This window comes from Dermacentor andersoni, chromosome 4 (assembly GCF_023375885.2).
Source record: "Dermacentor andersoni chromosome 4, qqDerAnde1_hic_scaffold, whole genome shotgun sequence".
NCBI classification, from domain to species: Eukaryota; Metazoa; Arthropoda; class Arachnida; order Ixodida; family Ixodidae; genus Dermacentor; species Dermacentor andersoni.
The window spans coordinates 55,713,685-55,831,109 of NC_092817.1; the positions used below are offsets into that span (position 1 = coordinate 55,713,685).

At 46.3% G+C, this 117,425-nt stretch overlaps 6 protein-coding genes and 1 pseudogene across 9 annotated transcripts in view; 4 read left to right on the forward strand and 3 right to left on the reverse strand.

The window, feature by feature from the left end:
* Positions 1–14,920, reverse strand: part of LOC126537189 (CWF19-like protein 2) — a 25,634-nt gene extending 10,714 nt beyond the window's left edge. Inside the window, exons 1-12 of the mRNA XM_050184376.3 lie at positions 14,692–14,920; positions 14,561–14,626; positions 14,378–14,491; positions 14,100–14,228; positions 13,225–13,440; positions 12,250–12,466; positions 11,974–12,165; positions 10,532–10,968; positions 8,067–8,141; positions 7,927–7,992; positions 7,707–7,821; positions 2,516–2,610 (exon numbers count right to left, since the gene is read on the reverse strand). Of these exons, the coding sequence (XP_050040333.1) occupies positions 2,516–2,610; positions 7,707–7,821; positions 7,927–7,992; positions 8,067–8,141; positions 10,532–10,968; positions 11,974–12,165; positions 12,250–12,466; positions 13,225–13,440; positions 14,100–14,228; positions 14,378–14,491; positions 14,561–14,626; positions 14,692–14,709 (1,740 nt within the window). The 5' untranslated portion in view covers positions 14,710–14,920. The remainder of the gene's footprint in view (positions 1–2,515; positions 2,611–7,706; positions 7,822–7,926; positions 7,993–8,066; positions 8,142–10,531; positions 10,969–11,973; positions 12,166–12,249; positions 12,467–13,224; positions 13,441–14,099; positions 14,229–14,377; positions 14,492–14,560; positions 14,627–14,691) is intronic.
* Positions 14,921–42,867: 27,947 nt separating this feature from the next.
* LOC126537194 (anaphase-promoting complex subunit 15B-like) lies at positions 42,868–45,129 on the forward strand. 3 transcript variants are annotated; one of them, XM_050184381.3, is made up of 5 exons: positions 42,868–43,125; positions 43,201–43,260; positions 43,763–43,792; positions 43,868–43,990; positions 45,067–45,129. In XM_050184381.3, the coding sequence occupies exons 1-5, from the start codon at positions 43,003–43,005 to the stop codon at positions 45,076–45,078; spliced, it is 348 nt and encodes a 115-aa protein (XP_050040338.1). In that variant the 5' UTR covers positions 42,868–43,002; the 3' UTR covers positions 45,079–45,129. The 3 variants fall into 3 exon arrangements, with proteins under 3 accessions (XP_050040338.1, XP_050040340.1, XP_050040341.1); XM_050184383.3 differs by lacking the exon at positions 43,763–43,792 and having other exon boundaries at positions 42,869–43,125; XM_050184384.3 differs by lacking the exon at positions 43,763–43,792 and having other exon boundaries at positions 42,869–43,125; positions 43,874–43,990.
* Positions 45,035–52,747, reverse strand: LOC126537192 (polyprenol dehydrogenase-like). 2 transcript variants are annotated; one of them, XM_050184379.3, is made up of 7 exons: positions 52,085–52,746; positions 51,890–51,994; positions 51,726–51,797; positions 51,545–51,646; positions 51,275–51,482; positions 48,194–48,386; positions 45,035–45,441 (listed from the first exon to the last, which is right to left on the reverse strand). In XM_050184379.3, exons 1-7 carry the CDS (start codon positions 52,218–52,220, stop codon positions 45,223–45,225), a joined length of 1,035 nt encoding a protein of 344 aa, XP_050040336.1. In that variant the 5' UTR covers positions 52,221–52,746; the 3' UTR covers positions 45,035–45,222. The 2 variants fall into 2 exon arrangements, with proteins under 2 accessions (XP_050040336.1, XP_054929770.1); XM_055073795.2 differs by lacking the exon at positions 45,035–45,441 and adding an exon at positions 46,485–46,621 and having other exon boundaries at positions 52,085–52,747.
* An 8,928-nt stretch (positions 52,748–61,675) lies between these two features.
* LOC140217230 (uncharacterized) lies at positions 61,676–68,645 on the forward strand. The gene is made up of 3 exons (XM_072287609.1): positions 61,676–62,575; positions 65,299–65,615; positions 68,630–68,645. Exons 1-3 carry the CDS (start codon positions 62,558–62,560, stop codon positions 68,643–68,645), a joined length of 351 nt encoding a protein of 116 aa, XP_072143710.1. The 5' UTR covers positions 61,676–62,557.
* LOC126536685 (proton channel OtopLc-like) lies at positions 68,639–73,999 on the forward strand. Its single transcript, XM_072287519.1, has 4 exons — positions 68,639–68,876; positions 71,072–71,238; positions 71,327–71,465; positions 71,970–73,999. The coding sequence occupies exons 1-4, from the start codon at positions 68,660–68,662 to the stop codon at positions 72,896–72,898; spliced, it is 1,452 nt and encodes a 483-aa protein (XP_072143620.1). The 5' UTR covers positions 68,639–68,659; the 3' UTR covers positions 72,899–73,999.
* Positions 69,602–69,807, reverse strand: LOC126537236 (U2 spliceosomal RNA; annotated as a pseudogene).
* A 10,151-nt stretch (positions 74,000–84,150) lies between the features above and the next one.
* Positions 84,151–114,922, forward strand: Mtmr6 (Myotubularin related protein 6). Its single transcript, XM_050184386.3, has 14 exons — positions 84,151–84,325; positions 84,688–84,804; positions 84,888–85,050; positions 85,180–85,337; positions 87,631–87,756; positions 89,055–89,189; positions 89,982–90,114; positions 91,710–91,942; positions 92,321–92,571; positions 93,952–94,083; positions 95,014–95,140; positions 105,070–105,274; positions 111,072–111,208; positions 112,816–114,922. Exons 1-14 carry the CDS (start codon positions 84,302–84,304, stop codon positions 112,960–112,962), a joined length of 2,088 nt encoding a protein of 695 aa, XP_050040343.1. The 5' UTR covers positions 84,151–84,301; the 3' UTR covers positions 112,963–114,922.
* The last annotated feature ends 2,503 nt before the right edge of the window (positions 114,923–117,425 follow it).

Here is a 117,425-nt window from a genome sequence, read left to right on the forward strand (position 1 = left end):
CTCTGTAAGTCAACTAAAACATCAGCCACTCCACAGGGAACATGAACATTAAATGTTATCAAGATGTTGTACACATAAATCTTTTGTATAAAGACTTCCTCTGTTTGCGAGTCATACCAATGATTATAGCCCAAGACATACCACTTGGGCTATAAGAGATGCCATAGTTGAGGAATCCTGGTTAATTTTGACCATCTGGGGTTCTTTAATGTGAACCTAAATATAAGTGCCCAAGTGTTTTTTGCATTTCACCCCTATCAAACTTGGATACCACAATTGGAAATCAACCCTGTACCCTTGTGCTCAGTAGCACAAAGCCGCAGCCACTGAGCCAGGGTTCCAAACAACTGCAATCTCATTAATGTGCTGCTGTGCTGGCTAGGGAGGCCATGTTGGCCACTCGTTGCGGTGGTGCCACCTCGCTTGCGAGTTACAACAACCCGTCCTTTTCTATGCTTTCTTTTGGTGCTATGGGCCTCCCAATAGAAAATTCGTAGGACCACAACATTCATATGGGGACAGATTACCAGCGAAGCTGCGTAGGCTACATACATGTGCTGCATACATTATGAAATCATACATCTTTTTCATAGGGCACCACACTACACCGACACAAGTGCCGCCGCGGTTACCGCACCTCCCATGCATCTGCCACAACTGCTGCTGCAGATGTGCCGGCATCTCCAATGTGCGTGACATTATAACGACAGAAGCCCAGGCCATGTGCAAAGGTGCCATCACCACACTCCTTACCCTCCTCCCCTACCAGTCTCCATTGCTGTAGCGCCGTCGCCACACTCTTTCCCCTCTCCCCTACCTGTCTGCATTCCAGAAGCTCCGGCACCTTTGATGCACATGACATTAACCACAGAAGCCTAGGCGACGTGCACAGGCGCCGTCGCCACACTCTTTCCCCTTCTCCCCCTACCCTTTTCTTTTATTGCAGCGCTGTCCCCACATTCATCCCCCTACCTCCTACCCGTCCCCATTGCTGCAGCACTGTCGCCACACTCATTCCCTCTCTCTCACAAATGGTCGGCTGTGTGCGCATTCCTGTCTGCGATACGGACGCAAAGCCGCCCAGAGTACCTCCTCAGGGAACGCATGTGGGGGGTGCATATGGGAGCTAGAGGTACACAGCTGTGCTGTAAAAGCACTGCATGCATGAGAAATTGAAACAAAAGCCCAAAAAACAACCACTCAGCCTACCAGGAAATTCATGTCAACAGAGCTTCCCTAAAAAAAAATTAACTAATAAACTAGCAATGTTATTCTGATATTATACTGCAGTTTTGGCACAACACAGCTTTCCTACAATGCAGGACAGAGAATGAAATGCTACAAGCACATTGTCATGTGCGCGAGTGCATAGTTTTCTTTTTGGCCCCTCAGAAATAGCACCCGAGGTGAATTCCTCGTGCACATATTTTTTTCAATAACTTGAGCCTTTGTATAATAAAAAGAGCAATCATAGCAGCAAGCCACCGTGTCACATGCATTATCCAGCAACAACAGAATTCACATTAACTCCTGCAGACCACAGTAAGTATATGAAATCAATGAAATTAAGGTTGGTGTTAGCAGAAACACAAGTGAAGCAAGAAAAATGCAAAATTGCATGTTGCTGCAGTCTTCCTTAAGGACTTATTTTGTTCAGCATAGCTCTTTCATAAGCTGACTAGATTAGGGACCTTAATTTAATCTCCTACAGACTCAATGTGCTTCCACAATTTCTTTTACTTCTTTCATGTTTAATTTTTTTTCCCTTTTCCTATCCTCCTCCTTCTAAGGTTATTTTGTATATGATTCCTTATCACCCAGAGTTTAGTGTACAGGCAGTTATGTACATGCCAGCAGAAGTGTGGGTCACTGTCAAAGAGCGCTACATTTTGTGGCTTCTGATAAAGCGAACAGATCTGCAATGATAAACTACATCTGTCTGGCTGCATTTAGTGCTGCTAGCACCTACACTTACATAGTCAGGCACCTTTCCAGCCCCAACCACAAAAAAGCAGCAAAGTGGACAGTGACCATGCCAGCTCAACTCAAGACAGGTATGTTCCCCCAAATCTGCCATCAAGTGGTACATACAAGTGAAGTGTTATCACAATGAGCTTCACAACCAGATCACTGTTTGTTTTTTTAAACACTGACACTGTTACTACACAAAGATTTCTCTGAAACAGGATGTTTGGCTTTTTCATTTATTATTAAATGATGAAACAAAAACACTATCCATGGAGGACAGTTTTTCTTATGAATCAGCCTTGCCAGCACAAGAAATAGTCGTCCAAATGCCAGGTGCAATAATTTTACTGCCATATTGTGGTCATTTCAAGAAGTGTTGTAGAGCCAAGGACAAAGGATTTCAACAAAGGGAAATACCTTCACCAGCTAGACTTGTTTTCAGGGAGAGAATGTGACAAAAGCTGATTGGTGAGCTGAACTCTCTACTAACACAGCAATAGCTAAGCAACTGTGAAGCTCCATATGGAACTGAAAATGTGCAACTCACCCGTATGCCTATGGCGATGATCAGGTGTTTCTTCATTTCATGGCTGTCGAGGCAGTATTTACATTTCTCCAATGCTTTAGACATGTGCTTATGCTCTGTCAAGAAAAATGAAACAATGGTATTTTAGATTAGTTTTCAAGCACGCTAACGTAATGCATATACTTCCTCTGATAACAAAGCTGCTATACAGCCAACTTCATTATTTCAATGTCATTAAACTATTGCCTTAAAATCTAAAGCTTCGACTGGGACTAGTTGGTATGACATTGTTCTCCTTACTGCACTATGCTGTTGCACAGTTATACAACGTACACGTGTCAGTTCCTTTTTAGTTTCTTTTTTGTCCTTTGTGTAACAGTATAACGAAGTAAACGGAACAACTTAAAATCTAATTGCATTCAAGTGTTGCAATGGGCACAGAAAGAAAGCCCATCATTTCAACGTTAGAATAGTAGATGTCAATGAAACAAGTCAATCAATTCAAAACTGAAATATTAAGTGTTGTTTAAAGTGAATGAGAGAAAATCAGTTGCAGGCAACACCTTGTCTGTGCCGAATGGGCAGTCAACGTTTGATTCCAAATACAGTAGAACCTCGTTCATACATTTTGGGAAGAAAATGCGAGAAAGAACTTACTAACCGTGAGATGTATGGCCCAAAGTCACAAAAGAATTTGGCAGACCAAGATGTAGTCGCTATCTATGTAATGCAAAGTGTGGTGCAAACATTGCAGCATGAGACGCCAATGTGCACCAAGCTGGTGGAGCATGAGCGGCCCAAAATAAGAGTTGTTTTTGCCGCTTCAGAAAGCTGACATTCCCACTTTTCAAATTAGCAGCTTCTTTGGATGGCGCATTTTGGTGAGAAGTTTTGACATGCCCAGACAAGAGACGCTGACGCGACACACTCGAGCTGGTGGAGTCAAACAGCCAAAGACGCGCATTGTCATTTTCCCATTTAAGCCAGTAACTATAAACAGAAATGAAATCGAGCTGGTGGTGCGCCATCATATGATGCTGCTAGATCGATACATGATGTTCACTTCGTGCCACCTGCAGCAGGGAATGGTGGTGCGTTTTGGTTGTCGCATATTAAATGAATGCAGTATGCTTCCAACGGCACTGCACCACACGCGCTGTGAAAGAAATAGGTGAAGTTGCTTATCGCCATAGGGTTGGCGATGATAGTTGTGAATGCAACGATAAGTGAGGTTATTTGCTGCTGTTGGAAAAGCAAACTGAGTGCATGCCGGCATTTTCAAGTGACACAGGCGGGCAAGCACTGCGGGGAAGCTGCCACAGCGGGCACCTACTGCTCTTGATTGTGCTTGCCTCCTGCCATTTCTTGTTCACGTGGGATCTAACGGCCAGAAAATGCATCATGTGACTGCAGTTTGGCAATGTACTGAATTTTGGTGCAGAATTACCATGTTTTCCGGGAACATGTTAACCGGCAAAAAAAGGAAGCATAACTGTATTGCGCTTGTTTCACTGTTCATGTTTTGTGTCCTCAACAGTGAACACAGGCATCGGGAAATCGTATGAGATGGGATTGTATCAATGAGGTTCTACTGTTTACGATAAGTGTGACATGTGGAATGTCAACTGCACATTCATTCACAATAATTTTTTTGGAGATCAGCACCAGGAATGACAAGTGCGGTGCCCTCGATAGATCACTCACCTGTTTTTCATGATGAGAGAGAGAGAGAGCAATAGCGATTTATACTGCCTTAAAGAAAGAAAATTTATTTCATCCCACCTGCATTAGACTGAACATCACTCATTCTTTCAGAAGCCTCATTAGCACTATCAACAGCCCAAAGCATCTGATATTCAGTGCTATCTATAGCACTTGAGATACAATACTTCCTAAACACGCGCCTTGCGGACAACAGCAGCCTAACAAACTTATGGAATGGACACAAAGCTACCACAGCATCTACAGCTGCAGCAACGTCTGGGTTGGATTGGATAACAGACATTCTTAATGACAATGCAGTTTTTGAGTGTACTCAAATCTAACAAGCAAGTAACTTTTTTATTAAGTTTGTCCTGAAAAAATATGGAAGGCTATTGAAAGTCTAGTTGATGTAGATGAAAGACAATCCTCCACATTGTCCATAAAGGAAGGAAAAACTGAGGAAAGGTGGCCCTGACATCACTCTTCGTGAAGACCAGTGACGCTGGAAGCTGACGCTCAGCCATCTTGACAGGGCAGAGTCTCTTCTCTATTTACATTTCTCGCCTTCAGCGTGCAATCACGCCAGGCTGCACGGACGTGCACGCACTATAATGATCCGACCAACGGATCCAATCACAGTTTATCACCTCATGACACCATTGACTAAGTAATTTCGTCTGCATAGTGTGCTCTAGCGTTGAAAGGAGTCCACAATAAACTCCACAAATTAGACCGAGGCCAATCTCCCATGCTACTTTTGCTGGCTTTTCCGAAAATAATTCTGCGCATTCTCACTGCACTGCAAGAATGCACAGGAGACGACCAGTAGCACAGTTTACGCACATCACGACATATGGCTAGCCTATCTGCAGTTTACGAGAACAAATCTGTATGCTGGTCGTGGCTTTATAGGTATCGTTTTGCTTTATTGAACAAGTTTCAGGCAGCTGTGCACGACGGAGATGTGACGAGCCACAGCATGCCAACAAAGAGGCCAGCAGAGGAGTACCTCGTTACGCATTTACATACACTGACTGCAGCCTGAGGCATATTGTTCTCATGGTAAGCGAAGCTTCACTGAAACAAAGTTCTGTGGTATCCTCCACACAGTGCCGAGGAGTAAGCGCATATGTGTGTGGCTAGCACGTGGATTGTGCCTACATGTGACCATCAGCCGTTTGATGTGTGCGCAGGCATACATTATTCTGCTGAGCCTTGTTCACTCTTGCATCGCATCTGCAAACCGTCACTTCCATGCACCCACCTAGCACACACATAAGATGTCTGCCGTAAGCAGGATTCGTCCCTTTATTACTCACAGCAGCCATTTATTTCCTACCCTTCCACATGGCTGTTTTAGGTGCCGTAACTGCAGCGTCTGCTGTCAAAAGCAGGAACACTGCACCGCTGTCACTGAGCTGCGAGGCGTCTATCGTACATATTCTGAAGCACAGCGGTTTCAGTCTGTGATGAACGTTAGCACGAATCCATCAAAGATGGCAAATTTATTCCCAGATCCTATTCATCCTATTCCCAGATCCTGCATCTGTAGCATGGTACATGGTGTACGGCATTGCATGGACGCTCATTACGTACTTTTTACTACTTCCAGTCACACCTGAGCACACACCACACACTTGAGCCCACACCACAACAAAACTGCCATTGTGCCTGGACAATATGGCCGCTACAGCGAAAACATACCATGCAACTTCCTCCATACTTTTCTCCTACCATGTGGAGTGGGTAGGGCCTCATCTCAGCTTTTTCCTTCCTCCATGGTATTTTCAAAAGATTCTCAACTCGAAGTTCTCACTCCACTCCAACGAATTGAGCACAGTGCCACCCCTCGACTGATGAAGAATCTACACTTTGCAAGATTTGCCTTGGATGATCACGAAGCGCACTGACCACTTCTGTTGAGGGGTGGCACTGCTATTTGCATTCTTGAGTCAAAGTGGAGTGTTAAATGGCGATACATTCTAGAACATGCAAGAGAATGTCTTTCTGAGCCAATTGAGGGTGAGAACACAGCGTTTGAGCTATAGAATATATATTGAGGCCTGCAGCACCACAAACAACAGTGTCTGCGTCTTCGACCAAAGGCGCAGCAGTGTCTCAAAACACTTGCTGTTCCAAGGGAGGAATGCGAGAACACTCCTGGTACCACCGGTACCGATAGCACCAGGAGCAATAGTACCATATCTATTTTCGTGATCGACGCACATTTTCAGAATGCACTCTTTGATGTTGGCCCACAAAAGAGGCTAGAAACATACCCGATACGGAAGGGTGGGGGTAACTTGCCAAGAAAAACATTTTCTTTAAAGGGGCCCTAAACCACCCCTCGGGCTTGGTGAAATAACATAGTCCGCAGGTAGCATACGCTGTTGTGAACATCTCAGCCAAGTTCTGCTGTCACACACGGTCTGTGGAGCTCGCAAGCGGAGCGCAAAGTCACCTTTTTCTCAAATGCTCTTGTTTCAAAAACCCCATGATCCTCGCTCTTTTCTGTGTGCTTTATTTCGTCATAAAGCACACTCCAATACGCGGCTGCTATTTGTCGCTGCGCTCGGCTACACCGCGGCCGCCGCGAGGTGCCGCCACGAGTCCAGTGGCTAAGCGCACTGCGGCTCTCTGAGGACAGCCACGTTTCGCTTACGTTTAGCGTGGCATAGGCACGAAATCGGAAATTTGAAGTGCGCGCCACGGTGACGTCTCCGCTGTAGCCTTCGCAGTGCAAGGCATTGGAGGAGAAAGGGGAGCACAGCTGAGGCCGTGTTTGATTGCCGATAACTCCGCTTCGGCTGAACGCATTGAAGTACTTTTTGCAGCAAAGTGGTTCTGGAATAGCCTATCTTCACTTCAAATGTCTTTTTCCACTTCGATAAAATGTGGTTCAGGGCCCCTTTAAAGAGTGCATGTCAGAATCTAGTAAGTGCAAGATTACTCACACAAAGCCCCAATTTCTATAAAATTACACCGCTAGTGAAACTTACTTTCAGCTAAGAAATGTGCGAATTTGCAGAGGCATTTAAGGCTCCCCTAGCAGTTCTTATAAATGAAGACTTCAAATGAGTCCAACCAGTTTGGCAAGGTGCACCAAAGCCAAACCTCCACAACGTTACAATATTACGTACTGTTTCAATTTCGTTACTCATAACACACTGCATTAGAACACTCCATTAGACATGGAGAAAACTTGTACGCTAATAATGAAAAAAAAAAATGGGACATGTTACGGCTTGCATACAAGAGCCTGTTCAGATACAGATATACAAAATGGGCAGTTGGACATTATCTTTTGCAGATGTGCAAAAATATCAACCATAAAGGACATCAAAGTACTAGTGGTTATGTTTGACATTAGATTTGTGAAAGGGAAAAACTGCCATTAAGAGCAGCACAAAGCCGCAAAGGAAATCCATCTCTTTCCTTTCATGAAACTTTCTCTACCTTGTAGATTTCTGCAGAACTGTGTGTGAAAGAGAAAGAAAAATGGTGCTACCTTGAATGGCTTGCATTCTGTCCCTGGCATCTTGTTTTGCAGAAGAATCATGCTCACTTGCTTTGTCCATGGCAGCATCGTCAAAGTCATATTCTTCATTTTTCGAGATTCGTACCTGCGCAGAAACTCTGTCACGAGCACGCTCCCAAGAGAAGGCAGAGCCAGCACTCGAGTCGAAGGCAATGGCTGCATGCAGACTACCAGCACAATATCCCCTCACCTTGCCAGCAAGACGTGCAAACTCTGCATTTTGATCTTCAGCTGTGGTCATTTTCTCCCGCTCGAACTGATAACAGAGAAAGAAAAAGGAAATACAACAAATTTTAATGCAGCATAAGAATACATTTGTATGCAGCTTACCAAGTTCTTGAGTGAATGCCGGTCATCATCAGCGAAGTACCGCACCCGTTCACCACCTCTGTCATGTGTAGGAACCTGTGAACAACCAGAGATCAAGTGCAATCCTGCAGTGATAGATAGGCCCAGCAATAGCTGCCATGCATTATGAGACCTTTATTATTTTTGTAGTCAACCTGTAATGACCTTGCTGCACCATTGCCCTCTCACGCACAGCATCCACATTTGTGGATGCAACTTGTTTTTGCCAGTTCTGTCAAGCGATGGCCAAGCAAAGGCAACATACATTGACCTTCAGGTGAATTGAACCCTCTGCAGGCTTAGTGTTCCTTCATTTAACTTCAATGTGCTGCATATTGCAACAGACGACTCGTTTGCTGAAGGCACTAGTACCATGTCTGATGGGACATTCAACATGCCATGCAGCAATGTCTAAACAATAATTTTTTCTTTTTAAAGCGGTAGAGCTACTCCAGGAACAAACCCAGAAAATGCCTGGTTCCTTAAATTTGACCTACAAGCTCAGTCAAGGTCAAACTGGAACATGCAGAGCGTCGACGGTGCCGAGCAGTACCTGTGTATTTTGCATTAATCCCATCTCGTGTGTCACCGAGGGGCGACACCTGCAACGCTACTGACACGCTCATTATGCCAGCCTCCTGGGACGTCTTAAGTGCAACGCTAAACCATGCTATCACTTTCAATGCTTTGCCTTCAGGTAAAACTGACATTTTTTATAATGCATCCAAAGGCTAATAATAACATTATGCATGAACTTCAAGTCTGTGATTAAATTATTTATATGCAACACGACTGACTTACAATAAATATATATTTAGTTTCTCTCTACGTATGACAACTCGTTAAACATGCACAACGCAACATCCTACCACCTTGTCTTTCTTACAATGGAGTGTCAAGCACCTTGAAGTACAGTTGTGTAATTTTGACACATTTATACAGTCCATCGTAATCTACACCTGAAGGGAATAGAATTAGTAGCTTTTGCACCATTTAACTGGATTTAACTCTAATGAGTTAGGAATTAGCTTATCTGAACCTTGTGATACTAACACATCACTGCACTACAGTAACCACACTCCTTTCTCTTAAATTACGGGTATCTTAAGGTATGTACGTTAAGAGGTGTAACTCTTAGTACCTGTGGTTGAGGAAGCTATCACTGCTTAATATACAAAACATTATGTGTATGAAGGTACAAGATGTCTTTGTTGTTCATAGCTTCTGCAGCAAAAAATCAGAAACTTCATCTCAATGAATGTTTAACTGCATCACACATCCAGTAAGACACAACAGCCCATTGTCTATATATACCCTATGTGACTTGCACAGCACATGGGAGTACTAAATCTCAGTGAAATACCAGGCCTCTATTCTCCACAAAAACAAAATTGCATAGCATTCACACAAAGCATTCCAGACAATTATGGTCACTGGATTCTCTGGAAGGCCCCTGTGCTACAAGCAATAGGAAACTGGAACACACACAGTACAGTGGTCCTTGAATTAACAATTATTTTAACTGCACAAGGACTTGAAGTTTGGCAGTTATCAGCCTAGCCACGAAAACAAAAGAAAAATAACCAGTGTAACGTGAACATTTTCTGGTCATACAAGTACTGAATTGCCCGCATTCAAAAAAAAAAAATAAAGATTGCAATTTAAATTTTGAACAAGGCCAGTTGCAACGTTATTTGAAGGTAAATAACAATGGCAGGCAGTAACAGTTGTCATAATGCAGTAGGGAGCACCTTGTGGGGCCTAACAAAGCCCCGACAAAATGTTAGATTAAGTTTTTCTTGTTATTTATATTTCTCTTATCTGCTGCTGCTATCTATCATATATCAAAATTATATCACCTCTTGTCTTTCAGACACAGCTTATTCATATTCATAAACTGTGAAGCACAACATCATTAAAAGGACCTGCCTCGATGACTCCCTGATGTCTCCAAAACCATGTGATGTGGCACATTCTTGCAATGCTTACACATACACATGCATACACTGAACACAGCACAAGAAAAAAAATTCTGTATACTATGTGTCCCAGGCACAAATGTGCCATCAGTTGCATGTGCACTCAAAGCCTCAAAGGCAGCCCTCCCGAAGCTAAAAGATGCACATTACAGTAAGTCCCATACCATGGCAACTAATACAGGGTATGAACACTACAGGTAACAGCAGAGTTGATTGCTTGCAATGTTTTTGCACTGAGCAAGCTCAGTGGCATGTACAATGGGTTAACAGTAAAATACATCAAAGCAGAAAGAAAAAAAAGGAATAGTCATCAAGCTTATCATATGTCAGGCCCACCTAAGCATGATCTTTGTCGATTTCATTGTGCTATGCTGACAACTGCCACAAGGAGGTCCATAAGATAAAAGGCATCAGAATAAAACAATAACAGTTTCACAAGGCAGCACAAGCACATGGTAATATACATACCTTTGCTTTCTTCCTTGATGGCCCACCCACTTCAGATGGCTCCGAAAGTGGATGTGCGAAGCCACGATTGTCAGTCTTAGTGAGGATGACCACTTCCTCACGCGAGCCACGCTGTGCCCCATCAGGACAGGTGGAAGCACCTGCAGATTCCCTTGCTTTCCTAGCTTCCTCAATTTCTTTCTTCAGTTTATCGTAGAGAGCTGTGTTTCCAAGCATCTCGGCCTTTATGAGTTTTGCACCTAATGCATTTAGCTCTTTGTCCGAGAGCAGTTTCGGGGCAACAGGCTCCTCTCTCTGGGTACTTGAACCAGGCTCATTTTCCTGTTTCTGCAGCTTGGATGGGTTGGACTTCTCTCCTTGCCTCAAAGTTAGGTGTTTTTCCTGCAAGGAATTCCTGCCCTTGTTGCTGACGTCAGGCTTCTGCGCATCTTGTCTGTCTATGAAAAGAATGGATACAGCATGTTCGGCCTGCGAGTTCAGTGAACGCGAAAACCCAGAACAATCTGCACAATATGGTTAAAGACTGACTTAGGTGGCACATGTTGGAAAACCTGAACAGACAGAGCAGACACAGCATTAAAGAAAAGGACATCACGAAAGCTTTTCCCTTTTCCTCCCACGTTGCACCCGTCAAAGGAGCACTGGCACGACATTTTCAACTTGACATGTTTATTTTTGTAGTAAATGAAGGTACAAACTCTCTAAATCCAAGAAAAAGATATTGGCAGGCATCAAAGCGCTCCAAATAATTTACTGTAATATTTGTTTCTATGAACCGGCTTTCATTTCGGTACCTAGGATTGGGACACATTATGATTAATGTCTAATGTCTACTGCTCTGTTCTTGAGATTGCTGTGGCTTCCAAGCACAAGCACCAGGAATAAGAAATATGTGCAGAACTCTTATTTTTATGAGCAACATCATCATATCTAGCCTTAATGCTACATGACGTCGGAGAATGTTGCACTGTCACATGACGTCACGATAATGTTGATGACGCCAAGTCCAGTGTTTTGAGACCAACTTTAGCATTAAATTAAGATATAAGTGTTTCCCAACTTTCACAATTGCTAAGTGCGATCTTTTTAGCTGTGAGAAGAGTGCGATGGAGCTTACCAATTTTGAACAAATATGTCAGCATGCTTTAAACTGGCTCAAGCTTTTCGACATATACCATTCATCAGAAGTTTCAAAGCAACTCTACAGCTGGCAAGATCTGTTGTCTGACCCCTCTGACTTGCTCCGGTAGCATAGCTGGTACTCTGAAACTCTGAAAATTAAAAAGCACTGCTTCCCTCAATCTCTGTGGCTTTGCAGCAATGAAATCTCTGCACAGACGTGGTACACAGCTTGATGAAAGGTTTCTTGCATGTGTAGTGGCTTTGTAACTTTTGAGAAAAACTGTAAGCAACCTTCTATGTTCATGAAGGAGAAATATAACCTTCTGGTTCCTTGAAAAATTCTTTTCTCATCCAGCTGGGCTTTGAAGACGATGATGATGATGAGTGCTCTCTTCTGTGCTGATGTTTGCCAGTGTGGCTGTCCTGATCATCATCATCATCATCACCTGGTCGTTGAAATCTTCTTCTTTCCTCGGACCGCTTCTTCGAGCCTGATGACAGACTGTCTCTGTCTGAATATCAAAAATTAGCTGAGTGATTACATCAATCTGGACTTGAGGATAACATTCCTTTAAAAAGAAGAAAAGCATACTTACGTTTTGTGTGATAATGCGATGGTCTCTCCATATCCTCATCTGAGCCTGGTCTTTGCATTGCCCTGTTGCGGGATGGTCTTTCCGTCTCCTCATCCGAGCCTGGTTTTTGCATTCTTCCATATCTTCTGGACAAGTCATGTCTTCTATGATGCCTTTCACCACTTGGATTAGCCCTTGACTCAGCTTCTGCAATCATGCTCTCCAATTTCTCTAAAGACTAAAACAAAATGAAAGGTAAGAAAACAGTTACTTTTCTAGCGATCCGTTTCCTCTACTCAGTCACAAACTGTTCTCTACACTCTAGAGGAACACGAACGGATAAGAAGTTACATGTTTCCCTATGTCTACGATAACCAAAAGGCAACTCTTTAGTAATGACAAATTGCCAAAATATCAATGACCAGGTCACGATTGTACAGTGCAGAGCATGACATGACATTGCCTGGCTAAAGCATAATGACATCAGAATTTGTCTGTTTCCAGTACACAGTCATAAATAAAGAAATATACTCTCCCTTAGCACCATGTTAACTCTTACAATATTTCTCTTTAACTTTCAAGCAACAAGAGTCCCAGAGACTGAGCAGCTGTCACATGACAGCACCACCACACAGATAAATATAACTGTAAGGTCTGTAGAATACACAAAGAATTAGGAGCAGAAACGGAAAGATACATTTCTGACTGAAAAAAATTTGATTGCATTAAATTACAGCTATAAGATTCACAACGCCATGTTGTTACTCGGTGTGTACACGTGCTTTCCTTGCTGTGTGACTTTCTATGTTCATTTAAAATTAGCCTTCATTTTAACGGTCAGTCCTGCTGAACCATATATGCACAAATGCTGATCTTTTCACTTCCATCAAAATTTTCTTGGATGTTACACTAATAACACCAATTGTAAAAAAAAAAAGACCCATTGAAGTGCAACTAAAATTCAGGAATGTTCTGGAAATAGACTTGTTTACTGACCCCATAGCGCTCAGCTGCAACTTCCTCCACCGATCGACCTTCATCAGCAGCTTGTTCGCGTATCCTCTGGTAGGCACGCCTCAGCCACTTAAGGCCACCATCACCAACTGCAGATGTGGCTAGTGTTGGCTCAACTGGCTTAGCTTCATCTTCCTTGGGTAGTCCAATCCCACCTTCTTTCCAGTATGGGTTTAACTCACGCTCATGTTGGCCAGGCTAAAACAAAACAACATGTTACCAATGAGAGTTGCAACCTTAAGAGGATATCTGCTCTCACATGCCAGCAATAGGACTATAAGTTGTGTGCAGTGAATTCCTACTTACATTTCTGAGGCATGTAGCCAAATGTACACCAGTTTCAGTTAAACACTGCACTGTATCATGGAACATAACCATGCCAGCTCAAAGGATGCGACAGCACATGCCAGCACTTGAGTCTATTGACAGGTCCTTAGTGCCTGCTTTCTGTTAAGCTCACCTGACATACGTGGTGGTGCACTTCTGTTTTGATTCATGAACACCACACAATATCACATACTTGATTTTCATTTGCTGAAACAATTTTTAAGTTTTCCGAATCTATTATGATTGATAACTGTCCTGTGAACCAGAATCTATGATGAGAGGTATAAATTAGGGGCAAGTTGTCAACCACCACATGTTAGTCAACCACGTCAATGCAAACATACTCTAAGAGCTTACAGTTGCATCCACTAAGCTATATTCTAGCTTTGCGCGATACCAGCGGCAATGCAATTACGTTTGCGATGTCATGGGCGTTAAAATGCGAGTGTGTTGCATACAATATGCCCAGAAGGAGCCTGCAGTCAACATCAGACACCAGTCAGGTAGTTTCACTACAATTACACACCCACCTGATCAATGGTCCTCAAGGTCTTTTCCCTCTGCCTGGACCCGCCTGTCCTCTCGCCTCTTCTCTGCGCTCTGTGATCCTTTGCTGATATTGTCGGAATGACATCTTCGAAGTTCATCCACGCGTCCCTCTGAGTGAATCATGAGAAGCGTTCTGCTTGATTGCATGTCAAGCATCGACGCTAGAAAACTTCTGAACGATCAACAGAATTACACAATTCGCTTGTCAATTCCTCACGTGTCTAGAAAATTCGAGGACAATAATTCGATCGCTTGTTACCTGAACAGTCCTCGGTGGGTCGTCTGCACTTCTCTCCGGCTCTTCGGTAGAACGCAATTTAGACGGCGCCTCGGCCCATTCATCGCTGCTACTGCTGCTGCTGCTGTTGGAATCCTAAAGACATGCAACCAAACTCGGCTTCAGTTTGCGATTTATCACAAATGTCGCGTGCAATAAACCCACCGATTGCCTAGAAGATTTCTTTGCCTTTGAAGAGTGCTTCTTGTGCCTCCCCTTCTTTTTCTTAACCTGTAAACAATACAGGCGAGTGAAAACAAACATTTCCGGTATCGGCGACACACTTGACAACCTACCTGAGGAAAAGAATCCATTATCTTCTCAGTAGCTTATTATTTCAAAATAACCAACTAATACCGGTCTTGATGCAAATGTCGCATCAGTGAGGGACAATTGATAGTGTGTTTGCATGTAGCCCCGAAACATCGATACATATGTTAAAATTGACGCTTGCAGCAAGAGCAGAAATGCAAACACTACTAATGTTTAATCGCCGTGCGTCAATGCGCTATTCCCGCACGATTCGCGATTCGGCGGTGGATGTCTCTTGTTGGCTTGTGATGTCCACATTGTCCACATCGCACCCCACAACCCCACCGACTGCACCGACCAATGCTCCGAGCGGCGCAGAGGCTTGCTTGTGGTAATAAAACAAACCAGAAAGTCATACACGAGCCATTACTGTTTTTATTATTATTAATTACTGTCCACAATAGCCTTGAGAGCGATTTCATTTTTTTTATTGCCTCCGAGATTTCAGCGCAGAGCTTCGCGTCCCAGTCTCAAAGGCCGTTTCCTGGAGCGTGATTAATGAGCGCCAAATTTAAACCAGGCAAAACAAGAAACAAACGCCAATAAATTTAAGATGGCAATCACTTCCTGGCTACGCCTCACCATAGGCACAAAGTCACAAAGAAACACTCGTATGAATTCCTCAGAAAGAAAACTAACAGCTGAAGAAAATTTTGTTCCAATCCATCAATAAAAACTGGCATCACCACGTTTTCGGGGTAGTCGGACGCTGCTAAAGAGCTAACAGGAGGCTGAGCTTGCACCGTGAAAGAAAGACTGTAAGACGATCGATAGATGTAGAAGCGCGGGAATATTAATGTGTCAGCATTCTAAGAGTAATTCATGGACTTTCTGGGGGCTATCTGTCCATCTATGGATGCTTGTATGTGATCGTTTTCCCGCCAACCTAGGTCACTCTGTAGTCCATAGTCGATGGTTAGAGCATCGGGCTGCTGTGCTGAGGGAACAGGGTTCGAAACCAACCATCGGACCAACTTGAGTGACTGGTATATGCACACATGTGCCGCTCTTCAATGAACCTCTTTCCTGCCGACATGGGTCGCCGTATACGCATATACGGGGCTGGATATGTACCACGCTTCAATGAAACTCTTTGACGCCGATTTGGAGCACGGGGCAATCGGTCTGCATTGGTCTTTGACGAACATCTCTTTGATGCCAACTTGGGTAGGTGTGTGCCGCTCTACAATGGCAGAAAAAGATACTTTAGATTTCTCCGATACTGGCAGGAATCGAGTCCACGTCACACGGGTTCCTCAAGGACAGCAACCCAACGCTTTAGCAGGCTGCACCACAAATGCAGCGGGTATGTGCCGCTGTTCTATGGACGTCTTCCATGCCAACGCTATTTAGCGAGCTGCGAGATCAATGCACTAAGTATGTGGCACTCTTCAATGAACATCTCGCCGACTTGGCTCACTATGTTATACTGTATGTGCGGCAAGTGAGGGGATTATCAGCGGTCGCACGCACCGGCTCGCCCCGCTTTTCGTCTTGGAGGCCACGCGTTGACTTATCGGCAGCGCCACTAGATGGCCCAGCGTGTTTAGAAGGAAGTGCGAGAGAGGATCGCGGTAAGCCACGGAGGTCCCGGACTAGGGACCGCCCCCTAGACTTTGTAAGGGCTGGGCCCTTAGGGCTCAGCTCACACCTCTCTTGTAGATAGAAGAAATAAAGTTTATCACCACCACCATGCAGCGTGAAGCGTTTTTCAGCATTCGCACGCACCGGCGCGCCATGTATTTCGGAGGCCATGTGCAGGCTTCACGGCAGCTCCGTTAGATAGCGCCTAGTGTTCTTAAGGACGTGCGAAATCTGGTGCAGTATACGCCTCATGCACAACTCGTTTCGACAGTGGCAATACGTTGTGTCGCTTATATTGTTTCAAAGCTAAAGGCATTATACTTCGACAGCCATCGTGAGATGGGTCCTGCCGAATTCGTTTTTTGATTAGGCAAATAAGAATCGTCGTGGTACTTGCAGGTGAACGCAGACTCTTTCATTTCAAGAGTAACGAGCTTCGCAGTACTCGTCCAGGATGATGATTGTTGTACATGACTCAATTGAGACAAAATTTAATTATGAATAAATTGTTTTGAAACGTGTGGATATTTAGAAACTCTCAAGCCAAAACAACGCCCTTTCAACTTCAATTTCGGTACTCTTGAATTCATGATTTTCGCATGCGAAGTAAGCTCCGGATAAGGTGATATAGCTCAAGACAAGTATACACTGGCAGTTGCATCCTAGTTGGCCGTAGTTGTGCCTAATGTCTTTTGAGCTGATGACCCGATCTTAAATGGGCCCTGAAACACTTTTAGAACATAGTAAAAAAAGCGTTGCCGATGTGTCAACGATGCTCCTGTGGACAAGTGAGCCAAGTACCATTGTAGTGCATGGAGCATGGAAGTGACAATGCCGTGTCAAAAGCAGTGAACAGACACTTGCTCTCGCATCCGAAATGTCGTCATCGGAAGCTGATCGAAACAGTTGGCCGACCAACGCCATTGGCTGATTTCGTGATCGCGAGAACATTCTCATGTAATAAATAATTGCTTATTTTTAGTTAAATAAATGGAAGTTATATATATGTGTCTACAATCTCAAAAAGACAGAAAAGTCCCATAATCTTCGCACTTTGAGTAGTTGCGTCTACTGCTCGTGTCCTCCGAGATGGCAGCGGCGTGCTGTGTAGAGCAGTCCACTGCGGCCGCCTCTAGAGTTGGTAACTCTAGCCGCCTCTGGGTGCCGCGACAAGCCCTTTCGCCGAAGGGTGCCTCGAAGGCTGACTTTAGGGTGCCTCAATGCCGCGCTTCTCGCGGGAGGCGGCGTTGACATTGAGAAACCCTACGCAGGCTACGTGATTATTTGTCACTCGAGGGAACTATTATCCTCGCCCCGTTTCAAAGGGGACGCCAATAAATCAACGTCATCACCTGCCTGGCTCGTTAACTAGGCGTCCTATTTTGCCGCCGCGACGCTGAAGTTTTGGCCGGGGCGTTTCTCCGCCGTGTATCTTCCAGCGCGCTAGTGGAGACGAAAAAAGAGAGAAAGCCGGGCACCGGTGCGATAACTCGGCTTATAGTTGAAGGATTCGAACAATTTTTGCGGCATGAGATTCGTGGAACGACGTGCTTTAATAGTGGGGCCATCCTATGATTAGTTAGAAAAATGTTTCAGGGCCCCTTTAATGGCATGCAGACACGCCCACAAACACACACACACACAAAACGAATTCGTGCTAGCTACCTATAATGCGTGCAATTAGTAGCATTCCTCATGCCTTTTGCTCAACCTTCTGATGTTGCTGTCGTTATTCAAGAAGTTTCGTAACGTTGCGTGTGCTCCGAAACATGCGGATGCCTCTTTTGCTTATTTTGTTTCCTCACACAATTATGCCAATAACTATATGTGGTCCTTGCAGGAACTTAGTTTTAGACGCGATAGTCCGCATATGCGAAGTGGCATCGGTTCTGACTGTTTCTACGCGAGAGTTAATAGTTATTTTGCGTATGAATTGTTGGCAGCCAGAAGTGGAGTTAAAAAGGAGCTACAACTTTTAATATCCGCGACAGTTGGTAACCTCGTTCTGCACATACGTCGTAGATGCCTTTAAAGCTGGCTTCTCTGCAGCAATGCATCCTTATAGGGAGAACGCTTCTCTTGTTCCCTTCATTTCGTACACAGCACCCAACATAGGCATATATGTGCGCGTGTAACCGAGAATGTTACCACTAGCAGCGGCAAAATGTCTTTGTCAGGAAATAAAGGCACGTATGTGAGCCGGCACGGTGTCCGGGATGGCAAGCAACACCTTTAAAGCTAACTTCTCCGCAATAAGATGTTTTGTGGGAAGAAGTCCGCTTCATTTTATCTGCGCGTATTTCGTATGTGCGTAACAATGAATTCCATGTGGTCAAAGTAATCCGGGTAAAGACCGGTGCTAAAGATGGGCGAATGAGGCGGACCCCGTTCCCACTAATATTTTCGTCCCTCGTCGACCCCCTCCCCCCACCAAGGAGTACCAACAGATTCAGACCGCGTGAACCTAGAAACGTAATGGCCGGGGAAAAAACTCGGAAAGATGGGGCGAGGGGACTTTTCTTGGTTTAGTTCTTTTGTTCAATACAGAGAATGTGTAAAAAAAGCATGAACATTTCAACACACAGTTATTCTTACCATTCTTTGTTGTGAAGCATACGATTCTGAAAGGGATGACGGCGACAAGAAAATAGCAACATAGTTTTAAGATGTCTTTTGCACATGCGTTCAATTTCATTTTGAAAACATAGCTTAGCTTTCAAATGTAGCGGAATACAGAACGCCCTCTCAGTTTGGTCCAGGACTGGCGTCTGGAACTCCACGCAGCCTGTACGTGAAACCGTCAACCTAGTGGCAAGAAATTGGCACTAATCAGCCGCTGGCGCCGAATTTGTCTAAACGTGGTAAACACAAAGTAGAGGTTAACACTGTGCCGCAAAGGCCCATGGACTAGCCACTGCCTGTGCATCTCGTGCAACGAAGGCGCTTTTATGTTTCCTTAGAGACACTAGTCTCAATGAGACGCTTTAGTTGACTGTTAAGTGCTGTGCTTAATTGTGTATGTTATGTATCTTTCTTGTGAACTGCGCATATTATTTCTTTTTTCATCCTATCCATCTGGAGTAGCATATGTTAGGCATTGTTACGGCTGCCACCAGTTGTTACGGGTACGGGGTTTCGGCGACATTTCAATAGCGTCTGCTTGGAGCTCGAGCCAGATTGACCATCGGAGAGGGTCCGGCAAGGAAGACGAGGTGATGTAAAAACAATAACAGAAGTTTAATACATCGTTACAAGTCAGCGATGCGCTCCAAGACAAAAAGCACAGAAACGTTCGGCGTGCGTGCTCCTGCACGCAAGGGTGGAGAAGATGCTTTCGTGGCGCCTAGCTTCCCTTCTTATACCCTGCACCATCCGGGCAACCTCATTCTCTCTTGTTCCCTGATAAATGGCCTTGTCAGCACACTGGTCAGCCCACACAGAGGAATGCGGAGAAGAACCACTTCCCGGCGTAGAGGTGGCGAACGGAGGACAACACAGGAGAATAGGATTTGCACCTGGTGCATAATCCCGTCGCACACACCCGGCGGACAAGTCTTTTCATGTTGACGAGCGCGACGATTAGGCACGCCGTGTCTCAGGCGATTGGCATCCGTTCCATTCATTGCCGCACAAACAGAACCGTAACAGCATGCCGCCAGGCAAACCTCTCCGGGATCCATAAAATCTCTCTCTAGCTTCTATAGGCTGTTGCGGATACCTTCGTCATCTGCCAGTTGTGAACTAAACTAGTCTTTGGAAATGTTCACAATAAACTTCGCAACAGGCTCACAGGTGAACGTGTTCGAAAACTCGTCTACGTAAAATTCAAGTTCAATGCGGAAGCACCCGCAATTAAAATTTAATTAAATGTGGGTTTTTACGTGCCAAAACCACAATATGAGGCACGCGGCATAGTGGGCGGGGCTCCGGATTAATTTTGACCAACTGGTACACCTTAAAGTGCACCCAATGCACGGTTCTTTTTTTTTCTTCGCCCCCATCGAAATGTAGTCGACGCGGCCGGGATGTGAACCCGCCACCTCGTGGTTAGCAGCGCAATGCTAAAGCCACTAAGCAGCCACGGCGAGTAGCAGCCACAGTCGAATACAATGCGAATGTCCAGAGAGAGGGTCTTGGGCAATGAGTGACCTTCTTTCTTAGTTATCAGATTGCCAATATGTCGTAGAATACAAGACGATCATGTTCGCGTTCTCTGTGTAATTATCCCGCTTATTTAAGGATAATTATCTTTACTGCCTGAATAATAAATATAAGCTATATTTACCTTACTTTCAAGTTTTCTCAACATTCCCATTTTTTTTTTTTTTAAATACAGGATAGAGACGGTTTTCTTCCTCCCACTCAAAGTTTCAGGAAATGTTGCAAGGCCAGCCCGGCTATTATGCGAAGCGTATGTTTCGAAACGTGTAGTTTTAAAGCGAAACATTTTTTGCCTCTTCTCCGGGGTTTGGCGTCCGTCGTTGTTTCTTCGCTGAATATATCTATAAATACGTATACGAAGCTTAAGTGTGCTCCGAATGCAAGCACCAGCAAACGAGATTATGTAAATCTTGTACGCTGACCGTCAAAATAGTGCGCGTAAGCGCACCTCTGTCCGGCTTAATTAAAGAAAAGAATTCTGCATAAAACTTGAACACATAATGTCGGCTCATCATCATCATCATCATCATCATATTTATGTCCACTGCAGGATGGAGCCCTTTCTCAGCAATCTCCAGTTACTACTGCCTTGCGCCAGCTGACTCCACCTTCTGCCTGCAAGGTTCCAAATTCGAAGCCTCGTCCAGGCCACTCCATTTTGCAGGCTTGGAGAGATTCCTAAAGCCAAAAAGATAAGAAAAAAAGGACAACCTCGACAAAATCGAGTGTGACTATACTAGTCCCACTGCGCTTCAATAAGACACTCCCTCGCCAGAACCGGAATTAATTGGCCCTGCCTGGTTCAGTATTTCACTACTACATCCCTCGTGACTCTTACAATGCCGGCTCATACTCATAGGCATCTCTAAAGCTCACCGACATATTAATTAAACAATGGATTATATTCAGCGACTTCGTTGACCTTGATTTTCTATGACTTAGCCATTCGGCACGCGCAATTTGGTGGGAGCCCATTCTTCGTCAATATTTCCTTCCTTGCTTGCTTGCTTGCTTGCTTGCTTGGAGAAGCCCCGAAGGAGATAATCTTTTGAAGGTTTAGGGGAATACCCAATTGTCGGAATGAAAGTTCGAAATACCTTTAATGCGATTAGCATTCTTTGAAAGCTCTACACATTGGCCGGTTTGTATCTAACCTGTTTCGCGTAAACTTGAGTCACTATATATGTAGGCATGTGTCACTGGGTGGGCCGCTCTTCAATTACTATATATATATATATATATATATCCTTTGCTGTTGATCCGGTGCTGGGCAGAATCGAACCCGCGTCATACACATTCAGTTGACTGAAGCCATATTCAGACACGCGCCACGCGCGGACTTCTCGGCGGCGGCGCTATATGGCGCAGCGTGTCCAGGAGGAAGCGCAATAGAGGAGCCCGGCTGTACGCGCCTCCTACATGACGCGTCTCGGCGGTGGTAATACGGCGTGTCGATGCATTGCTTCAATTCACGTTACATAAGACGAAAGCAAACCAAATTGTACGCATCGCCGTTGGTTACATAACACTTATTTAACCGCTTCACTAAAGGTTCGCTTTGCACGAACTTCGACATGCGCTTTGGATCTGTTCAATTTCCTTCATAACCACTTCATCCGCGCTGTCGCTCCCTTTCGCTAAGGACCCGACCGGGAAGTAGCAACAAAATATAATCAATGGGCGAAAATGAATAAAACTTTTTCTGTCCCTCCTGATTATGCCATAGCTGAAACTAGAAAGAGGCGCTTCAAACGACTTAATACGTATGGAAACAGTGCTAGTGTGGTATAACGCTAGCACTGCTTCCATACGTATTTCCATACGTAGAATGACATTTTACTTTAAGTAAAGCAAGCCGCTAACACCAATAACTGAAGAAACGTAGGTTAAGCGGTGCAAGTGAGGTAGTGGCAATGAAAGTAAACACTGGGCGTGGTTTCTCACTGACGGAAGTGCTCTGAACTAAATATCAATATCATGGAGCCTATGCTAAGCAATAAACATGAGCCTTCAGCGGGAGCATGTTCGTGCTGCCCGTTTAGTGTCCGCTTCCTGAAGAGCGCTGTCCATTTTCCTTGAGGAGGATTTTAACTCTCTAGCGTGGTACTCATGTCGTTGCACATGCGGTTGATTGTCCCATTCTGCAAGTTTAGCGTGAAGAATACAATGATATTCCATATCACTCTCCGTGCTCCCATTAGGGCTGCAGAAGTATGACGCTAAACTCAATCAATCAAACAGCCACTAAAAGAACCCGTCTCACGATGACTGTCGACGATAAGGTGTTATCATTTAATCATTATAGCGACACAACAAAATGAACAGCGCGTTAGGTGTGTACTGCAACGGGACTTCTCTTCCGCGCTTTCCTAAGAACAATCGGCGCCATCTACCCCCGCCGCCGCGAAGCCTGCGCGTGACCTTTGAAATGCACGGCGAGCCGGGCTCCTCTATCGCGCCTCTTCCTGGACACGGTGCGCCATCTAGTGGCACTGCCGAGAGGTCCGCGCCTGGCCTCCGAGACGAGCATTGTGGAGCGACTGTGCATGCGAGCACTGAGAATTGTTCCCTAGCTTGGCCGCAACCTCAGTGGCCAAGCTAGTTTCTTCAGTTATTGGTGTTAGCGGCTTGCTTTACTTAAAGTAAAATGTCATTCTACGTGTGGAAATACGTATGGAAGCAGTGCTAGTGTTATACCACACTAGCACTGTTTCCATACGTATTAAGTCGTTTGAAGCGCCTCTTTCTAGTTTCAGCTATAGCATAATCAGGAGGGACAGAAAAAGTTTTATTCATTTGGCGAGTGGATCATTGAACTTCTCGCCACTGGTTCTCTCTGGTTCATTGAACCAAGTTGGCGAGAGGTTCATTGAAGAGCGGTACATACCCAGCGCATTCATGGCGCAACTCGCGAAGGCGTTTGCTTGAAAGGCGTTTATTGAAAAGCAGTGTCAAATACCCAGTGCATACGTGGCGCAACGTACTTATGCGTCGGGTTGTTCTCCTTGAGGAACCCTAGTGACTTGGGTTCGATTCCGCTCAGCACCGGATAAATGCAATGCATCTTTTTCGTCATTTTAGAGCGGCACATACCTGTTACCCAAGGGGGCATCAAAAAGGTTCTTGTTCTTGTTCCTTAGTCAAATGGCGTAACTCACTCCGGGGAATCGGCCATGCATCGGGCGGTGAGAAAATTATTATTGGGGGGAAAATAAAGTAAATGAAGTGTTTTGTAAATGTCAGTTAAAATGTCTACTGTTACAGATATGAATGATCTGAAGGCCTGGAGAAGCGAAAGTGTAAAATAAACATTTCTAGTAGCGTTTCTTGAATTAGCTTTGAAAGAATTATAGATAAATATATATCTGCGGAACGATCACAGTTCTTCTGGATCCCTCGTTTACTGCTCTACAAAGTGTGAAAACCGACTCGTATTGTTATTTGGGAAGTTGCGTAACGATGCGTGGCCGCCAGTCCCGTACAACTGTGTAGAGCGCAGGACGCTGCGGTTCTAGATGCATTGCATCCACCGTAGTAAGTTAGAAAAACACCTACATACGCACAGCAGAGAAGTGGCTACGTCAGGCTAATAACTGTAGAAGCATCATTCAAAACACATGGAAGTATTCTCCACTTCCGGCGGCGTTTTCTCTACTTCCTTTTTTAGATAAAAAGATGCTGATCTACAAATATTTTCACAAACAATGGTTAAATTTGTCAATTTTTTTGCTTTTCGTTCCTATTTGGCTGTTTCCTCAGCTCTCTCCCTTAAAAGATCACTTAATTTCTCAACTCCTTGGAATCTTGCTTCCACTTGCCAATTTTGCATGAAAAGTGCTGCACAATTAGGGAAGAAAGATGAGGTAACGGTTGACAGTCATATTGCTTATGGGTTTAAGGGTTATTGCAGGGTTTGATGATGGACGCTCTTCCCCATTATTTTATTTTCCACCTTATCTAACCCATATCACGAGTATATATGGTTCCGAGGATCTTCCAGCATCGCGGCGAGCCCTCACTCGAGGAACTAATGAAGCAAAAGAAAACGTTAAACGCAACTGGAGTTTTTCTCTGGCAGCAGCTCATTTCACGAGCATACAGACCAGCTGACTATAAACGGAATTCCTTCTCTGGTTCCTGGATCAGTCTAAACAAAGAAGGTTGAACTAAAGAAGCTACAGCGATGCACGTGACCGTTGAATAGATAGTGACAACTGAACGCACCTTGAGTTAATCACTCTGGCACCGAATCGATGAGAATACTGGCCTTCACAACCCAGGAGATGCCAATAACTACTGTCATCCAAAAGGAGTGAAAAAGGAAACAAAATGTTGATCACCGTATAACTGTCAAGTCTCAAGATTGATTTGGCGGCGCTTTAGGGAGTGTGTGTGAGGAGTGGTGGCATGGGCGGGGAAGGGGGGGGGGGTCATCATCATCAGCCTGGCTACGCCCACTGCAGGGCAAAGGCCTCTCCCATACTTCACCAACTACCCCGGTCATGTGCTAATTGTAGCCATGTTGTCCCTGCAAACTTCTTAATCTCATCCGCCCACCTAACTTTCTGCCGCCCCTTGCTACGCTTCCCTTCTCTTGGAATCCAGTCCGTAACCCTTAATGACCATCGGTTATCTTCCCGCCTCATCAATTGTCCTGCCCATGCCCATTTCTTTTTCTTGATTTCAACTAAGATGTCATTAACTCGCGTTTTTTCCCTCACCAAATCTGCTCTTTTCTTATCCCTTAACGTTACACCTATCATTCTTCTTTCCATAGCTCGTCGTGTCGTCCTCGATTTAAGTAGAACACTTTTCGTAAGCCTCCAAGTTTTCTGCCCCGTAGGTTAGTACTGGTAAGAAACTGCTGTTACACACTTTTCTCTTGAGGGATAACGGCAACCTGCTGTTCATGATCTGAGAATGCCTGCCAAACGCATCCGAGCCCATTCTTATTCTTCTGATTATTTCAGTCTCAAAATAGGGATCTGCAGTCACTACCTGTCCTAAGTAGATGTATTCCCTTACTACTTCCAGTGCCTCGCTACCTATCGTAAACTGCTGTTCTCTTCCGAGACTGTTAAACATTAGTTTTCTGCAGCTTAATTTTTAGACCCACCCTTCTGCTTTGCTTCTTCAGGTCAGTGAGCATGCATTGCAATTGATCCCCTGAGTTACTAAGCAAGGCGATATCATCAGCGAATCGCAAGTTACTAAGGCATTCTCCATTACCTCTTATTCCCAATTCTTCCCAATCCAGGTCTCTGAATACCTCCTGTAAACACGCTGTGAATAGCATTGGAGAGATCGTATCTCCCTACCTGACGCCTTTCTTTATTGGGATTTTGTTGCTTTCTTTATGGAGGACTACGGTGGCTGTGGAGCCGCTATAGATATCTTTCAGTATTTTTACATACGGCTTGTCTACACCCTGATTCCGTAATGCCTCCATGACTGCTGAGGTTTCGATTGAATCAAATGCTTTCTCGTAATCAATGAAAGCTATATATAAGGGTTGGTTACATTCCGCACATTTCTCTATCACCTGATTGATAGTGTGAATATGGTATATTGTTGAGTAGCCTTTACGGAATCCTGCCTGGTCCTTTGGTTGACGGAAGTCTAAGGTTTTCCTGATTCTATTTGCAATTGCCTTAGTAAATACTTTGTAGGCAACGGACAGTAAGCTGATTGGTCTATAATTTTTCAAGTCTTTGGCGTCTCCTTTCTTATTGGATTAGGATTATGTTAGCGTTCTTCCAAGATTCCGGTACGCTCGAGGTCATGAGGCATTGCGTATACAGGGTGGCCAGTTTCTCTAGAACAATCTGCCCACCATCCTTCAACAAATCTGCTGTTACCTGATCCTCCCCGGCTGCCTTCCCCCTTTGCATAGTTCCCAAGGCTTTCTTTACTTCTTCGGGCGTTACTTGTGGGATTTCAAATTCCTCTAAACTATTCTCTCTTCCATTATCGTCATGGGTGCCGCTGGTACTGTATAAATCTCTATAGAACTCCTCGGCTACTTGAACGATCTCATCCACATTAGTAATGATATTGCCGGCTTTTTGTCTTAACGCATACATCTGATTCTTGCCTATTCCTAGTTTCTCCTTGACTGCTTTTAGGCTTCCTGCGTTCCTGAGAGCATGTTCAATTCTATCCATATTATACTTCCTTATGTCAGCTGTCTTATTCTTGTTGATTAACTTGGAAAGTTCTGCCAGTTCTATTTTAGCTGTAGGGTTAGAGGCTTTCATACATTGGCGTTTCTTGATCAGATCTTTCGTCTCCTGCGATAGCTTACTGGTATCCTGTCTAACAGAGTTACCACCTACTTCGATTGCACACTCCTTAGCGTTGCCCATAAGATGCCCAATGTACACATTGGTTCGTACTAATTGACCCAAGATGATGCCATGCTTGGTTTCGAACCCTGTTACCTCAGTACAGCAGACCGACGCGCTAACCATTCGACCACTGACTACATAGTGACTCACGTAGACAAACCACCTCTTCCAGTCTACCACCTTTTCAAAACACTTTCTCACGCCATGCAAGCGTGAAAACGGTTAGACAAAACCATGAATAGATACCCCCCGGAAAGTGCGTAACGTGCCTAAGGAAAGCTAACGCATTATTAAATAAATAAATAAATAAATAAATAAATAAATAAATAAATAAATAAATAAATAAATAAATAAATGCAGATAAACGGCGGTGAAAGAAGAAGGTCATGCGCGCGCGTGGCGCGTTCTTTCTGCCCGAGAACACGTGGAATGACAAGCTATAATTGTAGGCCTGCTGTCTTCGTGACTGGCCTGAGGCAGGACTCCATGAACTGCACGTCGAATGCATCGGCCAATTCTGACAAATAGGTGAGCCAGGCCTGTGCAGAGTAGAGGCGGGGAGGCGCGACCGGCAACGGTGCTCGACAATCAGAAAGGAGCGGGCTCCTCGACCGAAGGCTGACAAATCATGGCTGCCGGTACGGATCGCGCATACCGGAATAGGGGTGGTCTCGAAACAAGGGCAGAGACCGAACAGAAGAAAGGCGACGAAAACGGACCCGGCGCTGAAAGAATAAGGTCCGACAACGCAAGCAGGCGGGGAACCGACACTAAGCGGAGCACCGAATTGGAACAAACGCGGACTATTGTGGAGGAAGATGATCGCCCGCTTTACAGTGCTTCGTCGGACAAGGCAAGGGGCAAGGACAGAGCTCAGGCGAAAGATTTAGGCTCTCAGCGCGACGGTCGCACGAGGGCTGAAAGGGCCGAGCCAAAGCTGCTCGAGCGGTCCAGCCGACAGAGGGCTCCTGTAACGGAAAAGCAGCCTGACGAACCCAGCCTGGAAAACGACAGCAACGCCATCGGTGCTGGTTACGAAGGAAGGTCAGCTTCCAAGAGCAAGGGGAAAGCCCGCAAGCCAGAGCCGGTGGTGCCCAAGAGAGAATCGAGGCGCTTGATGTCCGAAAGGAATTATCGCGAGAACCTCGACAATGATACGAGAACCGAGTATGCCCGAAAGTCGACCCTGAAAGAGCCCTCGGAACCTCCGGTACGACAAGGGAAAGCGGAAAAAGAGGCGGACGAGACTCGTGAGCCTGGTGACCTCAGAGAGCGCGAAGCAAACGCTGTGGTGAAGGAAAGGAAGTTCGCAACTGAGCCGAATGCACGTCCCATCTCTGCGAAAAAAAGCCCCGCAAAGCAGGTGGCGGAAGAGAAAGGCCCAGACAAGACACCTGCAACCGTCGCCGGCACGTTGGAGGACGAAGAGAAGTACTCCACGGACTCCGAAGATTATTACGAAGAGGTCACTGAAGAAGTCTTAGAGCCGGACCCCCACGACTCGCGCCAAGGACGCGGTGGAGTTATAATACGTCGCACGACACGTTCCACTTCGAAAAAGCGAAAGTACGGCAAGCCGAACGCTCCTAAGTCAAGTGCGCAGCCCAGTTCAAGGCATAAGACAACCACCGCTAGTGAGAAAAAGCAGCGCGACGACAAGATTGACGCAGAAAAGAAGAATGAGACCACGACTAGCGACGCGGAAGACTCGTACCTACCAGAGCAAGATAGCGAAGAGAAGGAGACGGGAACGTGTCCCTGTTGCGGATCCTGCTGGCCTAGTCACATGGATGAGTCGCGGATGAAGGCGGCTCAAGGACAAAGCAGAATTTGGCGACGCCGCTTGCGCCGTGGTGACGAAGGCCCTGCCGGAGACGAATGGTACGAGGTTCGTAATTTCGGGCCCAAGCAGAACTCGCGCTTCAAGCAAAAAACCGACAAGGCCGACACCGACGGCGGTGGTTTACAAGGAAGCGTGCAGTTTACAGAACGAAGGGCCTCTCTGAACGCGCCTTCGTCAGTCTCCCCACCTCCGTATTCCGCACAGCAACTATACCGCCCGGCAGTACAGGGACAAGAGGTCTACTATAACGCCTATCAACCAAACCTCCAAAGCCCCTACCAGAGACCCCAACAGCCGTTGTTCCCAGCTTCTATGTCCTTTCCGCAGCCGTACCCGATGCCACCAGCGATGGTGGGCGCGTATTGCGGGGCTGTCCAGGCGAACTCTGCGACTGCGTTTCCCGCGGCTACCAGTGGCTACTGCCCCACTTGCCGCGCGCAAGCGCACTTGGGCCAGCTGTCGTACTCGTTCGGCTGTGGTCAGCCGGTGCCGACCATTAGCATGGAAGACTTCTTACGCCGCGAGCAGCGTGTGCGCCAAGAAGAGAGGCTGCGCCAAGAGGAGAAGCAGCTGCGGGAAGAGAAGCTGCGACGCGAAGAGCGCCTGCGCCTGGAGGAGCGGCTGCGGCGCGAACAGCGGGCCCGCAAGGAGGAACGAAGGCGGCGCGAGCTCGAGGAGGAGCGGCTGCGCCAGGAAGAACGACTGCGCCTCGAAGAGCGCTTTCGCGAGGAGCAGCGGCTCTCGTTGGAAGCTCGCCTCGAGCAACAGCGCAGGGAGCGCCTCGAGAGGCAGCGGCGCGAGCGACTCGAGGAGCAACGCCGCTACAACGACAGCCTGCGTCGAGCGCTGGCCGAGCAGAGGATGGCCGCCGATCGCGGTGCTGCGGTCCCTCCCAGCGGCTTCCTCGACGAGGTCTTGATTAGGGGCCGTCTGCGACCGGCGCCTAGCTCAGTTTCGAGTAGAATGGGCTTGCAGGACGGGCTCAGGACCTCCGTCCTGCGCGATCTGTTGCTCAGGGATTCGGAGCGACCAGCTGCGTCGACGCGAGGCGCCAGTCGCCCTCTCCGCTGGGATGACGTGAAGCGCTACACTGAGAAGACCGGAGACCCGCGGGACGGCTGGGGACCTCCATCCCGTGGCAGTGGCAGGTTTCGCTAGGGACGCGCCGCGGTAAATCGAGTGTGCGCGCGCTTGGACACCGTCTGAACTGGGACGCGCTGCAGCGGAGCCATATTTTTCATCCAGTAAGCGTCCGTTGCAGAAGAACAAAACTGGCCTTGTAGAATGCACCGAGGGCGGCAAATGATATCAGCCCACCCCTTATGGTTTGGCAAATGATAAGTGCAGCGAAGTAGCTACGCAGCTTTTCCGCAGTTAGCATATATGTGCAGTGAAGCTAACTTGCAAAAAGGCACCACATATATTATTTGTCGTGCCGAGTTGCTTTAAAATTAGCGCTAGAGAGGCGGGGATCACTTCTACTTATCGCATAATTGGCCGCAAAACTATCAAGATTCATTACGATGTATTTTATGGTGGATGTGCTTGAAACGAGCGGATCATCTGTGAACATAGCGCACGTGGTGGCTTAATGTCAGCGCAATTTGCCGTTCTTTTATTTTTCAGTGCAACCACTCCTAATATATCCTATATGTGACAGTTAAGAGGTATGTCAAGATAACGTTAGAATTTGCCACCGGCTATGTTGTTGCCTATCTAAATGGTACTCCACCATCTATATCAAGATAACCTTTTCACCTTTACTTTCCATGTTGGCTCCTCAATTGTGTAATTAGTTCATTCGTGTAGTCAACGCGCGTGCCTTTGAGGTTGTTACTTAACGTTCCTCTATATGATTTCCACACCTGATTTAGGTACGCCTAAAAAAACCTAATAGCTGTCACTCCATTGGCACGTGTACGCTATATCCGAGCCACCGAAGGAACCCCTTCGTAACGCAATTATTCGAGAAAGAATCGGGCAATCAAATGGAGGTGGTCTTAACAGTGTTGGAAAATGCTGCTGTTGCGATAAACGAGTTCAGAGCCAAGTAATTGCTGTAGTTTTTTTATTCTTTCTTTTGCTTATTTTTTTCATAGATTAGCAGTTCCGTATTTCAGTGTTCTAGATTCACGCGAGAGAGGAAGTTTTATGACGTCCCAATAGGCTATTCGTATAAACACACCTCGTGATTGTTCCCTGCCTCTTCCACTTTCAAAAACATATTTTAATGTTGCCACCGATCAACTTCCCGGGAGCTGGGAGTAATTGAGTGGTGCACTCCCCCACGAACATTCGAAAAAGGAACATGAACCGTTCCACTCAGTCAAGGTCGATGACCAGCACACGACAAAGAGCTGACACAGAATTTCTAACAAAGGCACTAACACATTTATTGTCTTGATCGGCGGTCATCGTGACGAAATGTATGCACACACATTTATTTTTGTGTTATGCATTCATTGTTTTTTCGTTATATATTGAGGCAAAGAATTTGAGGCCAAAATAATCGCACCGACTGGCATTGCCAGACTGGCAGTGGGCCAGCGCCTTCGCAGATGAGCGGCAACGGAGTCAGCTGTGAAAGAAGACTATACGAAGACGAACGCGTGAGCAGTGGCACGAGCCATTGCTGATGGTGATAGTTTTTGCTCCCACAGATTTGTTGACGCACACGAGAAATGCACTGAACTCTAGCCTTATAAACAGCTTCGCTGTAAAAAAATACGGTAGCTGCTGTTGCAGCACATCCACAATGTGCCGGGTCAGAAGGCCTGCTAGCAGAGAGGCCTGGAGCCCGAGTCAGGCATGCATGACTGTAATGACAGCGCAGTGTGTGTGTTTGCGTGTGTGCCACCACGGATCTAGATCTACAGATGGTATCGTCACCCCTCAAGAGGTGCGATTAATTGCATTTGTGCTAGAGCAGCTCAGTTAGGTCAGAAGGAATTAACAAGTCTCGTTGAAGGTTGCACCTGGTGTCAAAGCAGCACCCACGCAGATCCTTGTTAACGCAACCTTCTCGCGGCGGGAGAGACCGAGATCTGATCTACACGGACTTAGCAATAAACTTTCACTGACTCGCTCTCTCATCATGGATGGGCGATATAGCGCGAGCTTGAACGCGCGCACACCATGCATATGGATATGGTGCCTCAGCGTGGCTAGGGCAGATTCCATCGAGCAGTCGTAGTACTCGTGGCAGTGGCGTAGCCAGAAATCTATTTCGGGGGGTGGAGTGGGGGGGTTGTAGCCGACAACTACCACTCCTTCCCTTCCTTCCCATTTCTCTCTCTCTCTCTTTATATATATATATATATATATATATATATATATATATATATATATATATATATATATATATATATATATATATATATATATATATATATATATATATATATATATATATATATATACACACTCTAAGAAAAATCCCGGGGAAAACGGGAGTAACTGGGCCGTTAGTCCTAAAAATGGCGCTTTCGTCCCTCAAAGGACTAACTACATGAATGTGGACTAACTGCATGAAGGACTAACATGCATGAAGTCCCTGGTCGGAAAGAGAGCAATGGGAGGACGAACGGCAACAGTTACTCCCCAGGCACTTCGCTGTTTTCGTCCGTGTCATGGAGCGATGCGGCGAAAACGGTATTGTCTATAAATCGTGAATGGTTCGAAATTCGTACATTGTCTATTGAACTACATGCAAAGCCGCACCTTGCCTCTTCGTGAGAAAATTGCGTGAAACTTAAAACTGGAATGTGAAGAGTCGTGTCCTTCGTGCGCACACCATAAGTGAGCGATACACATTAAACAAGCAAGTCATTGATAGAGGCTAGATTTTCTTGGTAAATAGTACCTAAGTTCCTTCCGTTCCAAGGAGGTTGCGAACTGAAGCGATGTGTAGCTCGAACGGGACACGCTATGCGACAGAGAAATTGGCATTCTCTGTCGTCTTCAGTGCCCCGTTTGAGCTGGCTACACGTATACATGGCGTAGTGCGTCAGTTTAAATCACCCTAAGAATACTCGGGCTGATTTCTTTTCGCAGTCGCTTATGGTTGCAAATACACTCAACGTTAGACTCTCACTGCATAAATAGCTTGTACAAAATGCGGAGTCGCTTTTATATTGCCGCACTTGCGTTCCCATGCTTAACCTTGTCTAAATATCCTGTCTTGTCGGACGTGAGTTCGAATCCTACTCTCGGGCACGTCTTTTTTTTCAGCTCATCATTTTTTTAGGGTATAAATGCCTAATTTCGTTAATTCCACCCTTACGGAGCATCGGAATGAATTACCGTTACTCCCTTGAGGAGCATCGAACAAGGGTAAGTGTTAGTCCTCGAAGGAGCAAGCGCATGGGGAGTAACAGTTCATCCCATGTCAGTTCGTCCCCAAAAGGACTAATGGTTGTGGCAAATCAGTTAGTCCCCAAAAGGACTAACCTCCCTACTCCTTTTTTTCTTAGAGTGTATATTAATTAACCACCTTCTGAAGCAACGAAGCGAGGAAAGAAAGAAAACCCAGCTAGAAAGTTGCAGATCAGATTGCAAAACGTCCGATTGAGCAGTTTCTGCATATATTGTGGGCGATATGGGGTTCTCCTCCGTACTCTTGGGACAAAGGAACGACAACACAGTAGTGCAAACAGTCACAAGGGCATTTATTGCACCTTTCATAGATCAATGCCTGCTAGCCGATGGGCGCGCGACAAATCTAGAAGTCCGACTCACCGCGACCGGATAGCGAGCGAATATGTTCGCCCCATGCTGGATCCCAACGCATGGTCGTTCGCACGTACTGTCACGCGAACGGTGGCGCTTTCCAAGGCGGCCACGCGAGACGGTCTCGCAGAAGCATGGGTCGGCGCACGCGCAGCACGGCACGTCCGTCCCGCTCGCTGTCCTGAATCCAAGAGACAGCCCCTTGTCTTTCCCGCACCCAAGTAACCCCGTAGCGGCGCGACACTCGCGCCATCTCTCGCACCGCGCTTGTACCACTCCGACCACCGCGGGCGCCAGGCCACGCGTGCCGTGCGGGAAAACAACATATCAGGGGATGCGTAGAGTCGCGCATCCCCACAATATATATATATATATATATATATATATATATATATATGAAGTATTAGTGTTTTTCCGCTTACTGCAGATGCCCGCGAAATACAAAAAAAGATACCACGTGACATGTCAGTGGGTGAGTGAGCGAATAAATTTTTATTGGGTCCAGCAAAACGCGATAAAACGCGCACCCCTCTAATCCCATGACGGGACCTACCTGCCGGTCTAACCGAGGTCTAACCTGCCGGCCCGATCGCGGGCGCGCTGGACGGCCACGTTTGATCTTCAAAGACAGGACTTCGCAGGAGCGCGTCCCACTCTTCCTTGGTGAACTTCGGACCCAACGACTCGCACTCCCAGAGCATGTGAGACAAAGTAGCAGCCTCACCACAGGCCATGCAAGAACAATCCAGGTAAACGTCAGGCTATATTCTGTTAAGGGATGACGGATTTGGGTAGGAGTTCGTTTCCAGCCGTCTGTGTGTGACTGACTGCGGCCTGCTTAGCTTGGAATGAGGCGGCGAAAAAACCCTTCTCTCTAAGTAAAAAAAATATTTAGTAATTTCATCGTGCGCTATAGGAGCCTGACATGTCCGCTTGCACGCCGTGATTTCCGCACTCCCAAACGCTCCGCGTACAAACTAACATAGCATTTAGCCTGGTGTGCTGCCGCTGTGCCTGCTTATCGCCATCATGAAACGCTGTGACGGAAGCACATCCGTGGTGTGAATTGCACACCCAACACCTACGTCACTGCCCACTCGCCTATTAAGCGGCAGCACACCCTGTTATAGGTGCTATATTCGTTTGTGCGAGAAATGTTTGGGAGCGCTGCAATCACGACGCGCATGTCACGTGCTATTTTTTGTATTTCGCAGGCAACTGCAGTAAGCTGAAAAACAAATAATTAATAGATAGAAAGACAGAAACTGTTTATTCGGATGTTTTGCAAACCGCTCTATAACTTTCTAACTGGAATGCTTTTCCTAGCTTCGTTGCTTCAAAAGGCAGTTAAATAATATTGACTAATTGTCTAGCTTAGCAAGACTCTTGAGGAACTATCAGACATTGTTTGGGATATCATCGGCCATAGTGAGATTAGAATTGGTGAGGCTTACACATTACTGAATAACGGCCATGTCCTCTGCTATAGAGGTCTCCCAGATAAGAAGCAATACGGAACAGGTTTCCTAATCCATAAGGACATAGCGGTCAACATTGACAAATTCTACAGCATTAATGAGAGGGTAGCAGTAGTCGCAATGAAACTTAATAAGAGGTATAGATTAAAGGTAGTACGAGCCCACGCTCTAACATCCAGTCACGATGACGATGAAGTAGATCAGTTTTATGAAGATGTTGAATTAGCGATGAGAAAAGTGCAAACTCAGCATACTGTAGTAATGGGCGACTTCAATGCAAAAGTGGGGAAAAAGCAGGCTGGTGAACAAGCAATTGGCAATTACGGCATCGATTCTTGGCGCGCTAGAGGAGAGATGTTGGCAGAATTCGAGGAAAGCAATAAGCTACGAAGAATGAACACCTTCTTCAGAGAGCGTAGCAACAAAATGTGGACCCAAAAAAGCCCAAATGGTCAAACAAGGAATGAAATCGATTTCATGCCTTCTGCCCATCCCACCATAGTGCAGGATGTAGAACTGTTAGGTCAGGTAAAGTGCAGTGATCATGGGTTAGTGAGGCCTAGGATTCACCTGAATTTGAAGAGATAAAGAGTAAAATTGGTCAAGAAGAAGCAGGTCAACCTAGACGCAGCAAGGATAAAAGCAGGCTGATTCAGGCTGGTACTTGCAACAAATATGCAGCCTTAGAAAAGCGAGATGTAGATGACATAGAGGTAGTGAAGGAAAGCGTAACTAGGCTGGCTTCAGAAGCAGCACTTGAAGTGGGAGGCAACGTACCAAGGCAACCAATAGGTAAGCTCTCCCAAGCAATGAAGAAACTAATAAAGAAATGACAAAGAATGAAACAGTCCAACTCAGGAGATCAGATAGAATTAGCGGAACTGTCAAAATTGATCAACAAGCGGAAAATAAAGGATATTCGAAACTATAACAAAAGAATTACTGAGGAAGCAGTAATAAATGGACGCAGCCTAAAATCAGTGAGAAGGAAACGTGGAATAGGACAAACCAAGATATATGCACTGAAAGATAAGCAGGGTAATATCATCAGCAATCTCAAAGGTATAGCAAAAGCAGTGGAAGAATTCTATAGTGACCTGCACAGTACCCAGAGGAGCCACGATACCTCCATTCGAAAAAGAAATGAACAGGTTGCAGAAACTCCTCCTATAGATAGCAATGAATTCAGAAGGGCCTTGCAAGACATGAAATGGGGAAAAGCGGCAGGAGAAGATGGAATAACAGTCTATTTCATCAAAGATGGAGGAGACAAAATGCTTGAAAACGTGGCGGCTCTCTACATGAAGTGTCTATCGACTTCAAGTGTCCCAGAAAACTAGAAGAATGCAAACATTATACTGATTCACAGAAAGGGAGATGTTAAAGAATTGAAAAATTATAGTCCAATTAGCTTACTACCAGTATTGTATAAAATATTCACCAAGATAATTTGCTATAATATATAAGGGGCAACACTGGACTTTAGTCAGCCAAGGGAACAGGCTGGCTTCAGGAAGGAATACTCTACAATGGATCACATCCATGTCATTAATTAGATAATTGAGAAATCCACAGAGTACAATCAGCCTCTCTATATGGCTTTCATAGATTATGAAAAGACATTTGATTTCAGCAGTAGAGATACCAGCAGTCATGGAGGCATTATGTAATCAAGGAGCACAGACCGCTCACATAAATATCTTGGAAAATATCTACAGATTCCACAGCTATCTTAATTCTACACAAGTAGGAAGATACCTATAAAGAAAGGGGTCCGATAAGGAGACGCAATCTCTCCAACACTGTGTGCTTGGAAGAAGTATTCAAGCTACGTATTAAACTGGGAAGGCTTAGAGTAAGGATTGACGGCGAATATCTCAGCGACCTTCGGTTTGCAGATGACATTGTTCTATTCAGCAACACTGCATATGAGTTACAAAACATGATTGAGGACCTATGATCTTGATTAATACGCAGAAAACAAAGATAATTATCTATAGCCGGGCAAGAAAACAAGAGTTCAGGATCGCCAGTCAGCCTCTAGAGTATGTGAAGGAGTATGTTTACCTGGGTCAATTAATCACAGGGAACCCTGATCATGAGAAAGAAATTCACAGAAGAATAAAAATGGGTTGGAGCGCATATGGCAGACATTGTCAGCTCCTGACTGGAAGCTTATCATTATCCTTGAAAAGGAAAGTGTACACTCAGTGCATATTATCGGTGCTTACATATGGGGCGGAGACTTGGAGACTGACAAAAGAATCTTCACAAGAAGTTAAGGACCGCGCAAAGAGCTATAGAACGAAGAATGCTAGGCATAACGTTAAGAGACAGAAAGAGAGCGGTTTGGATCAAAGAGCAAACGGGTAGAGCCATTATTCTAATTGAGATTAGGAGAAAAAAATGAAGCTGTGTAGGTCATGTGTGCGCAGGTTAGATAACCATTCAATTAAGGTTAAAAAAGGGAAGCGCAGTCGAAGACGGCAGAAGACTAAGTGGGGCGATGAAATTAGGAAATTCATGGGCATTAGTTGGAATCGGTTGGTGCAGGACAAGGGTAATTGGAGATCGCAGGGAGAGGCCTTCGTCCTGCAGTGGACATAAAATAGGCTGATGATGAATTATCTAATTAAGCAAAATACAAAAATAGCGTGACACACTACATATAAAACTGAGCAACATGCATTTGGTCATATCGTCTTAGAGTGTATCGGCATATATTTAAACTCTTGCTAAAGTTAGCTGAAACACCCTGTATGTGGAGGTTGTACACCACGCAAACTCCCCGGACAAGAATGCTTTAACAACCAGGATGCCCGTTATGCAGCCACTTCGCATCAAATTATGCTATCATCGCTATGCTATCTTTAAAAATGACAATAATAAAAAAATTAATTTCGTTTACGAATTGATGCATTTGTATGATGTATGTCTATGACCTAGCTGGTACATGACTTGGAAAAACGAACAGTGTTAAAAACAGGGCCATAAAACCAGACACAGCACTATCGTGTGTCGTCTCATTTGCAGGCCAGACTTGTTGCAGCCCAGGTAACAGTGGAGATCAATGTTGTTTTCCAGCCAGACCTTCTAGTGAGTGGTACGTCCACGGCTATGTACTAAAGAGGGCAGGCACTATTTTGCAAGTTTCCTATCACTCAATCGCGCTTTCGGCGTTGTGGGCATTCTATATTATTCCAGATTTAAAAATAAAGGAACGAAGTTTTGTGGTCGAACTTCAATAGTATAATATGAAGCAAGTTTCACTCATTTTTGGTGACCTGCTCTTCGACTTTGAAGAGATGTTTGGAAGTAACTTGCAATCATGGTACCGTAGTGATCCCGCGACGCATATTATTATTTGGTTACACTCGGGAACTGATGAGGTAGACAGTCCAAAGCAGGGCTGTTTCCTCTTTAGAAGCCTTTGTGAAAATTACGGCATCCATTGTTCGCAATAAAATAAGGCCCAGTAGCTTCGAGAGATTTGAAAGCATCGTGTCTCGTGACACCCGTCTATTCTGAAAATTGCCGAGACGTTTAGTTGGGATGGGCTCTCCGCAGCAAGCAGCACATGTTACCATGTGGTGGGTGAGCCTCAACTAGGTGACTAGCCATGGCTGTCTGGTGTTGAGCGATCAGGCAGTGAGGATACCTCCCTATGCCCGAATTATCTGCTAACTTCATTCTTAGCCCCTTTTATGCGCGTCCCCTACTCCTCGTATCCATCGCTCTACTCCCCTTAACATTATTTTCCATTACTCACTGTCACACTCTTCAACATTCAGCGGTTTGTCAAACGGTGCGGCGGCCGCTAACATTCCTATATTTCTGTTTTTGTGTGGGCTTCAAGGCTAATTCTCCCAGCTGCCCTCCCACCTATTGTGGCGGTTTCTTGGCTTCCCTGGTCCAGCACTCCAGTGCACCAATCAGCGTTCTTTTCAAGCAAAGCTTTTTTTCTTTCCTCTCGAAAGTTTGCTGGTGTCGGCAGGAGTGTGGCAAAGAGGAATAAAGACGCGAGAAACTCATTTGGACCTTTGCACTGCATCGAATTAGCACAATGCCCTCTGGAGCTCGCTGGACATTGACCTCCACATTAGCCTCTTGACAGTTGTAATTATCCGTAACCCCTGCAAAACCCCTGCGGAAATTGCAGCGCTTACCTTTCTACTATACCCAAGTCCAGAAGGAAGCTAGATAGAATGGTAGAGTGGGGAGAGGAGGCAGAGAATGGGTAGGACCGACGCAGTCGCAAAACGAGTGATTAACATGCTTTGCCACTCTTCGCTCGCAGTTCCCATGCAATGGGGGGAGACGAGGGTATTGGGGGCGAGGGCTTACAGAGTTGCCATCTGTCGGAAGCGCCTTCCTTGCGTAGTATGAGGGATCACGTGGCGCGCTCCTCACAGGTTTGGCTTACGGCGCTCAATAAAAACACCATGCAGCAGCCCACCTGGACATTTCTGTAAGTACTCTCAAAACGAAGGAAGTTTTTTACTGTCGAAATAATACTCTTGGGCAAACTAAAAGCACAGAATTGTTTACAGACTTTACCGAATACGTACAGTGAACGCCACTGTGCGCGGTCGCTGCGATGGAGTCTCCTGAATCAGCTTCTTGCGTGAAAGGTAGGTAAATGCTGAGAGCAAACTGTGTGAAATATGTTCTTAATAGTGTCTGTAGAACCAAATGCAGCACAACAGAATGAAGCTTCAATGTAGCAATAGCATGCGTTCGCAGCGACTGACTGCGCGTCTGAATGCATGTCCGCGCACAATGTTTCGCTTCGGCTGCGTGCACGTTCTTGCACCATGCCGTGAGCTTTAGGCCGCCGAATATGAGCTACACAAGCAACCATTGTTGCACCGACGCTATCATAACTGTTCTAAAATAATTTCGTTATAGCGACCTCGACGCCTACAGCGACTGTGATGTCGTCGCGACGATTCAATTTTACAGCGAAGCTGTATACCTCTACCATCCAAGGAAATTTTCATGTCGTTGTAAGCAGAGAAACTCCACATACGTGGGCCGATCCCAGAGATAGTGCAATGCAGAGCCGACTCGCGACGGAGGTGAGGCAGGCGTTAAGCACTCCCCATACATGGGCCGATACCGAAGATAGTGCAATGCCCGGTCGACCCGCGGCGGAGGTGCAGTTCGCCATTAAGGGGCCCACATACACAACTTCGCTGGTCATCCTTCTTCACAGAGTGGAAGGGCACTGAGATTTTTTTTCTGCTAAATTCTTGGACGTTTCAATATTATTTCTCAAGTTGCGTCGCACTGTACGTTTATCGGTCTTCTCAGCGTGCGATTTCCCACTGCTTCTTTTTCGTAATCCAGTGCATTAATTCGTAACACAAACATGACCATATATGCCATGCCTTTCTTTAATGTGCTTCTTACAGCTCCCTTTCCATTGCAGTGAACTTGCTAGTATCTAGCATCAACAAGTTTATAGACCAAACCGTCATGACATTAGCCGGGCAGCGGGCTCGGCGAAGACTCGGCGCCGTAGCAGAAATCTTCGTCGCGTCTGTGCTCGCTGCATACCCGAGTTGTGACTGATGGCTGTTTGCCGGTTCTAAGTTTCGCGAGCCAAGTTTCACGCAGCTTGTTATGCTGCTGCTACGTGCGAATAAGGCTGACACCGGGCTCCGTTGCGTACGTCCGGCGCTGCAGCACCGAGCAGTAGCCTACCATGCTGCACGCCTACAAAGGCAGTCACTACCTATTATAGTGTTTTCAAATGTTGTCAAGCAGACACCCAAGGCGGGAAAGCGTCACCACTTAATCAGAACTGCAGCGCAGGTGGGACGTTAAACTTTGTTTTCAGCTCGCTTCGACGTTTCCGGCTTCCGAAGCAGCTGACGCGCCCGCTGAGTCCACGTGATCCCTCATGCTACGTCACGCCGACGGTGGCGCCAGCTTTTCCAGTGTTGGATCTCGCCCACAATAGGGAAAAGGTGACATCAGAAGGCAAGGAAATGCTACTACTATAGACACGAGAGCGGTTGTGGGCAAACTGGATCAACTTAAAAACCCCTCCTCCCTCTTGGCAATTTCCCATTTCCAAGACCGGGCCTCGGGAATTGGTCTCCAATTACCGTCCTATATCCTTAATAAGTAATGTCTGTAAAACTCTAGAGCACATCCTATATACGAACATAATGAATCATATCTCAATCCCTTATTAAATCCAAATCAGCAAGGCTTCCGGCAAGGGACATCCTGTGTTACACAACTAACCGAGTTTGTTCATGAGGTATGTGAAGCCATGGATCGTTGTAGCATCATTGACTGCATATTCATTGATTTTAAAAAGGCTTTTGACGTAGTAGATCATGGTCTCTTAGTCCACAAGTTGTGCTGTTTAAATGTGAATGAGAAGGTTGTTGAATGGATTAGGGAATATTTAAGTTTAAGGTGTCAGTATGTCACAATAAACGGAGCCAAATCAAATGCAACTTCCGTCACGTCGGGCGTCCCACAGGGGTCAGTTTTGGGACCGTTGCTTTTTCTTGTGTTCATTAATGACATATCAGAGAATATTACTTCCCACATGCGACTCTTCGATGATGACTGTGTAGTCTACAGAGAAGTGAAAAATTCCCAGGATTCGCTTGCTTTGCAGGAAGACCTAAATACATTGCACCGGTGGTGCGAACAGTGGCACATAAATATAAATTTGCAAAAAACAGTGCACATGTGTTTCACGAGGAAAAAGAATGTACCTAATTACGTCTATAACATAAACGGCCACTTATTGGAAACTGTTCTCGAATATAAGTATTTAGGTGTGTACATCACCTCAAAACTATGTTGGCATCGACATGTTGATTATGTTGCTGGGAAAGCTTGCAACATGTTGGGTTTTTTGCGCCGTAACACGAGAATGTTTCCGCAAGACTCAAGGGATTTACTATTTAAAACGTATATTAGGTCCTCGTTGGAATATGCTTGTACTGTATGGGACCCACCGACAAAGACTGACAGACAAAAATTAGAAAGAATCCAGAACTTAGCGGCCCGCTATGTTTCTGGGAATTATAGTAGATACATTAGTGTGTCTGGCATAAAACAGGAATTAGAATGGGAACCCCTTGAAGTAAGAAGAAGAAAGCTAAGGCTTAAATTTTTTCATAACATATATTACGATAAGATTGCTATTCCTAGGGAGAAGTACATTTTTCATCCACACTATAGATCCGAGCGGGTTGATCATAATCATAAAGTGCGTGAATTCAGGTCAAGAACCGATATGTTCAAGATGTCGTTTTTTCCTCACACTGTTCGAGAATGGAATGCTTTATCTTCATTTCTTGTTAATATTACTGACAATGAAGTGTTTGCATTGTCATTGTGACTGCCCTTGTAATATTTTTTTTCTTTTGTACAACCCCCCCACTATAATGCCACTGTGGCGCTGTGGGTAAATAAATAAATAAATAAATAAACCATGTCGCTCTTTCGGAGCCCACCTCCTGAAACTTTCCGTTCCGTGGGAAAGGAGGGCGGGAGGGTTTCGTCAGAAAATTTCGGGGGAGGGGAGGATTCGACACCCCAACTATCCCCCCCCCCCCCCCCTTTGGCTGCGCCAATGACTGGTGGTACGGTAAACATAACTGATGACTTCTTGCACGCAGGGTTCATTGCTTGAAGATATTAGCAGTTCTCATAAACATACAGTCGCTGTATAACGGAGAGCACAAAGACACTAAATGCAAATCTTGGTTACAGTGAAACTACTGAGTCACAGGTGACGTTTGCTTTAAACATTTACCAGAAACTGTAGCGGCATCGGCATTGTCCGTGCTTTTCTTTTTTTTCAAGTAGGTTATATGCTTTATAACCTCCTTGGCTTTTTTCCACTTTTTTTGTATGCGTAGGTTCCTTTGACTGTGAATTTACATGCATGTAGTGGCTACACCGCACTAACCGCACTCTCCGCGCATGACCGATCCGACTTAAAGGCAAAAGCCAAATCGACATCGACACATCGTCCAACAACATCCAACACAAGCCTAGGCCAGTTCGATCGTCGGGGCAGTTTTGTTTACGCTATATTTATGCTGGCGGTGGTTCGATTTGATATCTTGCGGGCGTTATGTTTCGCATGAAGGAGTTTTGAAATGCTAATTGGAATTAATGGAGGCGCCTGAATTTCCATCTCTACAGCCAAGAATAGCTGATCAGCCTTGGTTCAACATTGACCGTCCGTGTGATGATGAATCCGAGTTAACCCAACTAGAAAAAGAACACCAGAGCGCGGTACGTTTCACAGGTTGCAATGTTGCTTTGTTCGTTTGTTCTTGTGCTACATGTAGGTTGTGTATATCATTTCAGCTCACCAGCATTGCGCAGAGGCACAGCGACCTTATTCCGATCGGGAAGACAGCAGCAGAAGTAAGCTCCGCTGATTGTGGCACACACTAAATCACACATGTGCTTGCTTCTCAAACGGTCGTGGTCATAGTAAGCAAGCAATATAGAATGCTTTATTTCCTATGTCGCTGGCTTGTTTGCACATCGATGATATCGTTTTCTTTAAACATGTCAGGTGAACCTAAACGCGTGATCGATCCCTACAGGAATTTACATTCTCATTCGCCAGTTAGTGCTTGTGCTTGATATTCGATGAGACGCAGCGATACGTCAAAATAGTGAATGGTTCACGCCTTCGCCGCGTTTAACGCCAGCCGACGTCGTCTAATTTTGCAGGCGAACCGAACAGCTGCAGTGGTCAAATGTACTACGTCCAAAGTGTACTAGTGTCGCAAACTTTGCCCCCTGCAGAATAAACAAACGCAGACAAGCCAGCGAAGAATTCTCATTTCCATACATGTACGAAAGGTTTGGTGCCTTGGAAATGCAGCTGACTTATATTCGCTGTTAACCTTTACAACAGAGAATCCAGGTGGCCCACGAAGTGCTTGTCGTAAGGATTTAGACATTTAAACTGCGACATCTTTACGCTAAGTGTTCTTGTGTCCTAAGTTATGTTCTCGAAAAGTTGCAGGATGAAGAGGAGGATGACGATGAAGATGATGACAATGAGGACGACGAAAGTGACAGCAACGAGGATGAGGACGATGAGCTGGATGCAGACGACATCAACTATGATCAAGACTCACCTGTAAGCATTAGTGTGGTTCTCTTTTGGCTATGTGTGGGCACAGAAGTTGCAAAAACAGAACCAATATGTTTTAGAAACCATTCGAAGGACCCTTTGACAAAAGTGCACCATATGCATCATGAGATGTCTTTTAATACAAGGTTTGAAAGCCCTCTCATGGAGCCTTACGCATTTTGTGGCGCCTTGCTAAATTTGCAACTCTCCTGCAGTTTTGCCAACTTTTCACAGTGTTGATTTTGTTGATTATTGTGCAATCTTGTGGAGCAACAATACATCACCAGTCATTATTAGGTTCTGAAGTGCACAAGACTGTACATGCAAAGCCGTCTTGCCTTCAGCTGGTCATAAGACCAGACAGAAAAGCAAGAGCTGCATTGCTGGTCAACCCAATATTCAAACCTAGATATTTTGGATGCTGAAGCTGGTGCTATGTCACCAAATTACCAAAATATATATATGCAAAGCATGCATCCAGAAAAGCTAGCAATGCACTTAATGCAAGTCAGAGCATGCAGAAGTGATTTGACATTGAAGAGGAAGTACAATGCAACAAATTGTCCATGATCACATTGCGAACTAATAGGGCAATGAGGATAATGACCAAACGGGAGCTAGTATAACTATAAACGGTAGGAAAAGAATAATGGTTGCATCGCAGTACATGTGGTAGGCACGTAAAAGAAATTTAATGCCTGAATCTAATGATAGGTGTTATCTGTGCTGTGTGGGTAGCTGACTTTAAACAGCAGCATGAAGAAATATCTCTAATATAGGTAGTTTTGTGTTCGTCAGCATTATGAAAGGGAGTATAGCTCTTCGAGTTCTCGTGCATTAAACTGGCGGGTGCATGCATCTATGTGAAGATGTGCACATTTTACAAAATTCCTTTTGTTTGAGCAATATACTTCATTTGCTATGATTGGCAAATGCCATAGTCAAAGCCATAGTTCCACCAATGCCATAGTTCCACCATCAAACAGCAAGAGAAAGCCGTGTTTGTGAAAGAGTTGTGTCTATGTAAAAATAATGGTTGATGGCGATATGTATGTTATATCTTCTTTTTTATTTCTTTGCAGATGTTCCATTAGCTGCCATTACAAGTGATACGAAATTAGGAATAAACTGTCATATTTTACTTATGCCTGAGCAATTCAATTATTCTTGGCTACAAAAACCTCAGCCCTGCAGTTTGTCACATCCGTACACAGTTCAGTGCCTAGATTTCTGAAGTCTCAGGAGGCCAGCAGGATGTTCACAACGCTGGCACGATCGTTCAACCATGGCCTGAGCAGCACCCATGTCTTGTTCCAAAGTCTCTCTTGGATGGAGTGGTCGTTGCACACAGGGAGCGGCTGAGCCAGTGCACATTCCTCCAGGTAGCACCCACTGATGCCTTCAAGCTCATTCGAAAGTGCTGCATGCAGTACAGTCTTAACACTCTCTTCTGGTGTCTGTTCATAAAATATAAGAGAAATGAGAAACGTAAGATTTGTATAATCTGTGCCCAGCTGCAAATTTTCATTATGTACAAACAGATGGATTTTTATGTGAAAAGTTTCAGTTTGTTCACCACAGGGGGTCACTTGCTAAACCTGCATGTAATAAAAACTTTGTAATAATATTATCACTTACATACCTGCCAACCCTCCCGATTCGCCCGTGAGACTCCCGATTTTTTACTGAACTTTCCGATTGTACAATCACTCTCTGATATCTCCTGAAAAGTGGTCTGTTCACGCAATAATGGTTTTTGCGAAACCGGCACCGCGGAAGCTACAGCCACATCGTAATCGTCGGCATAACCAACAACGGCTGCACTAGCACCATCGGTATCATCGACTAAGCAGTCGACTACGGCGCCTAGTAAGCTGACTAAAGCCAGAACTACAGCAGACTGTAGCCAGAGCCAATGTAGCTCTTGCATCTCAATAATGCCTTCCTCCGTGGTGCATTGTTGCTGCTTGTGTGTATGATTAGTGTTGGCCAGGCCGTGGGTGTGTGGTGCACCGTGTAAAGTTAGAATCCTCGTGTGCTTGATGCCATGGCGCTATCAAAGCCCCATGGAAAGGTACTTGCAGAAGTTTTTGCGATCTTGCACTTATTAATTTCCGTGCTCTTTGACATCAAGAAAAGAAAAACATTTAGCATGTTGTACAACGTGTGGATGCGACGTCAGCGTGTCTCACGGTGGCAAAGGCGACTTGAAACTGCACGTTTCCACGGCGAAGCATCAAAGCTATATTCGCACCGCTGAGCAGCAAGACAACATACTCTACTTTCTGCAGAATAACTGCGACGACAGTGTCATACGTGTGGAGTGCCCGTTTACGGGATTCCTCGTCGAACATAACGTACCCCTTAGTGTCAGCGACCACGTTAGGCCTCTTCTACGGAAAATTTTTACAAAATGCGACGAGGCGAAGCATTATGGGTGTGGATGCAACTCTGAAGAATGTGGAGGTGGTCAACCTGAAATTTATTTCACAGGCATCGCTCTCGAGTCTTCGTTTCTTTATTCAGAGTTTCCCTCAGCTGATGTCCCGAGATTCCAATGAATCTGCTAAAGGTGCTTTAGATGCTCTCGAAGCTGAGTTTGTCACATTACAGGCGTACAGTCTTCCAGAGGACATTCTGGATCAAGAAAGGTAGGATGTGCAGTGGTCTATAGTTGGAAAAATGAAAAACACTGACGGAAAACATGTTTCACCGAGTTGCTATAGGGTGATGCTGGATTTGCTCGTGATACCGCATAGCTATGCAGAGTGTGAGAGTATGTTTAGCACGACGCGAAAAACTAGGACTGAATTCCGCTCATCGATGTGCAACACAACCCTCCAACACCTGCTGCTAGTGAAGGGCCGTCAATCTGGACCATGTTTTGAGCAAAGCTACTCCGACAAATTTATGAAGTGAGCAAAGTTTGCTACTGCAATGTCCCTGCAAAAGGGACTCGTCGAACACTGCCTGAAAGTTTCTGCCTGAAAGGCAGAATAGTTTCTACCTTTTATTTGGCATGTGCATGTTACGAATATATAAAAGTAGCTACCACGTCGCAAACCACTGAACAGCGTAGAAAAGGTTAGAAGTAACACGACAAGGTGAAAAAAAAATTAGTTGTATTAGCAACTCAGCTTTTTAGAATACCAAGAAAGCCACTCCCACCTTGAGAGGCTTGATAAGCCAGAAAAGACACTAGAATAAAAGACTGCTGGTGAAGCTGCATTGGGAGAATTTCCCACACCATGTCGCCATGATGTCATGACTTTCAATAGCATCTGCTCGAGCCCAGTCAATTTTTCATTGGTAAATATGGGCTACATGGTATTCTAAAAGTGTCAAAAACTGAACTTAGGAAGTTTTGAGAATTTTTACTGTGCCACACTGGCTGAAATATAAGAAGGTACTTTAAAATCCATGACACCACACTGATGTGCTCGTGCTGTTTTCTTTATTTTTTTTTTCTACTTTTTCTTTGGGGAGGAGTGTTCTGATATTAAAGATGGAACCTTGGTCTTTATTTTCTTCTTCTAGTAACCTACCCCTTAATGCAAAGTTAGGTCAGAGTTCTGGCAATACTTTACCAGTCTTGACTGATTTAGCATTTCTCTATGGCTGCCTCTTTAACCGCACACATTAACAATTGCCAAAATTATTAATTGTAAGAGTTGCATTACAAGAACTTCCCGATTACATAGTTGTCCTGCTTTGTTTTTATTTTGTGTAATTTATTAATTTTGTCATAATCTTTATGCATAACATTGTCATACTTTCAATAAGCTGAAATCTTCATAAACTAGTAAGCTGCACTTGTCCGGGCACAGAGTGGTTATAAATATTTTATTTTGCCATGTAGTGGTAGCTCAGTAACGCCGAATTATTGGTCATAGGCACTTATCTAGAGCAAAGGACATGTGACAGAAAAGCTCTGAGGCACTCTATTAATACACTGTTTTTGTTTTTTCTGAGCTATGGAACTTAGAGCCTCAAAGGCACATGTTTATAGAGATTGAAGTGTAAGAAACCAATGTCGCCATTTTGCTCAGATGGTAGCTATGACGACATATGCTCCAGAAAAGAGAACATTAAACAAGTGAAATGGAGGGCGTATGGACTTATTCATGAATTTATCGGCACTTTCAGCTGACCATGTGTTTTACTGCATTTACACACACACGCAAACACACACACACAAATGACGCTTACCTTGAAAACAAGGCTGGCAACTAGTGGGGCCCACCACACCCTCTGGTAAAGTTGAGTATTCACAATTCCTGGATGGATGCAGTTGACAGTCACAGGAATAGCTTTGGCTTGCAAACGCTTTCCAAGCGATATTGTGAACAGCACCTGTGCCAACTTTGACCGAGTGTAACCACGGTAACAGGAGTACATCTTTCTGTCACAGGAAAACAGAGGATAGAAGTGTAACACAGCCACACAGCAACAATTTGTATACTCTTCACTCATTCATGCAGGCTTAAAAGGCCCCTAAAATTTGTTTTGCAGCAGTAGCTGTATACCAGCCTACAATGAACATACAGCTGCAAGAATTTTTTAAAATGGTGCTGTAATAGCAAAGTTATGTGGGTTTGATGAACACCTAAGCAGCCATTGTGATTTCTTGCTTGTCTTTGCTACCCTCTTCACAGGTGCTCTTTTATCCTCACCAACTCCATGCAGTGCAGAAAAAGCTATAGGTCCCTTTAACCCACCAGAAGAAAACTCCTCTATTTCTGATCCTAACTGACCTCTGCACAATGTTAACTGAATGAAAGCTTTTTGGAAGTATCAGTAGTGGACAATTGGCGACCTTCCTTTCTTCTCAAAACATGCAGTCAGCTCTTGTCATGTTGGTGCTGTTATCTTTTGTCGTCCGACCAATTAACAGCTGTTAATTTAGTGACGCATGCAGGATTTTGCTGGCGTCACGAGTTGTGAAAGAGGGAACTAAAAAGCCTGCAGAGGAGTACAGGATTGTTTTTTGAATTTGTGGCTTCCTCGCAACACTTAGTGCTGCCACGTTTACTAAAGGTGATCATCACATGGTGCGTGTGTTCATTTAAAACTTGTCCGAAATATTGAAAGTGGTTTAGGGGCCTTTTAAGGTAATGCTCTAGGAGGAGGCTTTGTCGAAAGTATACAGGCCAACTTCCATGCTAATGAGTCCGAAATGGTCAAGACTGAGCTGAAAGCCTCCACTATGCCATCTCTCATAGCCAATCATGCTGCTTGTAGATGTTCAAACGTCATCAATCGATGGGCCAACAGCATCATCAACAGTGGATGCTCAGTAATAAACTGTTGCTGAGAATGCAGAGAATGTGACAGTTAAAAACTGCAGAGGGCCTTTTAGTCCTTTGAAAATCTGCCTTAGAGTATTGAGACACCAAATTGCAGTTACTTTTAATGCTTTGATTGTCTTCATGTAACATTGTTTCCTTCCAAAATAAAACCAACGATAAGTTTGTTTCCTAACTGTAAGCAGTGAAAACTGAAAGGCTAGTAAAAAAACTGATGACATTAACAGGTGCGATAATACAGATGGGCACCTGCGCTATCACATAAAGAGACAGCACATGTATAACCACAATACCAGCTATTTGTTGTTATAGAGTGCAATTATGTCCATTTGGGTACTAGTTCTTTCTTGTGACTCGCTTACTCTGCTTATCTTTCCCATTGATTTTCTTTTATAATATAAATATATATATAATACAATAATATTATTTTATTAACATTCATTAATACTTTTGCTGCACTTGCACGGAGTATTGGGCACAAAAGTTTTGTTGCATTTAATGACAGTTATCTGTTCTCTGTGCATAATATTCGCTTGTGATGTACGCTAAGCTGATATGAAAAACTGACTTATAGGTTGATCCTTTGCCATATAACAACTATTACTGTAATAAAGTAGCAAACAATACATACTTAAAGGCTATTAATTGTATCAGTAAGTTATACTGTGCACTGGTACAACAGCATTCTTTACACACTACAGCTTAAATATGCTTGATAATGCACCACTGTCAAGCAGCTAAGTAATTCTTTATTACTGCTATTAAGCTTACAAATTAAATACATGATGCAAAAAGTGCACCTGATGAAGACAAAACACAAAATCATTCCTGCACCTAGATATAAGGGCATGAAAAAGGACAGCAACTGCCAAAGTTAATAAAATTCCATACATTATGATGTCACCCATGGCCCATAATGCTGTCTTAGGGCACAACTGTATTACTTTACCAACATGTAATGATAAACAACGGTTGCACACGCACTGACAAATGTGAGTGAGTGGCACAGCCAAGTATTTTTGAAAAACAAAGTGTGCATAGATTTTGAAGGGCAGAGTAAAATTTACAAACATAAAACTATACTTGATAACATTTTAAGGTTTAACTTCATCGCTTAATGCTGCCTTGCATTGTTGCTTCCTGGGCTACATGTAAGGGTACAGTAATGCTTGGCCTTGAAGTAAATGTACTGCTCAGCTAACTGAATGACTAGCAACGCTTACCTCACTACAGCCCTTAGCACCACAGGGCTTCCTTTGAGCGATGGTGATAATGAAGAGTCCATCACGACGTTATGGAACATGCTTCACATTAAATGTAGGCTTAAATTGATTTGGCTTGCAAACAAGGCAATATGACTAGCTGCTTGATGCTGAGCTAGTAAATATGTTATTCATTACATAAACAAAATTATTACAATGGCACATTCATCAGAAAATGACAGCCACATGCTTGTGCTGTCTCCACTTTCAACTGCATGCCCTTCAATAACTGCCTTGGGGCATAGGGCATCTCATATCTGTTTCAACTTCCATTGAGGTCTGTGCTGCCTTGCAACAGTCCCAATATATTTGCTTCACATGTTGCGCATATTGGCAAGACAATATAAGCACAATAAGGTGCAGAGTAGACCAGCAATATTGTTCACTATGCATTTAAATCATGACACAAAAGTTATGCTGTTTGAGTGAGTTATTGTGGATGGCTGCATTGAATCAGTAAGCAGCCAACATAAAGTTTGGGTAGGTTTGAAACAGGCTGAGAGAAACATAATGGGCCGAACCTATGAAACAGCATACAGTGGCCAGTATCTTGAGTGCTAATTCCTCTTTCACAATGGCTGCAAAGTTATTTGCATTTGCCAATGGCCCCATCACCAAATTTTGTCACAGTTAAACTCTCTAGATAATGCTCACCTGCTGTTGAATGAATGTTTGGTGTTTAATGGCGCAAGGGCCATGTATGGCCAAAGATCGCCACTCACCTGCTGTTGAGGTCATCCAAGTTTATGCTCGCAGCTTTATGTGCACACGAAGATACATTAACAATTCTCGCTGTTGGTCCTTTGTTACCAGCAGCAACCAGCAGAGGCAGCAGCAAGGCAGTCAGTAGACAGTGGCCAAGGTAGTTAATGCTAATGTGCGACTCGAAGCCATCTTCTGTTTCCTGGTATGGCATCAGCATCACGCCAGCTTGACAAAAGACGACACGAGTGCAAATACTCTGTGTCATCAGGAGATTCAAGTCACCTTACCATTGCAAATAAGGAGGTCAAGTTTGCTTTCTCTTTTAAGTATATTTTCTGCAAATGTCTTTACAGAAGCCATTGAGGCCAGGTCAAGATGCAACAGCTCCACTGTAACAATGTTTAGTTTTGGTTAGGCAGTAACTAAGGGCACTTGTGCAAGAGTACAAATAAGATTGATTGGTAAAACCTTGTGCCGTAGGTTGGCCATCCAAAAGCAAGCGCCTTCGCTCTTCCTTATCGAAGTTGGTGTCTGGACTTCCTAAAACAAACAACACATATTAATATATTTAGAGCAACATTACTAATACAAGCTCGTTTTCGCCTGCTCTTTGGTTAGAAAAAAATTGTTACCATCAATAACTCGAGCGCCCAGAGATAAAAGCGCTCGCATTGTCTCGTGCCCTATGCCTCCTGATCCTCCCGTCACTACAACAGTTTTGTTCATCATGTAGCCATCTGAAATATATGGTATCGGCCATCAGATGCAGAAGTGTGTCTAGGCAGCTTGGATGCACATAAGCAAACCAATACACATCGTTAACTTACATGACATCTGCTCTGGCGGCGAGAGCTGACTTTTTATCCGCAGCAGGCACTCCCAGAGAAGGTAATAGGCTGACAGGACGTATAACCAGAGCATGTCCTTAACAAATAAAACCACATGGTTGATGAGCGAACTCATGTTTCCTCAATTAATACTTTCAACTGTTTAACCAGCTGAGCTGCCAAGCTGTCTCGGAGATGCGGGTGCCGACGTTTCCACTGCGCTGTCGACTGCTGAAAGCGAACGCGAGCCAGTCCGCAGGTATTCTGTGGCGCAAATACAAAACAACAGTGACAGCCGGCGACGACAGATCGCTTCAAGGTGCAATGGTTGAAACCAGCTGTTTGCACTGTGTTCGCGGCTCCCGCGCGCGCGTCAAGCCAAGATCACGTTTTTGGCAAGTTGTTTCCACAGGCGCTGCCTCTTCCTTCCTTGTCAGAGACCTTGGACCTTGCGCGCTATGCACAAGCACATGTGATCGCATACGTTCGACGCGCTAAGACAGCTCAAACGGTGGTAGCAGCGTCTCTGATACAAGCAACCACAGCTGGTCTTTTTCCCCTCCATGACGTTTCGCACCGACAAGCGCCGAGCTTCGGTTTTTTTTCACGTGGAGTTCACGACCACCATCGCATCCTCGCAAGCGATTACGATAGGTTCTCTGATTCTCATTCAATAAAACCAAACACGAAATGCCAGAACGGTGGAATGAAGTTAATTGTTTTCCCGCATCGTGCTCTAGAACATGTTTAAAGTAAGTGGTTATAAACTTTTACAGTGCTGCCATATAAAGCACATGTAATAACTTTAGTGGATCGCGCGGGAGATTTTGAACTGCCGTAATTCTAGTACAGTCGAGTGAATCGTAGATTTGTTCACGAAGAGCTCGAAAACGTAAGCCGCCCCATAAACCGCAACACAATCCGAGTCGTCGCTACTGTATCTCGCCTATTGTTCAAGAAAAGAAGTGTCGCGAGAGCCAACACGAGTAAAAACGGTATGTGCCCGCGGAATATATGCGCGATATGCCGCACGCGTCGGCAAGAACAGGACCACGACCTACTGTATAGTAGGTCGTGAACAGGACAATCAAGATCGTTAGACCTGGGCAAATAAAACAGTGGTTGGCAGGGGTGTTCTATTTTTACTTCTTTTTAGACCACGGAGGAAGAGCCACTACTGGTACTGCTTGCTTCCATTTTCTGAACCAGGCACAGTTCAATCATAGAGAAAGAAATTGTTCAATCCTGTCCGCATAGCGTAGCCTAAAGTAGGGTGTCAACCCCCCCCCCAATTTACCCCTTTCCTACGGAACAGAAAGTTTTAGAAGGTGAGCTCCGAAAGAGCGACATGGATCAAAGGGCAAGCTTCAATGCGAAGGCAAGGCGAGGGCTAATGGCGATCCGAAGGGTGGTGTTGTCATGGGCGCGATCCCCTCCCCCATGGACCGAACATTGCGGCCCCACTCATGGCGCGCCTCTACACCTCAGTCCACATCGTGTTAACCATAACTGCTAGGGGGGGGATCAGCGGTAAACATTCCACACGCACATAAACATGGGACGAGCGGCGTAAAACTTGGAGGCATTGTTGCTCCCCACTAGGCCTTCGTGTCGTCGAAGAGCTTCTTATTTCTGGCAGAAATGACGTACAGCGCGAAGGACAAGGACTGCGAGAGACGACAAACACTGTGCTGTGTCCTCTCTCGCAGTCCTTGTCCTTCGCGCTGTATGTCATTTTTTATCATGAATTACCAACTAGCCCAAGCAACCACCCTAGTTTATTTCTGGCACTTGACCGAATCGTCGATTGCGCTGCGCGGAAGAAAAGCATTTCGAAAATATTGCGACTTGCTTGCTTAGAAAACGCAGAATAAGCACCCCCTACAGCACCTTTTTCTTTCCTTTTTTTTTTTTTCGCTTTGTCTCTGACTTTCATCCTGTTAATGAACTTGACAAGAGCTTGCTGTTAGGCTAATTTGTACACGCTATTACGAAGGAAAACACGGCGAAAAACGGGGCAAGAAAGAAATACCTACAGAACGCTGATTTGCGTACGGAAAAATATATCAAGGACAGGGGTGCTGGGCCAGGGATGTCAAATAAGCGCCACAACAAACAGTGGGGAGGGCAGGTAGGTGAGTGGCCAGGAAGTCTACGCAGAAACAGAAATATAGGAATCTTAGGGGCCGCCACGCCGTTCAACAACTCGATGAATGTTGAAGAGTGCGACAGCCAGTGACTAACAGACAGACAGATAACTTTAATTAGGTCCTGAGGTACGCTACCGCTCAAGGGGGTAAAGCAGCGGGCCGCTCCCACGTCAGGACGGGTATAGGCCGAGCCTCACCGCCGCGTCGTGAACCCTCTGGACGGCCCTGAGTTGATGTACAAGGTCTGAGCTCCTGAGCATGGAGCTCCATTCCTCTTCAGTCGTGCCTTGAGGACCCTGTAATGAGAGGCACTACCAGAGCATGTGATCTAACGTACAAGCGGCGCCACAATCTGGCCATGTTGGATCAAGGCCTTCGATAAAATGGCTGTGGGAATAAAGACTAGGGTATGACCTGGTATGAAGCATGCGGAAGGTAGATGCCTATGCTATAGAAAGCCTCTCATGAGGAAGGGAGAAGACCCTCCTGCCCAACTGATAATGTTTGATGATCTCATTAAAAGTGAGGAGAACGTCCCTAAAGACCGCTAGATCCCCCAGGCTGCCCAGCGCAGTGAGTTACTTCGCACGCTCGGACGTGGGCGATCTCGTTCAGGTTAGCCATGGAAGCCAGATGTGATCCGAGGTGAGCCGGAAACCAGGTGATTGGGTGAGGAGAAATATCCCTGTGAGCTAAAATGCGAGTTACTTCAGCTGATACCGATCCGGAGGTCCCGATACAGTCTTTGACTATGGGACCTCCTTCTGCATACTAAATACTTGTAATGTGACCCAACTTCTAATAATAAAAAATTCTGATTCTGATGAAAGGCCCTGACCGCTGCTCGTGAGTCTGTGTAGATATGTTGCTTAGAATCGTCAAGGAGAGCGAGGGCGATAGCTACCTGCTCAGCCTTAGCAGGACTGGCGTTCCTGATAGAAGCAGAATGGAGAACAGAAACTGTGTGATCAATCGTGGCGCCGAGAAGTTGGCCGATCGACAGTACTGCGCCGCGTCTACGAAGCATGCAGGCACCGAGTTTGCACGAACGTGTTTGAGCAGGGCTTCACCCCTGGCCCTCTGCCTCCCCGCATTGTGCTGTGGGTGCACGTTGCGGGGAAAAGGAGAGACCGTAATGTAAGCCCTTTGTCCTTATTGAGATTATGTTTGCTTTCCTCTTGTAGAGCTGGACTACACCCTAGAAAGGCCAGGATGCTCCTGCCCGTGGCCGAGGAGGAGAGCCTGGCCATCTGAGCCGTATGCTGTGCCTCGATTATCTCTTCCAACATGTTGTGAATACCCAGTTGCATGAGTCGGTCCGTGCTAGTACGCGAAGTGACTCGTAGCAATCTCTTGATGCTCTTGCGGATCAGGAAATTGAGCTTAGCCTTTTCAGGACTCTGCCAGTAGTACATGGCAGCAACGTAGGTAATGTTGCTCATTAAAAAAGCGCGGAACACCCTTAGTAAGTTGTCCTCCCTGAGGCCACCTCAAGAGTTGGAGACTAGTGATGAGCCGAACCATACTTTCCGTTTTAGCTCTGATCTTGTTGATGGTCTGCCCATTAGTGCCATTAGCCTCTATAAGCACGCCAAGAACTCTGATGACCACTACCCTAGGGATGAGATGACCAGAGCTGGTGCGAAGCTTTATATTGACGTCCGAAAGGGAGACCCAGCCCCTTGGTTTGACACCCCTTCTCTTGGGTCTGTACAGCAAATATTCCCGACTTGCTCGGATAGAGTCGGAGTCCGGTTCCACTAAGGAAAGCCTCGGTGTAATCCACAGCCTGTTGGAGTGCCTCCTCTATTCTACCCTCGCTGCCGCCCGTGCACTAGATGGTGAAGTCGTCGGCGTAAAGGGTATGATGTATGCCCTCGATTTGCGAGAGCCTCTTGGAAAGCCCACAGAGAGCAATGTTGAATAAAAGTGACGAGATCACCGAACCTTGTGGACTACGTTTGGAGCCAAGTACGAGGGGTTCTGATTCGAGATCTCCTATCTTAATCGTGGCCCTTCTGTTTTTGAGGAAGGAACTGATCAACGCATGGAATCTATGCCCCAAGCCAAAACTACATATGGATTTGAGAATATGCATGTGCGAGAGATTGTCAAATGCTTTCTCCAGGTCAAGTCCCAGGATTGCCCTGGCATCTCTCGCCTGATCGTCGATAATCTGACGTTTGATCAACTTCATGGTGTCCTGGGTCGAAAGTGCCGGTCGGAAGCCAATTATGTTGTACGGAAAGAGTCCGTGTTCTTCAATGTGTTTAGAAATGCGGGTGTTAATGACGTGTTCGGCCATCTTGCCTATACAGGATGTAAGCAATATGGGCCTGAGATTAAACAGATCCAGGGGGCGTCCCGGTTGCGGGATAAGGATGACTGACGCCAGTTTCCACGCTTTCGGGACGGCGCCCGGTTCTCACAGCCTCTTAATCTCGTCCGTGAGAGTTTGTGTGGAAGCATCGTCCAGATTACGAAGGAGCCTATTAGAGATCCCGTCCGGGCCCGGGGCCCAGCGCCCATTCAGTCCCATGAGGGCCTCCCTCACTTCAGACGTGCTGAACGGTTCGCCTAGAGGCTCCGCGTGCGAACCCTTGTAAGGAGGATATAGTTGGCGTCGCATGAGAGATCAATGGGCAGATATTTTTGCGCCAGTATTTCGAGTATTTCTTGGTCTGAGTCTTCCTGTTTGGCCACATGGAGAATTTTGGCGCCATCTGCACTGCTGAGCCGATCCCGGGTATGTGCATACAGTGCCCGTGTCTATATGCCACTAGGTGTGTCGTCATGTTAGTTGGATTGTGCCATCGTTGTCATATACACTCGTTGTCATCCCATTGCCTTCATGCCGTCGATCTCACGCTGTCGTCATAATACTATCTTCCTCATTTCAGAATTGTTATACGATTGTCACGCCATCGTCGCCATAGCACCTTCGGCTGCGCCATCGTGTACTTGGGTATCCGGTGAGCGCTCAAGCACCGAAGAGGGGTGTAGTAGCTTAAACGAGAATGCTATCAAACGTCACCTACACTGAAGTGTCCTAAAAACCCCTAAGCGATTTCGTACGCTCGAGATCGGGAGTGATAACGCCTGTCACCCACGCCCCGGCTAGCGCTTCGCATTACACAATCGTAACCGTGCTGTATCAGAATGACTGTTCAAGAAAATATCTGTATATTCAAGTCGTCTTTCGCTTATTTATCACATTTAGATATTTCTAAATTCATACCTCGAGCGCACTTCTAAAATCCGCCCGAATCTTGGCCGATCTCCCTGAATGTGTAGGTGTCACTGGCTCATCATCATTAGCAGCAGCAGCAGCAGCGAAGATTCCGTGGATCGGCGATGTACGAGTTGCGACATTTCGACACTCTTGGACAATCGCATCAAGCATGCGGGCGCGTGCGTAACTTTTCGTCCAAACCTCGTGCCTTTAATGGATCGCAGTGCACGGGGACAGAATGGGGGGAACCAGTCGACGTTCGGATGAGCGACTGCGTTTAATAGGTGACTTGCACTTTTGCAGTGGAAGGGGTTCGTCCATGACACGTGTTGTCTCCAATTCATTCAGCCACACAGCTGTTTCGCGGTGTGACGAGAGCGCGGTCTCAGCGCGGTCTGGTCGTCCCCTCAGCAACACATCGTATATGCGACGGCACGGTCGGGACGCGCAAGCCCGGGACGCCCGCGATAACTTCAGATGGATTCCTGCCGGTTGCAGAGCTGTGCCTTTTTCTCTCTCTCGCTCTCTTTTTCCTTTTCTTTGTGCGTTGGTCGCCTTCGTCTTGCCCCTTCCACTCGCTTTTTCTGTTGTTGATGCGGACGTTGTTGACGTTCTTGCTACATTTTGCTTTTCCCTCGATGCTTTCCCTAGATTTCCGTGGAAAAGAACGGCGAAGCTTCCGAGTTTTTTTCCGCTCGACGTTGCCTGAATGAGGCGCGAGGTTCAGCCGGCTCACGGAGCCGATAGTCTGAGCGCCGCCATTATTATACGGGCCTTCTATTCGTACAGAACGCGCGTGCTTATCAAGTGAATTTTGCGCGTATGGAACAACAAACTTTGAATTTCAATATGTTGTGCGTCCTCTATTTTATTCTTTTTAATTATTTTTGTTACTCGTTTGCACATATCAGGTCTCTTACCTAGGCGCCTTGTCATGGGCAGGCACGGCGCTTGTCAAATAGGCCAGTAGAGCTACACGCACACATATATACCCACGATGCCACTAGCGGACAATTTCATAAGTACTCATTTAAGCTTAATTAAAGATACAAATGGCTGAATAGTACCGGCGTATACGAACCATAAAAAAGAAGAAGGTTTGACTATGTTCACTGCATGCTGAGAAAACAACCTCAAATTATGCGATGTTGGTATCTAACAGTTTCATTACAATACTGGGAAAGAAAGAGATAATAAAGTAACTGCCAAAGCAAATGAAATTTAAAAGAGATATTGAAAGTGCGGATTAAAAGAAAAATACCTGCATTTAGTTTCTCATTGTCTTGAAATATGATTCCGGAAATGCTTATAGCGATTTTACTGCTCTTGTTCAATGAAAACAAATATAGCAAAATACATTGAGTATTATTTATTTATCTCTAAAAATCACTGGATAGTGCAACCTTTGTCATGATGAGTTAACTCGTCGTCGGCAGTTAAGGAGTTAAGCAGTACACCTGTCTGCGTTAATAACAGCCGCAGTGGGAGCTAATGGGCAGCTGTCTTGTGGGGCTGCTTTCTTTTTTCTCTTGAGGCTATGTAGCAGTGTCAGCGTCTTTGTCCCTTCGCCGCCTCTCACAGCCTGTCATCTCTGCAGTAAAGCCTATTCTCCGTTGCGTTCTTTCTTACGTGCGTTTCGCATTCCGTAATTTTCATTCCAAGATGGGCGTACTCGTCCTTGCCGCGATCTCTTCCACCGTGCAGAACTTTCTCCGTCTTACTTAGCCCATCGGTGATGACGAGTATCTGCAGTGTGCCCCAAAGCTATAGGCCTAGACTGTGAGCGGGCGGTAGGACGCTGACGAAGACCATCATGTAGAGGACTATAATGGAGACTCCTTCGTATACTCGGTCATCGTCCAGCAAGATCTCAGCAACATAGTCTTTATCTGATATTATTGTATCGTTTTCGTTTTCTTTATTTCTTCTTTGCGTCGCACTCCTATTGCAATGCAGCCTTTGTGCCTTAGGGTTGATCCTGCGATCCACTATAAATATCCTCAGTGGGCTTTTGACGTTGAATTCAGTAGATAGCTTTAGATTAAGGGATGCAAGCGGCTTGCGTACGCGGGAGAACTAGGGGCCATGACACCGCGCATGTGCAGACATCTACGTCTGGATCTGCGCCTGCGCAGTATCTTGCGTCCACTTGCGTCCCTTAACCTAAACCTCTCCAATGTCTTCCTGGAATCGACTGGCAGGTAAGACATAACAAACGAAAGTCAGCTGATGATATATATGTATATATGAGAGGCACAACTTCGCGGCTATCTTCGGTTTATTTGCCCAACTGTTTCGGTCGGTGGACCAACTTATTTATGTATATATATGCCTGCAGCTTTATGTGACTACCCGAAACCAAAAAAGATGGTTCATTGAAAAAAGAAATTGCAAACGATGCCCTAAGATGTTGCAGTAAAGGCTTTGGATAATTTTCAAGGCACACTTTGACGAAAATATAGCATCAGATTTGACCAAGAAACATGTCCAATGACGAAAGGAGAGGAGGATCGGTGCATAAAACGATCATAATAAAATTTGGGCCTAGATGGTTAACTATATAATTAATGCTGCGGAGATGCTGTGCTTCAGTATAGCATTAGTACCCACGACGAGTAAAGTGTGCCATAATTGTAATTTTGTTTTTCGTCACCAATTTCCAACCAAGCTACCCCTACTTCGTCTGTGTCTATCTTTTCTTATTCTCTTTCACCCAGCGTGTAAGGAGCACGCGAGGGGAGCATTCCGTTAAAATATTTACCATTGTCTTCTTGGACTCATCGGTGGTGGCGGGTAACTGAGAGAACATTGGTTATACTGTATAGTCAAACCTCCATTTAATGAAGCCCGATTTTACAAAACTGTATATTTAACGAAGTGATTTCGATTCCCCAAGGCACATTAGTACACCCTATGTTGAAAACATCGAAACAACGACGCAAATTCAACGTTTCGCCCGATTCAACGAAGTTCTTTCTTTCTTTGTTTTTTCTTCTGGCATGGTTTGGGGGGTGGGGTGGAGGTGCTTGGTCCATTTCTGGCAACCACCCAATTTTTGGCCGCGATCCCCTCCCCTGTTGTGGGAGCGTGGCATTAGCCTTCAGGTCAACAGCACGAGCTATATGAGAGTCCATGCCGCAGTACGACTTGACTGCCATCGAGGCTGACGCGTTAACTATAGCATAAACACTTCGACGACGCGACAGCGTGCGGATATAGTATGCATGTGATGTTGCCAAAGCCGAAGCGAAATGTAAGGCACACGTGCGAAAACCCTGGAGATGGGTCGGTTAGATCCGTAAAAATGGGCAAAAATTAAACCCCGCGAACTGTTTCAGCAGTGAATACCCATTCAACAAGCGCAGGAAGCAAAGGCGAAGAGGCCGAGATGGGTCGAGCACACACGTGACACGTTCACGTACTTCTCTCTCTTTTTTTTTTTTTTCGCCGTAAGCACGTAGTTTAAGGAGCTTGGGCACATGAGTGAGTGGGTTATAACGCTTTATTACGGATGACCCCACGGCCTATTTGGAGTGACGTAGGAGAGGATGAAAGGCAGCTAAACTCGATGTATTAGACATGGTTTCAGTGGCGAAGGCCACCAGCGACTGCAGCACAGCATTGCGGAGAAGGCCGAGCTTCCAGACTGGCGGATCCAATCGTCGCAGCTTGTGATGGTGACCGCGTAGTGGCCGCATTGGAAATGCGCGTATGGCGCTGTCTGGTTGGTGCGTGGGTATGCTTCGCAACATGTATTTTTTTTATTTGTGTGTGTGTGAGCGAGAGAAAACTCCTTGAAGAAAAGCAGAAATGATTGCCGGTGTTTGTTGAACAGGGTACATGCGTTACTCTGCGCACGAAGAAGGATTGGGGGCGAAAAGGAATGGGGTGCAGGAGGTATACGCAAACAAAAGGATCTCGCCAATTATTACTTTGGCAAGTTATATGGAAATCCTCATAGCCATATTTGTTTCTTCTTTATGGCCCGGAGGGCTTCAGCTTGGCCGACATCGCGAGTGTGCTCATAGGTTTAATTAGGTGAAAAGTAACTGTGATTTCTGGACGCCAGGATTGGCAATAGAATGCTAGCTCGGTGGAATAATCATTCAAGAACTTCAATGAGATCTTGTGTACTCTCCCCACCGTCGAAAGGAAAAGCAATGGACTACCGATGCGGCCAGCGTACCTGAGATGTTATCGAATCGCGCCGAACAAACCGCAATTATCTCCTACGAGGGTGCATAAATTTCACGGACGTTCTCATGGTGCGGTCGCGTTTTCTTTTGACAAAAAACGAGGTGAGAGGGACAGAGACGGATTCCGAAGGAACAATGGCAACAACAACGAGCAAGGGAAAATGAAATTACAGGGGGAAAGCGCAGACGCATATCGGCCCTTCCGGCCTGTGCCGTATGCGAAGCACAGAGAACGCTATTTTCACACTCGGGGCCGCGCCGACTGACAAGATCTTCTTCAAGGTCTCGAGCACCCGAGCACGCCATACATCGAGGCTTAGCGTCGTCGATGTTTTCATTTTAAGCGTTTCTTTTTTTTTTCTTTTTTTCTTGTTACACCGAAACACGAGTCCACCACAGGGTTTAAGAAAGAGAGGAAGAACAGCACACTGCGTGTAACATCACACGCGGTGCGTGCGTCAGGGAGACATGCATCACCCCGTTCACGCTAGATTGACTGACAGCCATGCGAGCACCTGATATGCTAACTTCGCGCAGAGGTGCACAAGGCGGCACCAAAGGGTGTCGGCGCACTGCGGCGCCCGCCTTGTGTACGTGCCTGCGCGAGCATGCGGCCGCATTGGAAGACTATAGGTGCGAGCTCCTGGGCATCCGTCTTTCTTATTTTTTTTTTCTTGCGCGGGGGGGGGGGGGTGGTAGAGAGGGGACGGCAACCTTCGAGCAGATTGGCCGAGTAATACCACCGGCGGTGACGTAACGAACTCCTCCTCGCCACGTCCGGCATCGCGATCAGCAGAAGGCAACCCACAAGGTATACGCTCAGCCGTGGAAGTCGCGTCTGCCTGGTGACAGGTCGCGTCGACGGGTGTGCGTCCCTACAACGTCGAAAATCACCATGGACTCATTACCTGAGGTGAATGGCTCCTCGATTTCGCTTAACTCTGACGCCACGAGGATTATTTAAACTTATTTTTTCCATGTCGGCGCTGTCACAATTTAGTGTGACGCACTCACTTGAAGACTATACGGGGAAGAAAGCACTGGCATGAACGCGTGCGTTTTCAGTGATATCCCACCGCTATGCGCGCGCGGCACGGTTGTGCCGTGAGGGCAGGCATTTCTTTTACTGTCATGACCAAAAATGAAAGGCGCGTACAATATATAAAACGACAAAAGTGAATGCTGCGGTTAGAAATGTAGATGTATTATTCTAGAGCCAGATTCATAATTCGGAAGCTTGCCCTGTACCGAAGCGCTTAGTTTATTGTACATATTGCGTCTTCGTGAGAGGTTAATTAACATAAGGCGATGTTTCTTCCGAATTATCTCGTTGGGATTTTTAGCTGGACTGAAGAGCACTGGCAGTAATGAGAGACGTGCCCGGAGAATCAACAACTGATAGTGATCTAAACACGTGACATCCGTGCGCATCGGCGGACAACGCAACGTGGTCAGGGACGTGCGTCAAACAATACGTAGCACCCACTTTTATCTTCTTAAAAGTTCAGCCATTACACTTGGGTGCGTTCGCATACACTTTGGGAACACTATCTATGCAGTCATATATGTTTGGTTCTGTTCCCTTCAAGGCCATCGCGTTTTAACCATGGCGCTGTTACGGAGTTCTTGTCTTTCCCGGTTCGGAAGTGTGTATCTGAATGCGTGTGCGACGGCGCACGAAACGTGGATGCACATATTGATCCGAGCAGCTCGCTATTTTAGCCGGCGCGTTATCTAGTTAAGCTTACATAGTGGATGGCGCTATAGCAGGGTCGGATACAGGTACAGCAAGAAGCGGGCAGGGCTTACTCCAGCGGTCACGTAACATGTGTCAGAAGACGTGCCTCGCAGGCCTCTGGAACCGCCAGTGGGTGCAAGACGCGCGCATGCGGCCACCGGTATGTCAGGTCCAGGTCAAATGTCCAGGTCCAGGTCAAATGTCAGGTCCAGGTCAAATGTCAGGTCCAGGTCAAATGTCCAGGTCAAAACGCAAACCGTCGCATGCTGCCATACTGCAAGGTCTGATTGCAACGATTGAAGTAGATCGCAGCACTGAAATGAGTGCCTCAGGTATACGGGCACCACCTACAGGGGCTATATGTCGCAGCGTTATGTCGCAATTCCTGTTTCGCCGGTTTCATCAATCGAATTCACACGTGATAAAAACTACGAACCGTAAGGGCAACTGCGGATGCCCGGAAGAAAATGTGATATTGCGCTCGCACTGAGTACAAGTATCGCAGTGTCTTGTCCTACTCTTGTCTCTGCAGTAACAAATCTACATTTGGTGTACCACGGACAGAAAAGGGTAAAGGCGCAAACACGGCGAAAAATCCATGAAGTTATTCTCAACACATCAAAATCTCGTTACGAATTTTTTAGGCCGTATACAGGGAACGTATTACGCTCCATATCTTCATACTCATAATAATGCAAGCGCGTGAAGAGTGGCCACAAAATACTGGAAGAATGCACATGCCGCCACCGGGCTCCAAAATTTTTGTACAGAATTTAGGAGCCATAAAGTATGGGCGTCTTCGATATTTCGGGAACAAAGAGCGCCACCAATTAACTCTACATAAGGTGGGTAGTTGGAGTGGCGGAAATTGTGGTCTATCGCGTACTTTATTTTTTTCACTTTTGCTTTTGTCTCTGTCAAATTTTTCTTGTAAGGTATCGTGATTTCCACGGGAATCATTGTACCAGAAAGGTTTTGTAAATCCCACAATCTCGTCATAGAAAAGGGAAATTACGCGATGATGCTTCTCCGTATGTACTGAACACAGCCAACGTTAAACGGCGTAGTCCGCGCCAAACGTATGGACAAAGTGAGGAAGTAAGGCGGAATCGCGAGGGGATACGTAGCGAGCACAAGTCAGTTGCAATGTAAAAGCGCACGTGCGTGTCCTATGGCGTGCACGCTGCGTCGAACGTAAGCACCGCATCATCATATTTTGAGGCACGGTAACAGAACTGCACTTGTACTGTACAGGATCTCTCGGCTACTGATAGGTATAAGCGAGTGAGAAAAACGAAATGTCCCGCTGGCCGTCACTTCGGAACTGCCGAGCTCGAGACTGGTGCTTGGTGTCTGACCCCTTTTTTGGGCTTTACCCAAGAGCACACACGAGCGACGTTTACGAAACAGTTATCACAACAACGGTTGCCAAATGCATTTGTTATGTTTGATGAACTAGCTTATTAATTATTTAATTATATATTTTTCTTTATTCTCTCTCTCTCTCTTTATTCTTGCTGATTAAGTCGTATATTTTGTGCGGATAGTTGCTAAAGCTTACAGCACTGCACGTGAAGACCTTGCGTCAAGCTAGAGAAAACTTCTGTGAAATTTGCCGAGCAGTGGGCTTTGAGCCGCTGAGGTGGCCGTCTTTCTTGACGAAAGTGTTTCTTTTTGCTCGCTCTGTTTGGGGGCAGGGGACTGTTCTATGCTACAGTGAAAGACTCCGCACCTGGTAACAGTGGTCCTCATCATTCTGCTAGTGATGTGCATTGCGCCTAGTTCGTTTTGGGGGAACAGTGGTATAAACTATTGGACAGTGCGTCTCACTCCCAGCACTGCGACTCATACAAACTTTTCTTTGTTTGCTTGCTTCTTCGTTTCTCTTTGCTGCGCAGAAAATTGGGGTGCTTCGGGACCGGAAAGTCGAGTTGGACGAGTGCAACAACAACTCGCAGAACGAGAGCCACCTGCTGTCGAGGGCAGTGAGCGCACTGGGCGACGAGGCGCTCACCGTCGTGACTGTGCAAACGAAAGGCGGTGACGCGGAGAGAGTCAGCGGCTTCGATGGCAGGAAAGAGAAGTCGCGCAGCCCATCGGCGGGCAGCGTCCGAAGCGCCAAGTCGTCCGGGGTCACGTGGAACGAGAGCGTGGTCGAGCACTCCGTTCAGAGCACGACTAGGTACTCAAAGGATGAGGACGTCTTGAGACCAAGGTACACGGGCGGGTTTCTTCCGACTTCCTCGGCGAGAAGTGCGAAGTGCTTTGGCTTATGCATTTCGCGGATCACTCCGATCCTGCATCTCGTGTGCCGGCCTGCCGCAGAGTTGCATGCTAATAAGTATTCAGAATGTAAGGCGTAGATCAGATAATCAGTGGTCTGGTAGAGTAACAGGACGGGTGCCAATGGAATGAAAACGCAGTCGAGAACAGCAAAAGACGGTTTGCGATGACATCACGAAATTTGCAAGTGTGGGATGGGAGTCGGCTCACGCAAGACATGGCTAATTGAAGATCGCTGGGAAAGCCCTTCGTCCGCGAGTAAGCACGTATGACCATGATGATCGTTTCTCGTGGAGGTGCAAGTGCAGAGTAAAGCTAGCCGCCTAGCTCGCTGCGGAACGACAGAGAATCCAAAGGCGTGTACGTATATGAGCCTGTAGTCAGCACTGGAGCGGAGTGGAAGTTTCCCTCACGCACTCAGTGCTTACCGTCTCCCTCTTAGCCTCTTTCTATTCCCCTTTCCCCCACATCCATTGTAGGGTAACAAACCGGGTGCTCGTCTGGTTGACCTCCCTGCCTTTCCTGTCCTTTCTCTCTCTCTCTCTCTCTTCGCTGCACCACTGTCGACAGAGCGTTGTGCGCACCTGATTTAGTGCTATATAGTTAAAGTTGGACTCGCACGACGGACCGGACTGTTGGACTGTTGACTAATTCCGCGAAATTAGCGTGACGCACGTAGCTCGACAGGATCACAACGTGCGTACGGGAGGACAGAATTCACACCGTGTCTCGACGAATCACACGTACTACGTACTCCGTGCCTACTTGAGCTGCACAGATCAGCTGCTCGCGATGCGATATCGGTGCCTGCGCGCTTAGCCACACCAAGCTCTGTCCACAGACTGAATGAGCCGTTTGTCAGTTTGATGAATTCCTTTAGCGGATGACAGAAGCCAAAATCGATACCCGAATGAGAGGAACGAACCGCAACCTCTCAACTAGAAATCTCTAACGCTCCTGACAAAGTCAGGCGTTGCGTGCGCTCTCAACAGTATATAGTATGAGCTAACGCACATTGGCGGGCCATAGATGATTTGGATTCATGATTAAAACATGCAGCACGACTAGACGAAAACAGGGAATAAAGACGCTGTGTGAGTCGTCTTCTTTCTCCGTTTTCGTTTAGTTGCGGTGCACAGTTTACACATATATAGAAATTCACGGCTCACAACGCTGGACAGATGGCGTAGATACTTATAAGAAACGACGAAACGACATGGGAATAGCTATTATTTCATACACCATCCGGTTTGGTTTAGCTGAATCGTTGGCTTCATGTGCGAACTGCTGTGCACTGCGAGCTTCCCTCGCCAGTGTACGAGCCGAAGAGTAGTGTATATATATATATATATATATATATATATATATATATATATATATATATATATATATATATATATGTGTGTGTGTGTGTGTGTGTGTGTGTGTGTGTGTGTGTGTGTGTGTGTGTGTGTGTGTGTGTGTGTGTGTGTGTGTGTGTGTGTGTGTGTGTGTGTGTGTGTGTGTGTGTGTGTGTGTGTGTGTGTGTGTGTGTGAATGAATGAAGGTCTGGCAGGCAGTTAGCCCTTTCAGGGTCATTTTTTTTTCTTGGATATTATAAAACTGACGCAATGATTTATTTTTGGTTGTGTAGAAACGAAAAAAATGACACAGCTAATGGCAAATTCTCTCTTGGTGTGATCCTCACATTCCTGTAGGACAAAAAGAATGCGAAAAGGAACGTGGCGGTACAGAAACGCGAAGAGGTACGGTATGACAGTGACGAGCAGACAATTATTAGAAAGCGAAATCTTTATATACTCAGCAGTGTACCGCTTTATCTGAGTGAGCGAAACTAGAGCAGGCAATAACACAACATCAAAATGCAGAGGAATTTCTCCTCACCGCGTGTGTCGGCTTCGTTTTCTTTTGCAGGAGTTTCTTCAGTATCGTGCTTAGTTGCATCTATGGAGTGTTCGTCTTCACCATGGGTTCCACTTTCTGCGTTACCGACCGAGTTCTGGACGAATTTCATGCGCCCGAGGTAGGTCGTTGTCTCTTTGTACTTCCCTTCCTCTTGATGGGAAAGGGGAAAACAATTCCCCCGGTGTAGGGTAGCCAACCGGACGTTATTCTGGTTAACCTCCCTGCCTTCTACTTTTCTCTTTCCTCCTCCTTCCTCTTGATGCGTCTGATGACAGGCCTTGCACAACACAAAATATGTGTAAAATGTTAGTGTTGTCAGTGAGAAAACGGGTCATTTGTGGAAGTTCAAATAAGAAGAAGATTGATCTTATCTTGCTGCATTTTGCAAACCTCTTGTATGCGAATCACGACATTCAATTACAGGCTTAGTACAGGTGCAAACTCAGCCAATCTCTTTCTGCGTCTTTTTTTCTTGATTAAAAAGTTATAACGCGTGAGACGGTTCAGTATAATCATCGTATCTAAATGTACAGTACCATACGCTTTAGGCAGTACACCTAACTGGTTATAAGGCAGACCCGCCGTGGTTGCTCAGTGGCTATGGTGTTGGACTGCTGAGCACGAGGTCGCGGGATCGAATCCCGGTCACGGCGGCCGCATTTCGATGGGGGCGAAATGCGAAAACACCTGTGTTCTTAGATTTATGTGCACGTTAAAGAACCCCAGGTGGTCAAAATTTCCGGAGTACTCCACTACGGCGTGCCTCATAATCAGAAAGTGGTTTTGGCACGTAAAACCCCATAATTTTTTATAAGGCAATATAAGTGCGACATTTCTCTGATGTCCAGTACCGAGGAAGAAAGTAGCTGAAATGAAACGTTAGACACACACCTACGCATAACAAAAAATAGTCGTCAAAAAAATCTCAGCTGTAATCATTGGCAAAAATACTTAGCGGAGCTTAAGAGTGAGCCATATATACGTATACAATGCGCGTGCGCGGTCTCTCCGTTCGAATGTGTCTTCCGTGCCAACGTGCAGATCTTCAGCATCGTGATCGCGTCGGTGGGCATGAGCTGGCTGGCGCTGTTCCACGTGGACATCCTGTGGTACAAGCACTCGGCCAGCCGCCAGGTGCGCTCCAAGGTGCGTCCCTCGCAGAGCGGACTCTACGTGCACAGCGCCGCCAGCGTGTTCAGCACGTACGCCCGCAAGACTCCCGCGCCGCAGCTGTGGTTCCTGAGCGGACGGCACAGCGGCAGTTTCTACCTCAAGGGCGGCATGGTCGGTGAGTCGGCCACGCCTCTCGGCTCCGTCGACCGCGCTTCTGCGCGCGTTCTTGCACGCGACACCGCACCAGTAATGGAGACATCGCTTTCGTCAACAGTGCCCATTTCATTAGCTTAGCACGGCTTGTATATATATATATATGCTTATGAGCTTACGCAGCGAATGTACCACCTGGGACCTATCGTATTCATGGACTTGGATCATTTTTATGGTCTTAAAAAAAACGGTTTTCGTAGAGGAATGTGTAATAACGCGATGAGCACTTAAATGCGTTCTTTGCGTTCGGTTGGTATTTACACCGTCTGTTCTATTAACCGTGCCTTCGGTTACGACTAGTTTCTTTACTCTGAACGCCTAATAGCTTTTGGGGTATCCACCTCTCGCTGCAGAAGTAGTCTCTCTCTCTCTCTCTCTCTACCTTGGCCTTCACAAATGTAAAGTACAATTCACCTCCATTGTATGGTATCCTAGATACACCCGCCGCGTTCCGCTACGTTTTTACGCCGAAGCTGTTTACCTCTAGCCCCTGTATGCATCACCCGCATGCGTTCCCAGGGGGGGGGGGGGGGGGGGAAGGGTTTCCTGGCCGGCTTACGTCCATATGGACGACAGAAGTGTGTGCGCTGATCCCGGGGACAGTGCATGCGTTCCCAGAAGGGGGGAGTGGGGGGGGGGGGGGGCACTCTGGGCCGGCTTGCATCCGTATGAGGGCGCGTAGACAGGAATGTGTGGGCCCATCATGGAGATAGTGTAATACTGGGCCGACCCGCGGCGGAGGTGAAGCAGGTTTCAAGCACTCCGCCGATTTCCATAAATAAGTTTAATATCTTGGGTCCATATGAAACCACATAAATTCGGCGTTGTAAGAGAAACACTATATATACATATTAGAAAGTGCACTTAGTGTAGCAAGTTGGCCTTCATGCGCTATATTTGTTTTAAGTCCTTTTTAACGATCAATGAGAGGGGGAAAGAGTGTGTCGACGGCGCCTGTGCACGTTGCCTGGGCTTCTGTCGTTATAACGTCACGCGGATCAGAGGTGCCGGCGCGGCTGCAGCAGCGGTTGTGGCATACTGTATGTGTGGGAGGTGCGGTGACTGCGGCGGCGTATTAAAAAAAAAATATGATTTCATAATGTATGCAGCCCATGCATGCAGCCTATGTATGTAGCCCATACATGCACCCTAAACAGCTTCGCTGGTAATCGGTCCCCATATGAATGTTGCGACCCCACAAATTTTTCTTCATTGCATGGAAATCGCTCGTATACTTTTATTGCGCTAGCGCCAACTAGCTCTTTGATCGTTAACTCTTCAGCGCGAAAAAGCTAAGAAAGGACTAAATAGATAACCACACGACACGTTCTGTAGACTGCACAAGGACTAGCATAGATTTTTTTTAATCGACCCTAAGGGTCAGGCGCGCTCTACTGTGATCCAAGGATGTAACGTAGCCGACAACGAATTCGCCACGTGTGTGTACACGACTTCAGAACTTCTCGGCCTTCCGCAGGCTTGTGCGATTTCATAGCCAACAGCCTGTTTGGCATGCGCGAACCCTGACAATGATGAACACGTCTGCACGTTCACAGTATTTGTCTTGAAGGCTGGTTGCACCACAATAAGAGTCTGTGTGAGGAGAAGCCTGCTTCTGGTTGAAGTATGTGTGTAATGAAAATGATACTTATGGGCACCGGTGAAAAGTCGCAACAGATAAAGATTTATGTGCACCATAACTTAGAATCGAACCTGTATCCTCTTGGTTCTGAGGCTGGTGTTCAACCGTTTACACCTTCAGGGACACCGGGTACCTGCATGAGCCAAAATGATTTACAGCCCCGGCTGCAATGCGCGCGAGTCCTAGTGAACGTTGATATCAGTAACTTCCAGCGGTGGCGCAACGATGTAACAAGTGAAGCGCACCGAAGACGTGACAAGTGAATCGAACACATGTATGTTAGTACAAAAGTGAGTCTGAAAGTAGGCAACTTTCAGAACTTTCAATCATATGGCAAATTGATTTGGTAGCCATCAAAGAGGAGCCGCATGTAGCCGGAGGTGAATAAGACGTTGTCGAAGGAATCGGAACCGAGCGCTGCGACAGGTAACCTGATGTTTCGAAACAACGTCAATGTTGCATTCTCGTCTCAATAACCCTCCCATAACCCATATCTTTTTTTTTTTTCGCTCTAGTCTTCTGCTTCTGCCATTTGGTGAACGAAGGCCTTTTGCTACAACGTAGCATTCAAGCTCTGCTGTGGCGCGGATGCAACGCAAAGGACGTCCTCAACATAGTTTTCCATGTACAAAGACCGACATACTCCTTTTACCAGCTCTTCATGGCTTTCAAGTACTCAAACGTAGGTACCACTTTCCTTACCCACTCGCGCGTCTTATGTATAGAGAGCACACTGATACCACTGTTTTCTCGGTTCATTCTCTTTCCAGATTGTGATAAACCACTCGACTGGTCTCGCTAGGTTCGGTCTTATGCACATGATTGGTACTTGCCTGCACTTTTGGTTCAGCAGCATCGTGCAAGAGTACCGGCATAACACTCATTACGGCGATGACAACGGTTACTTGGGTAAGTTTATGTTATTGCACAAAGCTAATAGTTGCACAATAAGTTAACCTACTTTGTGGTAAGAGAGAGACAGAGAGAGTGAGAGAGGGAGAGTAAACTTTATAGAAAAGAGCGTGTCATTATTGCATCATGAACACATAGAAAGATATGGTAAGATAAATTGAAAATGGATAAGGAAACATGTGCAGGCGCAAACAAGGTGAAGACCGCGGCCGCAGAAAACTGTTTACGCACGATGTACTTGGGTAGAAGACATGCTGTGTCTGTAAGCACGCTGCTTTGACGGCCGTCTTGTCGTGTAGAGTGGGACGTGCCGGTGTACAGTAGAGGGGTGTCAAGCCAGGATGGCCGCCGTGTCCCTAACCCACTTATCCTGCCTAATCTGATCCTCCTTTATTGTATACGAAATCCTTGTCCTCTGCCATTGCTCCTCATCTGACAAGCATTTCAACGCCCCCTGCTACTGTTCACCATCGTCTCCGTTCTTTTCTTTCGTCCTTTTAGCAGTGGCGAACGAGACAGCTTACAAGTCCCTTGGCAACGACTCGATCACCAACGGGGGTCCCATGTTCAACACGATTGCCATCACGCCCTACCTGCACCCGTTCACCATCGAATACAACATCATCCTGGCGGGCGTCTGGTTCATCGTGTGGCAGAACGTGGGCACCGAACCGAGCCACCACTTCGCGCGGCGGGAGTCGGTGTCCGAGTCGAGCGCGGAGCAGCAGCACGACGCCAGCTACCACAGCAACCTGGTGGTCAGCGCCGATTGCCACGCCGCCAACAAGGGCCTCTTCGCCGGCATCTTCCTCCTGCTCACGGCCATCGTGTCGCTCGTCATCGGCCAGGTGGCCTTCAGTGGGCCCGACTTCGACGGCGTCGAGAGCATAATCTTCCTCGTCCAAGACACTGGTCTCATCGTCGTGTCGCTCCTGGCCGTCGTCTGGGGCTACGTCGAGATCTCCAAGCTAGACTTCAACGTCCACCCCATCACGCTTCTCGACGACGTGCTGCTGTACGTGCCGCTGCCCTTCTACTTCGTGTACTACATCATGTCCGTCACGGCCGACGTGTGGCACTGGAACTTCACCAGCGTCGTCAGCCATCTGCTCACCGTGGCCCAGGTGGTGCTGCAGACGATATTCCTGAGTGATGGCCTCCGGCGATGTAGCAATGCGAGACGACACCGGTTCACCAAGCCGGGAAGGGAGATGGTCACGTTCCTCATCATCTGCAACGTCACCATCTGGGTGACCAACACGTTCAACATGGAGAAGTACCATCTGAACCAGTACGTTCGCCTCTGCTTCGGCGACGACGCCTGGGTCATGGTCAAACACGCCACATTCCCGCTGATGCTCTTCTACCGTTTCCACGCTTCCGTGTGTCTCGCCGATATCTGGAAGTCCGCCTACGAGAGTGGAGATTGAACGCCCGTGATGAACTCGTTTGTAACTCAGACGCGTACACCATCATCAAAACGGAAAGTCTCAGCAAGAAGTGTTTTTGGTATTTTTCTTTGTTTGTTGTAGTAGCTATAAGGCGATCGTTGTTGTAGCTGTCATGTTTGCTGCTGTCGTTGTATGTTTATCGTCGTGCAGTGGAGCGGTAATTTAAAGACAGGGTGGCATTGTTTTTGTATTTCATGGGTGAATTCCAAGCCAAGATGCTGTCACTCACTTCGCTAACTGTTTTGTTGAGTACGCAATTACCGTCAGCCTCAGGGCGGTCAAAGAACGCACAGTGAATTTGGCTCTGGATTGCTCGTGTCCGTTGTTTATGAGGTTATGTTTAGAATAACCTTCTGTGAAGGTTATTAATATATTATATTGCTGTCACTATTGCTGCGGCTATTTGTTACGTTTTGAGTAAGTGAGTGAAACAACTTTATTGAAGACACCAGAGGATTGAGGCCTGGGCCTAGACCGCGCCAGGAGTGGTAGAGAGACCCTGTCTCCCAGCCGCTTCTCGAGCTCGCTGGATGGCCTATAGTTGGTCTTGGAGATCTCAGCTGATCAGCGTGGCTTTCCACCTTACGTCTTGTCTCATGTCATTTTTCACGGCATCGTGGTGCTCTGTCATGTCACAGCAGGCCTTTGGCAGTCATGTATATACTTAGAAAATAACACTTATACTGAAAGTATCGATACGTGTCTTCCCTCGTGAGATGCAAAACCTATCGTCGAGATAACTTTAGCCAAGGTGCCAAACGAAAATAAAAAAAATTCGGCACATTCAGCGAGCCTTGCTGGAATCTACATACAGCGAAATTTTGTTTAAATACATAAAGTGTGTTGGAACGCACTTGTTACTTTTTGTGTTGCTGCAAAGTCCTATGGAAAGCCCTCGCCCAAACCGCATCATCCACTTTGCAAGAAGTCCAAACGCAGCCCCTTCGCATCTGCTTGGGTATACGCGCGCATTCGCCCTCGCCCCCACCTGCTTTACGCAATGTGACACTCTCGGCGATAATCTCAGAGCTAGAAGTAGGACGAACTGAGCAAGTTGGTAGGTGTTCGTCGTTGACTCTTCAGCACGAAAAAAAAAAAGAACTACGCTAGTCCTAGTGCTGTGTAGAGGACGCGTCACGTGGTTCTCTCTTTAGTCATTTCGTAGCTCTTTCGCGTGGAAGAGTTAACGATCGAGGAGCCAGTTGGCGCTAGCATGATAGAAGTATATACGTGCGATTTCCATGCAATGAATAAAGAGAAACGTTGTGGCCCTACGAGTGGTTGGATCATCGGACTGCTGCGCTGGGGGACTGAGGTTCGAGCCCAGCATCGGGCACGTAATCCAATTTGTCTTATGCGCGAGCTACTCGGTGAGACTGCACCGCGGGCAGCCACGGTCAGGAAATTCCGGGAGGGTTGGCAAAGGAAACTTCGCTTTCAAAGCCTGCCTTTGCTTGCATATGGACTGCAATCAGGGCACGTTTCTGAGGTGTTTCCGCTGGCGCTACTCGAGCAGCAGCGAGCGAGATCGCGGCTTGACAAGCGCGCTCATGCTCATTCGACAGTGAGGCATACAAGCAGCCACGTCATCCGCGTGCGACAGCTGCGCTCTTCGCCAATTCACTTTCGCTTGCCTACGGGCGAATTTTTCTGCTAGTTCATTACGATGCAGAAATCAGCAGCGCCATCTTTATATATATATATATATATATATATATATATATATATATATATATATATACTTGTATTCGATTGGATGATCGAGCTCCTCGGATGACGGGTTTTTAAGTCCTTTATTTGTATTCGTCGTCTTACTGTTTAGATTAAAAAGTTAATTAGCATATTTTCATAATTTCGTGCCGAATTGCATTATCGAGTCGCTTAAAATGTGCGCCTCTGTAATAAAAGCAAACCCTCGCGTGGAAATAGCCTAATTATCGCGCCTTCCCTTTAAGGAATTTCAAACGCATTTGCAGAAGTGCTCTGTAAGTAGTAGTAGTAGTACTAGTAGTAGTAGTAGCAGCAGCAGCAGCAACAGCAGCAGTAGTAGTAGTAGTAGTAGTAGTAGTAGTAGTAGTAGTAGTAGTAGTAGTAGTAGTAGTAGTAATTGTCCATTATTACAACTACGGAGGGGGTGAGAATAAAATCGACTATCGCTTGACTAGGTTAGGGTAGGTTAGCCACCTTAATTAGGTTCTCACCACTTATACACGCCAGGCGGAGGCTGGGGGCCGGGACCATGCATGAAGCAACTGAGTAATTTATACGCGACCAAATGAATAATATTGTCACGTGGTAGTGACGGTTAAGAAGGCAGCAAAACTGTGGTTAACGAAACGAGCGTTTTATTGGGCGAACTTGTTCCCTCAAAAACAGGCTACACTCAAAGAACAATGGTAGCGGCGAACACACTCGGCGATCGTCGAAAATCTGATCAGCGGATCAAGCACGTCGGCTTCGTCGAATGTTCCAGAGTAATCGCTGGGACCCGCATGCCTTCCACAAAGTTCTACGCCATTCGCGTCGCGCATACATGCAATCATGAATTACACAAGGTTCGGCGACAACAGACAGCGGATGGAACCATCGATAACATTCCAGAAACTTCCGACACATGCAAGCGCGTCCTGCGCTGTGTGATAACATTTAAGGCGGAACCACATGGCGCGATTTCAGGCGCGATTGACGCGCGGATGGTGGGAGGAGCGCGTCATTTTGACGGGTGCCCAGCATGATCCGTCACGAAATCGCGCCGCCGCATGCCGCTGCTCGGAGTAGACAAAAACGCGTCGCGCGGCGCGTCCGCCAATCAGAGTTCAGGTAAGTCGCATGACATTTGATCACGTGGCATTTTGGGGTTGTTTTTTTTTTTGCCACCAGATGGCCCTGCTCTCTGCGCATCTCTAGTGTTCCTGTATATCACGGAGGAAGGAAACTAAGGAGAGGCCCTGACGTCACTCTTTGTGAAGCAAAAGTGAAGCCGGAATTTGGCGTTGCTCATGGCGATGCTCCGCCTTTTGGGCCACCCTCCTCTCTTGTTTACATCTTTCGCGAAACCACGCCGCGCTGCGCGTGGTGTCGCGCGCGCTCGCGCAACATCTGGCAGAGCACTGTGCAGGTAACACAGCGCAACAAGACACGGTGACTAACGCAAACCCGCCCACTCAGCGCCTTTGCCACGGCCCGAAACACGTGTGAGCGCTCAAAACCATAACAACGCCGCCATTGTGGCCCAAAAGGCGTGGCCATACAAAAAAAAAAAAAGCAGCAAAAAAATGAGAACCTACTACGTCATTTCCGCCACACTTTTCTCCTAGCGCGCGGAGGGGGTAGGGCCTCTCCTTAGTTTCCTTCCTCCGTGCTGTATATGCTCCCGCAGGGACCAGAGTTGCGCATAGTTCCGCCGCCGTGATCCAGCTCTGCAGCGAAGCTCCTCGCGCGCGCAGGAGCCAAATGCCCCGCGGTGTTCCGCCTTTTTATCTGGTGGTCGCGAGCTACAAGCGCCATTTGTTCGCAGGCGCTTAGCAAATGGCACTTGTTAATACAGGCTACGCTCGAACGAGTCATTCGTGCAGCCGGAGGGGGTGGGCTTCCAACCAACCGAAACTTTGTATGTACCTATGTAAACACGCATATACAAACACACACACGAACGTACAAATATGGGGTGGGACCGCCTTCGATTCCCCAAAATAATATACTCCCGTGGCTCGAACAGCTCCAAAGTTCGCTCGCAAACGCGCAGTACGTTGGCACAAACAGCGGTGCAATGATTTTCAGCATGGATATGAAGTTGTCTTATCATGGCCAGAAAGCAAGAAATGTTTTAAAGAGTGTTTAAAACTTCACACACGTAAGGTGGACACTTAGCGCATTTTGGCTGCCGAAACCAGCCGATTAATGACCGTCGCCAAGAGAGCTATCGTGCCTGCAGTTATGTCAGTGACCGTTAACAGAGCGCCATTTATCACTAACCATCGTTCACAACAGCTGCACGTTTTCGATACATGCGGTGCAGACACAGATTTAAGCGCATTTCAAATGTTGACATGTGCACATTTTCAGCAAAGCTTACTTTTATTTACTATTACTATTTAGTAGTACTTACTATTTAGTAGTGCTTACTATTTAGTAGCAGCAAATCTGCAAATAGAAAAAGATTCAAGATGCAAGAGCTTCTAGCTGCTCCTCTGAACGCACGATCGACGGTCCACTGATTACAATGGCGATGGTACTGACGGAAACGACGAGTTCGCATGAGTCGGCGATGCGCCCGTAAAGTTGGCTTCGCAGCGGCGCGATCATTTGACGTCATTTTTCGCGCTCGGCCAATAGCGGTGCGAGCGGCGCCGGAAAAGGTATGCTCAACTCTGCTCCCTGCGGGAGCATATACAGGAACACTACGCATCTCGACGGAACCTCCTTGAAGCAGCAGCAGCAGCAGCAAACGACTTTATTGGGGTCCTGAGGAGCTAAGCGGGGGCCTGTAGGTCCCTACCCAGCCGTTGGCTAGCCCCATGTCGGAACAGAGAGGCCATGCCTCTCCGCTCGTTCACTGGCCCTCTGGACAGCCAGGAGCTGGACGTCCTGCCTCGGGTCTGTAATGGCCTTCGTCCAGTCTTCTTCTGTATTAAAATCCTGTAACACAGGGCACTGCCAGAGCATGTGATTTAATGAGCTAAATTCAGTGCCACAATCTGGGCAGAGTGGATCGATGTCCGGGTGGAGGATGTTCAAAAAGCCCCTAGAGGGGTAGGACCCTGTCTGGAGCATGCGAAGCGTGCTAGCTTGTGGCCTGTTGAGTTTATGATGGGGGAAAGGAAAACTCTGCCTATTCCCTCTGTAATGAGAGGTGATTTCATGAAAAGTAACCAGTGGGTCACTGTGGACGAGCTCTCCCGAACTCTCCCGAGACACCATCCCGTCGCGGCATACAAAACCTCGCGCACGGTCGTGGGCTATCTCATTGGGGTTCAGGTGACCCGGTAATACATCTGGTCCCATGTGAGCTGGGAACCAGACTATGTGGTGAACAATGTCAGAGGGGTATCTGCCGTTTAGAATCCTGGCTGCTTCTTTGGCTATCAATCCCGATGCGAACGCTCTAACAGCTGCTCGGGAGTCCGTGTACACCGTAGTGCGTTTTGAGTCCAGTAATCCGAGAGCTATAGCAGCCTGTTCTGCAACATCGACCGAGGAGGTTTTCAGCGAGGCTGTCGAGAGGAGTTCTCCCCTGTCATCGACTACGGCTACGGAGAACCTGTTGGCACTGGCGTGTCGCGCCGCGTCAACAAAGGTCTCCGTTCCGGATATGTTCTTTAGGAAAGCTCTAGCCCTCGCTAACCTTCGACCTTTATTGTGTTGGGGGTGGACATTTCTTGGAAAAGGGTCTACAATAAAGGAGTTCCTTGTCTGAATATCAAGTTGCGTGATATTTCCCTGATTGAAGCTAGGACGGAGGCCTGCCGCATCCAGAAGTCTTCTGCCTGCTTTGGAGTTTGATAATCTAATAATTTGTGCTGATCTTTGTGCCTCTATTAATTCCGAAGTTGTGTTGTGTACTCCCAATGTCATGAGTTTCTCTGTGCTAGCCGTGATTGGCACGCCGATCACCCTTTTGATACTTTTGCGCATAAGCGTGTCTAATTTATCCATTTCTGTTTTCGTCCAATTGAGGGCCGCGACTATGTAAATGACATGGCTGATGAGGAAAGCATGGTGAGCCCTAAGGAGTATATCCTCGCCTATGCCACCTTTCTTGTTGGACACTCTCATAATTAATCTAATAATGTTTTCAGTTTTCGTGGTGAGTTGGGCTATAGTCTTAGCGTTGCATCCCTTTGAGTTTATTGAAAGCCCTAGTATTTTGATAGAGTCGACTCTCGGGATGGTGTGCCCATCTCTGGTACGAACGCTAATGGGCACCTGATCGAGTGGGGTGAGTCCCCTAGCACCTCGTCTAGCCTGTCTGTACAGCAGGAGTTCCGACTTTCCAGGCGAGAGTGCCAGTCCCGTACCTTTCAAGAAAGACTCTGTAACATCCAGAGCCTCCTGCAGAGCTTGTTCGACCGTAGCCTCCGATCCTCCAGGACACCAGATTGTAATATCGTCAGCATATAATGCATGACCTACGTAAGGAATTGCTGCAAGGCTTTCCGACAACTTGCGCATTGCTATATTAAACAGAAGGGGTGAGATAACTGCCCCTTGGGGAGTACCCCTGTTTCCGAGTGTGAAATATTCCGAGACTGATTGCCTCAACTTTATCGCCGCCGTCCTGCTCTCGAGGAAAGATGCAACGAAGGAGAAGAATTTAACTCCTAAGTTCAAGGCCGATATCTCTTGAAGGATATAGTCACGTGCAATTGTATCGAATGCCTTGGATAGATCCAGTGCGAGGACCCCTTTTACATCTTTGCTTTGAGAGTCGATTATCTGTGTTTTGAGCAGGAGCATGACATCCTGCGTTGAAAGCAAGGGCCTGAAACCAACCATATTGTACGGGAATAGTTCGTTGCGCTCAATATGTCTCGATATCCTGTTATGCACTGCATGTTCCGCTACTTTGCTAATGCAAGAAGTAAGGGAGATAGGACGGAGGTTCTCCAAGCTGGGTGATTTACCTGGCTTGGGGATTAAGACCACTGTGGCCTTCTTCCAACTCTCTGGTACAACGCCCTCCTCCCATACCTCATTTATCTCCTTCACTAAAGCTTGAATTGCTTTGTCGTCCAAATTTCTTAAGAGCCGGTTAGTAACTCTGTCGGGGCCTGGAGCAGACCTTCCGTTTAAATTGTGCAGCACTTCCCTGATCTCAGCTTCCGAGAAGGGGACGTCCAGCTCTGGGGCAGGCGCGCCCTCATACTGAGGGAGGGGAGAACCTGGGCTTTGGCCAATTGGAAGGTATTTGTTCGCTAGTTTCCGAAATATGGAGGACTCTGAGATGCCTTCCATTTTTTCCTTATTAATTAATCGGTCTATGACTAGTCTCTGATTACATTTGGATTGCCCATCGTCTAAGAGATGTTTAAAGAGGGTCCATTTGCCTCCTTTGCGCATTTTTCCATCCGCTGCCGAGCAGGCGTCTCTCCATTGCTGTTTATTAAGTTCGGAGCAATGCTCCTCAATGAGTTTATTGAGCTCCGCGATCTTTTTCCGTAGCCTGCGATTGAGTCTTTGTGTCTTCCATCTCTCGAGGAGAGAGCGCTTGGCTTCCAGGAGATGCGCTAACCTTGCGTCCATCCCTGGGGCATCAAAATCCGTAACTATTTCCTTGGTGGCCTTCTCGACATCCATTTGTATCTGTACAAGCAGTTCACTGAACGTGTCGTATACTGCCTCGTCTTCACCTCTTATTTTCCTAAAGAGGTCCCAGTCCGTGTATTTATAGGTTTTGGGAGGAGCTGCTATTATTTCCATCCTGAGTTCTGTTATGTAGTGGTCGCTCCCCAAGTTCTCCTGTAAGTTGGACCACGTGGCCACAGCATTTCTAGTGAAGCTGAGATCAGGGGTCGTGTCTCTGGCGACCGAGTTTCCCAGCCTCGTGGGGAAACGTGGGTCCGAGACCAGCGTCAGGTTTAGGTCTGTACTCGCTGCAACTAGGTTGGCTCCTTTCTTTGTTCGTGTTACATAACCCCAGGCCGGGTGGGGAGCGTTGAAATCTCCTGCGACTATTAAGGGCTGTGATTTCGCAGCGGTTGCGACCCCATTTAGTAGTGACCGGAGATTATGCTTATGAGCGGAAGGAGAGCTGTACAAGTTGAGAATGAAAATGTTTCGTTGAATTTTTCCGTGGGGGATGATTTCAATTAACTGTGCCTCGAGACCGGATTTCTTATCCGAGTTACAAATTTTGACTTCGTGCTCCTGAAAAGAGGTGTCTTTCCTGACGAATGTGGCGATACCTCTGCCATTTTCTCCTTTTTGGCTAACCGAACGGTAGCCCGATAAATTGACCTTCTCACTAAGTGTTTCTTGCAAGAGCAGGACGTGCGGCATTATCGCTTGTGCTTTGATGAGCTGCAATAGAGCAGCCTTGCGCCTTAAGAAGCTGGCGCAATTCCACTGCCAGATAATTAGGTTTCCGGTTTGTCCCGCCATTTTGATTTCTATTGAACTAGCAGAGCCTGCAGGGGACTCGTGTTATCGGGATCCTGCTGTACTTTCTTAGCTTTTGCAGTGGTGCCAGTGGAGATGCTTTTGATTTTGCTAGCGTCTATCATTTTCATTTTAGACTCGAGGATGCCAACTCTACGTGTTAGGTGAGAGATGTTACTGTCCATATGCTCGACAGTGCTAGATTGAATAGCTAAGGCCTCTCTCCTTGAAGCAATTTTTTTTTTTCTCGGCAAAGCTTGCGCGCGCGTCAGAGAAAACACGTGCTACCGTGATTTCGTTCGCACATCGTGTTGGTTCGCGCATCGTGTTCACCTAAAATGGACAAAGCAACCTTCAACGAGGCCCTAATAACTGAAGTGGAGAAGCGTCGCGTCTCATCGCTAGTGCTGGCAAGACAATTTGAAATAATATTACTATTGTATGGTACTCGCTCTCTTCTCAACCATGCAGGCCGCACCCACATAGAACTCCTGACCCGCATTTTTTCTTGCTTCAGTATTAGCATCCCCCTTAATACTAACAATCGCCTCATCTGCTCGGTAGCAAGCGGCCGACACTCTTTTTTATATGTGAAGTTGTAAACAAGCAGCGGTCTCATGCGGTCTCTCAGCATGCGGAAGGTACATAGTCGCAGTTTCGCACACAATATTGCTGCTTGAAATTAAGCTTGATAAATAAACTTCGGAAAAAAAAAACGTCGCTGTCTAATTACACTAAGATCATTTTTATTGTAGTTTTCTGTAAGTTTAAGGACATATTATATATGCGGTAACAGAGACAATGCATGTCGTTGAGAGTTATGTTGTCTGGCGACCCGGAAAACGCGGCGCGAGAGTTCTTTTCGTACGGGTGCTCGCGCGTCGGCGGCAACGCGGGCGTTTGCCGCGCGTCGCGTTTTTCGCTCGCGAAAAACGCGCCATGCGGTACGGTGAAACGCGTCACCCGATAAAGACAAGTACACGTGTCAATATGTACAAAACGGCAAACAAGGAGGCAAATGTGAAACACAAGTGTAAGACCTTTTAACAAAATTACTTGTGAAATAGCGACAATTCAATAGCATATGGATACATTAGCGGGTGCACGTCAATAAATGTGGGTTATACCGAAGAGTTTGAAGAGTATGAAGATTGAGTGAGAAATTCGCGGAGGTACTAAAGCTTAATATCTGCGAATTCAGTGCCTGCAAGAATCAGTTTATTAAGTAGCGATGGTAAGTAATAACGGATCTTTTCTTGTCCATAATTAGTTTTTGTGTGAGGAAGTATGCAGTGCTGTTGTGACGACAGGGTAGCGCGACTCAGACAGGCGCATAGCTAACCTTGAAATAGCGCAAGCACTGTCTATTTTTGCTCAATGTTGTAATATCGTACGTAACAGCATATAGGTGTATAAATTGAAAACATCGATGATGTCATGTTTAAAAAAAAGTGATGAGGTGTGTGTATGTTAGGCAAGTTATAGATTACACGAAGAGCTCTGTTATGCAGAATCGGATTCTTTTCCAAATTACATGTTGTCGCCGTGGTCCCCGCTAGTGCACATTAGTTTAAATGAAAGCTAAATAAAGCATGGTATAATGCAAGTTTTATTTTAAATGGTAGTACAGATCTACGACGACAAATAATGCCAACGGCTCTGCCACGATTTCAGTAAAACATGATTGATATGATAATCCCACTGGATACTTCGTGATAGATAAATTCCAACGGACTTTATAGATTTTACAACTTCAATAGACTGAAATTTCTGCTGAAAGGTTAATGGGGTATGATATCTCTTATTTTAGGAAAGGAAAATTGCAGTTTTAGTTTTAGTCACATTAACTAACAGTGCATATTTGCGCTTGACCACAATTCTAGCTTTCTTAAAGACATCCTTACGACGCAAGGATAAATCATAGTCTCATCCTAATAATAGTATGGTAGTATCATCTGCGTAGATTGCAAATCTAGAATTGGTATCAATATTTGTATTATACTTATTGTAAAAATGAAAAAGAATAGCCCCAGAAATGCTGCCCTGAGGTACACCGGTTTAATGTTATGTATTGCTGATTCAAAATTGTCATTTGGAACAGTCTGTTTCCGATGGACAAATGCGACTATATGAGTAGGAAGGCATGACCTCTCACCTCATAGACCTAACTTCTTTTTAAGCAGGATAATGTGCGCTATGCAGTCAAACACTTTTGTGGAAACAAGAAAGATTCCTAACACATAAGCTCAACAGGCCACAAGCTAGCACGCTCCGCATGCTCCAGACGGGGTCCTACCCCTCTAGCGGCTTTCCGAACATGCTCCACCCGGACATTGATCCACTCTGCCCAGATTGTGGCACTGAATTTAGCTCATTAAATCACATGGTCTGGCAGTGACCTGTGTTACAGGATTTTAACCAAGAAGAAGACTGGACGAAGGCCATCACAGACCCGAAACAAGACGTCCAGCTACTGGCTGTTCAGAGAGCCCGTGAACGAGCGGAGAGGCATGGCCTCTCTGTTCCGACATGGGATTAGCCAACGGCTGGGTAGCGACCTACCTAGCAGCCCCCCCCCCTTCCTTAGCTCCTCAGGACCCAAATAAAGTCGTTTACTACTACTACTACTTTTTGGCTCGAAGTTCTCTCAAAATATAGACTTACTGATGAAGCAAAACAATTTCTTTACAGGCCGGGTGCGCCATAATTAAGATCACACACTTCTATGGATAACTGTTCTTCTGACTTTTTAACATTTCTCTACATCGTTTCGTCAAACATTTTTTTGTGGTAATTTTTGTGGTAATATCATTTTGTGGTAAATAATGGCCCTCTGTAGAACTTCAGGATAAGATCCTTTCTTAGAAAAGCACACAGTTTCAATCATTCTGTGACACACCTGGTACCTCATGCGGTAGTTTAGACTGTGTACCTTTTGGCAAGGCATAATTATGGTCTGAAAATAACGTGAAGTCACCGTCAGTTCACGCACTTGATTATGCTGATGTACACTCTGGAAACCCTTCCATTTGCTGTAAGCTTCACGGCAATATTTGAAATGCGCGCCATCGGGCTTACTCGCCATCCACGCGTTGGCGCTTCAGGCGCTCGTTTTTATGGCTAGCAGAACGCAGCGACAAAAGTACAAATGTGAGAGATGTAGCGAAGCGGCAAGCCTGCGTGTGGTTTTAGGGGGGACGTAAACAAAACTCTTATCCCTCCTCTGTTCGTGGGGGAGGCAGTTCCTCATGTGTTTATAGTTTATTTTGTCTTGATTGGACCGGAATGGAAGCAATTCGAACCCCTAAAGTAAGTATTTTGCACTGCCCGTATGCTGGCATGACTCGCCACCTCCCATTTCGTACAATCTGGTACCAAGCCGGCAAAACTTCACAGCTGATACGGTGCCGCCGCACTCATGTGCCATCACATAACTGGATAACTTGCTGAACGAACAACTTTTCATGTGTCATACATAACGCTACTAAGAAGCATGATGCGGGCAGCCTGGTACTATCGCCGCGCCTCGTAAACGTCACTTATTTACACGCGCATCATTACTGTGGAAAATGCGAAGAAGCGCAACATCGTGAATAGGAACAATTGACACAGACTCATTCGAAGCGCTTCCGTTAATCTTTAATCGCCTGTTTTGTTTTCTCTCCCGGCAGGTTGAAAATGTCCGCATGCTGGATCGATTCAACAACCGTAAATCTTCAACCGGGTCCCTTTATCTGACTACTACTCATCTCATTTTTTTCGACCCAGATCGCAAAAAGGAAACATGGGTAACGTTTCACTGACCTACTTGCACTTTACTTATAAGGTCAGGTTTGTCGTGAACATAGCGCCTTCGTGCCCTGTTTCGCAGATCCTTCACATGCACATTGCATCAATAGCAAAGCTTCCCATATCGGCAAACGGCACGCCGCTTCAAATTAGGTGCAAGAACTTCCTCTGTGTAACCTTCTTGATTCCTAAGGAGAGGGACTGCCATGACATCTTTATCTCTCTGCAGCAACTCTCCCAACCCCGTGAGTATGAATACTGACGTTTAGAAAAAACTTTTTTTCGTCGCCAATTACCACATGTTTAATGTTGCACATGTCTCTTTAAATGAAAGTAATTTATGCTGCTTGAAATTTTTTATCCAACCTTTTCAGTACACATCAATGACCTGTACTGCTTCCATTACACTGCATCAAATGAAGACCTCACGAAGTCAATGGGCTGGAACAAGTTTGACTTCCAAGCGGAGTATGTTCGAATGGGTGTGCCAAACACCTATTGGTCCGCAACAAGCATCAATCAAGATTATGAGGTACACTTATTTTGTACCTTGTCTTGTGCCATTGCTTTCAGGTACCATTACAAATGTGTGGACTGGTGCATACAGGGTCTGTTCTGAAAGTAGTAGGACTGGTTTTTTCTTTGACGAATAGACGGACGAGAGGGGGTCTGTGCACGCAGGATCGGTGAAGAGGGATATTGGGAACGCTGGGAAAAATCGGCATCTGGTTCTCGGCCGTTGAAGAGAGCAGGTTGCTTGTACTGTGAACCCCTGTCGAAATGCCTCGTCACGGAGAATCATGGACCGTTTACTGGATCAGCGATATGCTATCAAATTTTGTGTAAAGCTTGGTAAAACAGGCAAAGAGACTCACGACATGATTAAGGAGGCCTACAGGGATGCTGCCATGGGTAGATCAGGTGTTTTTGAGTGGCACAAGCTGTTCTGAGAAGGTAGAGAAAGACTGGAAGACAACGAGCTTTGACCAGCAAGACCAACGAAAATGTGTCGCGAGTGAAAAATTTACTGAACAGTGATCATAGGATGAGTATCAGAATGATTGCTGATGACTTGAGCATTCCTCAAACCCAAGTTTTTGAGATCATGACAGAAAACTTAGCCATGAGGAAAGTGTGCGCGAAGTTCGTGCCGCAAGTGTTGTCAGAGGAGCAAAAGGGACCAACCGGAAAGTGATCTGCCAGGATCTTCTTCATCCTGTGAATGAGGACCCTGATTTTTGTACGATGTAGTGACCGGTGACGAGACGTGGGTGTTTGATTACGACCCGGAGAGCAAGCGGCAGAGCTCAGAATGGCACAGCCCTTCTTCCCGACGCTCCAAGAAAGCACGAATGAGCAAATCCAAGCAGAAGTCCATGCTCATTTGCTTTTTTGATCGACATGGAGTCATCCACAAAGAGTTCATACCACCCGGACAAACAATTAATGCAGTTTTTTACGTGGAAGTCCTCAAAGAAAACGCATTGTTCCTGTCCACCCAGCCATTGCCAACAATTGGTGGCTGCACCATGACAATGCGCTGAGCCACACAGCGTTCCGCGTAGTGGAGTATCTTGCCCAGCACAACATGGCAACGCTGCCTCAGCCCCCTTACAGCCCCGACTTGGCCACGCCAGATTTTTTTTCTGTTTCCAAGAATAAAATCGAAGCTCAGGGGGAAACATCACGGATCAGTAGAGGCGGTTCAGCAGGCCGTGACGAGGGAGCTAAACAGCATTCCAGTCCAGGCATTCCTGGAGGCATACGAAAACCGGAAACCTCGTTGGCAGCAGTGTGCAGATGCGGAAGAGTGCTACTTTGAAAAAATTTTAATAGTTTGTACTATTCTCATGAATAAAATTTTTTTAAGGAAAATGAGTCCTACTACTTTCAGAACAGACCCTGTAGATGCTAGCTGATAGAGACTGGAATTTCAGTGTTTGCACTGCCATTGCAGCACCTGCATCGGCTGTTTCTTTCTTTCCTCAGCCCACACAACTGTGTGGTATAGACCATTCTATTTTCGGTTAATCAGTGCCGCCATTATGGAGTGTGAATTTATTCAAACGATTTCAGAACTCTGTGCGCAGTTACATCAAGTTTACATGGTTGTGAAACACTGAATGCATTCTTGCAGCCATATTCATGCACACAATCTTTCTGTACAACCATACATTTTTAGTTCCCATTAGGAGTGCCTGTGTTTAGACCAATGATGGCATCCGCTCCAATACTTCCTTAACACAATCCACAGGATGTAAAAAAATATTATTTCTCTGTGTCCTACAGCCATTTGAAGTTTGTTGTAAATACGAAACATGTTAATAGTTTGCTTCATAAAATTCCTTGCATTTTTTGCTAATGGCACCCTGCATGCATGGTAGAAAAACGTTGCATATATTCTGTAATATAATTAATGCATAAAAGAAGAAATTACTCTGTCTATAAACCTTTCCACTGCGAGTTAGCTGGGTGTTGCCATAGTTTCCTTTGGACTGTTGCAAGCCTATTTTAATACATGCTTGAAAGCATAAGATAGAGTGATGAAGTCCTTATGTATGTGTTCACGCACCCAGATGTAAAGTGCAGCACTTTGTGACCTAGCACAGGGGCTCTGTTTTGCTTTTAGTTTGAGCAGTGCAGAATGATAAAATTTTTGTGTCATTGTTAGTTTTATCTAGTGCAGACTTTGTGCATAACAAGTCCACAGCGTTCCTGTACACTATCTGCATGATCACTGGACTTGCATTGAACTCTCGTGGTGAACTTTACCTGCTTTGACATTTAGGGATAGGGCAACTAATTCCTGTGGGCATCTCTTTCAGATTTGTGATACATACCCTAGGAACCTCTATGTCCCCTCCGTGGCCAGTACTGCAATACTCGTTAGCAGTAGTCAATTTCGCAGTAAAGGAAGGCTGCCTGTTCTCTCCTACCTGAATAAAAACATGGTGAGTGCATGTAGAGAATACTAATTGTCTCTGCTCTAATGCGACTTTTGAAGGATTAGCCTGATATTTTGAGCATGAATCACATGATGCTGTTTGTAGTGCTTTAACAGGCTAGGGCTTAATTGCATTTTGTTTTAGTCGCAGGTTTTCTTTCTTGCTTCATGTATGTTTTCTTGAAACATGGTTCTCATAAATTGCTACTTTGCTCTTTAGAAACTGGTTGCCGTGGAACTGTTATATCACAGGAGAAATGCAAAGGCACTACAGTTTAACGTTTCATAATGAATACTGATATAGCAAATATAAGTCTCAAGTTTGATTAGCTGCACCTTTGTGGAAGTTATGTAACAAGATCTAAAGGGCGTATGTTGTGTATCAGTAAAAACAAGCAAACCAAAATTTTCAGGCGTAATGTGAATTAATGTCACCTTGTTATACATAAGTATGTGAAATCTTACTTATGATAGCGCTCAAGTTTTGTAGTGCCAGTGGATTTTCGTATGTTTACGTTAGATTGTTTTGTTACCTGTTACATTGTATTGTTTATGCTAGAGTACCTGCAGCACAAACCTTATTTATTTCATAGCGAAGCTGTTAAGGGGAGTTCCACAGCTGTTCTCGTGTGACGGTTGGCATGTGGCGGCGTGCTCAGTATCAAATGTGAATGAAAGGAATGCCATGGCCACAGATTTTTGCTTTGAAACGTAATTTCAGTGATTCTAAAATAAGAGTTCCTTTGCGTGTTCATCATCCGAATAAACAATAACTCTTGCCTTTGCTTCGAGTTGTTTACAAATTCGACTTTACCCTGCCATCTGCTAGCCGCCTGGTTAGCTCAGATGGTAGAGCGGCTGTCCCAAAAAGGCGGTGGTCTCAGGTTTGAGTCCCGGACCAGGACGAATTTTTCTTCAACTGGGAGGGTTTTCTTTCAAGGAACCCTTATGGATTTCCATTGTAACAATTGCTACGACTGGGTGGGTGTCTGATTTTCCCTTTATTGCTAATAAGTGTTGATTGTTCATTGTATTACTCTTGCTGGTGTTTGTGTGTTTCATTGTTCCTTTGTTGTAATAACACAGCAGTGATTTGTAACAAACGTAACCTATAATGCACTGTAACCACTCATGCCTTGGTGGCCAAAAGGTTGCTGGCAGTATTGAATAAACAAAATTAAAAAAAAAATAAAGTTGCAGCTATTACTCTAGTTTATATGATGTGGTGACTAAAATGTGTGCAGTTCCCAAATGACACCGTCTGGTATTTCTGTGCTCATCTCTAAACTTAGTACGTGTTTTCAGGCAGCAATATGCCGATGCAGTCAACCACTGTCGGGATTCTCAGCACGATGTGTTGAAGACGAGCAACTCTTGAACTGTATCCTGAAGTCAAATCCCACCTCAAAATTTATGTATGTGGTGGACACACGGCCTCGAGTGAGTATTGTGCTGAATGTTTAAACAGCTGATGCTGATAAATTTGTCACAAAATGTAGTAATTGTGCTCTTTCTTGCTGCGGTGCACATTTTCGTTTGCATTTGTAGTATAACCCTGTAATAAAAAATCCATGGCATTGTTGCTATAAGATCCTGGAACTTGAGTATTTGGTTCCCACTCGCTCCTCTTGAGCGAAAAAAAAAATCTTGTCTAACACAAAAGTTATGCAATGTGTTATTATATGATGTCATATGCTGTCTACAGAAATCATTAACGCAGTTGTGATAGCACTTATCTCTAAGCCCTATACTGTACCTCGTGTAGTAGTGCTGGCACTTTTGAGATATTTAAGTTGGGCAAGTCTGATCTCAAATTTTGCAGCTACAGAGTGTCATGACTGCTTTCAAAAACCCACTTCATGGCCTTGAAATCATTTCCTGCAACACATGAGTCAGCCATTGTGCTTTAAGACGGATGTTGCAGCATGGCTTACCACTTAGTGGATGGTAATGAGTGATTATCATTAGGCACACTGTGGCACAATTCTTGGACTCCTACTGGCAGTGGCTGAAACAAAAGCTTTTGTAAAAAAAAAAAGTTTCTGTGCAACGTCATATGTGCATGCTTATTTACATGCTGAACTTATTGTAAATGGTGCAGTAGAAATTTGTTATACAACAGTGTATCAGCTACTCAATAAATAAAAGGTTGTATTCAGTCTGCACCAAGCACCACGTAAGCACCGCGGTAGTTTGTTCTTGTGCTCACCTGCATCCACTCTCTTTGTGCAGATCAATGCAATGGCTAACAAGGCTGCCGGGAAAGGCTACGAGAATGAGAACTTCTATGAGAACATCAAGTTTCAGTTCTTCGGCATAGAAAACATTCATGTGATGCGCAATAGCCTGCAGAAGCTCATTGACAGTGAGTCAATTGTATTTTTATTGCCCAATTAGCATGGAAGTTGTGTAGTTCTATTCATAAGTTCCAAGTCTATTCACACGAGCTTGCCATTACCTAATAATTTCATAATTGGTTAACACTCTGGGATAGGCCTGAAAGCACATGACTTCACTTTCACTTTCACAGACTGTGTGGCTGTGAGGTCTTTTGTTTTATATCATAGAAAATTCACAGCATAAAAACAAGCTGCTGCATATTTGTTTACATAGAAGTCTTGGTGGTATTTGTTGAGAGATTTTGGTCGCTAAAAATTGTATGCTTTCTTAGGCTGATATCGTTTAAAAAAAAATTTTGTGCATAGCTTATAGCTGGTGCAAGTGTACAATCCATCACATTCAAGACGGTTGTTTAACCATTGTCACCTCTAAAGAGTACAAATCATGCAGCCGTTGTGCGAAAACAGATGACGGTATTCAACTTGTGATGGCTGAGAGCATCACTTAATTGTTATTGCAATTGCGTAATCGTGCCACATTTTCTGAACCACATCTTGAGGCAGACAGTGATAACGAATCTTTAGCAAAGATACCCCGACCACTGTGTACCCTGGGCTATTTACTGTAGTACTGTTGGGGAATATGTTGATTCTTTGACAAAGAGGCAGATGAGAAAAAAGACCGCTACGATCCTGTTCACATTCAGAGTACAAAGGCAGTGGCACCTTCTCACATAATTGTGCATGCTTGTGTGTTTTGTAGTAAACCTCTCATGACCTTATTTTTACCTGTGTGAAGCTTGTTACACCACAGCACCTATGCACTGATCAAAGCATCTGATTTCAGTTGTGACCATCACATTATGTTGCCCACATGCTTTTAATCCAGAAAAGAGGTTATACAGTCATTGCTGTAAGAGACTGCTGGACTTTCCACCATACCCTGCAGAAGAAGTGTACAAACAATAGCTAGACTATGCACAAACATACGTAAGCCTTCCTAACCACATGTGAACATTCCAAAAGATAGTGATAACTTCGCGTTATGGAGCTGTCGTCATTTTTACTAGTAATAGTATGTTTTCTGTATGGAAACAGATCATTTTAGCATGTCCATATACGTAGTACTCAAAGAAATACTGCGTCGCTGAAGACTTAGGCATGAGTGGCTGTATTGGTGGCTCCATCATGCGGTGTGGAGTTTAACCAGAGAAGACACAGAGCTATTATTGCAGTGACCAACCACGTTTTACTTAGCTGTCTGTGTAACGCATCGGCAGCACTGTAATCATCATAATTCAGGTGCCTGTTCTTCATCTAGGACACTCATGCACACAAAACTATCTCTAGCTCACTGTTAAACAATTCTTCAGGAAATGTCACTACCAGCATTGTTATTGCTGCCATCCATGTCTCTGGCAGCTTGGTATACAGCAAATGGTTATAAGTATGCTGACATACTAAAACACTCAAATTTTTAAACCAGGCCCAGGTACGAAAGAGTTAAAAAAGATAGATTCATAGATTTAATAATATATAGATAAAAGCAGATACCGTAAATGGAGAAAGCATACGTGAATTGCAGTGAAGGATGTTGCAGCTGGAGTTTGCCCTCTTGCAGCGTGCGAAGCAAGTGAACCCTCAATGGGGGCCTTTCTGGGAGGCTTGGAGGCAAGCGGGTGGCTGCGACATGTCCGAGCCATCCTGGAGACTGCGCACTTTGTGGCCCGAGCAGTGGAAGACGGCGTGAGCGTGCTGGTGCATTGCTCAGACGGCTGGGACCGCACGGCGCAGACATGCTCCCTGGCAAGCCTCCTGCTGGACCCTTACTATCGCACCATCATGGGTTTTCAGGTTGGCACAGAGGTTTGATTTGCACCGTCTCCTGACGCTGAGTAAGGGTCGCTGAATTGAAGCTGTCAAAATCGTATTAAGGAGCTGTCGTATGCATTCTATTTCATGTAGTGTCATCCTCGGTAGTGATTTAGACTGCCACTAGGAAACTCGCAGTATGCTAAAGAAATTTAGTTCTGGTGGAAATTTGTTGCCATGGATGAGCAAAAAAAACGGAGAATGTTGCAAATCGGCAGAGACCTAAGAACAAGCTTCATATCCAAATATCAGTGTTGTCTGCCCATAACTCTTTCTTTTTTCTTTTCTCGTTGATCCCACTGTTGCTTGTAGCATTAGAAGGAATGTTCAACATGGAGTGTTTCTTTGCATGCGTTGCAGGCTTTGATTGAGAAAGACTGGCTGGCCTTTGGGCACAAGTTCATGGACCGGTGTGGCCTGGTTCAGGGTGACCAACGTGAAGTGGCACCCGTGTTCACCCAGTTTGTGGACGCTGTCTGGCAGCTTATGCACCAGTTCCCCTCCTCGTTCCAGTTCAACGAACGCTTCCTGCTCACCATCCACGACCACGTCTACTCGTGCCAGTTTGGCACTTTCGTTGGGAACTGCGAGAAGGATCGCCTTGACTTGAGGTCAGTACTGCTGCGGCTGAGCGGTATTTGAAGATCCACATACCTTCAACAGACCCATTTGAGCTATTCAAGTGTCTTGTACTAGTTGCTTGTGGTCATGTTGGTTTCAAGGACATGTACATGATGTGCTTTCCAGGTGAGGTGACTGTCAGTAGCACAGTATCCAAACACTTCATTTGACAAATTATCTTGAGCTTAGTTTTCAGTTCTATGGTTTAGTCGAACATATTCATGTACTTGTTCGGTATATAGTGGTTAAAATTAAGTTGCTTAAAGGGCTCCTCACCAGTCAAGGGTAAAACAGATGCCGACCAAAAACATTAAGAGAGAAGAAAAGAAACCAAGACATTTTGGCTCCAGTACGGGGGCCTTGTTCACAATGAAAACCTCACCAGGTTTGGCCATCTTAAACAGAGAAGTCTAGTGTATACGTGGTGCACCCACCCCTCCCGTCTGCAATGCACAATTACGTACCTTGAGGGTATCACAAATAAATAAATAAGTAATTAAATAAATAAATAAATAATTAAATAAATAGATAAATAAATAAATAAACATATTACGACAGTGTGCGCTGCGAAAACAGCTGAAATTTCCAGCCAAGCACTGCACACCCTCTCGAGGGATCCTCACTTCCAGCCAGAGAGTGACATAAGTTCCTCTTTGTCATGCGTGTTTTGTCACTCACCATGATTAATCGTCCAATGTAGAAGGTGCATTGGCACAAAAGAAGCGAAGAAAAAAGAGGGTATACTGGTTTGACATCCCTCAGCTCCAATATGGGAGAAAACAGGGAAGGAACACCACATAGGAATGTTATGTAGAGGCAGAGGAAGAGTATGCCTCCATTGGCAGCGACGTTCGCCTCCTGGTGGCATGGCAGCAGGACAGTTGATTTCTTCTATCTCCCCCGACAATGAACCGATTTCAAAAATTATTTTGGTAAAACGCTCCTTATGCAGCGTTTTACAGCTTCAAATGTGTAAGCAACATTTGCAGCGGGGCCTGGTGAGAGGCACGTTAAAGAGGAGCTAAGAGAAAAAACGGAAAACGAAGCACACATTGTCAATCCTGTCTGGCACTTCATTTTGTTGTTGTATATTCCTTGTTTTGTCTTCGTTTTCGGGCAGACATCATTCTATGTATGTGAGCAGTTCTGCATTGAAGGAAGGGGGATGTTGTAACCCCCCTGCCCCCCTTCCAAAGGTTAGCCTACCTAACCCTAGCCCCTCCTTCGGAAGGTTGTCATTTCAGTTTGAGCATGCAGAAGAGCGTACGTGTGTGTGTTCTCATAAAATTTGTTATCTCTCAAAATGTGAAACTTAAGAATGGATCATTTGCATGTGAAAGCCATCATTTAGTGACTCTGTTACGCCGTAGGCTGAGCTCCAGGACCTACTCACTGTGGGCCTATCTGGGCAACCACATCTCGGAGTACGTCAACCCCTTGTACAGGACGGACAGGAGAGGAGCTGACACCCTCCACCCATCACTGGCTCCACAGGCAATCAGGTCTGCAACAAGCCTTTGCTTTCTTTCTTTTTTAACATCAGAAGTGGCACTCCCAGTAATAGCAGTGAAAAACAGTGACATTTGGATTCACTCCCATTGATATGCTACTTGAAGGCAGCATATCAATAGTATCAACATAGGAGAGTGATAGCTCTTTTATGATTTTGCACAGCAAATACTACAGAGTAGATGATTGTAAAGCTTTTGACTGTGCAGGCAGTTTGTAGCTAATATAGTCCTTATGTGCCGACTGTTCTGCAATTTACATATACAGATTTGTGGAAGCAGGGGATTTGCATTGGAATCAGTCACTTACACACCTTTCTTTAATGGGTGGGCCTTCACTCACAGCTGAAGACTTGCCTCACCAACTGTTCATGTGTTGCTACCTGTCCTATGGCCGTGGCGACCGCATTCCAATGGGGTAGGATGCAAAAATGCTCTTGCACTTAATTAAATTTAAGTGCTCATAGAACACCACGTAGGTAAAATTATGGCTCCACATATTTACCTGGTTGGAGGCTTCCCAGTGACCATGAACATCAGGCATCTCATAATACTGCGTCACTCTGGTTTCATTGCAACTTTGCGTACACTGATTGTGGCCACCTAAGGTTCTGAGTATAAAGCAGTCATCGTAGCTAAGCATCTGCTTAAAAGTAGTCTGGGAAAAAGAAAAAAACATGGCTATCACTGTGCACTCAGCAACTAAATGGCAACTACATCTGTCACAGGGAGATTAGAGAGCACACTTTAAGCAAGACACGTCATGCTGTGAAAATCTACATTTTTCATCTGGCATGACCACACATGGTGCATACCTTTGATTTAGTTTAGACAAACTTTAGTGCACTCAACTTCAATTTCACTGCAGTTGTTTCGAGAACGGCAGTTTTAGAAGAGTAATGTTTGCGTTCTCTGTGTTCACAGGTTCTGGAGGGGTATGTACAACCGATTTGAGAATGGAGTCCATCCACGTGAACCCTTGAGTGATATCCTAGCCGCAACAAAGGATCACATCCTCAGCCTGGAAGACCACATCCAACACCTTGTCAAGGTGTGTGTGCATGTGTATGTGCATGCTCTCCTCACATGGGGAAGTGCTCAGAACAGAATAGGCTTGTTAACCACTCACCATTGAAACTGCCAAATTTCCAAGCATGGACCTACCAATACCGTACAATGCATTGATAGTAATGAAGCAGTTGTCTTAGCCATGCACTGTAACCCAGGGAACATGCAGATGCTGAAGGTGGAGCACTCACTCGCCAACGCCGTGTGCCTGGCGGCATTGTTGGTGTCTGCCAGCATTACAGGATAAGCCAGCACACTAAAATTAGCATTATTTGTGTTGCTCACAGTATGAATGCAACCTGAACGCAAGTGTCTGGCTTTTGCAACACACACTCACACTTTCACTAATAATCCGAGTGGTCATCAGCAGTCTGCTTAGATTGTACTATTGGCCATGATCTTGAGTGTGGCTGTTGGCAGATCTGAGCTCAGTGCAGTTCCCTGGTTGTCGTGTTCTCTTGGCTGCTGCATTGCTTTTGCACAGTCCTGGCACAGAGCCCACAGACTCCCATGCATTGTGTTCTCATTTCATATATATGAAACTTTACAAGCATTCTAACATAGCAGAGGCATGGTGTATCTTGGCTGCTACCATCTCACAAATAATGGCGTACAGTCAAACCTTGTTAATACGTAGTCGGCCAGGAACAACAATAAGGTACACACTAAACGATATACGAATTAACTGCCAATACCAGTTTAGCGGCTACTTACCAGCCGGAGAAGAACTACATCATGATGCTTGCAAACACACACACTCCGACAGGCTTTATTTGCGAGTAGGCAGCAAAAAATCTGCGATCTTCACTGGTCGTCGTGGTAGCCTTGCCCCGACGACGGCAAGGCGTCATGCTAAAGCTCACATGACACTCAAAGCGTGCGCCACGTCGGATAATGAAGGGCTGTCGTCCACTTCCACATCGACATCACCGTCATCACTTTCGCTTGAAGCTGGGCAAAGTGCGACGGCGGCAACAATGTCTCTATCCAAGAACTCCTGCGGATGTAACAGCGTCGCCGTCGCCGTCTTGGAAAGTCTCAAAATTCACTTGCTCCGCAGCATCACCTTGCCGCTCTAGTACCTCTGCAAGGAGGCTCATGCAGCCTTCGGTGTCCTCATCGACCTCGTCGTCGCCGCCTTCACGCAAGACGAATTTCGCTGGCATGAAACAGTTCTGCACAGTCACAGGCAGAACCTGCATCCAAGAGTGTCCAAGCAGGTGTATGGCACCCTGGAGGTCTATTGAGTAGGTCTTGTCGCTATCCATGGTGAGCAACATTCTATGCAATGGATTCTTCTGGTATATCTGCTTCACAGAGCGGATGATGCCCTGATCGAGCAGTTGGGCGAGTGCTGGTGTGTTGGGCGGCAAGAACAAGTTACCTAAGTAAACATGCACCGACGCGTTGTCGAGAATGACAAGTATGTTCCTTTGCTGGGTGGCAAAGAGCCGGTCCAGCTGGTGCATGTACTGTTTGAAAAGCTGAGCAGTCATCCATGCCTTTTTGTTGTCTTTATAAACAACACTGGGTGGCACACGGGTGCTTTTGAAGCACCGTGGTTTTCTGTACTTGCCGATCACCATGAGTGGCAGCTTCTCACTACCGGTCATGTTCACGCCAAAGGCGATCGATATTCAATTTTTTTCGCGTTGACCACCGGTGCATTTTTCATTCTTAAATGCCAGTGTCCTGTTAGGAAGCAGGCAGTGGAAAAGTGCCGATTCATCAAAATTAATGATGTCGGCGGCAGTGCAGGTTGCCAAGGCTTCCTGCAAACAGTCATTCTGCCACTCATTGGCACCGTCTCTGTCTGCTGCAGCAGCCTCCGACTATTTTCCGACAGTTTTTCCGACAGTTTTTCCGACTATGTCGTGGTGGGCTTTGAATCGCGACAGCCAGCCATTGCTGCATGCAAAACCACTGCCGTTAAGCTGACCCGCGAAAGTTTGTGCCTTTTCGACCAGAAGGGGACCACTAATTGGTAAGTTCAAGCTCCGCACCTTCTTCAACCAAAGCTGCAGCGCTTTTTCCACTTCGGGAAAACCCGAGTCCCTGATACGGCACCTCTTCAAGTTGTTCACTGTGCTGCTCCTCAACTTTTCGCAAGTGTTCCACACACTGCACACAGTTGTCAGGGGCAAGTTCTTTTCGCGGGCGACCACAGATTTCTTTGTCCCATTCTCAATGCTGCAAATTATTTCCAGTTTTTCTTTCACACTCAGAATGTGATACAGTCGAACCCGGCTATATCGAACTCGCAAAAAATGCCTATCAGTTCGATATAGAGCATAATTCGATATAAGCCTGCTAAATAATTGGATGTCATAAAAGCACGTACCATTTATAAAATCACTTTATTAATGGAATTAGCTTAGTTTCGCATGAAATAGTCCTGCATTTTCTTCTGCTTGGGCAATTTCGCTGCCAGCTACGCATGCACTTCCCCACATTGTCTAAGGAGTCGGAGCAGCTGAGGCCGCAACCTTCCGCATTTACGCAAAAGCACCGGACTAGTGCGAGCGCACCAATCACTTTGGAGGACGTGGGCAAAGGACCATCGTTGCTTTCCTCATTGTGCCCGATTTCACTTGTGCTCGGTACGATGTCGGCAATGTAGTCTTCGTTTTCGGGCTCTCCTGTGGTCGCGACACCATCATTTGCACTCATGAACTTGTCCACCGTTGATTCGTCAACAGCTTCCAGAAATTCTGACAGCTCGCTCCAAACTTCAGCAACACCGGCAACGGCTTCGTTGCATTCATCAGAATTTACAGTCATCACCGAGCACGCGGAAGCCGGCACAGCTGAAGCAATTTCGGATGAACCACTCGTACACGGCCGTGCGTACGCGTCGGGCACCACGGGCACCGGGTTGCGAGTTTGGCCGCTTTAGCCCTAATCTGCCCTTATTCTTCAAGATTGCGCTTAGAGTGCTCCTCGGAATCTTTCATGCTGCGGGGACATCCGACTTGTCACCGCGTTTGACTCGATTTATGATTTCGAGCTTCACGACGAAAGGCGAATTCTGGCGCTTCATCACTGCAACAGTGCAGGAGAAGGCCCACAAGACGCATACACAATGAACCAGAAAAGCAGCGAGACAACTCGCACTTTCGCCATCTTGCACGACGAGGGCTGTTGGAACCTCAGTGCTGACGCCCGTTGTTGCAAATGGGTCGCAAGCCCCAAGGGTAGCGTTGGCCTGGCGGCCTGGGGCACTGGAAGCATCCGAAGGTCCCGGCAAAGCATGAGTCGACTGGTAACAGAACAACTGGTTTATTCTAACATCGCAAAAGAGCGGGCGGTCAGGTCGACCGAAGTGAGAGACGGGAGAGCACGTAACTCGACAGAAGAAATCGGAGCCTCTCTCCCGGCGTCCGGGGGCAGCTGCTTTTATAGTCTCGGAGTCGAGGGCAAGAGGGAACGCCTCGATAGAGGCGCACGTGACGGGGCACGGACACGCTGAGAGACATGTTGAGACGAGTGTAGTGACGCATCCGCCAGTGGGGCGCCGATCAGACCTCCTCGCTTCACACTTGGGGAGCTCCTCTCCCCGGCTGCCGCGCTTTGACAAGCGTGGGCACACACACACACACGCACACACGAAGACACGTGGCACTGAAACACGCCTGGACGCGCTTGGCGGGGAGACTGCGGGAGCTCCGAACGGGCCAAAATGTCCGCCGCTTTGAACGAAGCTCCGGCGTCCGTTGCATCCGCGCCGGCTATACCGCGCGTTGTAGGCGAAACGTAACAGACCGCCCCGCCGGGGGAAGGAGATCCCGATGGTCAGGGGACTGCATCCGCTGTCCGGAGGGATGTCGCTCGATGATGCTCATAACCGAAGTCGGGCGTCCTTCGGCGTTTCTTGAGCGCAGCGCACAGAGAAGGCCTCGTTCTCTCGTTCAGGTTCACCCAGGACACTGCAAAGTGACTTCGGGAGAGTTGACATTTTTGTTCTCGTTCCCGGCAAGCGTTAGAACTACGCCGAAACTCAACCGCTCAGTCAGCAAGCACGGCACAACCCTCACTAAGCCCTGCCAGGCTCTTTCCCCTTTTATACTACTGCCTAGTTCCTTACAGTAGTTTAGCAGCACTCAGAACGCGTCCACAAATTGGAAAATTGCACGAGAAAGCACATCATCACTTTGAAACACTACACTAAAGCAATATGTTAAAAATCCTGCCTCAGGAAGAAAAACATCAGTAACAAACAATTTTGAGGCTGATTCCCACGTTAGGGGCTTCGACTTAAGCCATCGGCGTTACCGTTGAGACTCCCCTTTTTGTAACGCACCTCAAAGGAATATTGTTGCAAAGCGAGGCTCCAGCGCAGGAGGCGGCCATTTGTGAAAGAGATGGTCTGCAGCCATTGGAGAGGGCAGTGATCCGTCTCGAAGCATGCGAAGCGGAGATCGCAGCGAGCGACCGTACACTAGCTCAGCTGGCGAAAACCCCGTAGCCGCATGCGGCGCTGTCCTCAATGCAAACGTCACCCCAGGCAGACACAGCTCCCAGTCAGTTTGATGTTCAAAACACAATGCTCTCAACACGCGCTTCATGACGGAGTGGAGCTTCTCAACGGAGTTCGACTGGGGGTGGTGCACTGAGCTGTGTAACAGCTTTACCCCGCACCTTTCGAGAAAGGCTGTCGTCAAAGCGCTAGTAAACACTGTGCCCTGATCTGATTGGATTTCCGCAGGAAAACCAACTCGCGCAAATATGGACAGTAGTGCATTGACTATCTCAACAGAGCTGAGTTCTTTAAGCGGCACTGCTTCAGGGAACTTTGTCGCTGGGCAGATCACAGTCAAAATGTGTCTGTACCCCGTGGCTGTTACCGGCAGAGGTCCCACTGTATCAATAACGAGCCGTCTAAAAGGCTCCGTAATGATAGGTACCAACTTCAACAGCGCCCTCGATTTGTCCCTTGGTTTGCCCACCCGCTGACAGGTGTCACATGTCTTCACAAAGTGGTCTGCGTCCCGAAAACACCCTGGCCAATAGTACTCTTGCAAGAGACGGTCCTTAGTTTTCTTAACTCCTAGGTGTCCGGACCACGAACCCCCATGCGACAAGCGCAACAGATCCTGACGGTAGCACTGAGGCACGATCAGCTGATCGAACTCCACTCCCCTGCGGTCTAGATACTTCCGGTACAGGACCCCACCTCTTTCCACAAAGCGAGCATTTTTCTTGGCGATACCTTCCTTGACAATGCAGCGTATGTTTTCTAGGCTGCCATCCTTCTTTTGCTCGGCTATCAAAGCCGACCGGCTGACTTTTAGCAACCTATTAAGTCCGTCTGACGTAGGCGCGATGAGCAAATCTGCAGATAACTCTTCTAACTTTCCCGTGTCGGGCATTTCCTCTCCAGTATCTGGTGCCTTTAACGCTACAGGCTCAATTTTATTCAGTTCGGGCGTGCTCTGAATATCAGCTTGCTGCGCCTCTGACCCTTTCTCATCGTTCGACAACGTCGGTCCCGCAACTACCGCCTTTGCAGCGAGCTCCCGAACCTTCGATCTGGTTAAGGCCTGAACGCTAGCCTCACCAAACAAAAGCCCCTTCTCGCGCAGGAGGTGATCGGACCTGTTCGAAAATAGGTACGGGTACTGGGGGGGCAGCATAGATGACACTGCGGCCTCCGTCTCAAGTGCTCCGAAAGGTCCTTCAATAAGCACTTTTGCTACCGGCAGACACACGCTATGAGCTTCCACGGCTTGCTTGATCCATGCACACTCGCCCGTGAACATATCGGGTTCTACGTAAGAGGGGTGAACTACATCCATTGTAGCTGCGGAATCGCGAAGCACTCGGCACTCTTTCCCGTTCACGAGGAGGTCTCGCATGTAAGGCTCGAGAAGCTTCATGTTCTCGTCAGTGCTGCATAAAGACAAAAACACGACTTTTGTTTTTGTTTCTGGACACTGCGCCGAAAAGTGACCCGGCTTCTGGCACGTATAACAAACGCGCGCTTGCCTCGTCTCGAACCGCTTTCTGCGTTCGGCTTCGGTTGCCGCCGTCTCCTTACGTTCGGTCGGACTGCTTTCACTCGCATCCGCACTACGTGTGTCCCCCTTTGCTCTCATGGGTGTGAACTTCGGCCTCTCAAACTTGGAGCCAAATTCACCCTTTTGACCGTCTTTAGCTCCGCGAGCCCGACGCGTCACAAACTCCTCGGCTAGCTCAGCGGCTCTAGCCACCGTACTAACGTCTGGCCTATCCAAGACCCAGTACCGCACGTTCTCAGGTAACCGACTATAAAACTGTTCTAGCCCGAAACACTGCAGAACTTTCTCGTGGTCACCAAACGCTTTCTCTTCTTTGAGCCACTCCTGCATGTTTGACATAAGCCTGTACGCAAACTCTGTATATGACTCACTTTTGCCTTTCTCATTTTCCCGAAACTTCCGACGGAACGCCTCCGCTGACAGCCTGTACTTTTTTAGCAGACTCGATTTCACTTGGTCGAAATCCTCTGCCTCCTCTCTCTTCAAGCGAGCGACTACGTCGGCCGCCTCGCCGGGTAACAAAGTGAGCAAGCGCTGTGGCCACGTTTCCCGAGAGAACCCCTGCTTCTCGCACGTTCGCTCAAAGTTAACCAGGAACAAACCAATGTCCCCTCCACGCTTAAACGGCCGCATCAGGTCAGTCACTTTGAACGATACTCGTTCTCCTGCACCGTGTGCCTGACTTCCATTACGAGCGCGTTCCATCTCTACCTCGAGACGCTTCATTTCCAAAGCGTGTTCGCGCTCTTCTTTTTCTTTCTGCTCTTTTCGTTCGCGCTCCTGTTTCTGTTCTTTAAGTTCGCGCTCCTGTTTCTCTTCTTGCTCTTGAAGTTCGCGCTCATGTCTTTCTTTTTGCTCTTTAAGTTCGCGCTCCTGTCTTTTTGCCCGCTCCTCAATGGTCTCAAGGCATTCCGACAGCTCGTCATCCTCAGCTTCTAACTCAAGAATAGCCCTTAGCAGTTCTGGTTTTCTGAGTTTGTCTGAGACATCCAGACCCAACTCTCTTGCAAGCTCCAGCAATTTCGGTTTGCGCAACGACTTCAAATCCATGGCTGCTCTGAATGCTGCTTTCTCTACTGCCTACTATTGTCTTGCCGCAAACTAACCCGGCAGCAACGACAACCACAATTACCAGCTCTGTTTCTGACACTAACAAAAGCCTGGCAAAACTCAGAAGAAGAAAGTCCCGCACTCACCAAACCTCGCAGCCAAGAATTCAGCGCAGTCGTTCCGCTGCAGGCAACCAGTCATCACACAGGGCTCGTTGCACTGCTCCCGGATGGTCGTTGTGCTGCTCAGCATACAGTCAACCGCATCTCTTCGCTGCTGGCCTCCGTTGTCGCGATCTCACCGCTGGCAACCAGCTGTTAGAATCGCACCGCTGGCACGAGTTGTTGGAACCTCAGTGCTGACGCCCGTTGTTGCAAATGGGTCGCAAGCCCCAAGGGTAGCGTTGGCCTGGCGGCCTGGGGCACTGGAAGCATCCGAAGGTCCCGGCAAAGCATGAGTCGACTGGTAACAGAACAACTGGTTTATTCTAACATCGCAAAAGAGCGGGCGTTCAGGTCGACCGAAGTGAGAGACGGGAGAGCACGTAACTCGACAGAAGAAATCGGAGCCTCTCTCCCGGCGTCCGGGGGCAGCTGCTTTTATAGTCTCGGAGTCGAGGGCAAGAGGGAACGCCTCGATAGAGGCGCACGTGACGGGGCACGGACACGCTGAGAGACATGTTGAGACGAGTGTAGTGACGCATCCGCCAGTGGGGCGCCGATCAGACCTCCTCGCTTCACACTTGGGGAGCTCCTCTCCCCGGCTGCCGCGCTTTGACAAGCGTGGGCACACACACACACACGCACACACGCACACACGAAGACACGTGGCACTGAAACACGCCTGGACGCGCTTGGCGGGGAGACTGCGGGAGCTCCGAACGGGCCAAAATGTCCGCCGCTTTGAACGAAGCTCCGGCGTCCGTTGCATCCGCGCCGGCTATACCGCGCGTTGTAGGCAAAACGTAACAGGGCACAAGAGCCTCTGATTGGCTGTCTGAGCAAGCGCTGCGGGTGGGCCAGGTTCATTTTTTGCAGGGGGGTGTCGACGGCTCACTCAACGCAGCGCAGTCACGGTAGGGAGAGTGGTTGGATGGAGCCGCGCCACCTGGTTTCCTCAACACCACAAGGGAAAGCCAACTTCTGGGGGCTATATTCCGCAGCTTGACGGTCAATATATTGGGAGTCACTGCTATTTTTGTTCGATGTAAGCGGAATTTTTGCTATGTATACTCATTGTAACTATGCCTTGTCCAGAAATTGTTCAATATATAGAATAATTCGATGTAAACGGGTTCGATATAGTCAGGTTCGACTGTACTTAGGCATAATCCAGTCTTCAGCCACACCCCACGAACATGAAACAAGAAAAAGAAACAATAAACACAACACGCCACAGCAAAGACCGTAGCAAAAACGCTACAACACCATGACTGCAAACACACTGGCGGAATGAAGAAAAAGATAGTACTTCTGCGCGGTTACTACTTGGATTGAATTCAATGGTGACAACGAATTCGCACTCCTACCTGTAGCTTCTTCGTGTTACCGAAAGCCAACCTAGAACACCGTGTTTTTGTGCGCTGCAATCGGCAGCACGTGTATGAGCAGGAAATATGTCACGGTGGCCATGTTTTAATGTCACTATCGCTAGTGACTGTCGTCTGGGCGCCGCAAATCAAGAATAGAACGTCTGTGCACATGAGATTTTGCCAATTTTGTGCCTGTGCGTGTAGAGTGAGAAAAAAAATAGTATGCACTAACTGTATGGTAGGCAACTGCGCCTACGACTTAAGTGGTCATCCAATACATGGGGTTCTATGGGGGCTGGGTGGGGGAATCTTCGCAACTACGCTTAAACCGCAATTACACATTATGTGGGTATGTATTAATAAGGTTTGACTGTATTGTAGAGATGTAGAAAATGTCCAAGTGATCAGGCAGTCCGAAAAAACTAATTTCGACTGTAAAATCAGTTCTTTCTTTTTTTTTTTTTTAGATGGCCAGTGCAGTGGCAAATTTTACAGTATTTTGCTCCCTGTTGTAAACCCAAACCTCATTAAAATGAAGTTGAAGGGGAAGCTGAAATCATTTCGTTATATCTATTAATTCGTTATATTGACTATTGCCCTTTACTGCAGTATATGCCCAAGGGGGTGTGCACAACATTAAACATGCAAAGACTACAGTTCCACAGCCTGCCGAACTGCTACGTGGCTGCATATTGTTACGGCGAAAATGCAGTGAAATTTTAATAAAATAATACTCTCCAGCGTGTGCAACATGCGACATTTTACGCCTTTACGATAGCTTCCTTCTGTTCCAATGTGATCTCTTTCACTCCCGCTTCCCGTTTGGCTTGCTCCAATAAAAAGTTGAGTGACACACCATACAACGTCCGAATCCCAAATTTTGGTCATTATTATACATGTAGATATTCTATGGAGTAGATGCCAATGTTACAGGGAAGTTAGAATAATTAAGCAGGTGTGAAAAATTTGTTAGCAAAAGTAATCATCTGCACTTGCCAATGACTCACATTGGTGGCTGGTCAGTGCGAATGTGCTAGAAAGGCAACTTAATGTTTTTCAAACAGGCAACAGTGCTTTGTTGTTGAGTATTGATTATTGCACTGAGCAGAAATAATTGTTGAGAAAAGAGAAGCCGGGTGGACAGTACAGACGGTCTGTCCTGTCTGCCTGGCCTCTCCTTTATTGACAATTTCTTCCGCTCAGTGCGATGATCAATATGCGACGCCAACTAGCCCAGCAGTCTACGGTCCTAAACTATATTTGTTGAGTGAGATAAGCTGGCAAGCATACAAAGATCTGTCTTCCCATGCACAGCGCATAGCGCAGCTGCGAGAGCTGCTGCACCACGCGGACACCCCGAGCAAGGACCTGGATTCTGTGCTGGGGGAGTCGCTGACCGGGGACGAGCTGGACTCCCAGCCGGCCTCTTCTGAGGGGGCTGTCAGTGTGCGCGACTCGGGCTTCGGGGACACCGACTACAATGAGTGCAAGGAGCTTCGGCAGAAACTGCATCAACACAGTGAGTATGCCGCTTCCGTAACACTCCTGTTGTGGAGACTCGAAATGATCAGCTGTGGTCGAACATCTCACACTATACTCATGGACAACTTTCTGTGCCAGTGAAAGGAAAGCTACAGGGGCAGAGCTTCTGCACATGTGTTAGTACTGCACCAAGTAGTCTGACGGAGCTTGAGAGCACTTTTGGTTTCTTGGAACAGCTACTGAATCAGCGAAGCTCCCACATGCGACAGTTTCACATTTGCCTAAACACAGAAGAGAAAAGCAGAAAATTAGGCCATATTTAACGCTCAGTCGTACACTTTGTCTATTTCTACTGTTGTAAATAAGTCGTGAATGGGTATATTTTCTTTTCCCCAGCTTAATCTAATGCAAATGATGTGGGAGTTTCTTCCGGAATATACTTACTTGTACATGCCTTGCCGTCGTAGCTTTTCCTTCATCATCACAGAACGTTGCCCACAAGCATGAAGTCGAAGTTTCAACAAGGGAACTTGCCATGGCCGCTTGTGTCAGTGTGGACTTCGATCGGTGCAGATGGATTAAAGTGGGAAAGTATGGGAGGGGTGGTCAGAAACCCGATGGGAGCGGCGAATGTGTGAGCCTGCTTTGGGCCCCATGAGAATGGCGTGTTCTTTTTTAGAAGATCTGTCAAAGGCCGAGCAACATCGGCGAAGTTTTTGACGAAACGGCGAAAGTAACACAGGCCGACGAAGCAGCGCATGTCAGAAGCAGAACATGGCACAGGGAAACTGCGTATAGCGCGAACTTTTTCCGGATCTGGTTGGACACCGGATGCGTCAACGAGGAGTCCCAACACGGTAATCTGATGGCGCCCGAATTGGTACTTTGTGGAGTTCAGTTGAAGGCCGGCTTTTCGGAAGACTGCAAGGATAGCAGCGAGTCGGGTAAGGTGGCTGCCGAACGTGGAAGAAAAAACAATAACGTCGTCAAGGTAACAAAAACAGGTGGTCCATTTGTAGCCTCGCAGAAGAAAGTCCATCATACGTTCAAGTGTCGCAGGAGCATTGCATAGGCCAAAGGGCATGATTTTGAACTGATATAAGCCACCCGGCGTGATGAAGGCCGTCTTATCGCGGTCCATTTCATCAACTGAAATCTGCCAGTAGCCGGATCGAATATTGATGGACGAGAAGTATTTAGCTCCGTGCAAGCAGTCCAAGGTGTCATCGATGCGTGGTAGTGGGTAGACGTCTTTTCGCGTGATCTTGTTTAAGTGGCGATAATCAACGCAAAAACGCCAGGTACCATCTTTCTTTTTCGCAAGGACGACAGGCAAAGCCCAAGGGCTGGCTGATGGCTCGATGACCCTTTGCGGAGCATTTTTTCCGCTTCTGATTGGATGACTCGACGTTCAGCATGTGATACCCAATAGGGACGCCGACGAATAGGATTCGCGTCTCCAGTGTTTATACAGTGGTGAACAACAGATGTTTGGCCTAAAGGCCTGTCGCCGAAATAAAAGATGTCACTGTACAATTCAAGCAGGTGACGTATGTTGTTAAGAACGGCCCAGCTGAGGTGCAAGTATTGCCAGCCAGTTGCGTCGACGGCGGCATCAACTTTCAAGGAACGCCACCGTTACGCTCTAGCCTCGTCACCGTTGTGACTGAATGAGTTCGACGAAGCAGGATTTGTGCCGCAACATGACACCGCCAACCGGGTTGGCCGCGAGCGGGGGAGATGTCGCGGGAACCAAGTTCGAGGCTCCTTCCCACGCGCCGACCAAGACGCAGGATAATGGCTACCCGGTCGCGCTGCGAGGGTCAGCTCCGAGTTCTACGAAATCCGTGTGACGTCGGTTCCGGAACGGACCGTGAACCTGTGTGTGTGTGTGCGTGTGTGTGTGTGTAAGCCGTCCCGGAGAGAGGCGGCGTGTTTACAATGACTGGACGAACGTTTCTGTCCCCTTGGAATCAAGGGGGGGACTGAGTGTTTATAAACACGCTGTTGTGCGGATGCTCGACACACTTTCTTAAGCAGTCATGTTGGACTGAGACACTCTCTCAAGCAGTCGTGTTAGACTGACGTACTTTCTCTCGAAGTCATGCTAGACTGATGAACTGCATGTAAATACTGTAAATAAACCCTTATTCCTCGTTCTCGATGAGAAGCAGTCCTTCCCTTCATCAACGTCCTCAGCGTGGATAAGTTGGTCGACGGCATGGGCCTTCTAATTTATGCCGGACTCCAATATTGACAACGGATCACGAGCGATGGGATTGAGCCCCCAATCCTGACAATGTCCGTGGCCTGTGCAGAGGTGAGGTCAGTTGCAATCGTTTTCGCGAAGTCATCCATTAAGGAACCAGAGCTGTGAGCTGCAATTGGTGCTAATAAGCCACTCTCTGCATTCAGACTCTCAATGTCAAATTCCGAACCACTAGAAACCCTGGCCAAGAACATGCCGGCAGGAATCACTTGAGGGCACAGGCTGAAATTCAGAAGTGGTAGAACGACGTCGTTATTAGTAACCGTGACCAGCGTATGCGGAACAGCAACGTTCCGGTTCAAAAGCACGTCGATGATGGGGCGAAGCACATATTCACCGTCAGGAACCTGTGGCTGGGCGGTCATAGTGACGTAAGTAACTGCCTCGAGTGACAGACTCGCATCGTGAAGCGAGCACAAGTGCGATGGGGCGGTGCTTGGAGCATCGGCGAGTTGAGGCAGTTCCAACTGAAGAACGCCGGTCGCGCAGTCGATGAGAGCAGACTGAGTGGATAAAAAGTCCAATCCAAGAATAGCGTCGTGAGAGCAGTTGTCGATCACAGCAAAGAGAACAGAACTAGGGCAGCCGGCTATACTTAAACACACAGTACACATTCCAAGAACAACCAGCACGCCACCGTCGGCCACACGAAGCACTCGGGCAGCTGCTGGGGTGAGGACCTTTTTTAAACGTCTACGTGGGCTAGCACTCATCAGGGATACGTGGGCTCCAGTGTCAATGAGTGCTTGGAGAGGTACGCCGTCTATTTTAATGTCTATTGCATTTCTCCTTGTGGGCACAGACAGAGGATTTGCTGCAGTAGTAGGCAATGCAGCACCACCTCCAAGGGCTGCATTTCTCAGTTTTCCAAAAGGGTGTGGCCAAACGCCGCAGGGGACGAAAGGCGACATGGCTGCGACAAACGGGAAGCTGGACGACGTGTTTGTGGTGAACGAGACTGGCATCCACGCAGCGATGGTGAACGACTGTACCATGTGCTCCTAGCAGAGTTGTCGGCGCTATTAGACTCGGCGGTAGGCGAAACATTGCGGGCATTTGCATCAAAACGGCTCAGGTTGGTCGGCGTGCGAGGTGTTTAGGGCCACGAGTTGCGACAGTATCGGGCAACATGGTCAACGCGGCGACAGGTGAAACAGGTCGGCTGGTCGTCCACAGTTCTCCACTCAGTCGGGTTGCGATAACGCGGAGAGAAGCGTCGGGGTGGAGCAAAAATAGTAGAAGGGCGTGCGTTGGGGGGGCTCTAGGGTTGGCGACAGCACAGACAGAATGTAAACCAAAGTTTTCAAGTTCATGGCGAACGATGGCTTGTACGAGTGGAACGGAAAAAGTGGTAGCATCAGTGCTACGCGAACAGAAAGCTGCGGGCACCATCGCATTTAGTTCACGTCGAACGATTCGCACCACGCTCTCTGATGGCGATGCATTCTGTTGTGTGGGTTGATCTTCACAGGTTGACGTTGCAGCAGTATTGGGAAGTCTGGCGTATGGGTGCAAGACGCGTCGGCTTTTGGCCTGCTAGAATTTTCGGCACTCTTTAACGATAGCATCAACTGTAGAGCAGCTCTTGCACATGAGCAGATTAAATGCATTGTCAGTAATGCCCTTAAGCACGTGCCCGACCTTCTCAGCGTCTGTCACGTCGTGATTGGCGTTACGACAAAGTGCCAGCACCTCCTCGATGTACGAGACATAGGACTCCGTGGGGGATTGGGCACAGGAGGCCAGTTCCTGCTTTGCAGCAATTTTACGGCCGGCTGGTTTGCCAAACAACCCTGTCAACTTCTGTTTGCATTGGTCCCAGCTGGTTGGCTCCTCTTTGTGGTTTTCGTACCACACCTTTGCCGTGCCTCTTAGGTAGAACAACAAGTTAGCTAGCATTAGCGTTGGGTCCCATCTTTTGATTCCACTCACGCATTCATACATAGCCACCCACTCTTCGACGTCAGTGCCATCGGTACCGCAGAAAGTTCCAGAATCCTTGGGTTGCACAACCACAACCGAAGGTGACAGCGATGTAGCTGGCGACGGTGACATTGGAGGCGGCAACGACGTTGATCCCGTGTGCTCACCATCATTCATGGTACGGACCGTGATGCGACGTCCACTGCGAAGCTCCGTTTCCAGCCGTGGTACCCCGCACCTCCCACTAATATGTTACGGGGATGTCGCGAGTATAGAAAGACTATATTTACAATATATAAACAGGCTGAGTCACAGTAGTTAAGATGGCTGACCACAAACAACATGCAGCAGCCAGCGTCTCCAATCCTTCTTCGTCCTCTCTCTTCTTTCATCCTTCCGTAACAATATATTCGTGCAAGTGCAGTATTTTGACGAGAGTGAGTTGGACAAATGTCTCGCACCAAGGGAAAAGCAGTAGAAGGGGGCTTACCGCACTTGCTGTGCTACAGTAGCCTTGCATGCGTGCGCTGCAAAATGAGGGTAAAAGGAAAGACGCTGTACTTATTTTCTGAGCAATGCTCATAGCAAACAGTGCACCACCACTTTGCTAGCTGCTAGCTCAGCTTTTGTCTTGCCCATTTGCCACTACTTTTGCACAGCTACCCACGCTCCTGAGCTTATTGCTTGATGACAAATGTGCCGAGAGACAACTGTCGCAGGACCTCTGAGTTAATTTGGCATTTGGTGCTGCATAGTAATGTGCAGGTTGGCGAGACCAGACACATAGCTTGAACTAACTCAATTTTCATAATTAACAAGGGTCAACCGTGCAATGGAGTATACTTTTTTCTGCCGGCAACATATATGTAATGTCCTAACATGTTAAAGTGAAGAAACTTTTTAATAAATGTGTCTGTATATCATTATTCCATGTTTGGTTCAGTATTCAGAATTAACTACTATTCGTATCTGATTCCTATTTGAATATTTTGATATTCACATGCCACTGTTTTAAATTAAAAGCAAATGAAATTTGATCATATGTGGTGCATCAGTGGCAACAAAAGTAATAAAGCAAATGGACAGCATATCATCACATACACATAATAGAATTGTGTTTGTTTAAGGAACTAAGTGTGTGCTACAGCAGCACACATTGTTCTAAATAGTCCAAACATGGGGAAATTGGCCAAATAATTAATTGCTTTGCCTAAATCAAGACAACAAATTTGCAAGCTGCGAAGGGGGTGAGCTCCCCCTTGTGCTTGCTCAGGGAGTGGTGTGTCCGTGTGGATCAACCACAGTTCTGCAGTAGTATCATTTGGAACAGCCACCACTTGCATCAGCTCTTCCTGTGGACTGCAACAGCTGTTGTTATCCCTTATCTAATATTCAACAATCTTGAATAGTGAATTCTTGAATCCAATGGCAAAGACTATTCTATAGTTAATTGAAATTTCTAATATTCGCACGCCCCTACCAGTCACTCTACTCAAAATGCCTCCTGCAACTTATTCCTGTTCTCAAATGTACAGCGCAGGTTAAGGGGCCTTTTATTTGAAGCCAGTAGAAGTTCTAACTTGAAATTCTGTGTTTTTTTCTTAACTTGCTTTCTCAGAATTCGCCTCTGTCTCTGTTTCAGAGCTGGGGGACAGTTTTGGTTCCACTGTGCTTCAAAAGTTGATGGAGGAATTCGACTCGGTGGCTGTGGACTGGAAGTCGTTTAGGAACATCAAGGAATGTCCCTGCTCCACACCGTTCGACCACTTCAGGAGAAAGGTAATCTGTTGCTTAGAACTGTGAACATGTTAGTTAATTTTAACCCACCATGGTAGCGTAGTGGCTATGGTGACGGGCTACTAAACCCGAGGGCATGGGATTAAATCCTGGCCACCGCGGCTACCTTTCGATGGGGCGAAATGCAACCATGCCTGCACACCGTGCATTGGATGCACATGAAAGAACTCCAGTTGGTCAAAACTAATCCAGAGTCCCCCACATGGTATGCCTCATAATCATATTGTCATTTTGGCACATAAAACCCCAGAATTAAATTAAATTAATTAAATTAGTTGATTTCACGAGTTTTCCACATTTTTAATCCACTTTTCCCGCAGTGCAGCATGCCACTGTAATGTTTGGCACAAGTGGGTTTCAAAGTGGAAAATGCATGCACTGGTCATCTTAAAATATTCATATACTTATAGGCCACAGTGACCAAATTTTCTTCAAGCTCTCGCAATACCTCGGTAATTTTGCCAAAAACAGTCTATATGTAAAAAAGGATAGAACACTGCTGCTCCTGATGTAGTCTGGATTTAAACTGTTAAAGTTTTGTGATCTTTAGACCAGTCAGTGTTCTATTGATTAGGTCCAGAGTTTGGTCAGTGCTAGTGTGCGCATGTGAGGACAGACTTGTCAGCGTACAGATGAACACCTGATGTCACAAAGGAATGGTGAAACAACGAAGTTAACTTATTGCTAAGCTTGGTAGTAGTGAAAAGATAGGACAATATGGATTACATTAAGCAACATTACTGTTGTGATGAAGTTGTGCCATATCAGTTATCAGTTACTGTGGCAGCACATGTGAAAGTCAGCCTTCAACTACCCTCCACAATAAAGAGTTGTCATGCTTGAACCGCTACCTCCTTTCGTATGCGAACACGTTTGTCCGCTACTGACAGATGGTGTTGGCTTAGCTAGCGCAAGTAGGTATAGAGTAGCATGTTTCTTTTCTAGCACAGCATAACATTTCAGTAACAATGTTTGCAGTGTCCTTTTGGTCATATTTGTGCTAATGACTTTTATAACTGCTTTTTATATCCACGAATTGACCATAGTCAAACGAGGACTAAGCTGCACTGCAAGCAGATAATGAATACGAGTTTCATGGACATGGCCTCCGAGACCACATACACACTGCCAATATTGAAGGCCAAACTACACATGACCACACTGCATAAAACTATATCGGGGAGCACAGCACTTGTACTGTACTCCAAATGTGTTGTACCGGAGACTAGCTCCAGTACAACACATTTTGGGTCGACGCAGTGCACTGTCTGCAGAAGTATGGAGGATGCGACGATATTAGACAACATTTTTTTGACACATTAAGCTGCATGTAACTTTTGAAAAATATTTTGACAAAGGCATACAGTAAGGCAGAGTGGTAGTCGCAGTTTTATAACATAGCATACTGGAGCACAATGCATTTGTAAAAAGGTAAAGAGGATAACGATTTGTGCATAGTGCAGGATAAAAATGTAGAACAGCTATTTCCTGCTTGTAAGCTCTGCAAGTGTAGGCACTAATAGACATGCACAGATTCGGGGATTATTACAGTGCTCTGCCTTATATAATTCTGTGTAAAATTCTTGCAGTTCCACTGCTGGAGTTGCGGAGACGTGTTCTGCATTCGTTGCATAGACAAGAGGTTGTGTCTACCTGGGCACATGACCAAGCGACCAGTGCCAGTTTGCCGACACTGCTACAAAGAACTGACGCACACTAATTCGATAGATTCCTAAATCAGCCGGGAAGAGACAGGCACCTCCTCCCCCCTCCTGCACCTCCTGCCCCATCACACTACAAGGATCCATCGGCTTGAACGTGTCGCGCACTCGCGAAGACGTTGCTACAACATTCTTTTTGTACTCTGGGGAAAATGGGGGAAAAGACGGCACTAATGTTGCTACTGATGTACAGCAAGTGAGGTCCGCAGCGAGGCTGTCCAAATCCGAGAGCACTTCGTAGTACTACCATGTTGACATCTTTTAAATTAGCGTAGGAATGTAGGTTGAAGCCCATGACAAGGATGGAATGGGTTTCACTGTCTCATGACTACTATTGGGTCTTAGGCCATAGCTATGCAAGAAAAAATGCGGAAGAAAGGGACCCCTCATCCTAGACATGGCTGCTACCTTGCCGCTGTTCTGAGACCTCACAGGATAGTTCTTGTTGCTTGTTTTTAACGCCTGTTGTGATGGCTGTGATACCAGCCTCTGCAAAGAAATTTGGTTGTTCTTTTGCATTGTTCTTGTATTAAGTGAGAAAGCTACTGTGTTGCATAATGTTTTGTATGATATAATTTAATGTGGCTGTTCACAAAAGAGGAACAAGCAATTTTTAAAAGCAGCACTCTGGTTACCCTAGGCCAGTGCTAGTAGCCTTGGAAATTCTAAGAGCGTGTTGTCACTTGGCTACGACTCCCTAGATTTTAGCTTGGTGCCTGCATGCCTTGTGGATGTGAATTAACTTTCTTTTTTGTCTAGTCATCTGCTAAAATATGGTACTTATGGAGATTGCTGTTTTAGTTATTGTCATTTTTCTTGTCTGGGTACTGTTCTGGAGACTGCTGAATTTGCCATCTTGTCAGCTTTGGTTGGCCCACAAGGCTGCTGTGTCCTCATCAATTGGCTCAAAATGCCAACATGGCAGAATTTGATCAGTGTCCAGGACAGTATCGCCCCGTCAGCCATCGCGAGTTGTCAGGTTATAGGCGAGGCTGTAACGGAGTCGGAATACCTTGAGTTTATTCTTTAGGCTTATTTGCTAGTGCTTGTATCTTCTTAACTAGTATGAGGTAAACATTCTTTTACCCATTATAGCAAGGTCTTTCTCTTCTCCTTGTAGTTCCTTTCAATGTTGTCACAGTCCCAACATTCCAGTTGGCCCCTTGCAGAGAGTAGAGATGTCTTGTGCTTTGCTTCGCCATCACACACACACACAAAAGAAAAAAATGAACTCTAGCCCTTTTATCACGTAGCCCTTTTATAACCTTCCCTCACATCCTGTGAGAGCAGTTTTTTGCACACCGTGTTACACTCCTGTATGGTTGTGCGCAAGTTTACCATATACTCTATATACATACTACTACGAACGTTGTGTGCATGTCTGTGTGTGACGTTTCACGGTGAAGCCCGTTTTTCTGTGCCTGATACTTGCACCAACACAATCACGGTATTGTGGAAGTTGTTTTTCTTAATCAGACCTTTTGTGCATTGCCGACTGCTTTGTTTCTCTGCAGCCGTTTTTTTTTCTGTCTGTCTTTGCTGCACTACTGATGCTTTTCAGAGAGTGTGTAACTGTTCGCTGATCATTTTAGCATGGGCCTGTGGTTACTGATGAGCTTCCCCTCCCTCCCATTTTTACCGCCTGCTCTAGAGGCTGTATGTTCTTTCCCTCTGGACCTGTTAGCAGCTCCACTTGTCCTGGATGACGAACCAAGGCCCACTATCTATATAGTTTGTTTAGCTGTACAGAATTTATGACCACTTACCTTAATTTTTCTTTAGACTTGCTTTTTTTATTTTATTCTGTAGTGTAATGATTTAATGATTCACTGGTGTTTGTTTGCTTGCTGTTTTCATTGCCACTTTAACAAAATGCTGCTATGTTCTCCTTTGTCATTTTTGTTGTAACATTTTAATCTAGAAACTTTGTAATGAAAGCTAAATGGCATGCGAATAAATCTCAATTTCAGATGTGTTTGGTTGTACATCGAAAAAAATCCAAGGACACCTAAGCACTGCTTATGAGTTGTGAATGCGAAAGCATTAATGTCCAATTGAACACCGCTGAGCAGTCCTTTGAGTTATGAGCTCCTCGTGGGCAAGCGAGTGCATTGAGACGCTCGGCCAACGTTTCTTACATAGCACAAGTTCGTTGCACTTCGATCCGTGACGTCATGCTACCTTGCCTGACTGGCATTGAATCTAATGGAGATGCTCCTGAGTAAGCCACAGTGATTTTGACGTCGCCGCTTTCGTCACACCGGGCTTGGCAATAGAAATTTCAGTTCAAGTAGCGTGATGTCACAAAGCAGAGAGCACAGGTCTGCCATTTAAGAAGCACTGGTTTAGCCCAGTGGGTAAGGCACTCTGCTCCTGAGCGTGGGGTCGCAGGCTCGAAACTCATTACTGCCAATGTTCTTCCTTACGGATTTATTCTGTTTTTTTTTACATTAATTTCGTTATAGCGATTACCGAGGTGAAGTTAGAAGGCAGGCGAGAGCTTGCGCAGACAAGAAATGCATGGGTAACACAGGCTTCTGAGAGCGAGGGTGACGTGGCGTCATGGGGATGCCCTCTCCCTTGCACAACACTCGCCGCGCCCAGCAGGTGTTCCTTTCGCCTGCTCCGTTGATGTGCGCACGTGACGTGGCGGCGCAGCCAACGGGAATTTAGGTGCTGTTTTGCTGCTACAGACGCCGGCTTTTTCACTCAAATTGGCCATTTGATGCTTTCACAATAAAAACAGAATATATTACTGCGTACAGCATTGTGATGTGGGCTCACTGCAAATGTTTGTTTTGTGGTGTTGATGTTCGAAACTTGAGAAGAAAAAAAAAATGCTGTCACTTGAAGCCACAAAACAAGTACTAGTACTAATGAAGTTATGGGTGACAGCATAACTCATGGTAATCAGATTGTGACCTCTGGCTTATAGTTGCTTTTAGCAACTTTAGCCCTCATATTCGAAAACATTGTTCCAACTCAATGCTCCAGCTAACAACATAAATGAAGATCCTCGACTTCAAAACCCTAGAGAACATACTGTAACATACTTGAGAACCCTAATTAATTTACTATATACGTAATAGTTTTTCTGTGAACCAATTTCAGTTTTATTTCCTGTGAGGTGTGTGCGTGTGTCATGACGTCATGACCTAAAAAGTGGTCACATGGGAACAGAGCATCACGAAGTTTTGACACTCACTCTGGCTCTCTAGGATGACTGTTATGCTGCTGCATAGTGCCATAATATGAGTAGCAGCATGGGAAATGACTGCTCCCTGTGGCCAACTTCTGCAACATGGCGTCATAGCGCAAACACCTCCTGGGAAATGAAACTCAACGTGGTTCACAGAAAAGCATTTTTATATTAAATTAAGGGTTCTTTCCTTAAGAGTACTTTAACTGTTTCCCTATTGTGGCAAAAGTTTTTTTTTCTTGTAGGTTGCACTATATTTATTTTTCCTGAAGAAGCTATTGCACTCAAAATTTTATGTAATAGTACATGAAATAAAAGCAGAATAAATCTGCTTTTCAGGCTTAAATCTTTCGTTAACGAAATTCATCTCATAAAAAAATATAAATTGCCAAAAGCAAGATTTTAGAATAACATTGAACAAAACTTGCAATGCTTGTATCTGAAATGAATAAAACGCTAAACATTTGTTTAGATATGCAAGGTGTTTCACTATCTAACAGTCACAATCTGCAAAGAAATCAAAATATTTCCTTGAATGCTACTTGCGCTATAATAATTTTAACTGGAAGAACTACACTTGGACGTGCCATGCAGCAGAGCGGTTCCTTGATGTGAAACATAGGGGAACGTTGAAAGTCCTGCAGTAAACTCTAGTATTCTGCCACGTTTTGTTGTCGTAACATTTCATGCAGTTTCAATATGTAAACATGTTAGCTGGCTATTGATGAATGGCTTCACTTGGTAGAGGAGCACGAACTCGCGGTGCATTCTCAAGTTCCGGGCTGATTTCTGTCGTCGTCGCTCTCAGGATCGGTCAGGATGAAAAGGCAGCATCCTCCAATCTCTCTGCTGCTTGAGCCATCGATGAAATCAGCCACAGACACAAATTGCGAAATCGGTTTCAGAGCATGCACGCCACTTCTGAAGGTGACCTTTTTCAACTCTGACGAGCGTGTGCACACATCTTTGTAGTCCGTTCAAAAATGGCCACCAAGCAGGGAAAAACAAACTCCATAAGAACAAAGTTTAACTCTCCTGCTACATATCGGCTGGTACAATGTGTCCATGAGCGGCGTAGAAGATCTCCAAAATGATGTTTGAAACCATTGTTAGCTGGCTAACAATGCCCAATGGGCACAGTAAGGAAAGAGTTGAGCAGCTTTCTTAGCGAAGTGTGCGGCACCGCACACACATAGAATACAGGGATGAACAACAGTTCCAATTGAGTACCACGGCCGTATTATCACAATGTGCGAGTACACAAATGATGGCTCCTGGA

What these genes read in the sequence shown, in the direction of transcription:
- LOC126537194 (XM_050184381.3), top strand. Translation starts at nt 43,003, where the DNA reads ATGGAGGCGCCTGAATTTCCATCTCTACAGCCAAGAATAGCTGATCAG. An exon ending in AAAAAGAACACCAGAGCGCG is followed by an intron (nt 43,126 to 43,200) that starts GTACGTTTCACA and finishes ATATCATTTCAG; the next exon opens with CTCACCAGCATTGCGCAGAG. An exon ending in TGGCCCACGAAGTGCTTGTC is followed by an intron (nt 43,793 to 43,867) that starts GTAAGGATTTAG and finishes GTTCTCGAAAAG; the next exon opens with TTGCAGGATGAAGAGGAGGA.
- LOC126537192 (XM_050184379.3), bottom strand. Translation starts at nt 52,220, where the DNA reads ATGAGTTCGCTCATCAACCATGTGGTTTTATTTGTTAAGGACATGCTC. An exon ending in GCCGCCAGAGCAGATGTCAT is followed by an intron (nt 51,995 to 52,084) that starts GTAAGTTAACGA and finishes CATATATTTCAG; the next exon opens with ATGGCTACATGATGAACAAA. An exon ending in GGGCGCTCGAGTTATTGATG is followed by an intron (nt 51,798 to 51,889) that starts GTAACAATTTTT and finishes TGTTTGTTTTAG; the next exon opens with GAAGTCCAGACACCAACTTC.
- LOC126536685 (XM_072287519.1), top strand. Translation starts at nt 68,660, where the DNA reads ATGAGCTGGCTGGCGCTGTTCCACGTGGACATCCTGTGGTACAAGCAC. An exon ending in CCTCAAGGGCGGCATGGTCG is followed by an intron (nt 68,877 to 71,071) that starts GTGAGTCGGCCA and finishes TTTTCGCTCTAG; the next exon opens with TCTTCTGCTTCTGCCATTTG. An exon ending in TGGCTTTCAAGTACTCAAAC is followed by an intron (nt 71,239 to 71,326) that starts GTAGGTACCACT and finishes TTCTCTTTCCAG; the next exon opens with ATTGTGATAAACCACTCGAC.
- Mtmr6 (XM_050184386.3), top strand. Translation starts at nt 84,302, where the DNA reads ATGGAAGCAATTCGAACCCCTAAA. An exon ending in ATCGCAAAAAGGAAACATGG is followed by an intron (nt 84,805 to 84,887) that starts GTAACGTTTCAC and finishes CCTGTTTCGCAG; the next exon opens with ATCCTTCACATGCACATTGC. An exon ending in ACATCCAACACCTTGTCAAG is followed by an intron (nt 95,141 to 105,069) that starts GTGTGTGTGCAT and finishes TCCCATGCACAG; the next exon opens with CGCATAGCGCAGCTGCGAGA.